The sequence below is a fragment of the Dendrobates tinctorius genome, unplaced genomic scaffold, assembly GCF_039654945.1.
Source record: "Dendrobates tinctorius isolate UK_male_01 unplaced genomic scaffold, ASM3965494v1 ptg000209l, whole genome shotgun sequence".
Classification (NCBI taxonomy): domain Eukaryota; kingdom Metazoa; phylum Chordata; class Amphibia; order Anura; family Dendrobatidae; genus Dendrobates; species Dendrobates tinctorius.
In genome coordinates this window covers 11,743,031-11,887,209 of record NW_027361876.1, presented here as the reverse complement: position 1 = coordinate 11,887,209, position 144,179 = coordinate 11,743,031, and positions in this window count along the sequence as shown.

The following is a 144,179-nucleotide window of genomic DNA, read 5'->3' as shown; positions in this document are numbered from 1 at the left end:
TGGGACTACTACTGTCCCATCATTGGCTAATGTGTCAATCACTGTCATGGTAGCAGGCATCGCCCGATGGGACTTGTAGTCCCATCGGACGATGCCTGCACAGACCCCCGGAGCCTGCACAGCCCCCCGGCAGGCCGGCACAGCCCCCCGGCAGGCCGGCACAGACCACCGGAGCCTGCACAGACCACCGGCAGGCCGGCACAGCCCCCCGGCAGGCCGGCACAGACCACCGGAGCCTGCACAGACCACCGGCAGGCCGGCACAGACCCCCGGAGCCTGCACAGACCACCGGCAGGCCGGCACAGCCCCACGGCAGGCCGGCACAGACCACCGGAGCCTGCACAGACCACCGGCAGGCCGGCACAGACCACCGGAGCCTGCACAGACCACCGGCAGGCCGGTACAGACCCCCCGGACAGTCGGCACAGCCCCCGCGAAGGCCCGAACTGACGGCGCATCATGATGCGCACAAACAGCGCATCATGATGAAGTCATTTCGGCAGCCAATCAGAGCCACAAAAGTGGCTCATTGCATTTTGAACTTCCGATTCCGGTATCCGATACGAAAAAGTATCGGTACTCGGTATCGGAATTCCGATACGGCAAATATCAGCCGATACCCGATACTTGCGGTATCAGAAAGCTCAACACTATTCGTGAGCTGTCACATAGACAGACCCACCAGCGATCAGGACAAGCGAGCAAGCTGGTATCCAGGGTAAACAGCGGGTATCTAAGAGCCACGCGGCTCTTAGATACCCGCTGTTTACATTAGAAACCAGCTCCCAGTGTGCTGATCGTTGGTCTCTCACTGCCGCACGCAGCGATGCGCGCTGGCCAGCGGGAGATCAACGATCAAAAAATGGCCCAGGACGTTCGAGCGCGATCAGCGATACCCGGCAGGGGGGCCGGTCGCTGATACATGTCACACACAGCGATGTCGCTGGCGAGATCGCTGTGGCATCACAAAATCAGCGATCTTGCTTGCGATCTCTAAAACCTCTGATGGTGAGGATAGGCTGGGTCGCCGGCAGTTACCAGATACACTTCCAGGGCAGCCACTGAGACTGCAACAGCGAGACAAAAGGGTAGTCATATGGTCCGAGGTCAGGACAGGCAGCACAGGATCAAAATTCATAGGCGAGGTCAGAAGTGGAGGTAGAATAAATGAGAATGCTAGCGGGGTCGATAACAGGTGAGACAAAACTGGAATATGCCAATACAGGAATCTAGAGAAATGGAGGGTGCAGTCGTCTGATATTTCACCTGCTGGCAAGTGATAGGCCGGGGAAGCAAATCTCTGCAGGATAGAATGAATACTAATTACTGCAGGGTCCGGACATGCCCTCCAATGGCTCACAAACAGCAGAGCTGGAAGAGAAGCACAAGGCAGCCCACGGTCAGGTGCTGGGTGGAACTGAGCAAAATATGCGGTGAGTTGGGTGGCAATTAGAAGGCGTAAGAGTGGCCAGCATAACAGCCACCAGCCGACATGTTAGGATGGGGTCACACATGCGAGTGTGATGCGAGAAACTCGCACATCAATGCCCGGCACTGACACCGGCACTCGGGACTGGAATGTGTGGCTGCATGTATTTCTATGCAACCACACACTCTGGTCCTGAGTGCCAGCGCAGTGCCGGGTATTGAGGCAAGAGACTCGCGCAAATTCACGCATCACCCTCGCAAGGTATGTTTCCATGGTCAGTAAACGCTGCGTGTTGGACGCTGCATACAGCCGCAGTGGCCAGATGTTACAGCATAGTGGATGGGATTTCATGAAATCCCATCTCCACTATGTGTGCAGTGACGCCCCCGGCTTCTCTGCGTAACCGGACATGCGGTGCTTCTTTCCAGACCACGGCATGTCTATTTATTTTGTGGAGCCGCTCCGTCTCTGCAAGATGAAGTCACCCGTTCAAAAGCCGGCAGCGCTTTGGATGGAGCGGACATGTACTGCGTCCAAAGTGCTGCCGGATACTGACCGTGCAAACACGCCCTTAGCCTGCAGATTTTTCAAAGAGAAAACAGAAGCACTTTCCAAATGTGCCATCTTATGTGTATGGGGGGGGGGGGCCAGACTTTGAAACTAATATTTTTTTATCACTAGAGTCTAATTGTTTTTGGTTGATTCACAGGTAGCTTTCTATATATTGATTGCAATTAAACCTAACAATGCAATAAAATCTAGATATACACTGTGTAAATCCAGAGGATAGGCAAGTACCACACTGGGGTATTAAAAGGGACAAGTCAAGTCAGATAGTGTCACTGAAATGACAAATTATGACATTGTTACCTATGTGACATCATGTCTATGATGTCCTCACCCTACTGTTTTTATTACATGCACTGGTGACCTAAATGAGGAAAAACAGCCCCTAACAAAACCCTTTTTGTCCAGCCAACACCAAACTAAATAATTGTGATGTCTTAGCATGTGTACAATTAGAGTTTTGGCCTAGGCTTTTGTATAATTACTTTTATGGTGTCATCACTCTTGAGACTTGACCACTCCTATGACATCATCAAGTGCCCGGGTGCGCTACTGGGGAACCATTAGCATATGTTCCCTATGTTCCCTACAACTTCCACCCCAGTTACATCATTTCTCAGTATGGAGTGTAAAAGGTGACACACTACAACGCCAAGACTGACAACACCTGCTCTTGGGTACAGCCAATTTTTTGACATTTAGGCACTGCTGCTCAATGTATGATACTGGATTTTTTTTTAACACATTTGGACATTATGACCTATGATGTCATTACCCATTTCAGCCATTGACAATGCCCATTATAACTTAATTGGCTGCTATGACATCACCAGTCCATGTGGGGGGAAAACAAATCTGCGAAATAGATTCTGATTGTATACATTCCAACTGTATACAATTTGATAGAGTCATGAAAAACTATGCAAATAGCTAATTTCTTGCAGCATTTTGGAGGAAATGTGTTGTGAACTTCCTTTTTTTTCTGCAATTACTTTAGGAATGTCTTAAAAACAGAAATTATGAGCCTACTGAGCCCGGTACAACCTAAAGTGGTCTTTTTGTGTTAGAAAATATGCAGCAATGCTTCTAAGCTTATAATATCGTCCATGTTCTTTGAAGGTAGTGCAGCATCCAACTCCTTTGGCCTTTACTGCACAGAACAGACCACAGGAATATGGAGGCAGACAAAAATGTTCAGTACACTAATGTTGCAATTCTGTACCAAATAAGGAACCATAAAAATCAGACGATTTTCCATTTTTGCAGGCTATGGGTAGCAGGCAGAACTAAAGTTTATGCTAAGATATGGCCCCCCGAGGAAGCCCTGTGTGTGTGAAACGCGTAGAGGCATTGGCGGGACCCCCGGTTTACCACTATGGGTAAGAAAACTTTTATGTGATATGCACTGATGGCTGAATGATAGGAACTCAGGACCATTATGTGGGGTTAATTGGATGGCCACTGAGCCTTGCAATTTTGCACATAGGAATTTTCCTTTGATAGGGCACTTTATGTATATGCACAGATGAGTAGTCTTAGACTGTGTGCCTAATTAGGAACCTGGGGAAATTCTTTCTCCTTAACCCTTTCCTGCAAGCTATTATTCATCCGATCACATCATTATTACCGGGTGTTCTGGTCATGTAGTCTTCCACCATATACTGACTCATATTTTGTATTTACTGATATTTTAAGAGATGTAATTGCTTAATAAAATATTTATACCTTTTGCACAAGATAGTATTCTGTGTGTATTCTATGCTTGATAACGTAATTATCAAAAAATAATTTTTGGGGGGCGTTTCTTGAACTCATTTGTATCTCTGTCGGTGTGTCTAAGTATTGAGTTGCTTTGTAAGTGCTACTTTAGTTTTCATCTGTTGTCTTTTGTGACATGTAATAGACATAATCATGACATTTTTGCATACTCACAAATTGGGATAGATTATTTACTGAATTTTAATGCCCCAGCCCCGGGCAAGATGATAGGGAGGGCAAAAAGGACAACTGCTCTTCAGTCTTGTCTCCAAGTTACCTTTTACTGTTTTTAATATTAAAATTAGGCCTAGGATGGTGCAATAGTGACTCCCCAGAAGAAACAATGCTGTCTGGCTTGGACAGTATAGCAAGGCCACAGCAAGTTACAGTAGTGGCTTCAAATAGGATGCAGCAGTCAAGTGATGTTCTCTGCGGTAAGAGTGGGCAAGGAGACCTTTGAGGACCAAGGCAGCAAGGCACAGGAGCAGCAGATGTCCGCTAGCTGATTATCTGTTTTCTTCTCTTTAAACCACTTTGGACCTAAGTTGAATATAAAAGTCAGTAGTGGGCAACCCCTTAAATTTGCTCATACATCTGGGATAGCTGTTGACTGAACGCTCAGTGGGCCTACAGCTATTTCTTCCAACCACTCTTACCTATAACTGCTTAATTGTGTTTTTGAATAAGAAGAGAGAATTAAGCCAGACATCTCTAGCTCTACCAATGAAATAACAACAGGGCATGTAGAAGTATTACAAGACCATTCTGTTCTTATCCCAACAGCAGACATTAGGCAACAGCCGAGCTGCTCCCATATACTTTATGTTGGCTTGTTGTCAGATCTGACAGTTGTCTAAGTTGTATGATTGAAAAAGTTATGAAGTCTCATTGAAAAGTTTGTAACAGACAGGCAATGCTTAAAAATAACAAAATTAGCAATATTTGAATATTAAAGTTTCTCCTGCTACAGCTCTTACTGCTCTCTTGGCTTTTTCAGTAGGGATGTAGCAATGATGCTCTGTCTACAGCACAAGACCACTGCTACCAATAACTGGGCTCAATGGTGATGCAGAGAGAGTCTGCATGATACTACTGAGCCCAGTCATTGGCTGCAATAGTCATATGTTGTAGACTGGAAGTCACCATATACTGATATACATAATACCGATAGCTGACAAAGACTTTCACCTCCCCCACAAACTATGATACCCCCACAGTCACCCCAACACAGTATGGTGTCCCTATAGTGACCCCAATAGACCATGATGATCCTAACACAATATGCGGTTTCACATTCGCCCAAACACACAGTACTATGGCCCCTACTGTCCCAAACACACAATGTGATGGATGCATAGTCCTCCACACACAGTATGAATGCCCTGATTCAGTCCTCCCACACAGCATGATGCCCCCTACAGCCATCCAAACATTGTGATGGCCTCCCCATACAATAGGATGGCCCCGCCATAGGGTATACTAGTCCTTCCTACAGCATAATGGCTCCCACACCCTTCCTCACAGTATGATATTCCCCAGACAACCCTCCATACAGTATGATGAACCACTTACAAAATTCTACACTGTATAATGGCCCACACACAATATAATGCCACCCCCCACATAGACCACAGAACAGTATAATGGCTGTCCACATAGCCCTCCAAACAGCAGAATTGCCCACCACAAAGCAATCTAAACAGTATAGTGCCCCCCATAGCTATCTAAAGAGTATAATGGTCCCAACATAGCTCTTCAAACAGTGTAATTACCCCCACGTAACCCTCCAAATAGTATAATGGCTGCCACATAACCATCCAAACAGTATAATGGCCCCCACATAGCCCTCCAAATAGTATAATGGCTGCCACATAACCATCCAAACAGTATAATGGCCCCCACATATCCTTCCAAACAGCGTAATGCCTCCATAGCTCTCCAAACAGTATAATGACCCCCACATAACCCTCCAAATAGTATAATGCCATCCACATAGCTCTTCAAACAGTATAATGGCCCCCACATAGCCCTCCAAATAGTATAATACATTCCACATAACTCTTCAAACAGTATAATGGCCCTCACACAGTCCTCCAATAAGTATGGTGGATCCCACGTAGCCCTCCAAACAGTATAATGACACCCACATAGCCCTCCAAACAGTAACATGTCCTCTAAATAGTTCTTTGCACCATATAATGGTTCCCACATAGCCCTACAATAAGTATGATGGCCCTTACATAGCCCTGCAAACAGTATGATATCCCCCACATAACCTGCCAAATAGTATAATGACCCCCACATATGCCTCCAAACAGTATAATGGCCCCCACATAGCCCTCCAATTAGTACAATCGCCCCCACATAGCCTACCAAACAGTATAATGGTCCCACACATTCCAAATAGTACAATGGCTCCCACTTAGCCCTCCAAAATTTATAATGGCCTCCACATAGCCCTACAAACAGTATAATGGCCCCCAAAATTTTCTCATTAATTTATAAAAAAAATCTCCCTGTTCCCCGGTGCTTCGGTCTCTGCAGAGTGCAATCCAAAGCTCTGCACATCGGGCACGATGTAATGATGTCATCGTGCCCACCATGCTGAGACGTGTACGCTCAGATGCACAGGGAGATTAATAGAGGAGGGAGCTGATGGCTGAATGCAGATACAGTTGAAAGTGTGATGCTGGGCGGAGGTGATGCCCCCGACTTATGGTCCACCATAGCGGCCACATTTTCTGCCGCTGTTAGTGGTATGCCATTGTATGTTACATTTGCAATTCTGCAGGAAATTCCATAGCAGGAATATAACTATGTATTTTTAATAATACTTGTTTAATCTTATTTCCCTCATCTGTATTTAGAGGTGGACACCGGAAACTGTTGCACCTTGAGGTGCTGTTGATAAGCAGACCTTCTGCAAGAATAGGAATATTGGAGCAGTAGTGTTATACAATACCTGGAGACCCTTTATCCATTCCCATCCCTCGACTGAACATGGGCATGTGTTTTCTTTTATCTTTACTACCTAACTATGGTTCTGACAATGTTAATCTGCAGTGCCGTCTTTCCTCATCAATTTCACTAACTGTAGATCTATAATTCATATGTGTATCCAAATTAATTTGCTAATATGCAGCATCTCCTATCATGCAATATTATTATGGAAAAATCATTGGACATTCCCCGAAGAGATAAGCACGCACACCCACTTCTTATGTGTCACTGCAGCCATCTGTGTGCTGGATGACACTATGAATCTTTGATTTCTATCTGAATAATTCACTTCTTCCTTTAATGGAAAAAGAAGTTTTGCATGTAGCATTGTCGTAGCATTGTCTCCTGTGGCTTTGCCTTTTTAGGGAACTATATGGTGTTTCTTACATAATGAATACCATATTATCAAACAGCTGGGAATACAGATATAATTTTGACTTCTCACTGTTAGTTTCTTTAGTTATTATATATATTACTAGCTATTGAAACCGTTTTATGCCCGGGTGACGAGCATTTTTATTGGTATATTTTTGTGCTATATTAAAAGGAACCTGTCAACAGAAATAACGCTGTTAACCTGTAGATATGCGGTTAATTTACAGGTTAAAAGCATTATTATGCTGCCCTTTAATGAATTTTATTCTTCCAGCCAGCATTCGGTTTCAGTCATACGGGCAGGACACCTCCGGTTCAGTCACTGGCTATCACCGCGTCCTCAGCCCTGACTTATAGCCGGCCTCAATGTAGAGCCAGTGTCAGACAGGATTGGAAGCCGGTTACAGCGGCAGCTCTGTATACTCTGTGACAGGCGGCAGCGCCCCGTGACTGAAACCAAATGCTTAGAAGGAAAAACACTGTAAGCACAACTTAATGGTGCTAAAAGTTAGGTTGCCAAACCAAGTAGTTATAAGTTATAAACCTAGCACTCAACTTTAAGATATTCAGAAGAATATTTATTGTAGTACATAAAAAAACGTTTCGGTCAAATTTTGACCTTCTTCAGTTACGTACTGTACCAAATACGTGGTAATAGGTAATAAACCTATTGTGAAGATTCATGTGCTCTTAATTGGGGTGGTCCGTCCCACTGCCTGTTGTAGTATGCTTATAGAAGCCATTAGAGGTGGCAAAATATGCGCGTATGCTGTTCACTGGGGAGATCTGTCCCACAGCCTATCTTCACAATAGGTTTATTATCTATTACCACGTATTTGGTACAGTACGTAACTGAAGAAGGTCAAAATTTGACCGAAACGTTTTTTTACGTACTACAATAAATATTCTTCTGAATATCCTAAAGTTGAGTGCTAGGTTTATAACTTATGAAACCAAATGCTGGCGGGGAGAATAAAGTTAATTTTGTCATCTCAGTCAACGCATGCCACGACTATGCCCAGCGCCTGCTCACTATTGACGGGTCGGCACAATTTATTTGACAGTTGAATAAAATGGCGCCTCATTCAGTGCATGCTGTGACTATACCCTTCACAACAATGGAAGCGTCCTAGTCTCGCTCATTCTCTCGTGTGCTCCCTCTCTTGAGCGCTCTCTCTTGCATTCTCTCTCTTGCTCTCTATCGTGAATAGCACTTATTAGGATTAACCTTTGTATGGCTCACAAGTATAGTAAACCTCCAGTCCAGTCTATGTTTACCAGTATATTTACTTTTAGGCCAGGGTCAAACTTGCAACTGCAATGCGAGAAACTTGCACGAGTCTCGCGTTTCAATACCCGGCACTGCCGCCAGCACTCTGGACCGGAGTGCTCAGCTGCATAGAAATACATGGAGCCACACACTCCAGTCTCAAGTGCCGGCGGTTGTGCCTGGTATTGAGACGCGAGTTTCTCGCATTGCAGTTGCAAGTGTGACCCCGGCCTTAGGATTACTAACAGACTTACTATGTAATTTTTGTAGACTGATACTTACCCTATACTTACCTGTTTATTGATATTATACATATAGAAAATTCTAGTCTGCACATCACTTGGGATGTTTTTATGGCCTTTTTGAACTCTTTTCACTGTGTATTTTTTATTTGTATGCCATATGTAGTTTATTCATTGTAATAAACTTAGATTTTTAATGAGTTCAATTCTCCAGTCTCATTTGTAGGTTTGGAATGTCTTGATAATATATTTTTCTTTATGATATTACTAGCTTCTTGCATCATATTAGCAAATGCAGCCACTGTTTGATATAACACTGGTTACACTGGTTAAGTGTTGATTGGGGAAATTCATTTATCCGCCCACACTGAATTTCAGTTCCGGTAGAACATTAACTTTACTATTGTATGTGAAGTCCTAGATATGGTAAGTGGGACATGTACCATCAATAGTTGGATTCTGCATCGGTCTGTAAGAATATGTGTGTAAGTAGCAATCTGCTTTCAGATAAACATTTACATGAATGTTTAGGGCTCATTCAGACAGTGATTTTTCACATGCGTAAATAATGATCCAAGTGACTTCAAGCACTTTATTTTACCACCGGTGTGGTGCCACCAATCTACGTTCTCTGCACCTAGTCTCATACTTACCTTCTTCTGTTATGTGCCTTGCTCTGGCCAGTCTTCTGCAGGTTTTCACCTGCCGGATCGCTCCGGTGTTTTCAGACTGGAAGACAACCCTGCTGCCCACAGAAGTTCCTTGAACTATAAGGTCTTCTCTTCTGAATTGGGTGAGATCATACCATTTACTACTGGCACAGTTTATATATGGCAATTTATTATCGAGTACCTATGTGATGTTGGTGCATGTTCAAACCATACTCTATTCTTTGGTTTAGGTTGTTCGTACCTAGCTCTTCTTATTGTGCTTTGGGGCTTATCCCTATGTTTTTAGAATTATTAATTATAAGTTACATTTTATTTATATTAGAGTTTCTCCTTGCTGCTACCTCAATGTTAGTTATGGACAACCAACTGATTGCATCTAAGTGCTGCCATGATTTTCATGGACCCAAAGACTTGTATGATTAATTTTGGTCCATGACAAATATTAAAAATTAAAATGTCTGAGGTCCACAAAAAAACCCCCTAAGATGTGAACAGCTCCATAGATTATAATTGGAAACAACACATAGAACACTTACATGAAAAATTGATGTCTGAATGGTGCCTTATAGGTAATTTTTATATGCATACTATATATGCAGTCTGTAGCCACCTTAACAGTTATATCCCAAGACCATCTTTGTGTCATGATCCATGCTGGATCATGTCAGATAAAAACACAAGTAACCTCTTTTTTTGTGAGCTGTTTGCTCAGGGTTGGTTTTGCCCCGGTGGCCATTAAGGGTTATTACACAGTGGTGTCTTCTTCCTAGTTTTGCCCCCGGTGACCATTAGGGTCATTGCACGTTTGTAGTTTCAGTTTAGTTTGCCCCCGATGGTGGTAAGTGTCATTGCACATGATAATTAAGCAGGTGTGATTCCTCTGGCTTACTATAAAGGTGTGTCATGTGCTCTCACTGATTGTTGGTGATATTCATTTCCAACCATCCTTGGTGGAGGAAGGAGCTAGTGAGAGAGTTCCTTGCAGCTCTGACAAGGCCTGGTGAGGTTGCAGTGAATCTGGAGGAAAAGCTGCATTCTGGTGGTGGACTATGTTGCTAGGAGCAAGAGCAACAGAGCAGAGCTATGTGGTGTTCCCTGTTTTCTCACTTTCCCTTGTGTGTGTTTCAGTGCAGTGGTGGGATTAGTTTCTGCACCGGCCATTACACTAGAAAGGGGTAGGTGCAGGGCGAGCTAGGGTTTAAAGGTATCCTGAGCGGCACCCGGTGCAGAACCGGCCTAGGGATCGGTAGGAGTGTAGAGACACTGACTCAGGGGAGTGCAGGAGGTCTACATGTCCCCGCTCCCTATCGCAGGGCCCACCATTGTTATTGTTTCCCTGGTGTTTCCCCTTATTATTTAAATTCACCCTGCTGGAGGCGGTGTATCCGGTTTTACATGTATTTCTGAAATTCGCCTGCTGGAGGCGGTGCATTCGGCTGCTTGTCTTATTATTTAAATTCGCCCTGCTGGAGGCGGTGTGTCCAGTCACATGTCGATCGTGACACTTTGCTTATGGTACAATCTGGATTTTACACCACATTCAGATGCTAGAAGAAAATGGTTGAGGCAGGTATTTTAGTGGTGCTTACCCTATAGTTCAATATAATAGTTGTCAAATGGATAATCATTCATTCAGTTATTACTAGCGTTGAGTGAACGTGCTCACATAACATCTTATCTGAGCATGCTCATGTGCTAATAGAGTATCTTCACCGTGCTCTAATACTATGTTTGAGTCCCCGTGGCTGCATGTCTTTCATCTGCTCGACAGCCGTGACACATGCAGGGATTACAAGTTTGTTAGGCAATCCCTGCATATGTTGTTGCTGTCGAACAACCACGAGACATGTAGCCGCGGGGACTCGAACCTAGTATTCGAGTGCGCAGAAAATACTCGATTAGCACACGAGCATGATCGGATAGCATTTTTTCCGAACCAGCACACTCATCACTAGTTATTACCTGTGGAACCTTTTCCTGTAATCCCTGGAGTTCCTTTTTATGCAGTAAAATCCTGACTGGTAAACAATGTAAAGACTTTTTTGCCCCCTTCCTACCTCACATTAATTTGTCTTTCCTTTGTTGCCCCCTTGGTTGAAGTGGGTCGCCCTCCCAGGGCTGTGGGGTACTCGGTACCGGGCCGGTCTCTCAGAGGGAGGTGTCACAGCAGCGGTGACCCGGTCCGGGGCCCTGCGCGCCCATGTAAAAGGGAGTTGAGAGATAGGAATAAAGTTTTGTGAGTGGATGATTCATGACGCCACCTGTGGTGTTCGGCAACGAAGTTATTAAACCAAAGCTGCAAACAGATCCTCTGGGACAGATGGTGTGGTGCAGCAATGATGTTGTAGCCCTCCACAGGCAGGGCTGTAGTCCCAGGGCAGTGTAGATAGGTGTTGGGGAAGAGGGTGCAGTATCTGGCACAGAGATGTTTCAGGAAGGAGGAAAGTCAATGCAATCAAACTAAGGAACAAAAAAGCGCAATAGGGTCTTATCCGGGTTATTATTAAAAGAATAATTTAGAATGTACTCACCCTTTTCAGGAGAGGTTCAGGCATATAGGATCAGTAGTCTGCTTGCTGCACGTCCAAGGGTCAGCTCTGTGACCGCTTAAAGCTTCAAATTTTGGAATAAATTCATGGACTTCAGTGCGCTGCTAGACAAATTCACTAATCCAGGTTATGAGAAAGATCAATTGTTTATTTCCCTACGCGTTTCAAAGTGTATACCACTTCTTCCTCAGGGGATGACATATATGAACAGATAAAGCTGTCACAGATTATATACATCCATGATTCAAAAGAATTTGGCGCCAATGATCACATGTCAAACGGTACAAGAGTCAAAGTTCAAAGTACACCAATTGAAATGTCATATTACTTAATCTTTGTTCTTTAAAAATATTTGTTCATGAAAAAAATGTATATTATCTTTATTATTTTGCAGATAAAAAAAAAAAAACTAAAAAACTTTTTTTTTTTTTTTAAAGTTTTTTATTATCATATAAATTATATTTATAAATACATTTTTATTTATATACATTTTTATATATATATATATATATATATATATATTTTTATACATTTTTTATATATATATATTTTTTAATAATCATTCTTTCTTTTCTCCTCCCCCTCAGACAAGATCTGACTCTGGTATAGTGGTTTGAGTGAGATTGTCCTCTCGCTTTTTCTTTTTCTGTCTTCTCAACAGCAGGAGTTCGTTTTTGAAACATATTCATGTATTTTTTATTTTTTCTTTTCCTGATTTTTTAACTTTTCTATAGTTTTTTTTTTTATCTGCAAAATAATAAAGATAATATACATTTTTTAAAGAACAAATATTTTTAAAGAACAAAGATTAAGTAATATGACATTTCAATTGGTGTACTTTGAACTTTGACTCTTGTACCGTCTGACATGTGATCATTGGCGCCAAGTTCTTTTGAATCATGGATGTATATACCGTAATCTGTGACAGCTTTATCTGTTCATATATGTCATCCCCTGAGGAAGAAGTGGTATACACTTTGAAACGCGTAGGGAAATAAACAATTAATCTTTCTCATAACCTGGATTAGTGAATTTGTCTAGCAGCGCACTGAAGTCCATGAATTTATTCCAAAATTTGAAGGAAGGAGGAAAGGACACAACAGGGTGCAGTTTCTTTACCTTTACTTTGCTTGGTAAATGCAGTCCAGGGTCCAGATTACAGATGGTACAGGAGCTGGTTAGCCTGGAAGCAACTCAGGAATCTCTCTGTGCAGATGGGTTGTGTAGTCTCCTTCCTAGCGCTTACTTGAGGGACATGCAGTACTGTGTTACACTGAAGTTCCTCCTTCTTGTTTCCTTTTAGATCTACCTCATATGGCAGACAGCTGTAGCCTTCTATCTCTTCTTTTGGCTCACCCGTCGCTGTTGTGCCTACAAGTCTTATGTGGGAATCGAGCATTTACAGCTTCCTATTCCTCTGGTTTCTGTTGCAGGAACGTCAGTATCTATACAACCTTGGAGACCAGGCTCCAGATCATGCACTATCACTAGGAGTGAGCTCTCTATTCTCCGCTCAACCTCCAGCTTCTCTCTCCACATCTACACACGTTGCCCTCCTCACACTAACTCCTAATTTCCCTTCCTGGCCCTCAGAGAGCACTCCTCCCCCAATTCTGGTTCAGAGCTCCCTCTGCTTGCCCGGAGTGGAAACTGTGTTGCATGTTATGGTTAACTGCTAGTGAGACCCTTCATTGCTTCCAAGCCTGACATCACCCTCCCTGGAGGAAGGCAATGCCACTGTGGCGACCATACTCCTGGGGGCGCCACAGAAGCATTCCTGATTTGGGTTTATTTTAAAATCAATGCAGAATGTGCAGATGCACATTGCTATGAATATCTTCCCTGCACCACGTCCCATATAATAGCCCTGGTATCAGTTTGGGTATTTTTTGCAAACTGAACTCCTCTTGTCCACATTATCCTACTACCACTCGGCAGCATGGATCAATGGGCTCATCTGACCAGGTAACGCGGATTTAATTTGCACTCTTCAATATCGGTGAGTCTGCTCTCCCTATGGCTCCGGCTTTCTCTTCTTATCTGACAGCAGTGGTTTTAATCTGACAGCAGTACCCATCGACTTCATAATTTAATGTGTCGTGTGTTCAGAGATGGTCTTGTAAGTCTGTTTTCACTTACAGAGCTGCCATTCATTTGGCTGCAAACTATTCTCTGGGAACCACTGTATTAAAACTGTTTTGCCCAAATTATTCATTATCAACCCAAAGACGACACACATATTTAGAGAGAATATTACAGACAGGATCGGAGGCTTTAGGATTTGTGTGAAATTACAAGTTTCATCCTAACAGATGCATGTTCATTGGCTTTATTTCAAGAAAGCTCTTTCCTTCATCTTGGGACCTTTCTATTCATATTTTTGGATGTTGATATTATTATAAATGAGGACATCTACAAGACGTCAATCAAAAGGTAAGCCTCTGGTATTTCCTTCTGCTCCCTCCTAACAGGTAAGTTTGTCCGCTGGCTGGCATAGTGTGAGGGAAGCCCTATTTGATTGCGGCACCTGATGAACAAGTATTGCCAAGAAAGTTAAAAGAGCCATGGACAGGCATCGACGCCTTCACTAACTGTGCTGCCAAATATATCTAGAACACTGAAGTGGTTTCCAGCACGCTATAATGGGCACGTCTTAATCTCGTAGATGTCTCTGTCTAGAGTGCACCTGTCTCACACGATGTGCACTGTTACTTCCAGAGCAGAGCACTATTTACAGATGAAGAACAAATTTACTGAATATTGGCACCTGGCTTTAATTCTCTTAAATTACATGGAAGCGGTAAACATGACTTATTTTTTAGTTTTTGCAACCTTTTTCATATTGGCTTTTATTTTGTCAGGTGTAGACAGTCTGTGATTTAGCATTTTCCACATAATATTATTCTTATCTATTCTTATAACGTGGAGAGGAGTGTAGATGTGAGAAAATTGTAGACTTTTTGTTACTTAACAACTAAAACAAGAGGATTCAAAACTGTTTTATTTTCTTGGAGCAATGCTGTTATTTTCTGTTTTTCTTAGCAAATTATGTTAGGAAACTTATTACTAGAGTTGAGTGAATTTGTTCGGGTCCCTGCATATTCGGCAAGCTATAGCGCTTACCGAATAAGCTGTAGAGGGAACCTGGGTTCCTGGAGCGCGCCGGCTGATCAGCGCCCACAGCTACATGTGCTGCAGCTGTGTCACAGTCACAACACATGCATGGAGAGCCTGTGTATTGGGCTATCCGTGTGTAAGGAGGTAGCAGATCCCCTCAGTTGTGCCCTCTCCTCCATTCAAATGACCCCTCGTGCACTTTAAGTAATGTATGTGTTTCTATATCAATATATTATAAGTTGTTAAGATGTTTGCCTTTAATGTGCTGTGTCTGCCATGTCTGTAAAGTACCTAATAGAGGCAGGGACAGAAACAGTTAACTTGTGGGTTGGGCCAGCAGCATTAAGGCCACAGGAAGGTGCTGTTTCCCTCCAGAACTGCCTGAGACGTTGGACAGGGCAGGCGTATATGACACAGGGCACTGCCAGGCCTCCAGGACAGGAGGGAACTGTTGCCCTGGATTCCCAAGGACTACAGGATAAAGAACGCTAAGGACTGCAATACGGGCCTCAGGACTCCCAAAGGGCCCCCTCTTCTGAAGGGTTAATCCCGGCGCATGGAATTCCTTTGAACTTTGACTGCTTCAGCTGCTGTGGGTGTGGCTGGAGAGTGTGACAAGGACAGAGCAGGAAAACCTGTATTGTACTCATGTCTTCTTCCTATTTTACCACCATCCAATAAAAGTTATTTTCCCCGTTGGAAAGCTGCTGCATCCCTGGATCCCTTATTTCCTGGGCTGCTGCGGCCGGAGAACAAGGTACATTGTACGGAAGATTGTGTTGGTCCCAACTGTCTATGTGCAAGGGACCAGGGGAGTGCTTGCTGACCAGTTTGCTTGGTGGACTCTATTCCTGTACTGTGCCTTTAAGAACCCGGCTCTAACTACCCTCCCCTGGTCGCCTTTGTTACATATGCATGTGCTGTGACTGTCACATTGCCACGACACATGCAGCTGTGGCACTGATCAGCTGATAAGCTGGTGTGCTCCATGTATACTGGTTCCCTCTGCAGTTTGTTCAGGTTTTTAATACATTAGATAGGGACTGCTTCAATAGGGTTACCTTGACGTGGTGGAGCACCTTGGTGTACATTTTTTGTGCAAAAAAAAAATCGACTAATTACCCTGTATTTGTTATCCAGCACTTGCTGATTACTGCCATTTTTTATTGCAGAGTATTTTTGCAAATCTGTCATTCTGTGTTTTCTTGTTGTATCTCAAATATAATCATGTAGAACATGGGAATAACCCTTTACTATTTGCCTTTCTATGAAAAGTAACCCTAGTGGATGTTAGAGATTTAGTACCTGGATGGCAGCCACTAACTCCTCTGTTCCATAAACAATGGTTTGCTGTCATTGGCAGTCTGGCTTTATAGATTACTCTAGACTTAGGTCTATCCTGTGTACCATTGAATGTTAGAAGTTGTAGTAGTGTACTTGGTATGAGACAGGAGCTTTGTTTAGATTATAAGGGGCTGGGCTAACCACACACCTCCCATCTAGGGGTGTGTCTCATGGGATATAATGAGACCCAGTTTTGGTCACATGGTCTCTGTGCTGGAAGGTCCTGCAAGAGGACAGGTTTCCTGAAAAGCACATGGTGAGGCCATGTACCTGCAGAATCTGTGATGGCTAACTGCATTGGGGAAGCTATCGTCCTTCTGAGGCTGGAACTGTCGGGTTTGACCTGTTGGGCAAGTCATTGTCCGGGACAGTGATCCCAGTAAGGCAGCTTCCCTGGAAGCCAGGACTGACAAGGAGTCAGCGTGTGGAGCAGAGCTCCTGGAAGGTAACCTCAGACAAGGAGGTTGTAAGAAGGGCAGGGAGGTGTATCTGCTACATGAACAGGCTGGTGCCTTACTATGTTGAGTGTATGTAATGAAACAGACTGTACTCTTTCCTATTTATGCTGTGTCTAAATAAACTGAAGGGTCTGTTTAAGTGAGAAACTGTTCCTGTGTGCCTTAATCTTGTTGCCAAGCTAGTGTCCCTTAACACATACAGTGAACGCTATCTTACATTGGGTGTTCAAAAAGCGTTTTAAAATGTAGGCATTGGCTGTGAACTTTTCACTGGTCAAAAATTAAAAAAAATGCTAAGGAATTTTAAACTGAGGTTATGTGAGCAAATGTTAAATGTGAATTATTATGGCTGGGTCAAACCACAGATTTCAAAGCAATTATATGTTTTGTTCTTTTGTTGCAATGCTGTGTTACCTAGCAATCCGTGTTTGTCACATTTATGACCTCAGATTGACGTGCAAGATGGTACAACTTCCTCCTGTACTTTTTGGTTAAAACTCTATTAGAAGAAATCAAAATGGAATAGTGAAGTAGACCATGTAGGACTGTGGTGCCCAATGCCCACCAGTAGCGTTGATGTGGCGCCCCCAGGAATATGGCCACCACAGTGGCTTTGCCTTCCTCCAGGGGAGGGTAATGCCAGGCTTGGAGGCAATGATGGGTCTCTCTCACAGTCAATCTATGCATGCAACACAGTTCCACTCTAGGCCAGCAGGGGGAACTCTGAACCGGGATTAAGGGGAGGAGTGCTCTCTGAGGGCCAAGAGGAAGGAATGGGGAGTTAGTCTGCGGAGGGTGAAGTGTGCAGACGTGTAGAGAGAAGCTGGAGGTTGAGCTGGGAAAGGAGAGCTCCCTCACAGTAAGCACATGAACTGGAGCCTGGTCTCCACGGTTGTACGGATACTAACGGTCCTACAACAGATACCAGAGGAGTAGGAGGCTGTGAATGCCCTACTCCTATCTAAGACTTGAGGGCACAACAGCAGCTTGGATAGAGAGCCGGGACTCAGGACAAAGGAGCCCCCGAGATAGGCTACAGCTGTCTGCCGTGCAAGTAAGGTTCTTGAGAACATCTGACAGGAGGAACTTCAGTGTAACTCAGTACTAGGAGTACTTCATTCAAACAAGCGCTAGGAAGGAGACTGCACAGCCCGTCTGCTGAGAGAGAATCCCTGAGTTGCTTCCAGGCTAGCCTGCTCCGTTACCATCTGTAATCAGACTGCAGTTATCAAGTAAAGGTACAGAAATTGCACCCCGCTGTGTCTTGCCTGCTTCCTACCCTTACGGCACTGCTACATCCCCATGCCAACCACCTCTACACTGCCCTGGGATTATAGCTTCACCTGTGGGGAGCTTTTCCATCCTTGCTGCACCCTACCATCAGTCTCAGCGGATCTGCATGCAGCGTCGGCTTAACACCTCCCTTGCCGAGCACCACAGGTGGCGTCACGAACTATTCCATTCCATTAACTACATTCCCCCATTACTTGGACCGGGTCACCACTGCTGTGATGCATTCCCCTGACACCGGCCCGGTACCGAGTACCCCACAGCCCTGGGAGGGTGACCCACCTTGGCGTCACGAACAGGATTACGGAGCCCAGTACCCCCGGGTCCTGTGTGCCATAGACTGTGTGTGAAAATTGGCGCCAATTGCCGCCATTGCCGTCCTGCTTGGCGCGCGCGGGAAGAAGGGGCAGGCATTCGTGGGCGGAGCCTGCCACAGAGCGCGAAGAAGTGAAGTGCCGCGTGGGAAGAGAGGACAGCGCACAAGAGAAAGAGGAACTGAGGCCTACAGCCCGGAGCGTCGGGCCTGTGAAGCGGCCGCCGGTGAGCTCACATAACCCCCGGCCCTGGCTAACGTTAACTAGGGGGAAGAGGATGTCCGCGCCAGACGGCAATGCAGCGGCAGGCGCCGTTGCCAACCCCGCAGCACCACAAGGAGGAGCGCCTGCCGCAGCGTTCTCCATAATGCCGCTGTCCATGCCCTACATACCGGGAGCGGCCTGGCTACCGCAGTACTCTGGTGAGTCGCATACCCTGAGTGAATTTAAAGAGAGACTGTGCAGTTTGTTTAAAGTATGCCCTCTGTCTGAAAGCCAGAAATTGAATATCCTGATTGGACAGCTAACGGGTGCAGCGCAGAGAGAAGTGAAGGCCTGGCAGGATACTGATAAAGAGACTGTTGCAAACATCCTGGCCAAGCTGAGAAGCACCTTTGACACCCGTACTGCCGCTGAAATCAAGATGAGGTTCTTTGGCTGTAAACAGAAGGCACAGGACAGTATCAGGGACTATGCTCTCAACCTGCAGGAGGCGCTGCGAGCAGTTAAGCAAGTTGATCCTGACAGTGTGAAGGAGGAAGATAAACTGTTAAAGGAGCAGTTCATTGAAGGACTCCTATCCAGTACCCACAGAGGACAGTTGCGTATCATAACCCTGCAAAACCCTGATCTGGACTTTGCTGATTTTAAGGACAGGGCTATTCGGGTACTGCAGGAATCCACTGACAGCCGTCCAGCGCCCCCTAGGCGCCCAGCGATCACCTACTATCAGGAAGCAACATCTTTTCCTTCCATCCCTGTGGAGGCTGATGCACAGACTCTGGATAAAGATCCAACTGAGGAGCTGCGTCTTCAGGTCCAGGAGTTGACCAAAGGGATGGCTGCACTTACGAAAACCGTGCAGTCCCTGCAAGTGTCCTCCAAAGAAAAGATCCAGCTTGCTTCCAGTCCAGAGGATGTCCCATGGCTCCGGAGGAGGAGAACCCCGCCACTTTGAGGAAGGAACAACGATCGCTATGACTAGGACGGACGTCCCATCTGTCGTCGCTGCTACAAGGCAGGCCATCTTGCAAGATTTTGTCCTTTAAACGAGCAACCCCTGGGGCAGAGGGCCAACCCCCAGGAGTAGGATCCCCAGGCCCAAGGAACTGGACAGCCAAGTATGTGGGAGGGAGACCAATCCTTCCTGTGGTGATTGACGGCATCCCCATGAACGCTTTGCTGGACACTGGCTCCCAGGTGACCACTATGCCGTACATTCTTTACAAGAGGTATTAGGCTGATTAAGAACTTAACCGTGGCCCAACTGATGAACTGACAGTATTTGCCAGTAATGGTCAGTCTTTGCCGCAGATAGGATGTAAAGAAATTACTGTTAAAGTGTGTCGGGTAGAGCTAAAATCTCAAGGTCTGATAGTTGTTGATATTGATCGACGTGAATGTAATCCCATGATGACTCTTGGTACAAATGTAATTGAAAACTGTCTGTCCGAGGTTATTGTCTTGTTGCAACAGGTGGCTGAGACTGCTGGTTCCAGTGAACGAGTCCTGCAGAAGGAGATCAGAGCCCTGATGCAAAGACAACAGGTAGAACTCTCTGGTGGAGAAATTGGCAGTGTCAGAGTGAGTGATCCCTTCCCCATTGCAATACCCCCAGATGTGAAATGTTGGTTTGGTGTCGGGCAGCTATAGGTCTTAGTGGGAGAGATTACCAGGCATTGGTAGAACCAGTATACTCCGATAGCAGGCCCACTGTCCTGACAGCCAGAGGGTTGGTTGATGTACAAAAGGGGAGAGTACCTGTACGCCTTTTGAATTGTGGGGAAGAGGAGGCCACGATACCTAGGTATGCCACAGTTGCTAAGCTGCTCACTGTCAATAGCAACTCTTTGCAGGCAGCAGAGCCCTTGGTCTCATCCGATCAGGTGGAGGACAATGGCTCTGTGAAGCAGCCGGAGGGGTTGTGCCAGCAACTGCAGGTGGGGACTGACTCTAGACCTTCATACCAGAAAAATGGGGTTTACAGAGTGACACAAGAGTATGAGCGGGTATTCAGCAAAGACCCACTAGATTTTGAGCAGGCAAAAGGGGTTCAACATCATATCCCCACTGGAGACCATCCACCCATAAAAGAGAGGGACAGACCTATACCCCCAACACAATATCAATGTGCTAAGAGTATGTTGAGAGAGATGAAGGAAGCTGGGGTTATCAGTGACAGTTGTAGCCCTTGGGCAGCTCCAATAGTTTTTGTAAAGAAAAAGGATGGTACCATGAGAATGTGTGTTGATTACAGGAAAATTAACAGCATTACACATAAAGATGCCTACCCATTACCCAGAATTGAGGAATCATTAGCTGCACTTAAAACTGCTAATTACTTTTCCACCTTGGATCTCACCAGTGGGTATTGGCAGGTTCCCGTGGCAGAGGCAGACAAGGAGAAAACAGCATTTACCTCTCCAATGGGTCCTTGTGAGTTCAATTATATGCCATTTGGGCTCTGCACTGCTCCAGGAACATTTCAACGGCTGATGGAGTGCTGCCTGGGACACACGAACTTTGAGACGGTCCTGTTGTACCTGGATGATGTCATTGTTTTCTCCAAAACCTGTGAAGATCATCTGGAACACCTGGCTGAAGTGTTTGAAGCTTTGTCCAATTTTGGCCTGAAGGTGAAGCCTTCCAAATGCCACCTCCTGAAGCCCAAGGTACAGTACCTCAGTCATGTGGTCAGTGCAGAAGGTGTGGCACCAGATCCTAACAAGGTCACAGTCATCCGGGACTGGCCGAAGCTCAGCAACCTTCATGAAGTACGCCAATTCCTTGGACTGGTAGGCTACTACCGAAGATTCATCAAAGGCTTTACCGAAATAGCCACCCCTATGCAAAACCTTCTGGTGGGACAGTCCAAGAAGACCAAACAGAAAAGTTCCACCTTTGAATGGACTGAAGAGTTGGAGAGATCCATCACTTGGCTGAAGATGGCTCTCACAGGAGATGAAGGTCTGGCCTACCCAGATTATGACAAACCCTTTGTGCTGTGCACTGATGCCAGCAACGTGGGACTAGGAGCAGTACTGTTGCAGGTACAGAATGGGAAAGAAAGAGTGATCTCCTACGCCAGCAGGAAGCTGTGCCCCACTGAAAGGAACCCTGGGAACTACAGTTCTTTCAAGCTGGAGTTCCTTGCCATAGTCTGGGCTGTCACTGAAAGGTTCAAACATTACCTAGCCTCCGCCAAGTTCACTATCTTCACGGACAACAACCCGTTGACGCACTTGGACACTGCAAAACTAGGCGCACTGGAACAGCGGTGGATGGCTCGGCTATCGAACTATGAGTTTACCATCAAGTACCGGGCAGGGCACAAGAATGCCAATGCTGATGCGCTGTCCAGAATGCCTAACCTACCAGATGCAGGAGAAGACCCTGAGGCTCTTGAAGAAACAGAGTTACCTCCCTTCCACCGGCCAATTGCGGCCCAACGTGCCCAAGGAGTGAGAAACCGACGGTCTGGCTTGAAGGAGGTCACCCTGAATCCATTGCCCCATCATGATTGGGCAGAAACGCAAGATAGCGACCCTGCAGTCTGCCTGGTGAAGGAGCTACTGTCCCAAGCTGACTCACGTCCAGAGTCGGATGCTCCTGAAGAAACTCAGTAGTTGCGGAAGGAGAGGTCGACTGTTCATTTATAAAGGGAAGCTGTGTCAGAGGAGTATCAATGCCCCCACTCATGAGCTGGTTTGGCAGGTGATAGTCCCAAAGAGAGAGGCATCAATGGTCCTGGAAGCATACCACAATGGAGCTGGACACTTCGGATGGAAGAAGTTGGAAGCATTGCTCCGAGAGAGGTTCTGCTGGGCTGATATGAGGAAAGCCATTGAGAGGTGATGTCGGGAGTGTGGACAATGTAACCTGCGCAGAAAGGAGCAAAACCGTCAGAGAGCTCCTCTACAGCCAATTATCACCAAACAGCCCCTTGAGTTGGTAGCCCTGGACCATGTGAAGCTGGTTCCAAGCCGGTCAGGCTGCATCTATGCTCTTACCATTGTGGACCACTACTCAAGATTCCTGGTAGTTGTGCCTGCAAAGATCAGACAGCCAGGACAGCAGCCAGAGCATTCCAACAGCATTTCTGTAGACCACATGGATACCCTGAAAGAGTGCTGACAGATCAAGGTCCAGCTTTCGAGGCAGAAGTGTTCCAAGAATTCTGTAACTTGTATGGTTGTAAGAAGATCCGGACAACACCGTATCACCCACAGACCAATAGCATGTGCGAGAAGATGAACCAGGTAGTGATTGACCTCCTGAAGACTTTGCCCTTGGAGGAGAGGAATCTGTGGCCAGAGAAGTTGCCAGATCTGGTGGACCTCTACAACCATATTCCAGTGAACTCTACCAACTGTACCCCAGCCTATTTAATGAGAGCAAGACCTGGTAAGCTGCCTATTGACTTAGACATGGGAGTCCTGACACCTGAAGTAGCGTCACCAGATGCTGATTGGGACACGGAGAGACAGCAACAGTACAGGAGAGTTCAAGAATGCGTGGAAAGGAGTCTGGCTCAGGCAAGACAAAAGCAGGAGAAGCTTTACAATCAAAATGCACCTGCCATTCCTTTGTCGCCAGGAGAGCAAGTCTTGAAAAGGAAGAGAAGATTGCACAAATTGGATGATCAATGGGAAGCTGAACCTTATACCATTCTGCCCTCGAACTTTGATAATACTAAGGTATGCCTTGTTAGTAAAGATGGAGGAGAGACCTCAGCAGCGGTATCGAGAGATCATTTGAAGTTATGCACTGACCAGTTAAAAGAAAGAAAAGAAGAACCAGATAACATCCAACCCATAGTGGAAGAAGAGAAGGTCAGCACAGTGCTTGGAGAATTCCCTGTGAATTGGACTAAAGTGAACAATGCTATAGTGGTGCCAGTGTTGACATTTCCCCAACTGGTAGTACAGGGAGAAGTGACTCAAGAGAGTCAGGAAAATCGGGTAGCAGATGCCACACCAGCTGTGGAGCCAGAGAACCCTCACCCTGCCAGTGGTGAACCTGTTATGCCCCTGGTGAGTCTAAGAGTTCACAGACAATCTAGGATCCCTGTGCCATGCAGAACCCCCAGTTGTGTATCCAGTACATTACCCACTACACCAGTCTTACGCAGGTCTACCCGCATTACACAAGGGATACCACCCATCAGATATCGTATATAGGTAAATGTAAATGTTGAAATTGTATGTATATATATGTAACTGTTTTCAAGTTTTGTGCCTACAGGTAACCTGTAAGAGTTTCCTTTAGATTTTCCAGTTTGTTTTATGGACATTGTACCACAGGACTTGTGTGTGGTCAAAAACTTTCCTTGTAAATATTTCACCATTTGCCCAGGAATGGACCATGGACATTGATGCTTGGACTTATCATCATAGGACCATTTTTGAAGCTCTTGGTTTTTGTAACTTTTTAATTTTTAAATCTTGTACAATTATTATTGTTTAACTGTTTATATGTTCATGTTTTTGTTCAGCCCAGGAGTGCTGACTTGCACTGGGGGAGAATGTGGTGCCCCCAGGAATATGGCCGCCACAGTGGCTTTGCCTTCCTCCAGGGGAGGGTAATGCCAGGCTTGGAGGCAATGATGGGTCTCTCTCGCAGTCAATCTATGCATGCAACACAGTTCCACTCCAGGCCAGCAGGGGGAACTCTGAACCGGGATTAAAGGGAGGAGTGCTGAGGGCCAAGAGGAAGGAATGGGGAGTTAGTCTGTGGAGGGTGAAGTGTGCAGACGTGTAGAGAGAAGCTGGAGGTTGAGCTGGGAAAGGAGAGCTCCCTCACATTGAGCGCATGAACTGGAGCCTGGTCTCCACGGTTGTACGGATACTAACGGTCCTACAACAGATACCAGAGGAGTAGGAGGCTGTGAATGCCCTACTCCCATCTAAGACTTGAGGGCACAACAGCAGCTTTGATAGAGAGTCGGGACTCAGGACAAAGGAGCCCCCGAGATAGGCTACAGCTGTCTGCCGTACAAGTAAGGTTCTTGAGAACATCTGACAGGAGGAACTTCAGTGTAACTCAGTAATAGGAGTACTTCATTCAAACAAGCGCTAGGAAGGAGACTGCACAGCCCGTCTGCTGAGAGAGAATCCCTGAGTTGCTTCCAGGCTAGCCTGCTCCGTTACCATCTGTAATCAGGACCCTGGACTGCAGTTATCAAGTAAAGGTACAGAAATTGCACCCCGTTGTGTCTTGCCTGCTTCTTACTCTTACGGCACTGCTACATCCCCATGCCAACCACCTCTACACTGCCCTGGGATTATAGCTTCACCTGTGGGGAGCTTTTCCATCCTTGCTGCACCCTACCATCAGTCCCAGCGGAACTGCATGCAGCGTCGGCTTAACACCTCCCTTGCCGAGCACCACAGGTGGCGTCACAAACTATTCCATTCCATTAACTACATTCCCCCATTACTTGGGCGCCCAGGGCCATGGACCGGGTCACCGCTGCTGTGACACATTCCCCTGACACCGGCCCGGTACCGAGTACCCCACAGCCCTGGGAGGGCGACCCATTGACTCCGGTGGTCTCCTGTGTAGCTACATGCAGATATTACATTACCCTCAATCGCAAATCTACCTTTCTTAAATATAATAATATACTGGATAGTTTAGTAAATGAATGATGAGATGCTGCCTATGTCAGAAGTTGATGAACTGTGACAAGCACTTCCCACGTGGGAGACCCAGTCTTGCACAATGGCCCATCAGGGAACTCACCATTTGCCTTGTGGGCCAATCTGAGTCTGGAAGGGGATAGTTGTCTAATAATAGTATACAGAAGAAAACAACTGCACCATAGAGCGTTAGGGTTAGTTCACAGGATCACTATTTGGTGCGTTTTATTTCTGCTCCACAAAAATCTCTCGTGCACAAAAAAATGCAGCATTTTACAGTTCCTGCAAAGTGTATAGGATTTACATATATATATCTTGTTTATTGTGCCGTTTTTAACACAGTGGAAATTGACTTAAGGAACATTTTTTAAATGATTTCTCTTGTGGTAAATATGCATTTTATTAGCAATTTCCCCATAAACCTGAAAGAGATGTGGAAAATCCACAGACAAAAGCACATATGAGTCTTTAGTTCATGTCCGCAGTAAAATACTTGTAATATGCAGCTTCATTCTCTCTTTGGTGAGTATTTGACACTAGATTTCTGCACCTATTAGGCTAAGTTCACATTAGGTGTTTTATTCAGTTATTTTATGCAAATTTTCAGCTGTGTTTTACAGTACCAGCAAAGTCTATGAGATTTCAGAAATCTCATGCACATTGTTTTTTTTTCTCATCAGGATTTTGTGCTCTGCATGATTTTTTGTACAATAGAGCATGTAACTTCTTTCAGTGTGTTTTTCAGTATTTTCACCAATTGAAATTGATGGGTGGTGAAAAAATGCTAATAATCCGCACCAAAAAAGCCGATATCCGGATTTTTGTGCCAATACCTGATTAAATAGAATGAGATTTTTTTTTTTGCACTAAACTTTATCAGCATGCAAGAGAGAAATGTAACATGACAAAAACCACAGCATAAAAAGCACCAAAAAGGCAGTAAAACCTGCATTTTTTGCTGCAGCTTCTTTCCTGCCAAGAGATCAGATTTTTTTGCAGAAAAAACACACAACAAAAACACCTAGTGTGAACATAGCTTTATTTAAATTAAATTACTTGCATTTTTTCATTGTGTTTTTGTGTGCGTTTTTAACATGCATTTTTATTGCAGTTTTGACGCTTTGTTTTTTGTCTCTTGTTGGTTTGTCATGCGTTTAAACAACCCTGCTTTGTTTTTTATACTTCTTGTGGATTACACGTGTTTTGATGAGTTTCTACTGAGGAAACGTGCTAAGAAAGCTTGTGCATTTTTTACCTGCTGAATTTCCAAGTCTATGGGGAAAATCAGTACAGGAAAATCAGTGTACCCGCAAGAGAAATTGACATACTGTGGGTTTTAAACACGCACCACGGGTCAGTTTATGCTGAGTAAAATAAAACATGTTGGACATGAGATTTTTAGAAATCCCCATCCACTATAAGATGCGGCGTTTTTGGTGCAGCTGTAAGGGTATGACAAAAATGTTATGGTACTGCTACACTTATAGTGTATTACCACTCATATTAACGGTATTTCTACACCTACTGGTGTATTACCTTAGAAGTTAAATCTATAACGTGTATATATGTTCTGTTATGTCTTTATGTATACTGTCTTATATCTTGTTGCTGCCATGTACATAAGTTGTGCACTGTGGTTTGTAGGGAGAGCGTAGTACCTTAATTTGCCCACAAAATTGTGGGCATTTCAGTACACACAGTTCTTAGATTAATAGACAAGTCAGGACACGTTTAGCTTAGGAGGGGCTTGCTGTAAGTTAGGCCTCTTTCACACATCCGGTTTTTGTAATCCGGCACGATGCGGCGAAATTTTTCATAACCGGATCCAGCACCGGATCCGGTTTTGTCCCATAAGCTTTCATGGTCGCCGCATCGTGCTGGATGGTTATGCGTCGTGTCCGGTTGCTGCCGGACACGGCAAGAATTAGCCGTCCGGCATCTGCAAAAAACGTTCTCTGCAACGTTTTTTGTCAGCGCCGGACCGGCTTTTTCCACAGCACATGCCCGGGACTCTGTGAATGTTAACCCCACAAGTGCCCGGCGAGAGAGAGATCTCTCTCTGTCACCCGGACACTTGTGAGAGATCTCTCTCGCCGGGCACTTGTGGGGTTAACACTCACAGTGTCTGGGTGAGAGAGAGAGATCTCTCTGTGGGGTTAATCCCACAAGTGCCCGGCAAGAGAGAGAGATTCTCTCGCCTGGACACTAAGTGTTAACCCCCATGTCTCTCTCTCCACCCCCCTCTCCTCTCCCCTCCCCTCCCCTCTCCCCTCCCCTCCCCTCCCCTCTCCCCTCCCCTCTCCCCTCCCCTCTCCCCTCTCCCCTCCCCTCTCCCCTCTCCCCTCCCCTCTCCCCTCCCCTCTCCCCTCTCCCCTCCCCTCTCCCCTCTCCTCTCCCCTCCCCTCTCCCCTCCCCTCTCCCCTCCCCTCTCCCCTCCCCTCCCCTCTCCTCCCCTCTCCCCTCTCCTCTCCTCTCCTCTCCTCTCTCCTCTCCTCTCCTCTGTCTCCTCTCCTCCCCTCCCCTCACCTCCCTTTCAGCGGCTGCCTCTGTCCACCTCCTCCTGCGGCTCCTTTAAATCATGTCTGAGCCGTATGTCTCGCTGCATATACATCCTGTGTCACGGCTGCAGGCCGGATCCAGCGGCCTGGCTTTTCGCCGCAGCCCACACACCGGATGTGTGAAAGTAGCCTTAAGCTGCTGGATTTCCTGTATTGAGTCAGTCGGGCTAGGGAGCTGGAGCAGCTCAGTTGGGGCCAAAGAGACCCTCACCGTCCAGGGGGCTAATACCCTTGGGGACAATGCAGTAGCCTCGTAATGTTTGAAGCTTAATCCCAGCCATCCAGGGCCAGTGGGATGAAGACTGCAGCAGTGACAGCAGTAAGAGCAGAGCCAGTGCAAGGAGAGACCAGTGCTCTAATTGTGGACACAGCAGAAAGGATGGGCAGGTCACTCACCACGTCGCAGATCTCATCCTGGGTGCATGCTCTCACAGCCTGGGCAAGACAGCTAAGGGAACCACCAGTGAAAGTGAGTCTGGACAGGGAGGATGCTGAGGGGGCCGTGTGTCACGGTCTGACCCGGGTATGTGCTGTGTGACAGTGAGAGAAGTACAGGGAAAGTAGAAGATATGTACTGCTTGAAACGTGATGTTAGTGCTGTAACAGAACGGTATGTGCTGTGTCTTGAAGTCAGTAAAGTTGTTAAAGTTGGTATGGACTGTGTCTCAATTCTTGCAAATTTGCCTGGAAAGGGTCTACTGCAGCATAGGAAGATCCTGAAGGAGCTGGACCTGGAGACACAGGTATGCTGATTAAGGGCAGTCTCACACATCCAGATGATTCCGGTAACGGTAAAAACTGTACCGGAGCTATCTGTGTCCGTGTGGATACGTGGTACATCCATGTGGCACATGTGTGGCAACCGTGTGCTGCACGTGTGCCGCATCAGGCTTTTAGGCTTTTTAGGGTGTGTGCACGCATTGCAGATTCTGCTGTGGATCTTTCCGCGCGGATTTGGCAAAATCTGCAGGTCAAAATACCTGCGGTTTATCTGCGGATTAGCCTGCGGTTTTCCCCTGCGGTTTGACACCTGGACAATGGTGTAAAACCGCTGCGGATTCCGCACAAAGAAGTGACATGCTGCGGATTTGAAGCTGCAGCAAATCCGCGCGGAAAAATGCGCAGCATGTGCACTGCGGTTTTCATTTTCCATAGAAAATAAAGGTACTGTACAATGCAGAAGAAACTGCTGCGGATCCGCAGCGTGTGCACATGCCCTTAGGCTGAGTGGGGGCAAGATCAATGGCCCCTTACCAGCCTGAGAATAGCAACCCCCAGCTGTGAGTTTTGCCGGGTTGGTTCACAAACAGAGGGGGACCCCACGTCGGGTTTTCATTAATTCATTCTCACCTGCTCGCTGTTGCTGGCAGAGCAGGAGAGAAGAATGATAGCGGTGTTCAGCATCAGCCGTAGGGGAACAGTGCTTACTGTAGCGCTTCTTCCCCGGCGGCCGTCCGTGAACTGTTCTCCGTGTGCATGTGTTCAGCACGTTTGCGGACCGTGAGCTCCCACAAACACTGACATGTCAGCGTGTTTTGCACACGGTCCGTGAAAACATGCTGACATATGCATAGACCCATTCATTTGAATGGGTCTATGTGTGTCAGTGTCTCTGGTACGTGAGGAAACTGTCACTACACATAACGGGGCCACTGACTTGTGAAACTGGCCTAATTGACATTATTTTCATGTAAGAGGAGGTCAGGGCACAGAGATGAATAAGTGTGTGGCCAGGACTACAGCCCTGGCCCTCCCTTACATAGCAATAGTACACAGTGTCAAAAACTCACTAAAAGAGCATCGTGGGAACATAGCCTGAGGATAGAAAGATCTGATGATGAATTACTAGAATTTACAATCTTGAGATCTCAATCTACGACAAATAGTTGTGGAGTTATAACCTGGCACATAATTTTTACTTTATGCCCATTATGGTGGTATAGTTTTTTTTCTTTTATGCCTTTTTTCTCTCTGTTACAATTGTGAGGCAGTTCTTTATGAAAGAACTGGTGAAATGTGGATTTTCCTTCTTAAAGGAAACACCAGAACATGCTAGATTGCGATCTGAGACCAGCTGGCAATTGCCTGATAGGAACCCTTGACTTAACTGGAAAAAATGCACTAAGGTAAGTTTTAACTTGACATCTGCGGAGGTTACTCTGATGGGTTCACATTTTCATGAAATATTCATTCGATAGTGTCAGTTTTGCTTACACTGCTCAGGCCTTCCATGCATTGCAGGTACACTTATTACTAGCCAAGAGAAAGAAGATAAATGGACCTATTGCTTTTCCTCTACAGCTAAGACATGATTTTTCACACTCAAATCCTCTACAAGTGAAATTGTTTATTAATTGTAAAAGTACACACAATGCATTTGCTATGAGAAATACTGCCGTGTGATACAGTACCAGCAAAGAAGATGAGAGTCTAGCTCCTAAAAGGACCAGGCCTTAATTACCAACCATTTTTAATTCTTTTTTGCTTCTTTGCTTTTTAGCCACAATAACTTTTTTCAGTTTTTTGACATGGCTACATGAGGCTTTATTTTATGCGGTACAAACTGTATTTATTTTCGTGCCGTTTTGGTGCACATATAAATTACATAAGTAACACTTTTTTTATTTCTATTTTTAGTGTTCACGTTCAACATCAAATATGCGGTTGAATGAATACCCTTGTTGGTTATGTAGAACATGCTAATATCTAAAATGTTTATTTTAAAATGTTTGTTGCAAGAAAAAAATCTATTTTTTATAATTATTTTTAGTCAAGACTTTTTAATTTGTATTACTTTTTTTTTTATACAATGATAATAATGATTTTATATACCGCCAACATATTCCACAGCACTTTACCAGTTTGTTTAAGTGCAATTATTAGGTACAGTTATCATGTGCATGGAGGTTGTGGAGACAGATGAATAGGAGGGAGCAGATTCTGAATAATGTTTAGAAGGAGGGAACAGGGGAGAGTTAGGTCAGCGAGTTTAGGTGATAGGCTTGTTTAAAGAGTTATTTTTAAAGCACACTTAAAAGCATGGGGGCTAGGTAACAGTGAAATCGTGTGGGGTAGTGCATTCCAGAGACCTGGCACAGCATGAGAGGAGTCTTGAAGACTGAGGTGCTATTTTCGAATTATGGAGGATGTTAGTCTTAGGTCAGTTTCAGAACGGAGGGAAGAGTCTTGAGGAGATCATTTGCATATTCCCAGTGCCTTCTGGGATAAGTGAAGAGTCTCCGCGAGCTCAACGATCACTGGATTTTGGCCGTTGCAGCTGAAAAGAGGAAATCGGAAAACCAGGGTAAGAGTCTTGAGGAGATCATTTGCATAATCCCAGTGCCTTCTGGGATAAGTGAAGAGTCTCCGCGAGCTCAACGATCACTGGGTTTTGGCCGTTGCAGCTGAAAAGAGGAAATCAGAAAACCAGGGGAAGAGTCTTGAGGAGATCATTTGCAAATTCCCAGTGCCTTCTGGGATAACTGAAGAGTCTCCGCGAGCTCAACGATCACTGGGTTTTGGCCGTTGCAGCTGAAAAGAGGAAATCGGAATTTTAGCTCATCTTTCATTGTTTTTAAGAAACCTCAATATGGAAGAGGCCAGGAGCCATTTGATGAGCTGCATTTCTTGCTACATGTTCACAGACTTACCAGTGGAAAAGCCAAACTTCACATGCCACAAATGCAAGCTTGTGTCCCTGTTGGGGGAAAAGTTGCAAAATCTCGAAGAGAGGTTAGCTACATTGAAGATCATTAAGGAAGGTGAACAGTTCTTAGACAGAGCAGAATTATCTCTTCATGTTACAGAAAGAGAAGAAATTCGAAGTGCACCTGAAGAAACAGAGGAATGGAGACATGTGACCCAGAGAAGCAGGAGGATCAGGAGGCAGTCAGCACCCATACTGCTCAGTAAGCAGTACCAGGCTCTCATGCAGGAGAACGATGAAGAAACGCATGAAGATAAGACTTTGCCCACAAACAACAACCTTGTATGCCTTCAGAGTCCTCCTGGATGGAGAAAAAAAAATGCTGTGAAGAAGAAACGGAGAGTGGTGGTCATGGGGGATTCCCTGTTGAGAGGAACAGAGGCCGCTATCTGCAGACCGGATATAACTTCAAGAGAAATGTGCTGTCTTCCAGGTGCAAAAATTAAAGATGTGTCTGACAGGATATCAGGACTCTTCAGACCTACAGATGACTACCCATTCCTGCTACTACATGTGGGGACAAATGACACCGCAAGAAATGACCTGGAAACCATCTGCAGAGACTTTGAAGACTTAGGCAAGAAAGTGAAAGAACTGGGAGTGCAGGTGGTCTTCTCTTCCATCCTCCCAGTGGATGGCCATGGAACAAGGAGGTGGAATAAGATTCTGCAGGTGAACAACTGGCTACGTCGATGGTGCCGTCAGCAACAATTTGAATTTATGGATCACGGAGTGAATTACCTTTACGATGGACTACTTGCTAGAGATGGGGTGCACCTTACGAAGACTGGAAAACATGTATTTGGAAGTCGCCTTGCTACACTTGTAAGGAGAGCTTTAAACTAGAACAATGTGGGAAGGGAAGCAAAACACCAGAAAAAGCCATACACCTGACAAATGCTATTGAGAACTCTGGTATTAGAAGTGGAAAGGAAGAACAAAGACATAAGAATCTAATTAATAAAAATATTGGAGAAAGAGAAACCAATCACAAACTAAAATGTTTCTATACTAATGCACAAAGCATGAGCAACAAACAAGGAGAATTGGAACTACTAACACAGGAAAATAAATATGATGTCATTGGAATCACTGAAACTTGGTGGGACAATACACATGATTGGAATACAAGGCTAGAAGGATACAACTTATTTGCAAGAAACAGACTTGATAAACAAGGAGGAGGTGTCGCATTGTATGTTAGAAACGCGTATATCTGCACAGAGATTGAAGCTTCAGAGACCGGGAGTTCTGTGGAAACTGTTTGGGTAAGAATACAAGGACAGAACAATGGAAAGGACACCATTGTAGGCATTTACTACAGGCCGCCTGTGCAAGCTGAAGATATGGATGAACTCTTTATGCATCAAATGGCCAAGTTCTCCAAAAAATATGACATAGTTGTCATGGGAGATTTCAACTATCCAGACATTTGTTGGGAATCTCTCTCAGGCAAAACTAACAGGTCAAGGACATTCTTATCCTCTCTTGCTGACAACTTTATCTTCCAAAAGGTAGGGGAGAAAACAAGGGGAACTGCTACCTTGGATCTAATCCTTATAAACAGGGAGGAAATGGTTGAGGAGGTAAAAGTGGCTGGGACCCTAGGAGGTAGCAACCATGCTATTTTAGAATTTTGGATAACTAGAGGAGGAAGACCTGTGAAGACTCAGACGTCAAGGTTAGATTTCAGAAAGGCAGATTTTAAGGGATCCAGAAAGAGAATTGGAGGGATCCAATGGCTGGATATCCTTAAAGACAAAAATGTCCAGGAAGGATGGGAAATCTTGAAAAATGAAATTTTCAAAGCACAAATGTTAACAATTCCGAAAAGAGGGAAGAATAGGAAGCATTTAAGGAAACCTGGATGGATGAACACAGAACTTAAGCACATGCTAAAAATGAAGAAAAAAATGTTTATAAAATGGAAAGAGGGAGGCATATCTAAAGAAGAATATAATGCTGTCTGCAGAACCTGCAGGGCACAAATCAGATTAGCTAAAGCTGACAATGAATTGAGGCTTGCAAGAGATGTTAAAAGCAATAATAAAGGATTTTGGGGATATGTCAAAAGTAAAAGAAAAGTCAAAGATGCTATAGGATTTTTACAGGATGAAAATGATGAAATGGTAAGACAGGATGTTGAGAAGGCCGAACTTTTAAATTCCTATTTTGTATCTGTTTTCTCTCAGAAAGGAAATGTAACATCAACTGTTCTTCACTGTCCTATTAAGGGAATAGAAGAATCCAGGATATCTATAAACAGAAAGATAGTGAGGAAACACTTAGCTAACCTAAATGAATTCAAGTCTCCAGGTCCAGATGAATTACACCCCAGAGTACTGAAGGAGATAGCAGAAGAAATTTTTGAACCCCTCTCCATAATCTTTGAAAATTCTTGGAGAACAGGAGAAGTCCCAGAAGACTGGAGAAGAGCAAATGTTGTTCCTATCTTCAAAAAGGGGAAGAAGGTGGACCTAGGCAACTATAGGCCAGTGAGTCTGACTTCTATACCAGGAAAGATCTTTGAACAAATTATTAAACAACATGTATGTCAGTACCTGGATAAGAATGAAGTGATTAAACAGAGTCAGCATGGGTTTGTAACTAATAAGTCATGTCAGACTAACTTAATTTCCTTCTATGATGGAATCACTGATTGGGTGGATCAAGGAAATGCTGTAGATATAGTATAGTATAGTATATCTTGACTTCAGCAAAGCATTTGACAAAGTATCTCATACAATCCTTATTGAAAAAATGACTAAGTATGGAATGGACAAGGCTTAGTGATCGGACCCAAAGAGTGGTCGTAAATGGCTGCACATCCAGTTGGAAGAATGTCTCAAGTGGGGTACCACAGGGCTCTGTCCTGGGCCCTGTATTGTTCAACATCTTTATCAACGATTTAGATGAAGGAATTGAGGGTAAACTGATTAAATTTGCTGATGACACAAAGCTAGGAGGGATAGCTAATACTAGAGAAGAGAGAGAGAGGATTCAAAAAGATATAAATAAACTGGAGAAGTGGGCAGCAACTAACCGAATGGTTTTTAACAGGGAAAAATGCAAAGTACTACATCTGGGCAATAAAAATGAAAAAAGCATATACAGAATGGGAGGAATAAGGCTAAGCAACAGCACATGTGAAAAAGACTTGGGTATACTAATAGATCACAGACTGAATATGAGTCAACAGTATGATGCAGCAGCAAAAAAGGCAAATGCAATTCTAGGATGTATTAACAGAAGCATACAGTCTAGATCATGTGAAGTCATTATTTCCCTCTACTCCTCTTTGGTCAGACCTCATCTGGAATAATGTGTCCAGTTTTGGGCACCACATTTTAAAAAAGACATCAACAAACTGGAGCAAGTTCAGAAAAGAACGACCAGAATGGTGACCGGTCTGCAAACCCTGTCTTATGAGGAAAGGTTGCAGGATTTGGGAATGTTTAGTTTGCAAGAGAGAAGACTGAGAGGAGACTTAATAGCTGTCTACAAATATCTCAAGGGCTGTCACATTGAAGAAGGATCAACTTTATTCTCATTTGCACAAGGAAAGACTAGAAGCAATGGGATGAAACTGAATGGGAGGAGACACAGATTAGATATTAGAAAAAACTTTTTGACAGAGTGATCAATGAGTGGAACAGGCTGCCACGAGAAGTGGTGAGTTCTCCTTCAATGGAAGTCTTCAAACAGAGGCTGGACAGACATCTGACTGGGATGATTTAGCGAATCCTGCTTTGAGCAGGGGGTTGGACCAGATGGCCCAGGGGGTCCCTTCCAACTCTACGATTCTATGATTCTATGATTCATAGGGCAATAGGCAGAGATGAGGGAGGAGATATAGGGTGATGCAGAACTGTGGAGAGCTTTGTGGGTGAGAGAGAGGAGTTTATATTGTATTCCGTAGAGAATGGGTAACCAGTGTAATGACTGGCACAAGATGGAGGCTTTGGTGAAGCGGCTCTACAGAAATACCACCCTGGCTTGCTGCATTCAGGATGGATTGGAGAAGAGAGAGTTTAGTAAGAGGGAGACCGATCAGAAGAGAGTTGCCGTAGTCCAGACGAGAGTGAATAAGAGCGACAGTAATAGTTTTAGCAGTTTGAAAGGTGAGAAAAGGTTGGCTTTTGGAAATATTACCAAATGGGGAGAGCCTAAAAGAAATTCCTCTCTTTTAAACCTTAACATTTAACTTTTATTCTATACTAGCTGAAGAGCCCGGCGCTGGCCGGGCATAGTAACAAACTGTGGTTAGTTGTAGCAAATTATAATTATCCTCCATCCCATAGTCCCGTGCCCATATACCCATCATACATATCCACGATCCCATAGGCCCGTGCCTATATACCCATCATACATATCCTCCATCCCATAGTCGAGTGCCCATATACCCATCACATATCCTCCATCCCATAGTCCATGCCCATATACCCATCATACATATTCGCCATCCCATAGTCGAGTGCCCATATACCCATCACACATCCTTCATCTCATAGTCCCATGCCCATATACCCATCATACATATCCTCCATCCCATAGTCCCGTGCCCATATACCCATCAAACATATCCGCCATCTCATAGTACCGTGCCCATATACCCGTCATACATATCCTCCATCCCATAGTCCCATGCCCATAAACCCATCACACATCCTCCATCCCATAGTCCCGTGCCCATATACCCATCATACATATCCTCCATCCCATAGTCCAGTGCCCATATACCCATCACACATCCTCCATCCCATAGTCAACCATTATGACATCATAATGAGTGGCGGGGCTTGCAACCTATGATGACATCAGCGTCGCCATGGCAACCATTATGACATCATAATGAGGGGCGGGGCTTGACACACACACACTTTTTCCCCATTATGTAGATAGGGGCAAAATTGTTTGCTGAATTGGAACGCGCGGGGTTAAACAACATAGCCTATGACGCTCTCGGGGTCCAGACGTGTGACTGTGCCAAATTTTGTGGCTGTAGCTGCGACGGTGCCGATGCCAATCCCGGACATACACACATACATACAGTGGGGCAAAAAAGTATTTAGTCAGTCAGCAATAGTGCAAGTTCCACCACTTAAAAAGATGAGAGGCGTCTGTAATTTACATCATAGGTAGACCTCAACTATGGGAGACAAACTGAGAAAAAAAAATCCAGAAAATCACATTGTCTGTTTTTTTTTCATTTTATTTGCATATTATGGTGGAAAATAAGTATTTGGTCAGAAACAAAATTTCATCTCAATACTTTGTGATATATCCTTTGTTGGCAATGACAGAGGTCAAACGTTTTCTGTAAGTCTTCACAAGGTTGCCACACACTGTTGTTGGTATGTTGGCCCATTCCTCCATGCAGATCTCCTCTAGAGCAGTGATGTTTTTGGCTTTTCGCTTGGCAACACGGACTTTCAACTCCCTCCAAAGGTTTTCTATAGGGTTGAGATCTGGAGACTGGCTAGGCCACTCCAGGACCTTGAAATGCTTCTTACGAAGCCACTCCTTCGTTGCCCTGGCGGTGTGCTTTGGATCATTGTCATGTTGAAAGACCCAGCCACGTTTCATCTTCAATGCCCTTGCTGATGGAAGGAGGTTTTCACTCAAAATCTCACGATACATGGCCCCATTCATTCTTTCATGTACCCGGATCAGTCGTCCTGGCCCCTTTGCAGAGAAACAGCCCCAAAGCATGATGTTTCCACCACCATGCTTTACAGTAGGTATGGTGTTTGATGGATGCAACTCAGTATTCTTTTTCCTCCAAACACGACAAGTTGTGTTTCTACCAAACAGTTCCAGTTTGGTTTCATCAGACCATAGGACATTCTCCCAAAACTCCTCTGGATCATCCAAATGCTCTCTAGCAAACTTCAGACGGGCCCGGACATGTACAGGCTTAAGCAGTGGGACACGTCTGGCACTGCAGGATCTGAGTCCATGGTGGCGTAGTGTGTTACTTATGGTAGGCCTTGTTACATTGGTCCCAGCTCTCTGCAGTTCATTCACTAGGTCCCCCCGCGTGGTTCTGGGATTTTTGCTCACCGTTCTTGTGATCATTCTGACCCCACGGGGTGGGATTTTGCGTGGAGCACCAGATCGAGGGAGATTATCAGTGGTCTTGTATGTCTTCCATTTTCTAATTATTGCTCCCACAGTTGATTTCTTCACTCCAAGCTGGTTGGCTATTGCAGATTCAGTCTTCCCAGCCTGGTGCAGGGCTACAATTTTGTTTCTGGTGTCCTTTGACAGCTCTTTGGTCTTCACCATAGTGGAGTTTGGAGTCAGACTGTTTGAGGGTGTGCACAGGTGTCTTTTTATACTGATAACAAGATTAAACAGGTGCCATTACTACAGGTAATGAGTGGAGGAAAGAGGAGACTCTTAAAGAAGAAGTTACAGGTATGTGAGAGCCAGAAATCTTGATTGCTTGTTTCTGACCAAATACTTATTTTCCACCATAATATGCAAATAAAATGAAAAAAAAACAGACAATGTGATTTTCTGGATTTTTTTTTCTCAGTTTGTCTCCCTTAGTTGAGGTCTACCTATGATGTAAATTACAGACGCCTCTCATCTTTTTAAGTGGTGGAACTTGCACTATTGCTGACTGACTAAATACTTTTTTGCCCCACTGTACGTACATACATACACACACACTTGAGCTTTATATATTAGATAATTAAAAAATTGAGGTACAAAAATATGATAAAAGATTGTCCCTATTATGCCTAAAGATTATATTAGTCCTGTAGTATGTTAGGACATATGAAGATGATGAGACCCAGGGGTGTCAGTACTTATTGGCTGAATAGGACAAATAGGATTAGAGCACTTGTCCCCCCAACATGTTTCACCGTGTGTGCGGTGTCATCAGGGGATGGGATGATGGCATGAATTTATGGGAATGGGACATATTGTAGTGTGAATAAGCCAAAAGTAGAAGACAGAAGTGGTAATAGACCACTTCTTTTTTCTACCCATTCACCCTATGTGTCTAACAGCTGGGGATTGGGCCTGTTCCTGCTAGATTGCAGAAGCTTTCATTTTAAGCCCAGGACGAAGTACCATAACTTTACAGTGCTTGGTCATTATCAGCTTAATTATATCTTAAGGGCCTGACACACTAAGCGATATCGCTAGCAATATCGCTTTAACGTCACTGTTTTTTGTGACGTAGCAGCGATATTGCTAGCGATATCGCTATGTGTGATACTTACCTCCGACCGGCTCCCCCGCTGATTATCGCTGATCGTGCGAGAACGTCCTGGACCGTTTCTCGTCATCAGCTTCCTGCTGGGCTACCTGTGGCGCCAACGAGCGACGCGTGGACGTGGGTGGGAGGACGTCAGGATCGCCTCGTCTGACAGGTAAGTAGCGACCACCGACCGCTGCTATGTCTCTGGTGAGATCTGCCTGTGTGGCAGCTCACTAGCAACCATTTAGCGATGCACCAGCGATCCTGACCACGTCATATCGCTGGTCGGGATCGCTGGTGCGTCGCTAAGTGTGACAGTACCCTTATTTGTAAATTTTCTGTGCATAAATTGACCCGCAGTGCAGGGGCAGACTTACAGGGGGTACCCAAAGTAATCAGACCTCTTTACATTTTTCACTCTTTGATTCATTGCAGCCATTTGGTAAATTCAAAAAAGTTCATTTTCATTAATGTACTCTCTGCACCCCATCTTGACTGAAAAAAACACAGAAATGTAGGGCCTTACTATCTGGGGCATTGATCAAGTAGACCTAGGCATCAGAGGCGGTGATATCAGTAAAATCTTGGCACGGTACGAAAGCAGATCAATATACCGCCTAGGCACACTCACGCCCGAAGGTCTTAATGAGAGCTTTGGTTTTGTTTCCTTTTTGTAGCTACTATTTTGGTATCTCCTTAGGGGTGGGGTTCCTTAGGGATTCCTTCTCCTTTTTAATTCATATGTGTTTTTATATCTTTTTATTATATCGTTTCGTGATTTTAATTTTCACTTTTTACTTACCTAGGAAGAGTTCGCTCTTCATAGTGCCTCTTCCAGCCTTTTGAGGACTTCAAATTTGATTGGATGGACAGCATTTCACCTGTGGCTGGGATGGGCAGCAGGAAGTCTATTTCTCCTAATATCCCTTCATTCCTTGAAGAGCTATAGGAATGAAAAAAAGAAAAAGACTGAATATTGCATAAATCCTCATTTCACCGTAGAATGGACTATCTTGAATTGGGCGGTGGAGGGGGGGTGCTAAGCCTCTGAATTGGGTGGTGGAAGAGGATGCTAAGCCCCTGATAACGTTCTCCACCGTCTCACAATTCATTGTGATCTATAGGGGGCTTAAAATTTATTGGGGATTGGAAGAGGAGACAGTAAGGTGCATATGACCCTTTATAATGAATTGAAAAGTGGGAGAAGACGCTGTCAGGGACTTGTAATGAATTGGGAGGTGGTGAAGGATGCTCAGTACTCAATAACGTCTTCTCCCACTTCCAAATTCATTATGATGCTATCAAGGACTTATAATGAATGATGGGGACACAGAACAGGGACTAAGGCTACTTACACACGTTCAGGATTTGCAGGAGGAAATTCTGGTGCATATCCTAACGTGTTGGCAGGAAGAAAGTTGCGTAAAATGCATTTATTTTGTTTCCACATTTTTGCCATGCTTTTGTTATGTATTTTTTCCATTAGTATGGGTGAAATACGCTTCAAGAATTAACATTATGCAGATTTTAATCTGCTGCAAATCTGCAAGGAAAAAATAAGCAGTGTGTGCATGAGACCTCACGGATCTCATTTACTTTTCCTGTACTGTACAACCTTGCATACTTTCCGTATGCACATAGTTTTACAGGTAATTGGGGAGAGTCACAGACTGAGTTATTTATATTATTGGGAGTCAGAGATTATGGTTAATGGGGACACAGTGCTGCTTATCACTTTATATTTTTAATGGTGTGTGGCTAATAGTATATTAATGGTGGGGTATGTCTCTGTATTCAGGGGGAAAAAAGATGTATGTGACCTTGTTATTTTCAGGGTTGTGATGATCATCGTGACAAGACCAGTCGTGGCTGGGAGATGTTGACATGAAGGTCTGATCAGATGGAGAAGAAACAGGAGAAAGCAGCTCTAATCAGACGAGACGTCAGCGGTTAGTGCCTGGATGTAGGTATTATAATGTATCTGCACTGTGTGATGTGGAGTGATATTTGTTTTTGTAAAATCCCTTATTCTACATTGTCACATTTGTGTGAAATGTCCGTGTGCTTCCAGGTTTTTTTATCTGATGGAACACGGACTCATAGAGTTTTTTAGGTCCATTCACACATATATGAAAATCATGGATCTGAGAATGAGATCTCTGAGGGTCGGAGAATGTTCTGTTCTGATCCAATTTTGAGGCTCAGAACAGGACATGCTCAATGCGTCTGTAAAAGCGGGTAGCACATCGACAATGCACACGGATACAGGAATGTAGCCTTATTATGTATAGCACATTCCCTTAGTATATATTGTACTCCCTTATTATATATAAAAAATGGTGGATCCAGCATTTTTTATTCCATATTCCTGCCTGGGTCTAGGCAGCTCCGTGCACTGGGTGTGGACCCATAGGTTTTCCTCAAAGCAAGGCAAGTAATGAGCAAAGCTGGACAAAAGTTTCATGGAGCATTTCCTTACATCTCTCAGAAATAAGGTAATCCCAACTAAGCTACGCTGGGTTACAGTCCAATACAGTACAAGCAGCCAGGAAACCATCTCTACACTGAAGGGACAACTCCAGGGTCTGCAGTATAACTGGTTTCCCTACTGAGGATTGCGCAGAAGAGAGTTTTGCAAGGATTAATCACGCTGTGATGCCCATGCCTACCATCTGGTTTTCCAGCAGACTGCTCTGAAATATACAAGTTGCCATAGAGGATCCTCTGAATGGGTGAGCTGATAAAGCAATGTTTATTCGGTCGTCCATGACAGCACCACCTGAGAGAGGGGATCCACCCCTTAGGAACAGGAAACCTACAGATACAAAAAGGGTGGCACCTCTCCCACGCTTCAGTTGGTTTCCTGTTCCTAGAGGACAGGACTCTCTACAGATCGTCCGTCATGGAGTCGTCGTTGAGTACCCAGGCCGGCTGACCGACTCAGGTAGCGAGGGGGTCTCCTACCTCGGTCAGTGCGGGGTCCCTGGAAGCGCCACGGTGGGGCCGGGTAGGTCACCACGGCAGTGGACGGAGCAGGTGGAGCAGGGGTCCGGTGGATGCCGTCTCCAAAAACGCCAGCACCTGGTACGTATGTCCCGGTCCTGCTGCGCTTCCCCAGGCCGGTCCTCCCGGTCAGTGCTGGCCCCTGGCGGGCTCATGGCGGCGTGCGCAGAGGGGCAGTGGGGCATTCCGGCCAGGAGGCGCTGCGCGGCTCCTTTGCGCGCGCTCCCGCAGGGCTCTGATGAGCGGCGGAAGTGACGCGGCGGAAGGGGCTGAGCGATAGCGCCGATACCGGAAGTCGGGTGCCGGCCGGCCTCCGGCGCGCGCCGCGGGTGCATGCCCGTCCGGGGGTCACGCGGTGACCCGGGTAAGGCGAGGGGGGCCGGAGCATGGGGGAGGGAGTGCGGAAAGCCGGGTGGGTGGTGCTATGGCAGGATACCTGCTGACCCGGACACCAGGAGGCCATATAAGGCAGATGGGGATGCCGCTGGGGTGCTTCTGAAGGCCCCAGCAATGGATTCAACGGAAGCCCCCTTGGACCGGCAGGACGAGGCGCAGGAGCGCCCGCAAAAACAGGCCACGACAAAACCGCTTGCGAGTGGCCAGCAGAAAAAACAGAGACGAACTAGCGACCAGAGCCACGAAAGTTCCTCCAGAAAGGACCCCCCTGCCTCCCTCCGTGATCCGGTACCTGATTCATCTGCATGGGTAAGAGATCTCCGTGAATGTACCCTGATGCAGTGTTCCCTTATGTTTTTTTTCAGGGGAAGAAGGCTACGGGAAAACAGAAGCACAGGGAATGTGCCCTCTGTAGTTCCCCCCTACCAGATGGCCACCCTAAAAAATTATGCCAACCATGCATTCGGCAAACGGTAGGGGTTATTAAAGACAGGGAGTCCAGGGGTAGATTGTCAGGCCCTTATACTCTCCCCCGTTTATGCAGGTAGCGGAAGAGACACCTGACTTCACTTCGAACCTGAGAGAGATGATCAGGGCAGAAATGAAAGTCTTACCTCAAAGAGAACCTTCTAGGAGAAGAGAGGCTGGTGGTTCAGGCTCCGAGACCTCAGTCGCCCCTAGGAAAGGTGACAACTCCTCGGACTCCTCGTCGTCTTCCTCGGATGAAGACTCTAGCCGGTTCTGCTTCCCCTTAGACCAGATGGACAGATTAGTGAAAGCAATACGGTCCACCATGGGGGTAGCGGACAAAAAACGGGAACTCTCAGCACAGGACATAATGTTCGGGGGTCTAGACCCCAAAAAACGCAGAGCTTTTCCATTAAACGATAAGGTTCAGAACCTAATTGACAGAGAATGGAAGAGACCGGAAAAAGGGGCTCCATGCCACCAGCCTTTAAGCGGAGATACCCCTTTGATAACCCGGTAGTAAACAGATGGGATAAAGCCCCGAAACTAGACGCAGAAGTAGCCAAAGCATCTAAAAAATCTGCCATACCATTTGACGATATGGCCTCCTTGAAAGATCCGCTAGATAAAAAAGCGGATTCTTTTCTTAAAGGGACATGGGAGATGACAGCAGGCGCGTTAAGACCAGCGGTAGCTGCCACCTGTACAGCCAGAGCGATGATGGTCTGGCTAGATCAGCTGGATTCCGAGCTAAAAGACGGAGCTTCAAGATCATCTATTCGGAAAAGTTTGCCGATCATTCAGAATGCCGCGGCGTTTTTAGCCGATGCTTCTGCAGACTCTGCAAGAATGGCGGCTAAAGCCGCGGGTCTATCTAATGCAGCGCGAAGAGCGCTCTGGTTAAAATGTTGGCCAGGAGATATTCAAGCCCGGTCCCGTCTCTGTTCCATTCCCTGCGAGGGGGAGTACCTATTCGGCCCTGTCTTGGACGAATTGTTAGAGAAAGCTGGAGATGACAAAAAGAAATTTCCCAGTCTCCCGAACCCCTCGTACAGACGTCCTTTTACCAGAAAAGGTTTTTTCTGGAGAAGGCCGTCCAGAGATCAGGGCAGATGGGAGGAGAAAAAAAGGAAAGGTACAGGATTCATGTTTGGAGGGGGGCGCCAGGAAGGTCCAGCTCGAGATACGAAAAAGCCGCCCCAATGACTAGTTACCCCGGTAGGAGGGAGACTAGCTGCCTTCTACCCATCCTGGTCTCTGATCTCTAATAGCAGCTGGATATTGGGGATAATAGCCGTGGGACTACGACTAGAGTTTTCTAGGGTTCCCCTTGATCAATTTAAAATCACCCCACTCAGGTCGTCTGCTTCAGAGCAAGCTGCCCTGGAGGCCGAGGTTCTTGACCTGTGCGCCAAAAAAGTCCTGATAGAGGTTCCAGAGGCAGAATGGGGGAAGGGATTCTACTCCCCTCAGTTCCTGGTCCGCAAACCAGACAGCTCCTTTAGGACAATAATAAACCTTAAGGCCCTCAACAAGTTTTTGGTCATACGTCCTTTTAAAATGGAAACAATTAAATCTGCAATAAAATTGCTGTTCCAAAACTGCTTTATGGTGGTGTTAGATCTGAAAGACGCATACTACCATATACCCATCCATGCAGGCCATCAGCGGTTTCTCAGAGTGGCGGTTCAGTTGGATGGGTCAATTCGACATTTCCAATATGCGGCCCTCCCTTTTGGAGTGGCAGTCGCTCCCCGAGTGTTTACTAAAGTAATAGCGGAGGTCATGGCCCATCTACGTGAATCGAACATTCTGGTGATCCCCTACCTGGACGATTTTCTTATTGTAGGTAAAACGGCGAATCATTGTTCACAACAGCTACAAAAGGCAATGTCCGCCCTAGAACGGTTAGGATGGTTGCTGAATGTCAAAAAGTCTCGGTTGCAACCAATGAAAGTCCAACAATTCTTGGGCCTAACCCTGGATTCTGAAAAACAGGAATGCCGTCTGCCCCCGGAGAAGCTTGTTCACCTCCGTTATCAGATCCTGAACGCCTCCAATAACCCCACCATGTCCCTCAGGAAAGCCATGTCCCTTCTAGGCTCTCTTTCGGCCTGTATCCCGGCAGTCCAGTGGGCCCAGTTTCATGCAAGGAAACTACAGAGCGAGGTCTTATTACATCAAAAGGTCCTTGGGGGTTACTTGGAGGGTCAGCTAACCTTGTCCCGTAACACAAGGGAGTCCCTAGAGTGGTGGTTAGACAAGGATAACTTGTCTAAAGGGGTGCCCTGGGAGTATAACGTAACCCGCATAGTCACCACGGATGCTAGTCCTTACGGTTGGGGAGCTCATATGGGTGAAATATTAGTCCAGGACCAATGGCAACATGATCAGTTAGGAATGTCATCTAATCTAAAAGAATTGACAGCAGTAGAACAGGCGGCTAAAAAGCTCCTTGTGTATCTACAGGGCCATCACGTGCGGGTGTTCTCCGACAATCAGGTCGCCGTGGCATATATCAATCACCAAGGCGGGACCCGTTCCAGACCCCTGATGATTGTAGCAGAGCGGTTGTTCCATCTAGCAGAACAATACTTTCTATCTTTAACAGCGTTGCATATAAAAGGAAGAGACAACATCACGGCAGACTTTTTAAGCCGCAATCAGCTAAAGCAAGGGGAATGGTCCCTAAACTCCTCCATATTCAATCTGATTGTTCAAAAGTGGGGATATCCAGAGGTAGACCTCTTCGCCACCAGAGACAACAGGCAATTGAAACAATTCTGCTCCCTAAATCCCAGAGAGAATCCTCTGGCGGTAGATGCCTTCCTGATAAAGTGGGACTTCAAACTAGCCTACGCCTTCCCTCCCCTATCTCTTCTACCCCTGGTGATGAGGAAAATCAGGAAAGACAGAGCGAGGGTTATAGTCATCGCTCCATTTTGGCCCAGGAGAGCATGGTTCTCATGCCTCAGGACCATGTCGGTGTCCGATCCTTGGGTTCTGCCGGACATCCCGGATCTCCTGTCCCAGGGCCCAGTCTTCCATCCTCAGGTAGCTGGCCTTCATCTGACGGCGTGGAGTTTGAACGGTCATTATTAGAAGAGAAGGGCTTCTCCGCAGACCTAGTTAACACCCTACTTAAGAGTAGAAAAATCATTACCACAAAAATTTATGTCAGAATTTGGAAGAAATTCCTTCAAAACTCAGGAGTAGTCGCTGGGGATTCAGCGCCTATAATGCAGATATTAGAGTTCCTACAAAAAGGTCTGGACATGGGGCTCTCTACCAGTACCCTTAAAGTACAAGTGTCAGCCTTGGGGGCTCTGTTTAGCTGTAACATCGCTGGTAATTATTGGGTAAGCAGGTTCATTAAGGCGGCAGGTAGATCCAGGCCAATAATGAAGGATAGGTTCATGCCGTGGGACTTGAACCTAGTCCTCACTGCTATGACAGAGACCCCATTCGAACCTATCTCGTCGGCTTCCCTAAAAAGCCTGTCCCTCAAGGTAGCCTTCCTGGTAGCTCTAACATCAGCCCGCAGAATAAGCGATATCCAGGCTTTATCTAGGTGTCCTCCTTATTTACAGTTCAAAGAGGATAGGGTAATACTTAGACCTGACCCAGCGTACTTGCCGAAGGTAGTGTCTAGTTTCCATAGGACACAGGAAATAGTTCTTCCATCCTTCCTCCCTAATCCAACTAACGAGAAGGAAAAGAAACTACACACCCTGGATGTCAGGAGAGGCCTCATAGAATATCTGACAGTCACCGATCCCTGGAAGAAAGATAATGCCCTATTTATCTCTCATCAAGGCCCCAGGAAAGGTTGTAGAGCATCAAAAAATACACTAGCCAGATGGATTAGAGAGGCGATTTCAATAGCATACACCTCAAAGGGCAGGTCGCCACCCGGGAAGCTGAGGGCGCATTCCACCAGAGCCATGGCAACCTCATGGGCCGAAAGATCAGAAGTCTCCATTGACCAGATTTGTAAGGCGGCTACTTGGTCCTCTCCGAGCACCTTTTATAGTCATTATAGGCTAGACCTGGGTGCTTCCACAGACCTCTCTTTTGTTATAAGGGTGCTGCAGGCTGTAGTCCCTCCCTAAAGCTGATATTACTCTCTGTAAATCTCTCAGGTGGTGCTGTCATGGACGACCGAATAAAGTCTTAGTTACTCACCGGTTAACGGTATTTTTCGGAGTCCATGACAGCACCCGTATATTCCCTCCCTTATAGTTTGATTGGGGTGTGCACGTCTATTTCTTGTATATGCTCACTGGTGGTAAAAGTTTATAATTATAAAGAATATTGTACATAAATCATGCATTAACCTTGGAAGTCCTCGTGTGCTCTGTAATCCAACTGATGCGTGGGAGAGGTGCCACCCTTTTTGTATCTGTAGGTTTCCTGTTCCTAAGGGGTGGATCCCCTCTCTCAGGTGGTGCTGTCATGGACTCCGAAAAATACCGTTAACCGGTGAGTAACTAAGACTTTTTCTTCTCTTTTGCTACACTTATTATTTATAGCACAGTCCCTTAGTATATAGTGTACTCACTTATTATGTATAGCACAGTCCCTTAGTATATAGTGTACTCACTTATTATGTGTAGCACAGTCCCTTAGTATATAGTGTACTCACTTATTATGTGTAGCACCTTATGTCCTTAGTTACATAGTTTCCTCTTTTATTATAACACCGTCCCTTATTGTGCACCATCCTCTCTAGTTATATATCGTGCCATGCGTTATTATATAGCTTCCCTGCTGTTATGTACAGTGCTGTCTCTTCCATAGTTTATTATTGTTACATAGAGTCCTCTTTTGTTAGATATAAAATGGTTGCTGATGGAGGAGCCGGTGACCAGACGACCAGTCCATCAGTTCCTCCATTAGAAAAGAAGCTTTCCCATGCTCCATCAGCCGTCATTGCATTATACATCTAACAAGAGAGGATGGTATGTAATAAAGACAGGGCTCTATATAATCGGATATGTAAGGGACGTTGCTTTACTTAACAAGAGTGGGCAATGTTTAATAAGGGTTGGAAATATACATAATAAAGGAGACTATGTAATATATACCGTATTTTCTGGCGTATAAGACGACTTTTTAACCCCTGAAAATCTTCTTAAAAGTCGGGGGTCGTCTTATACGCCGGGTGTCGTCTTATACGCCAAGTGGATATTGTGGGGGAGTGGTCCCAATGAAGAAGGGAGGGTGTAAGTGGTGTTATCATCCCTCTTTTACCTCATTGGTGGCAGCGGTTCCTCCTTCAGCAGTGTGGTGGCTCTGTTCTGGGGGTCGACGCAGCTCCTCTTGTCCAGCGTGGGGGCGCTGTGCTGGGGGGTGGCTGCAGCGGCTCACTGTCCAGCGTCGGGGCTCCTCCGGCATTTCCCCAAAGCCCGGAGGCCCAGGCAGCTCCATTGCTGCAATGCCGTGGCTTCTTGGAAAATGGCTGCCGGAGCCCACACATGCTCAGATTCAGATCTCGTCCCGAGATCTCGGAAGACGAGATCTGAATCAGCATGCACGGGCTCTGGCGGCCATTTTCCCGGAGGCCACCGCATCGCAGCAATGGAGCTGCCTGGACCTCCGGGCTTTGGGGAAATGCCAGAGGAGCCTTGACGCTGGACAGAGAGCCGCCACCCAGCACAGCGCTCTCACGCTGGACAAAGAGGAGCCGCTGCTGACCCCCCAGCACAGAGCCGCCACACTGCAGATGGAGGAGCCGCCGATCCCTAGCACAGAGACCCGCAGATAGCACCGCTGCCACCAATGAGGTAAAAGGGGATGATAATTCCACTTACACCCTCCCTTCGTCATCGGGACCACTCCCCCGCCATATGCAGATTGCTCCGCACCCGGCATATAAGATGACACACTGCATATAAGAATACCCCCCGACTTTTAAGATTTCCTATTTTAACTGGAAAAGTTCAGGGGTCGTCTTATACGCCTGGTCGTCTTATGCGCCGGAAAATACGGTATACATGTATGTGTGTGTGGCTATATAAAAAAAACTTCCTTCTCACCCCTCATTGGGAGTGGTCTTTTTTTTTATATATAGCTTTGTCGCCATAAAAGGAGGAGTGCAAATACACATTTCTAGCACATGGTTCCCAAGCTGTCAGTGTCCGCCCCTGCTGCAGTGTGTTTTTTTTCCCCTATAAGGGTATGTGCACACATTGCGGACTGCTGTGCAAAAATCTGCATCTTTTGGCATAATCCGCAGGTCTAAATTCGCGCATTTTTAGGTGGATTTCCTGTAGATTTTGTGCGGATTTCGCCCGTGTTTTTACACCTGCGGATTCCTATAATGGAATGGGTGTTAAAAAAGCTGCGGAATCCGCACAAAGAATTGACATGCTGCAGAAAAAATAACGCTGTCATGCTCAGGTCAGGAGAGGTGCTAGCCAGTGCGTGCGATACGATTATCGCACGAGAAATACGGCAGTGTGACTCCAACCTTAGGTTAAGTTCCCACAAAGAGTTTTTGGTGAGTTGTTTTGACACTGCATATTCTCACTGTGCAAATGTAGATCTTACAGTTCCAGCAAAGTGGATGGGATTTCTAGACATCTCATGCTCACAGTGCTCTTTTACACTGCATGAACTGACAGGTTGTGCTTGTTTGAAATCTGCAATATGTCAATTTCTTTACTCAGTACCCTGAGTTTTGTGCAGATTTTCCCCAAAGTCAAATACCAGGATGTATAAAAAAACAAAGCAGCTTTGTTAAAAAACCCGAAACTGCGCTCAAAAATGCAAAAAAAAAAATCAGGTAACCTAATTTAATTTAGTGAAGAAATGCTGAAAAAGAATCAAAAGCTCAACACCTATACATTGTGGGAACGTAGCCTTTGGCTACATTCATACATGCAAATGTCAATGAGACTGTTGCACATAGCAGAGAGAGAGTACCACACATGTGCCAAACCAATTGACACCAGAAGGGAGGTGTTGTTGAGGGTTTACTGTTGAAAAAGATCACTTGCCAGAATTGGGGCTACCCTCAGAGCATTTGCCAGTTCTTTGGCATAATGCATTGTTCCATCTTTCTGGCAATACTAACGCTATCTAAGGCCAAAGTTTGAACCTTTGTTTTTGTCCCCTAGCTAGTGCTATTGTTGGTTGAAAGGGTTGTCCACTACTTAGACAACCCCTTTTGAATCCCTATGTACCCCATCCAGTAAAATGATAGGACTTATACTCGCCTCTAGTGCCAGCGCCGTTCCAGTGAATTGTTATGTCATTCGATCCATGTGGGTGACCAATCACCTTCACTCTCCCCTCCTATAGACAAAATTGACATCAAGAGGAAGCGACAGCTGCGGCTGCAGTCACTTCCTCTAGATATTTTCATTTGTCTGAAGGAGAATAACGTGAAGCCAGTGCTGATACGCTGCAGAGCTTACGTGGTCTCCGGGAGAGCCAGTACCACACCGCTAGATTGTCGCCAACATTGGAGGTGAGTATAAGGCTGTGTTCACACATTGCATTTTTTCACGGATTTACCAAAAAATCCGCTTAAAAGAAGCTTCCCATTCATTTTAATGCATTTTGCACTTTTTGTGCATATTGATGCGTTTTTTCCGTGAAAAAAAGTTTTGCGGTTAAAAACGCAGCTTGCTCATTAATTTCATGGAAAATTCCGCATTTCTTGCTATTTTTTTATGTGTCTGGGGACGCGTGTAAAAAAACGCATAAAAAACGTGCATTTTTGCGCAAAAACCGTGAAAAAAACGAGCGGAAAAAGCCGCGTGTTTTTTGGGAAGGAGTCCTGTTTTTATGCAGAAATTTTCTGCATACGTGTTCACATAGCCTTAGTGTTATTATTTGTCTGGGGGATTCCAAAGTGGTAGTGGTTGTCCGAGTAGTGGACAACTCCTTTAAGTAGTCACGTGCTTATGACAGATTTCCAATAAAGAGAATGCATCACATACATTGCATTTAATCTCTAAAATCATGGAATGAAATACGTTGTTTTATTTCCCGATCTGTTTTTAATGTCTGATTATAGTTTTTTTTATTTACGTACATAATTATGGGGGTAGCCACCCAGCCTGTGTTGCTGTTAATTTAGAGACATGACTTACATCAGCAATTTGGAATGTAGACATCAATAGTCTGGGGCTGCCTAGAATTTTCCAGGCATGTTCTGTGATTTGTGCAGTGGATATTTTAGAAGAAGATGAAGTAGGTGAACTGTGACTCACCGACTGTAAATGGTGGAATGGTGGTGGTTATTTATATATAGGTGTTACCTTTCATTGTAATCTTGTCTGATGAAATTACTACTGAAAAGTGATCCAAGCGGGACAGGAAGTACCGGCCTCAGTGGTTCCTTGCTTCCTTGTCATTGTTTTATAGCCCTTCACATGTTGATTCTTGATGCCACGCGGTTTTTAATTACTTGTTCTACCATTTTTGAGTTGCATGCATTCGAACATTCGCATAGAATGTCATTGAAACAGATAGATGAAACTAATGAATCATACGTTAAGTTGATGGCAAATAAAAAGAACTGAAGAGAGAGAGACAAGTCACATGGCATTCCCATTAGGCTTGCTGAGCACTGCTAAGCTTTCAGGCAGAAGAAATGTTGCAGAATTTCTATATACATCACTTCAGAAATGTCAGACAAGACGAGGATGATGAATTCATGATGACTCAGCTTTGATAACATCAGTGGAATAAAAATCAACATTTTATTCATTCAAAGTGCAAACCGATAAAGTTAGAAAAGGGATTTGCAACCAGTGTCATAATATGGCCTGAGCTTTTACTTTTCTGCCTTTGGCCGCATTGCTAAACTATATGTGGACCCAGCACATCTAATGACCAATAATTTTACATGCCGCTGATGACTTTGAGGCCATGTTCACACTATCAGTATTTGGTCAGTATTTTAACCTCAATATCGGTAAGCCCAAAACCAGGAGTGGGTGATAAATCCAGAAGTGGTGACGAGTTTCTATTATACTTTTCCTATGACTGCTCCTCTCCTGGTTTTGGCTGGCAAATACTGAAATAAAAAAACTCACCATATAGTTATGTGACCCATAGTTGATGAATACGGCTGCCTTTTTTCTACTATATTTTTGTGCTGTGTTTTATTTCTGAAATCCTGAATGGTGAATCACCCAGGTAAGCCATTGTTCACATCATCATGGCATCTGTTCATAACTGAGCCATCAAACACACCATATTCAAATCATACTAACTCAAGTATGACTTGATCCATAACTGTTGGCTTCCACAGGATGTTGTCCAATAATGTAGCATTATCCACAATCTAGTCCCAAAGCAGATACAACAGAAAAAATGCTGACATGTGACATGTTTCCAAACATTGGCTTCGATGGTCACCAAAAAATGACCTATTGTTTAGATCAAGTTTTTAGACTAATCATATTTTTTTATTGTTTGTAATATATATTTTTTGTTTTTATCACCCTATGTATGTAAAAAAAGTAATAAAATCTACCATCACAAAATCAGCCGACTGTCAATCAGTATGACATTGACTGTCCCGCCCCATTGCAGAGCAGCCCAGAAAAAGAAGAACAAGAGCTGCTGTTTTGTTGTGGAGCAGCTGAATTGCCGACAGGAGCAGTCGGTGACCGCTCTGAGACTGTGCCGGGTAGAACTGGCAGGCAGCTACCTACCTGCTTGTTAGTTTTTAGTCTCATAGTAAAAATACAAAAAATAGCCATAGACAACTACTTTTAAATCTTCCCCGAAATATTTTTGTTCTTTTAAATCCTTGTTCTTAGTTCTATTTTATTTGCTTCAAACTCATATTCAAGTTTCTTTTCTAGAAATAGGTTGAATTATAATATATCAAGTTTTAATGAATTCCCCTAAAAGAACAAAGTGTACACTATATGAATAAGAATTATTTGGCAAGCCTTGGCATCACTGTATATGTGAAATGATTCATGTAACTAGCTCTCCTCTCAAGTAACAGGAAAAATACTTGTACGGGCTTATTAATTAGCAGAATATTGGAATGATAGAGTATATAAATTAATAATGATGTCACTTCAATGAAGTAGCAAATTCAGATTAGTGAAGAGATTGTCAGTGCTAATGTGTTTCACAAAACCACGGAGTTGTGTTAATACATTTTGTTTTCCTCTGAATATGGGAGTCTATGGCTTTTTCTGGAGAATAATGATCAAAATCTACACATAGCAGGTGGCAAAGTTTCACCTGGTGGAAATATATTCCTGCCAGTGGGAGCTATTACTGTAAAATAACATTCTGCTCGCCTTTCATTTTTTTTTAATTAAAAGCTGTGATGAATAACTCTCCTGTATTGTCACATAGTCTTCCTGTCATTGCAGTGACTCAGCTTCATGATAGACATGTTATTTTTCTCATAATTACCATCAACACATTTTTTTTAACATATTTTTATTGATATGTGTTTATTCAAGGCAGAACAATCCACTATAGCTGGCAATGTACTGTCTACAAGAAAAAAACCCTGTAAAAAGCTTTTGTCTAACAACTTACTAAATAAGGGGGAGATGTATACAGCCTTTATCACATCTATGTATAGAGTACAATTTGAGTACAGTGAATCAAGATGAGAAAATATATACAGTGATAAATATAGTTTATATCTCAACTGATGAACATCAGTCCGACAGCTTTAACTCGCAGTGAGAATTGGACAAATACTGTATATCTGCAGACCCTCAAATAAATGGGAAAAAATGTAATACATTGTTATTCTGTGTCCTTCTTCCATTATGATCTATGAGAGGTGTGAGGCAGTGACCTGTGTCACATGTAGGGGGCGCTGTGTGTTCCCCTCAGGATGTGCACAGAGGCTTTTTGAGACCATGGGAGTGAATTGCAGTCACAGGCATAGCTGTGGTTGCAATGCAGAATAAAAATGAGCATAGGTCTTGGACATGCTGGTTGTCTAAGGCAGATTTAGGGAAAACCTGCTCTGGGCTTTTGTGTTTTGAAATGGACTACATCATAAAAGTGGGGTAGTCCATTTCATTCCCGGCCTGCGTTTTCCATGTGGCTGAAGGCCACAGATTCTAGTCAAAAGCCCTGCAGTAAAAGGTTTGGGTGTGTCAGGGTCAGTGTTATTTTGGTCTAGCAAAACATGCAGATCAGAAGGCTCTGCAGAGCTCCACCTGTGTGAGGCAACACAAGCAAGCAGAGCTAAAAGGCTTGGCACCCACAGCGTACACGGTAGTGCAGCCACCCATGTCAACTGGTCATGAAGGGGGACTGGCGTGTTTATTGACTGCAAACCAGAGAATATGGTTCCGGATGATATTGTGTGCTGGGTGTTGCTGTGAGTTGAACATTAAAGAGACTTTTGTTTGAACTTTGCCGAGTCGCTACCTGTCTATCACACTGCATCTACAGAGGGAACACTCTGTTTATAATGTAAGGTATTTGCAAAGGAGTTGTCCAGATGAAGGGAATATAGCAAATGAAAATTAGCAAACTAAAATATGCTGTTATTATAATTTGTTGCATTATGTTTTCTATTGTTTTTTTGTATAGTATGAAGTTCATTCACTTCTTCCCTTTTCACGAAAAAATAGTAATGCAAAAAAACAAACAAACAATAGACATCAACTTTACCAGTTTTACAATAAAACAGTCATACTTTTTCATTTTGGTTGTGCCTTGTTCTGTGAAAGCTTTAAAAGTTTGTTTGAGAACATTAGGGTTCAAACTGCATCATGAAAACCAAGCAACACACCAGACAGGTCAGGGATAAAGGTATAGAGAGGAATAAAGCCGGGATAGGTTATAAATAGAGTTGAGTGAAACAGGTCGGTCAGATTCAAAAGTCGCCGACTTTTGCCAAAGTCGGGTTTCATGAAACGAAACCCGACCACAGTGTGAAGTTTGCCATTCGGTCGGCGACCCAAGCGTCAGTCGGGTTTCGCCGAATGCTTGCACGTGACTTTTTTCATCCAATGAGAGAAGCGTAGCGTAGCGAGAGTGTAGCTGGAGTGGGAGAGGGAGAGAGAAGAGGGAGAAGAGAGAGAGATTTTGCCGCCTCTGGGGTTAAAATTCATGCCAGGTGTGTTTACAGTCCTCCACTCTCTGACGACTTTTCTCCCCATTGACTTGCATTGGGTTTCGTGTTTCACGACTTTTCCCTATAGTCGGCCGATTTCGTTCGACTCGACTTTTGAGAAAGTCGGGTTTCATGAAACCCGACTCGACCCTAAAAAAGGCAAAGTCGCTCATCTCTAGTTATAAAAAATAGCCTCAGTGCTAAACATCTCGCAGAGCACTGTTCAATCCATCATCCATAAATGGAAGGAGTATGGCACAACTTCAAACCTATCAAGACATGGCCATCCACCTAAAGCGACATCCCAAGCAAGGAGAACATAAATAGACAAGCATCCAAGAGGCCCATGGTCACTCTGGAGCAGCTGCAGAGATCCACAGGTCAGGTGGGAGAATCTGTCCACAAGACAACTATTAGTCATATACTACACATATCTGGCCTTTGTGGGATAGTGGGAAGAAGAAAGCCATTTTTTAAAACAAGCCATAAGAAGTCCCATTTGCAGTTTTCAATACAAAAAGCCATGTAGGGGACACGCGCTAGCATGTAGAAGAAGGTCCTCTGGTCAGATGAGACCGAAGTAGAACTTTTTGGAATAAATGCTAATTGCTACGTGTGATTGAAAACATACTGCCATAGCTACAATGGAATGGTTTAGATCAAAGCATATTCATGTGTGTGAATGTCCAGTCATAGATCAGGCCTAAATCCCATTGAGAATCTGTGGCAACTTGGCGGCTCTCGATCGTCCAGCCTCAGCTGCGGATGTTACTGCGGTCGCTGTTCAGGAAGCCACAGAGGCTGTCTCCCGTATGACCACTGCTATCCCTGCCCCGACTTTGTCCCGCCTCCCACTGCCCGAGAAGTTCTCGGGTGATAGTGCCTCTTGTAGGGGTTTCGTGAGCCAGTGCTCGATACAGCTGGAGCTGCTGGCAGCACGATTCCCCTCCGAGCGGGCCAAAGTGGGATTTATTATTTCCCTCTTGTCGGGCAGGGCTTTGGAGTGGGCCACACCGCTGTGGGAGCATGGTGATCATGTGGTGCTGAGTGCCTCTCGGTTCTTGGACACTCTGAAGCATGTCTTCCTGGGACCGCGAGTCACCCATGACACCGCGCTCCGGCTGCTGGCATTGTTACAGGGTTCGTCCATGGTCAGCCACTTTGCCATCCAGTTCTGGACCCTGGCCTCGGAGTTAGAGTGGCCAGATAAGGTCCTCATTCCGGCATTCTGGAGAGGTTTGGCTGGCCATGTGAAGGACGCTCTGGCCACTTGGGAGATTCCTGCTACACTGGAGGAGCTTATCACCGTTTCCACCTGTATAGACCTTCGCTTTGACGAGCGAAGGTAGTAGCGGACCCAGTGTAGGCAGAGGTTTAGGTTGGCACCCAGTTTTGCTAAACCTCTGGAATCTCCCGATCGGGGGTCCGAGCATCAGGGGGCTTCCCGCGAGGGATCCACGCTCCGGCCCGCTCGAGCCCCTGTGATCTGTCATGGTTGCCTGCAGTCTGGTCACTTTGCCAACCAGTGCCCACAGCGGCTGGGAAGACGCTCGCCCCTAGTGGCCGTAGGAGGCGGCTCACTAGAATCCGCAGCATTTTCCTCCAAGTTGTCCTTTAAGGGGACACTTGGGTTTGGTTCTTCCACTCTGTCGGTGGAGGTTTGCGTGGATTCCGGAGCGGAGGGCAATTTTATGTCATCTGCCTTCGCTCAATGGCACGCGATACCACTGCTTATGATGTCCAAGCCAGTCACCGTCAGAGTAGTGAATGGCGCAACTCTGCCCTCACAGATTACCCACCAAACCGCTCCACTGTTACTCTCGGTGTCTCCATCTCATCAGGAGATGATATCCCTCCTCGTCATGCCCGAGGGTATCGACCTGGTCCTTCTAGGGGTCCCCTGGTTGCGGTATCACTCTCCCCATATAGAGTGGTCCTCGGGGAGAATTCTTGGTTGGAGTAAATCATGTGAGGGTAGATGTCTGAGGGAATGCGTCCAGGTTGCCTCCACCGAGGTCCCCACAGATCTTTCCTCTCTTCACAAACACTATCGACATTATGCGGACGTGTTCTCCAAAAAGGCGGCGGAGACACATCCACCGCATCGCCCCTATGACTTGTCATGAACACCGCACTGCACTTGCTCACTGAGCCAGTGCGTGTGTCCTGAGTACAAAAACAGTGCTCAAAGATACCTGTGGAGGAGGGCAGCAGCGGTGATGATACGTGCTTCAGACTATCAGGACCTGAAGCACTTGAATGCTGGGAGTGTGACCTAAGCTCCACAGAGCTAGGAGCTGCAGGGAAACTCCTAGAAAGGTAACTATGGGACAAGTTACCAAGGGGCATAGACAGAGACAGAAACCAGATCAAACCGGGTCAAGGCATGAGATAGCAGGACAGTATCAAAGGGTTAACCAGAGCGGATAGTCAGGATGTAGCAATAGATCAGAAAACCAGAACGGGCAATAGATGGTACAATAGGGACAAACTGTAACGGAGTAACAATAGCCAAGCCAGGAGGTCAGAACCAGAGAAGACAATAATACCAAAACGAGAGACAGAGAAGTGAGTGAGGGGACAGACCGGGTCATACACAGAATCAAACAAGCAATGCAGTATCCACGCACACCAGGGATGTCAGACACACAGCCAGAATAACAGCATAGCTGACAGGGAATCCTAGTCTGGAGTGAGTATAAATACCCCTCCCAGATCCAAAGAGAGGCCGGCAAAAGTTAACCCTGTGAGAACAGGACATTAACCATGTCCTAACCATGACATGACTGTCCTATTGACCTCTTGCCTGGTGCTGAGCCTCCCCGGGGTCGAGTCTATCCCCTATCTCTCCCGGAGACAGAGGCCATGTCTCAATACAGTGTCACCAGCGGGGGCGGGATTCTTCTTCGTCCAGAAGAAGAGTGGGGAACTACGTCTTTGCATCAATTGCAGGGGTCTTATCGCCGTCACCGTTAAGAATAAGTATCCTCTACCCCTGATATCGGAGCTGTTTGATAGGCTACGGGGAGCAAGAGTGTTTACCAAACTTGATCTGCGGGGGGCTTACAACCTGATTCGCATCCGTGATGGGGACGAATGGAAGACGGCATTTAACACCAGAGACGGGCATTATGAATATCTGGTGATGCCCTTTGGGCTCTGTAATGCCCCAGCCGTCTTCCAAGACTTTGTGAACGATATCTTCCGGGATATGCTTACCACCTTGGTAGTAGTCTATCTGGATGATATTCTTATCTACTCTCCAGATATTGACTCCCACCGGAGAGATGTTTGCAAAGTTTTCGACCTCCTGCGGCCAAACTCCCTCTTTGCCAAGTTGGAGAAGTGTGTGTTTGAGCAGGAGTCCTTGCCTTTCTTGGGCTATATCATCTCAGCCCAGGGTTTGGCCATGGATTCTGCCAAGCTACAGGCGGTGATGGATTGGCAGGAACCCCATTCTCTCAAAGCGGTGCAGCGCTTTATTGGGTTCATAAATTACTATTGCCAATTCATTCCCCACTTCTCAACTTTGGTAGCGCTCTTGGTAGCCCTCACCAAGAAGGGTGCAAACCCCAAGTTGTGGTCAGAACCTGTCTCCAAGGCCTTCTCCTCTATTAAATCCCATTTTGCTAGCGCTCCCATTCTACATCGCCCCGATGTGGATAAACCCTTCATTCTGGAGGTGGATGCCTCTTCCGTCGATGCTGGAGCGGTCATGTTCCAGAATGATTCGCAAGGTCGGAAGCACCCATGCTTCTTCTTCTCCAAGACCTTCACACCGGCGGAGAGGAATTATTCCATCGGGGACAGGGAGTTGCTAGCAATGAAGTTGGCCTTTTCAGAGTGGAGACACCTCCTGGAGGGGGCTCGCCACCCTTTCCAGGTGTTCACCGACCACAAGAATTTGGTCTATTTACAAACAGCCCAGCGGCTGAATTCTCACCAGGCCAGATGGTCCTTGTTCTTCTCCCGATTCCACTTCATCCTGCATTTTCTCTCCGGGGAGAAGAACGTCCGGGCAGATGCTCTCTCCCGCTCCTTGGTGTCATTGGAGGAGGAGCCTTGGCTGATAGTCCCGTCTGAGAGCCTGAGGACTGTGGCTCCGGTTGCCCTCGAGTCTGTACCTCCAGGCAAGACTTTTGTCCCTGCCCATCTGCGACCGGAAGTCCTCTCTTGGGCTCAATCGTCCAGGCTGGGTGGACATTTTGGGACCAAACAGACCTCTGAGCTTCTGGCGAGGACGTACTGGTGGCTGCGTATGGCCCGTGATGTCAGGGACTATATACGGACGTGCGTCTCTTTCGCCCAGAATCGGCCTTCTCGGCAGCGGCCTGCTGGGTTACTCTATCCTCTGCTGGTTACTGACAGGCCCTGGGAGATGGTGGGTCTGCTCAAGTCCAGTGGCAGCACCGTCATTTGGGTGGTCACCGATCATTTCTCCAAGATGGTGCATCTGGTACCACTCTTTCGACTACTTTCAGCACGGGGCCTGGCAGCGTTGTTTATTAAACATGTTTTCCGCTTGCACGGCATGCCGGATAAGATTGTCAGTGACCGGGGTCCTCAGTTTGTGTCTCGGTTCTGGAGAGAGCTCTGTTCTTTGCTCAGCATAGAGCTAAATCTCTCCTCGGCCTATCATCCCGAGACGAACGGGTTGGTTGAGAGAGCCAACCAGACCCTGGTGACATATCTGCAACATTTTGTCTCAGCCAGGCAGGATGATTTGGCACTCTTGCTGCCGTGGGCGGAGTTCGCCTTGAACAACGCTGTGGCCGACTCTACCGGTCAGACCCCATTCCTCCTAAATTACGGTCAACATCCGTGCGTCCCCGTGCCCATGCCCGTGTTGTCCACCGACTCTAGGGTGGCAGACTGGGCGGTGGAGGCACGTGACATTTGGGATCGCACGCAGAATGCTATCTGGGCCTCCAAGGAGAGAATGAGGTCCTCCGCTGACACTCGCCGGCGCCCGGCTCTGACCTTCGCTCCAGGTGACTTAGTGTGGCTCTCCGCTCGAAACATCAGGCTGCGGGTGGAATCCGCTAAGTTTGCACCGCGCTATATTGGCCCTTTCAAGGTCCTCGAGCAGATCAACCCTGTGGTCTACCGCCTGGCTCTTCCACCACAGTTGGCTATCTCGGACACATTTCATGTGTCTCTCCTTAAGCCGGTGCACATGTCCCGGTTTTTTGAGCCATCTGCCGGGACATCAGACCTGTCGTCAGACGAGTTTGAGGTCAATGCCATCGTGGGATGCAAGATGATGCGGGGCAAAAAGTTTTACTTGGTGGATTGGAAGGGTCATGGTCCAGAGGCTCAGACCTGGTGGAGAACATCCACACTCCTCTTCTCACTGCAGAATTTGAGCGGAGTGAGGCTCAGAGAAGGGGGGGGCCATGTTAGGCATCAGATTTCTGTCGCTGCACAGCGAGAATCCCAAGCCTTACTTCCAGCAGTCTCCTATTCCTCTCCAGCCGCAGAGGAGGTTGCTCAACAAACTCATCGGTCCAGGCGCTCTGCCCAGACCAGCTCCGTGGGTTTGCTTGCGGCTGCCACCTCTGGCACAGCTATGGCAATACATGCTGCTCAGCAGCGAGATTCTCCAGGGACTAAGTCCCCATGTCAGGCCACTGAGCATGCCCGTGGAGTGATCTCCCATTGGAGATCGAAGGTCACGTGCTCAGGTCCTGCCCATGTTCGTATTGGCCCATCCGAGAAGACAGGAAGGTCCCGGACGCTCGCGGCTATAAAAGGTTCACATGGCCGCTCGGCCATGCGCTAGGATAGCCTGTATTTTCAGTCTATAAGGAGTAAGTGGTGTATGCATGTAGGAATGTCTCTGGTGACTGACTCATTATGAAACCCCTACTCTTGGTACGCATGTGTTGTGCAGCCTAGCCTGCTAGCACCCAGGCTTAGGCGTAGGTAGGTCAGAGTTTGAGTCAGGCATTAGCCATCATCAGTGACTCGGCACACCTCAGTGCCCCGTGCTCTGCACTCCATAGTCAACGTCTATAGCGGCGCTCGTGGCAGCGACGCCACGCACTCAGTGGGTCTAAAAGGACTCTAACCCAGTGTCCTTGGGATACTTGGGGTAGAGTTCTGTGGCCGCTTGCTGTGCGCTCTTTGGCCGGGCTCTGTGAGTTAAACAGGCTCCGGCATCCACGTTCAGCGGCTGTGCGGCTCTGTGAGTCCGCTCCTGTTCACATTGGGTGACGTAACCCACGTGTGACTGTTTTTACGCCGCTCTATTCTTCTGCCATTACCTAGCAGCAGTGTACCACCTCTGCACGGTGGACCCCGGGCTGCGAACGCACCTACTATTTTATAATTTGGTGCGTTCCGCCAGTCCTAACAAACCCTAACCACAACCCTAACCCCAACACACCCCTAAGAGTAATCCCAGCAATAGCCCCATCCCTAACTTTAGCCTAACCCTAACTTTAGCCCAACACTAACCCTAATGGAAAAATGGAAATAAATAATTTTTTTTATTTTATTATTTTTTACCTAACTAAAGGGGTGAGAAAGGGGATTTGATTTACTTTTTTTTATTTTGATCACTATGATAGGGTCTATCACAGTGATTAAAATGAACCAATAGGAAAAATTTCCTATTGTTACCGGTTGCTGGCTAGCAGATCTCGGCGGGCACCTGCCATTTTCTTCCCGGAAGAAGATGCCAGCGGCAGGGGGACTTCTTGGGGGATGCAGGGACACCAGAGATATCGGGGGACCTAATTTCTCTCTCCTCTGATGGATGTGTGATCACGTCAAAGGAGAGAGAAATTAAATGGGAAATCAGACTTTCTTTTTGTGGTCGCCGTTATTCTGTTAAAAATGGCGACAGCAACACTGGGGTCGGTAAAAATGTAGCTGAGACCCTGGAGAAATTTTGACTCTGGGGGGGCGCTGTTGTGAATTTGCTTTCTGGCCTACCTCTGGTTACTAGGAAGGTAGTGGAGCTTGTTATATTGACAGAGGGGTCACGAGTTCTCTTTCTGGGCTCCCTCTGGTGGTTATTGGAGGTAATGGAGCTGATCTGATTAACAGAGGCTTGCCACCTGATAATGAGGAGGACGATTGGAGATCTGGAGTTTCTGACTGGATTTAAGACAGCCGACTCCCTCTATCCCTGCTGGTGATTTTTTCCTGCCTCCTGCGGTCTTAGTTTCCAGCTCAGTCCCTGCATGCTCAGCTAAGTGTTCTTTTGCTATTGTTCACATTTGATCTGTTTTTGTCTATTTCAGTTTTGTGTGGTTAGCCAGTGCTGGCTGGGGCTGTGCTGAATCTCCATCCATATGTTACTGCTTGTGCCAGTTTGTTTTTGTCCCTTATTAGATTGGCCTCTTTTTGCTCTGCTTTCAGAATACACCAGAGTGCTGATATAGTGGGCGAAGTCGTGCGACTTCAGTATTTTTCTATTAGACGTGTTGGACATTTTTTGCAGGGTTTTTTTTGCGTGATTGCAGACAGTGTCTTTCTTTCCCGTCCTGTCTAGTTAGTGTGGGCCCCATCGTTTGCTCAGTCTATTTTCCTACCTGCGTTTGTGTTTTCATCTTGTCTCACCGACAATATATGTTTGGGGGCTATCTATTCCTTTGGGGTCTGCTCTGGGGCACTTTAGATTTCCCCTTTCTTGCTTTAGGCTTATTTAGCTCTCCGACTATGTCGAGGCGTCTAGGATCATCGTAGGTACGCTCCACGGCTACTGCTAGTTGTGTGGATAGGATCAGGGGTCTGCAATCCGCTTAGTTACCAACCTCTCTGGTTTTCTGTGTCTTAGCTTGGTCTTGCTCTCCTCCTCGGTGACCCAATCATAACAGGGCGCTATACACTTACTGTATTTCTCAGCGCTGTTAAAAAGTGGCGCTGAGGCATAAGTACCTTTAATTGTTGCCATTAAAAGGCGTATCGGCGGTTGTTAAGGGGTTAATGCATCCTCTGCTTTCTGGCTAGTTTACAAAAAAAATGTTGGACAGCCATCAAACACACAACCAATCTGTTATCCACCTTTACTGTTTGCCCATGAAATTGACTTTTTTTTTTTTTAAAAAGAAAAAAGACATCCCTTTACTTTATGAAAATAGGATTGGCCACTATTTGACAAACTATACCAGGAACTATACCAGCAAAATCTACACATCTACCAATGTAGGATTATAATTTGAGTAGATTGCATCAAGCTGGATAAGCATGTAGGTGGGCTGCGCTGTTGGAGTAAATCAATTATTCATAACTGATGATGAAGAAAAGGCTTTTTATTCACAATGTGTTTCAGTGCAGTACCGGCATCTTTTTCAAGTGAAAAAAACAATATCTCCTGGAGGATTTATACACCTGCCACCGGGCAGCAAAAGCTATTTTTCTTCACGCCTACATATGTAGGTGTTGTGCCTGTCACAACACCAAAAGGTGGCCGTACCCAGCACTCTCCTACTCTCCCTCCATAGGGTATCATCCTATTGTGTACTCTGTTTCTCACTTCCAGATTTACTCTGTTAGTAGGTTGCAATTGGGTGATCAGTTTTTGGCAGATTAATGAGAAAAACTGGAGCTTATATCTTTTGGCTGATAATTATAACCAACTTAATTTCTAAGCAGCTGGATACAAATAGAGCAGTTCGTATAATTTATTTATTGTATAAGCTGCCATTTGACTTCACATTGGTCTAAGTTAAAAAAAACAAAACATTTAAGCAAATTGCCAAGTTCCTCCAATCACATATTGTTCTGATTTATGTATAACTAGCTGAAGAGCCTGGCGTTGCCCGGGCATAGTAACTAACTGTGGGTCCCACTCTCTCCCTTATCAGCCCCGCTCTCTACCCGCCATCATGCTCTCTCCTTCCGCCATCCTGCTCTTCACCCGCCATCACGCTCTCTCCCTCTGCAGCCCCGCTCTCCATGCGCCATCCCATTCTATTCCTCCGCAGTCCTGTTCTCCATCCGGGTCCCGCTCTCCCTCCACAGCCCCGCTCTCCATGCGCCATCCCGCTCTATCCCTCTGAAGCCCCGCTCTCCATCCGTGTCCTGCTCCCTCCCTCGCAGCTCCGCTCTCCACCTGCGTCCCGCACTTTCCCTCTGCAAACCCGCTGTCCAGCCGCCTGTGGGCGGGTCTATGTGGAGTGGGTGGGGCTTGATACAAACACACACACATACACTCAGCTTTATATATTTTTAGATCATCTGGTGCAGTACAGTAGTGGCTTCTTAGGTAAGCACTTACTTGATCCACGTAGTTGTGCCTTGCAATTGTTTCTGCTAGTAACTTTGATAACATCACTGCATTACTTGAATGTTTGATGTACATCATGATTTATGGTTTGAATAAGGCTAGTAATGTTTTCCTTAAGAAGCAACATAGAGGTTGGATTTGACTAAAGGGCCTGTCACACTAAGCAATATCGCTAGCAATATCGCTATAATGTCACTGTTTTTTGTGACGTTATAGCGATATCACTATGTCTGTTACTTACCTCCGACCGCTCCCCTGCTGGTTATCGCTGATCGCGCGAGAACATCCTGGACCGTTTCTCGTCGTCAGCTTCCTGCTGGGCTTCCTGCTGTGACGACGAGCGACGCGTGGACGCGGGCGGGAGGACGTCAGGATCGCCGCGTCTGACAGGTAAGTAGCGACCCCCGACCCGTGCGATGTCGCTGGTGAGATCTGCCTGTGTGGCAGCTCACTAGCGACCACTTAGCGATGTACCTGCGATCCTGACCGCGTCATATCGCTGGTCGGGATCGCTGGTACATCGCTAAGTGTGACAGTACCTTTACACATATTCGGCCAAGTTAAACAAATTGTATTGAGACAGTCGGGGACAATAGATTTTAATCTAATGATCATTTAACAGGCAGCTAATTTACTATAACCTGCTTAAGGTTCCATTCATCCTAATTGATGTATCGGCGTCTCATTGTTTAGTATTGCTGTCATGCAGCACTGGAATCCTAGAATCTAACCATATTTGTATATAGTTTGTGCTTTCTTGGTGCTTTTGTGAGCAGGTTGCGGGATGCAGTGACAGACAGGAGGTAGAACAAGAGTTAACAGATTTATTAACAAAGGGATTACTCCACGCAGGTAGGTGATGGGTAAACAAAAGAGTTCTAATGTTCAACAGTGGCGCCTTTGCAACCGGCGCATGCTGATCCCGGGGTTGTCCTGAAGAAGTTGAAGATCTGGTTCCTAACGGTGGCGACAAGTCCTCGCTGTTTCGTGCGGGGTTCTGGGTCTGGATTCGTCATGTAGAGTGAGGAGTAGTCTGTGACGATACCAAAGTGTGGTTCAGCTTGGCAGAAGACTGCGGGTGAGGTAGGACACAGTTCTATCTATGCAAGTCACCCTGTCTGTCTCGCGCAGCACAAACCGGCCCAGAGCGTCTGGCACTTTCAGATGCGGGAGCCAGCGGGCACACAGCAAGTCTCTGCTCAAAGTCACTGTACTTAACAGTCGGGGGTCTATAGCGTGGGCCTGCATTGTCACATTGTTCGAAGGAAAAAGCACCAACCTTTCCGCCAAGTCTCCTGTCTCCTTCCCGTGCACCGCCTCTTTTATATAAGACATGCCCCCTGTTGAATAGTGCAAAGGTTGTTCCAGAATGAAAAGCTTTCCCCCGGGCAACAATGGTGACAGCCCTGACAGTTCCTGAACCGGCGCAAGAGAGGCATCTCCGGTCCATCTTCTTACAATTCCAAACTTTTTCTCTAGAAATCCTAGTTAACAGTACACAAAACCCTGGTTCCTTTATAGACTTGAATGAAATTAGCTCTAGTGTTTATGCCCTTCAGGTAAAAAAATCAGATTATGAGCCCCAGCACGGACTGTGAGGGATGGCTGTGATTGATTACAGTATGTGTGCATGGAGCTGTGATATAAGTCATAGCTGTGCAGCTAGCGTGATATAGATAGATTTGCACCATGAGCAATGACATTGTAATTATAGTTTTGGAAAATGTAGGCAGCACTGACTGCAATTTCATGTCACGTTTGTTAATTTTTTATGCTGCTTTTATAGCACCAACATATTCCCCAATGCTGTGTAGAGCTTATGATTTATTCACATCAGTTTTTGTATGTAACAGATCTCACAATCTTAAGACCCCCCAAATCTATACTCTTAGGGTACCGTTACACTTAGCAATGCCCCAGCGATCCCGACAACGATATGGATCGCTGGTGCATCGCTAAGTGGTCGCTAGTGAGCTGCCAAACAGGCAGATCTCACCAGCAACATAGCAGCGGTCGGTGGTCGCTACTTACCTGTCAGATAAGGCGATCCTGACGTCCTCCCGCCCGCGTCCACGCGTCGCTCGTCGGCGCCACAGAAAGCCCAGCAGGAAGCGCCCGACGAGAAATGGTCCAGGATGTTCTCGTGCGATCAGCGATAATCAGCGGGGGAGCCGGTCGGAGGTAAGTATCAGACATAGCGATATCGCTAGTAATATCGCTGCTACGTCACAAAATCAGTGACATTACAGCGATATTGCTAGCGATATCGCTATGTGTGACGGGCCCTTAAAGACTAAAATTGATTGAAGTTAATTATATCAGCTGTGTTGGCCAACAGCATAATTTGTATGAGCATCTTTCAGCACTTCCCTGACAGATAATGTTGGGAAAAGAAAGATTCAGCCTGTCAAATTTCAATTGGCGAACCTTATGCTCTCCCTGCAAATAAGGGTCCGTTTACATGGGCCAACAAGCGGCTCTAAACCATCGCCAATTGGTAAACATTAACCGATTAGTGGTGGTTGTCTAAAAGACTGTCTGTACCATTAGACCACTGTAAGCGATGAACACTGCACTACGCAAAAGATCATTTGCTTGTTAATCAGGTGATCAGCAGTCTGTTTGCAATGAAAGATAATCGTGAAGCGAGCATTCCTAAAAACTTTTGTTCACTATAAATTTTTAGTATGAAATTAGTATGGAACAAGTCACCAATTTTCTCCTTGGCTGCATTTCTAAAGGTACTATTGTCATGAAATTCTTTTTTTTTAATATATTTTATTGGTTTCAATATCGTACAGAAATGAAAAGCAAGATATTTCTGAACAGATTCAGAATATACAATACTCCTGGACATACAAAACATTTTGTAAACTGTAAATTCCCCAAATACCATACCTTTCCCTCCACCCTCCCTCCCTAACCCCCCCCATTATCTTCTGCATTCTAAAGGGCATGTCACACTAAGCGATATCGCTAGCAATATTGCTATAACTTGTGACATTATAGCGATATTGCTAGCGATATCGCTGTGTGTGATACTTACCTACGACCCGCTCCCCCGCTGGTTATCGCTTATCGCACGAGACCGTTCAGGACTGTTTCTCATCGTCAGCTTCCTGCGGCGCTTCCTGCTGTGACGACGAGCGACGCGTGGAGCCGGGCGGGAGGACGCAGGATCGCCTGGTGTGACAGGTAAGTAGCGATCCCCGTCCCCAGCGATGTCGCTGGTGAGATCTGCCTGTGTGGCAGCTCACTAGCGACCACTTAGCGATGTACCAGCGATCCTGACCGCGTCATATCGCTGGGCGGGATCGCTGGTACATCGCTAAGTGTGACAGTACCTTAATTGACCAGAAGGTGTTTATGGTATGGGTGTGTGAACGCTGCTTCTTTTAAGAAGGTACCACTGAGTGTTTTCAAATTGGGATCTGAGTGTCATGAAATTCTTACCTCCAAACTTCATTGTTGGAAGGTGTTTTGGGGATGATATGCAGTGCCTTTTGACCTACAAACATGATGTGTATTATGGCATCCAAAGGGTTACATTTTTGTCTCATCTGACCAGACTATATCCTACCAGTATTTAACAGACTTGTCGAACTATGATTGAGCGAACTTTAAACAAGCTTGAACATGCTTTATGTTCAGTAATGGAGTCTTGTGTGGTGAGAGTGCATACAGGACATGAAGGTTGAGTGCATTACATATAGTTTTCTTTGAAACAATTGTCCCTGCTTATTCCATGTCTTTCTACAGCTCTCCACAGGTGGTCCTTAGCTCTTGGACAACTCTTCTGATAATTCTTTTCACTCCTCAGTCTTGCACCTGGTTGTGGACGGTTTATGGTGCAATGATGTTCTTCCTACTTCTGTATTATGCCCCCAAAAGGGCTCACTGGAGCCTTTAGTAGTTTAGAAAGTCTTCTGTAATCAATGCCATCAATATGCTTTGCAACAATAAGGTTGCAAAGGCCTTGAGACAGCTCACTAGCTTTACCCATCATGAAATGTTTCTTGTGTGGCACATTTGGTAATGGGAAACCTTTTTATAGGCCATCAGGTAAACAAGCTGATATTATGGCTTAATTTTTGTGCCTGTGTGGATTGGGTGGGTTGTTACGGACATCTGGTGAGAATGCCATGTCAATAGCACTTTTATAAATATATTTACTTAGAAAATTGGTGACGTGTTCAATACTTATTTCGCCCTCTGTAAATGCAGCTGTCTGGCAATTGCTCTCTCATAGGGAACATGGGAGTGCTTGGTTGAGCATATTGTTCCTATATATAGGGGAGTTGGGGGAGAGAGGTGTCAACTCATTGATTGTTTGGCAACAGGAATCTAATATGTATGAGGGTCTTGATTTCTCAGACACATGCAAACACTGGAGCCAATTTTATCTATTACCCGTATGGTTTTTATAGTGTTGCAGGGTGCACATAAACTCAAGGAGAACATACAAGCTCCATACAGATGTTGTCATTAGTTGGACTAAAAAGCAATCCCAGTGCTAAATACGCTAAATACTAAAAGGCAGCAGTGTTAACCCCCGAGACCCTGCGCTGCTACATATTATTCACTGCTGAACCCTTCTGCTTCTTGACTTTGGTTAGGCTCATTGCTCTACTTAGTTAAACTTCATATTTCAACCTGTTGAACTGTCTGTTTTATTGAATGCCAAATACCATGTGAAATGTTTATACATTTCCTGTCACGGCACTATTGATTGTGTTTGAAGTCAGAACCATTTAATAGCTAGACAATAAAGTAGTTTTATTGCTGTGTGCCTGAGCGTGTCTTAGAATTACATTGCCAATTCTGTTCCAGAACAGTGCTGTCTGCAGGATTACCATGCGCTTTGGTTTGCAGTACATCGCAACATTGTCATCTTTGTATAAATTAATATATGTTAGAGTGAAAACACTGAATTATACCTTAATGTAATTATTTTTATGTTTTTTTCACTTTTATTTAAATGAAATTTCTACTGCTTAATGACTTTTTGACAAACCTATCATACAACATGTAGGCCTCATTATATCTTTATTGTACATACTATATATACTTCCAAGAAATGGGAATCATGAGATCATACAGTCAGCTCTGGCACCATATGGTATTTTTAATGGAAAAAAATTGCCTGTTCCCTTTTTTATCCAACATTTCTTTAATCCGTTGTCATTTCAGCTATGTCATATATTTCAGCTAAAACCTATGTGTTTGGATCAATGGTAAGCAGCACTGAAAGGGGATAAATCATGGTAATGATTTAGTTCTCCTCCTTGCTCCTGCTGATGTGCAGGAAGGCTCATTTCACACATCAGTGTTATATATTTTTCTGTTGATGGACTGTGATATACAGGGCAGATGTATAGGTAGCAGCGATGCTATTTGCGTGAACATTTTTAATGGAAATAAAATGCTGCTTCAGAGAGTAGCAAATCCTCAACCATTGTCAAACAAGTATATTACTGAAAGAAAATATAGATATCCTGCTATCTGAAAATAGAATGAATTGTGCTATTATTTTGCTGGCTTCAGACTTCAGCATTCTATTGTAAATCATTTCCTTATTTGCATCCAATCATCTCTCTTAGAACCCGAGATTTCATACCAGAGCCGTAATATTGTTGTCGCACTGACAAGCTGGAACATTCCAGTTTTATTGACAATAAAACATTCTTACAGCTAAGTTTGCTTAACATTATTGTGTATGCTAAAGGGGTTGACCCATTTCAGAATTTTTTTTTCCCACAGGCTGTGATAGACATGTTGATGATATGCAAACAATGAATAAATATAAACAAAATTTTCAAAACATTTTGATTTATTATAGAGTATGAGCTCCACATATTGAAATTCCCTGCACTTACACATCTTGGCTGCGATCAATGAGGTTTTAATAGTTTTCTGAGGAAGGTTCCGCTATGCTCAATACACTTGGGCAAAACATCATGATCCGCTGCTGGCAGCTGCCTTTGCAATTGGCGATGAATGATTTCCTAGATGTGCTCGACAAGTCTGCAGAGGCTACAAGCCATGGTAGATCATTTAAGCCACACACCTGCTCTTAGTCGTAGCAGCAACATGGGACCTGGCAATGTCATGTTGAAAAATGGCTTTTGGAACACTTTCACATTTCCTCATAAAGCTTTCTTCATGGCATTGCCTACATGGTCTCCAAACCAATCTATAAATGCATTCAAGACAAAAGGACTCATCACTAAAGAGGATGGACCTCTGTTCCAAAACAAAACAATCTACATCTGAAAATCAGCAGGTTGGATTTTTCTTTCCCCTAACATCATCTCTTAGAGAAGAGTCAGGAGGCACATTAAACTGTTGTCCGATACTGCTGATAACTACATATTTAAGCCCCGTCTCACATAGCGAGATCGCTGTTGCATCACCGATTTTTGTGACGCAACAGCGATCTCGCTATGTGTGACACATAGCGGCGAACAGGCCCCTGCTGCAATTTTGCTATTGTGCTCGAATGTCCTGGGCCATTTTTTGATCGCTGGTGTCCCGCTGGCCAGCATGCATCGCTGTGTTTGACAGGGACAAAGACGATTGACCTCAATACTACGGGCCTGAGAGACAGAGTCCCAATGACCGTCGTATCGTTCTGTATCGTTGCTGCGTTGCTGTTGAGATCTGACTGTTTGTCATCTCACCAGCGACCTCGTAGTGACGCACCAGCAATCCCTACTAGGTCTCATAGTTGCCGGGATCGCTGGTGCGTCGCCAAGCGTGACGGTACCCTAAAGGACCAGGACGTTCTTGCGCGATCAGCGATAACCAGCGGGGGAGCGGTCGTAGACATGTATCAGACATAGCAATATCACAAAAACCAGTGACATTATACGATATTATATTATATTATATTATATTACATTATACGATATTACATTATAGCGATATTGCTAGCGATATCGCTTAGTGTGACAGGCCCTTAAGACTAATGTGTCTGGCGCTCTTTTGTAACTGCCTGGTCTCTGATGACCACCTGGCTCTTTAATTCTTCCTGGAGACCATGTTCTTTTTCACTGTCTTTACAGACAACGCAGAGACGGATGTGTGTCCCTCCAACATTGCAATGTCATTGGAATGTGGGAGGAAACCCACACAAACATGGGGAGAGTATACAAACTCCTTGTAGATGTTGTCCTTGGTGGGATTTGAACCCAGGACCCCAGCGCTGCAAGGCTACAGTACTAATCACTGAGCTGCTGTGCTACCCCAGCTAAAGATAGTCATCCCTGTAGAAGCACCTTTTTTCTCACTAGCTCTGGGCATATTGAGAACTTGTATATATCAGAAATATCAAGAGACAGGATCATTTTTCTTCAAATTAATTAAAATGTAAAACTGAAAAATGATTCTGCTTGTAGAGCAACCAGTTTAATCAAAATTGAGATCTCTGGAAAATGTTGAGATTATCCAAATTGACATAAGTCTAATGTAAGAAAAGTTTATATAGTATAAAGAAATGACTATGATACTCAAAGACAGAGTACAAGAAGAAATAGAGTCCGAGGCACTACCTTACTCTTTTACCGGTAGAGTAGATGATCGCTATGAAGTATACTAGGTCTTTGTAGGTGTACTTTTGATTTCCAAGGGTGCTGAGAAGACTTAGACATAATGCTTATCGTATGATGTGCCAGTAATTGTGATTTATAAATGTTGTGTGATGAGTATATGAAACAGACTTATCCTTGCTCTTAGGAAATTTCAGTGCCCATGTATAATATTGTCTTTGTAAAGTGCAAAGATCTTTATAGAATCATAAAAAATCCTTTATTTAAAATTTCCACTATTTTCCTTGGCTAGAATATTCGTTACAAATAAAGCTATATACCTTAATTACCCCAATTTCATGCTACAGCTTTAGTTGCAAACTCTACATTTTTCTTATCACCTCCACAACTTTTATGACATCATGATAATTTAGTTACGGTGAAGGTTTTCCTTATGGATATTGAACCTTGTGTTATTATATCTGAATGCATTCCACTGCGAACACAGATTTCTTTTTGATATCTATGTTCACATTTTGAATGAGCAGATTTTTTTTCTTGGTTAATCCTCCAGACATAATATTTATGATCCCTCCAAAGAAAATGCAATCTTCTCTTCCTTTCAAAAATGTTTCTGTAATGGGGGGGAAATAACTGAATCAATGTAATCAATTTACTATGGAAGAGATCAAACCTTGGATAGTGTTTAAGTAGGACATTTTTCTATCTAAAATTCTTGAGGAAACCAAATAAGGGTTGCTTCAGATGTCCGTGCAGTACTAATTTTTGACAATGTAGCAATAGATGGCTACTTGTGTTAAGGGCTTCTTTGCGTCCATTCAAATTGGTCCGAGCACGGACTGACCGTGGCTATCCCAATCCGAGTTTTACAGTCTCTTAGAAACTATCACAGTCAGGTCATGTCGTCCATGTGTGAACCAATGTGAGCAGATGTCTAAAGCAGCCTGTCACGTATCTGCTCCTCAGCATGTGAATTGGGGTTGCGCCAGCAAGAGTTAATCTATCTTCTCTCACTCAGTCCAGCATTCAACCTCTGTCCTATGCTGCAATCGGAGCATAAATCACATCCCGACACAACCCACGAACCACACTCATACACGCTGCCACCACTCCCCGAACACACGGGTGATGAGTCCCGGAAGTACTACTACTACTGTCTGCCAATCACCAGGATCACAAACTGTAAGGCTATGGATTCTTTAGAGCATACAAGGTTCAAACTTATTAAAGTTTTAAGCTTTAATACAAAAGGTACAGTGCTTACAATGAAAGCATATAAAAAATATGGAAATAAAGTGACATACAAATATGCAAAACAGTTAGAAAAATACAAGTGAGAAACTTACAGAGATATCTAAACTTTGCAGTGTGTCATTCTGCTCCCTGAGGGGTGGGATGAATATGGAATGGCTCACACCAGCTTTGCTGTTCCTCAGTCTGTGAACATCTTTCTTTGTGTAAAGGCCTAATTTATAGATTTAACCTGGAGATCAGATTTCTAGACCAGCCTCTCATGTTAGTATTCTAATTGCTGGTTTGTGACTGGATCATGGCGACTCTACCAATGAATACATTATTTTTCTCTGAACATTGTTTGTATAACTTTTCTTTCTCATAGTAAATAGATAGTGTCAGGCTGCAATTTGGCATCTCTCCATCAAAGACACTGGGAGGTGTGAAATGTTTCCAATTCTGTGTGTGTTCTCAGGAAGGCCCCGTGGGGGATCAGGGGCCAGGAAAACTGTCTTCTCAAGATAACATAGGTTGTGACCTTTGTAAAAAGCTGCAGCCTGGAAACATGCTATCACCTTTGTGAGACCTGCAGCCTAGAACAGATGTTAATTACTGCTGGTCATACATCTATACATATACATATTTCACTACACAGCCCTAAACACGAGTAGTCCTCTATTGCTACATTGTCAAAAATACTGCTGCATGACTTTAGTTTAACAGGACAGTGGTGGAACGAACGTAAAGTCAAAACTGCTTTTGGTAGTAGGTCATGCAACTTCCATGTAAACAGTCAGAGATAAGTAGATACACAAAGAAAAACTTAATGGTAAAGTAAATAAGTAATAACTGAACTTTTTTCTAGTAAACTTAATGGCAACAGTTGCATACAATTGTATCTAGTGTCTGACAACAAGCTTATTGCTATTGTGCTGCTTGAATGCATGAAGTATTCGCTAGTGTGTCGTCATTCTTTTGTTTCCCATTGCCTTTTGTTACCTCTGTTTAGTACATGACAAATGTTTCCACCTTGACTTTTACAACACAAACACAAAATATAAAATGCAGCAAACCAAAACGACCTGAGGCCATACCGGTCACATCCTTAGGAGGGTTGTTTTTCCATGGACTACTGTAAGTTTACACAAAAGCTACAACTTCTGTAGGAATGTGCAACTACATAGAACTCTCAAAACTGTAAAACTCAATAGATCCTGTAACTGTGGGATATGATTATCATCACTTATGAATATTTTCTTTTCTCAGTTTTCTGTAATGAAAGCCTAAATATTTCTCCAAGAATGAATTGCTGTGGATGCTGTATAAGTGTCAATAATGATGAAACCTTCTGGAAAAATGTAATTTGCTTTTAAAATGGGTAAACATCATAAATATGCATGTTTATGTTGCGGAAATGTATTAAATTGGTTCATTTACACTCTAAAGGATTTTTAAAGAATATCTCTGAAAGGAGAAACGCTTCCCCCTTATATACCTAAATAAAAGCTCCAAATTCTTGTACTCTGCATGTTTGGTGCCAATAGCTTCAGCTGAGAAACATACATATAACTAGATATCAGAAATTAACCCCACATTCTACCTGATAAAAATGATAATGGCTTTGTAATTAAAATATAGAAATTAGTCTTGAAACTTCTCCCCTCTGCAAATCTCTTCACTGGCTCCCATTCCCTCAGCGTATCCAGTTCAAATGACTAATTCTGACCTACAAGGCCATCTATAACCTGTCTCCCCCATATGTCTCTGAACTAATCTCCCGATATCTTCCCTCACGTAATCTCCGGTCCTCCCAAGACCTCCTTCTCTCCTCCACACTTATTCGCTCCTCTCCCAACCGCCTCCAAGAATTCTCCCGAATAGCCCCTATTCTCTGGAATTATTTGCCCCAACAAGTCCGACTATCAACCACACTTGGATCCTTCAGACGGAACCTGAAAACCCACCTCTTCAAGAATGCCTACAGCCTGCAATGCCCCCGCTGCCTCCTCACCACTACCAGAGAGATCACCTCAACCAACATCGGAACTGCTGCAACCCACCAACCTACTGTCTCCTTCCCCACCATCCTGTAGCATGTAAGCCCGAAAGGGCAGGGTTCTCTTTCCCCTCTGTATCAGTCTGTGATTGTTAGTTTGTTTGCTGTAAGTGATATCTGTAATCTGTATGTAACCCCTTCTCATGTACAGCACCATGGAATCAATGGTGCTATATAAATAAATAATAATAATAATAATAATAATAATAACTGTAATCTATCTATCTATCTATCTATCTATCTATCTATCTATCTATCTATCTATCCCATATCTATCTATCTCATCCATCTGTATATCATATTGTGTATTGTGTGCACTATATTTTTCGGGGTGCAGCCAAGCCCAAACACGTCTGGCCTCGCATGAGGGGTGTTCACACTGGGATGCATTGAGAGTGTGCTGGCCAGCCTGCCTAATCGAAGGGGCGTGACTAATAGGCTGTGAACCAGACACTGTGCGGTACCTTTCTGTGAACAACGCCCTATGCAGGCCTTTATTTTGCAATTGTATACTGGGCAGTCACCCCCTCCAGCAATGGGTAGGTGGAGAGTGGCTGTTAATTTAGTATTTTGCACTTGTGTTGCTGACATCTTGCTATATGGGCTGGCTGCACCCTGTAGTGCATTTGTTCCAAGATCTGGGCGGGTAAGCAGTGCTGCCTTTTTTCTGCTGGTTAATCTGAATTTTTGGAGGATTTTAGTCTTCTTTAGTGGCTTTGCTAATAGTTCACATCTGAAAAGACTATTGCTGTTATACTTGGGGCCCCTGTTGGTGATTTTGTATCTATATCTCATCATTGCTGTGGTTGCAGTATGGTCTGCAGCCTGATGATGGCTGGTAACAATAACTCTCAGCCTCTTCTTACAATTATTAAGGACATACTGGGAGATGTAGGTTTTTGAGATACAAATGTATATGGTGAGTGCAGATTTGACATTGCAAGCACAGCTTGTTATTAAAAAAAATATAAATGCGCTTTAAGCACGGTCCCCTGTCTAGAGCTCTGAGTCTCCAGCGTCTGTGTCTGCAATTGGCTACAGCACTGATGTCACAAATGACAGCGTGGCAGCGAATCACTCAGCTCAGTGGCTCTGAGCGGGGCATTCCATCTATACTAGCAGAGCTCACTGATTGGCTGCTGCACTGTCAAAGTGACCTCAGCGCTGCAACCAATTCCAGATGCCAATGCAGTAGCTCAAACTCATCAGTGGGCTCTGGGATGATGAGAAAAACATGGCTTGTTTATTTTGTTTAAAGGGACAACGCCTGCTTGGTGCTGTATTCATGTGCTGAGGATTATTCTGGTGCTGCACTCATGGACAGATAGTGGTTCTGGTGATGTATTTATGTTCTGATGGGAATTCTAGTGCTGTCTTCACCCATTAAAAATGAACAAATGAAAAATTCTTAAAATTTGTTATGGCCATATTCATGAAAATCAGGTCTATCACAATATAAAACTAATTAACTCATACTGTAAGGAAAAAAATAGACATGACAGACGTGCACTAACCAAGAGAATAATGTTCACGGGTCACTTTTGCAATGGAATGAATAGCTTAAAAGCAAAACCCAAAAAGCAATAAATGAATTGCAATTACAGGTTATATTTTGAACTGTGGGGAAGGACACCATTTGAATTTTCAACTCGGGCAGTACAAAAATCTTCAATCAGCCATGTGTAGTGACATGTGTTGTGAGTTCATTTTCCCCTTCACCATTGAGGTCTGATGAACTCCCTCTTCTGGTGAAGGAAGGTAGTGAGGCTCATTACCAAGCACCTGGGCAGGATGATGATGACTGGGTGACGGGAATTACTGACTGGATATAAGGCAGCCGACGCCCTTCTGCTTTGCTGGTGATCTCACTGAGGGATTCTAGGAGACCAGTCTGATTCCTGCTCCTCAAAAGCTAAGTTTTCTGCTCTACTTTTTGCATTTGTGTTTTGGTTTTGTTTTGCATTGTTTTCCTTGATTTCTGCCATTCCCTGCTGGGGTGAGCTGAATTCCTTTTTGCTCTGTCTTCAGAAAATACCTGAGTACTGATATAGTCTTTTTGAAGCCTAGCGTCTTCAGGGCTTTTTTCCCTATCAGCTGTTGGCTCTTGTTTTGATAGGGTTTTGGCGGATTACAGACAGCAGCTTTTCTATCCTGTCCTATCTAGTTAGCTTGAGCCCCATCATTTGCTCAGCCTATCTTTCTATCTGTGTGAGTGTTTTTTCATCTTGCTTCACCGTCATTATATGTTGGGGGCTGCCTATTGCTTTGGGGTCTGCTCTGGGGCAGTTTAGATTTCCCTTTCTGTCTTTAGGCTATTTAGATCTCCGGCTGTGATCGAGGGGTCTAGGGCACCGTAGGAACCCCCACGGCTACTGCTAGTTGTTGTTGATAGGTTCAGGGGTCTGCAATCCGATAGCTGCCAACTTCTCTGGTTTTCTGGACTTAGCTAGTATTTCTGTTTTTGCCTCCTACGGTGACTCATTCATAACAGACATGCCAGTGCCACTTCAATGGATGTCTATATTGTTACTGTAGTACAGCGGGGTTGATTCAGTGTGATAGACAGGCAGTGACCACAGTAAAGTTCCAAAACAAAAGTCTCTTTAACCCCTTAGCGTCAGAGCCAGTTTGCAGCTTAATGACCAGGCCAATTTTTACAATTCTGACTACTGTCCCTTTATGAGGTTATAACTCTGGAACGCTTTAATGGATCCCGCTGATTCTGAGATTGTTTTTTCATGACATATTGTACTTCATGTTAGTGGTAAAATTTCTTCATTAAGTCTTGTGTTTATTTATGAAAAAAACAGAAATATGGCAAAAATTTTGCAATTTTAAAAATTTAAATTTTTATGCCCTTAAATCAGAGAGATGTGTCACAAAAATTTCTTAATAAATAACATTTCCCACATGTCTACTTTACATCACCACAATTTTGGAAGCAAAATTTTTTTTTGTTAGGAAGTTATAAGGGTTAAAAGTTGACCAGCGATTTCTCATTTTTACAACAAAATTTACAAAACCATTTTTTTTAGGGACCACATCATATTTAAAGTCATTTTGAGGGGTCTATATGGCAGAAAATACCCAAAAGTGGCATCATTCTAAAAACTAGACCCCTCAAGGTGCTCAAAACCATTCAAGAAGTTTATTAACCCTTTAAGCGCTTCACAGGAACTAAAGCAATGTGGAAGGAAAAAATTAACATTTAACTTTTTTTTGCAAAAAATTTATTCAGAACCAATTTTTTTTATTTTCACAAGTATTAAAAACGAAAATCAACCACAAAATTTGTTGTACAATTGCTCCTGAATACGCCAATACCCCATATGTGGGGGTAAACCACTTTTTCAGCACACGGCAGAGCTCGCAAGGGATGGAGCGCTGTTTGACTTTTTCGACGCAGAATTGGCTGGAATTGAGATCAGATGCCATGTTGCGTTCGGAGAGTCCTTAATGTGCCTAAACAGTGCAAACCTCCAACAAATGACCCCATTTTGGAAACTAGACCCCCCAAGGAACTTATCTAGATGTGTGGTGAGCACTTTGAACCTTCCAGTGCTTCACAGAAGTTTATAACGTAGAGCCGTGAAAATAACAAATCCATTTTTTCAACAAAAATGATCTTTTTGCCCCCAAATTTTTATTTTTGCAAGGGTAACAGGAGAAATCAAACCCCCACAGTTATTGTGTGATTTGTCCTGAATATGCTGATACCCCTTATGTGGGGGGGAACCACTGTTTGGGCACATGGGAGAGCTTGGAAGGGAAGGAGTGTCATTTTTTAATGCAGACTTTGATGGAATGGTCTGCGGGCATCATGTTGTGTTTCCAGAGCCCCTGATGGGCCTAAACAGTGGAAACCTGCAACAAGTGACCCCATTTTGGAAACTAGACCCATTAAGGAACTTATATAGATGTGTGGTGAGCACTTTGAACCTTCAAGTGCTTCACAGAAGTTTATCACGTATAGCCGTGAAACTAAAAAATCCATTTTTTTTCCACAAAAATGATCTTTTCGCCCCCAAATTTTTATTTTTACAAGGGTAACAGGAGTGCCATTTTGGAATGCAGACTTTGATGGAATGGTCTGCAGGCGTCATGTTGCGTTTGCAGAGCCCCTGATGGGCCTAAACAGTGGAAACCCCCCAAAAGTGTCCCCATTTTGGAAATTAGACCCCCTAAGGAACTTATCTAGATGTGTGGTGAGCACTTTGAACCCCCAAGTGCTTCACAGAAGTTTATAAACGCAGAGCCGTGAAAATAAAGTCATTTTTATTTCCACAAAAGTGATTTTTTAGACCCAGTTTTTAGAACCCCCAAAGGTGGTAAATAGTGGAAACCCCTCGATTCTTGCTCCAACCCTAACCCCAACACACCCCTAACCTTAATCCCAACCCTAATCCCTAATCCTAATTCTAACCCTAATCCTAGTTCACCCTAGCCCTAACCCGAGCCCTAACCCTAGCCCTAGCCCTAACCCTAGCCCTAGCCCTAACCCTAATGGAAAACTGAAAAAAAAAATATTTTCTTTATTTCGTTATGTTGGCCTAACTAAGGGGGTGATAAACGGGGGGGGGGGGGGGTTTATGTACTATTTTGTTTATTTTGATCACGATGATAGTTTATCATTGTGATCAACATGAATGAATGGAATCTGCCAGCCGGAGCCGGCAGACCCCCGGCAGGCGCATTGCGCATGCGCCCGCCATTTTCCCCGGATCCGAGATGGCGGCACCCACCAGAGGACATCGGCGGGACGCAGGACCACTGGGAGGGGACAGAGGACCACGGAGAGGTACCGGGGGGGATCGGGGACCCTCTTTCTCTCTCCTCTAATGTGCGATCACATCAGAGGAAAGAGAAATTAAATGTAAAATCACCGTGAACTAGCGGCGCTGTGATTTTAGTACAGATAAATACCGCCGTTAAAAGGCGTATCGGCAGTCGCTAAGGGGTTAATGTTCAGCTTACTCAGTAGAAAACAAAAGGATATCCTCTGGATCGCAGCCGGGGAACAACAGAGTCCGTCAGATTGCAGCCAATAAACACACCAGTCCACCTCCGAGACTGGTTGCCATTGGAAACTGCACCGCTGTGTATGCTGTGGGTGCCAGGCCTTTCAGCTACCCTAGCTGTTTGGCTCCACTTGCCTGTGTTGCCTCACACAGGTAGAGCTCACCAGACCCTTCTGCTCTGCACTCTTGCAAACACCAAACTGACACTGACCCTGACACACCCAAACCCTTTACTGCAGGCCTTTTAACTGGAATCTGTGGCCATGGGCCACATGGAAAACCCAGGCCAGAAATGAAACAGACTGCCCCACTATTATTCTGTAGTCCGTTTCAAAGCCCAAAAGCCCAGAGGAGGTTTTCCCTAAAAGTGCCTTGGAAATCCAGCATGTCTAAGACGTATACACACGTTTATTCTGCATTGCAACCATGGCTACGCCTGTGACTGCAATGCACTCTCATGGCCTCCGTGAGCATCCTGGGGAGAACACACAGCGCCCCCTACATGTGACACCGGTCCCTGCCGCACATTACTTATTTACAGAATTTATTAGTACTAAAGTTATCTAATATATGATCTGAATCATAGAATCGTAGAGTTGGAAGGGACCTCCTGGGCCATCTGGTCTGCATTTAGAGTTCTGCGGTGTTACGTAGGACTGCATGTGACATCTACTACATTATCTGTGCTCAGATAGTTATCACTGGGTTAACTATGGTGTTATGCTTTTTTGTGGCAGGAGGGGAGTGGTTATGTGTTGGTTTTGGGCCCCTGATCTTTTATGACCCTAGCAACGCCCCTGTTTTGGATGAAATAGATATGTTTGACTATTCCAGTTTTTATTAATTTAACCGCAATGCCCATTTATTTACATGAAAGCTGACAACTTTTCAAGATATTAATCTGCTATGTTGGATCGCTTCACTTGTTTAGAACCCCCCATGCCCCAGTGTTCTCTGCGAGAGATGAGAGGTCCACTGTCAGACTCTTATGGCAAAGGCTTATCTTCCAAAAACGAAAGGATCCGGTGCTGAAAATCCAGATGGATTCGGGAGACACCCATACGTATAAGGCTGTCAGACGACCCTGTGTATATCGGGGGGTTTGGCTTAATTTATTCTTATGAAGTCTATAGTACAAATGGATTATTTGTATAAAATAGGATTCCTAAAATGGACATTTTTCCTTCTCTTCCCTGTTGCATTTGTCAATTCTTTGACTATAAATAGTTGTAAATGTTTATGGTCGTACTGGAAAAAATTCACTTGAATGAATGAATAATTGAAATGTTTATAGATGACTTACGGTATGAGGCAGGAAATGCACAAGAAGATAATGTAGTTTAGCTCCAGAAGATAAAGTCAAGCCTAAACATACTAGAAAACTGCCTATATTTTTGGAGAACACATTTTGAGTCAGCATAGCAGTTCATAAAACATTTCTTCTATGAGATGAACTTCAATTACCTGAGCGGGTTACTTTTTATTTCTTATTGATTGCCTTCATTCAGTGCCTTCTACAATGTGGTACAATTGATTTACACATTCTAGTCCGGTGGTTTTATTTTTGCTGTTTGGAACTTATGAGATGTGGAGTTATTATGTTTGCATAAATGTATTTTTTTCCTAACAGACTGGCTTGAACAACTTGATAAATGGCTTTTTCAAATGATAGTCACACTTCACGGGAAGAGTCTGAATGCCAGAACATACCTTCATATCTTATCAGCGCTGGGCATTGGCTTACTATCTGCACATTAAATCAGTCTTCTTAGGTAATTACCACATCGTTTCTCGCTTTAATAACTCTTTTGATCTGAAAGGGAGTTGTTAAGAGAAATTTGGAGAGAAGCTGAGATTTCAGAACACAAGGCTGGAGCAAAGGTAAACTGGGCGTTCAATTATATGAAGACTACATTATTCTGCTGCGACTTTTTGCAACTGAAATTATAAATTTCTAAGTACATTTACATCCATCCATGCAAAAATATAAAGATTCATGTACTCATAAATACTGTATTGAAAGGATAGATAGTACAGTGCTGATAAAGAAAATGATATGGCAATATAGAAACAATTAGACAGAATTATTATTTTGTATTAAAAATAGTGTTATTACTTTAGAATTTTCATTTCTTTAACACTAATATATATAATAATTAGCTTTGGTAAAGACTCCGGCCCCGAATCATCAAGAACAATGCATGTTAATTAATCAGGAGTGTCAGTTAAGCAATGTGCACCTACAAGTGTGCCTCGCCACCAATCTTACGCTAATCGGGGACATAAATTTGACAAACGGGGGTTGACATTCCTCCGTCCCAACACAGTTTCGCCCATTTTGTCGTAGTCTAGGTGAAAATGTTTGAGAATGCCATAAGTCACAAAAGTTACCAAAATAACGGGATTGTGCCAACATTTTGAGACATTTCAAAGCTTTTTGCTCCAGTAATTTGGATAGAATCTTTGATAAGTTGGGTCCTTGGTCTTCAGTTTGAATTTACACTAAGTAGAGTTGAGCGAAACAGGTCGGCCAGATTCATAAGTCGCCGACTTATGGCAAAGTCGGGTTTCGCTGACCGAAACCCGACCACAGCATGAAGTCGGCCATGCGGTCGGCAAAACAAGCTCCGAAGTCGGATTTCCCAGAATGCTTGCATGTGACTTCTTTCAGCCACTGAGCAAGGACGTACACTGTGGGCAACGAGATGACATGTGCAGCGTCCGGAGAGAGAGAGAGTTTTCGTGCACTTTAAAAAAGCAGTCCGGTGTTGTGAGTTCATTTTCCCCTTCACCATTGAGGTCTGATGAACTCCCTCTTCTGGTGAAGGAAGGTAGTGAGGCTGATTACCAAGCACCTGAGCAGAATGATCATGACTGGGTGACTGGAATTGCTGACTGGATATAAGGCAGTCGACGCCCTTCTGCCTTGCGGGTGATTTCTCTGAGGGATTCTAGGAGACCAGTCGGATTCCTGCTCCTCAAAAGCTAAGTTTTCTGCTCTGCTTTTTGCATTTGTGTTTTGGTTTTGTTTTGCCTTGTTTTTCTGGATTTCTGCCATTCCCTGCTGGGGTGAGCTGAATTCCTTTTTTGCTCTGTCTTCAGAAAATACCTGAGTACTGATATAGTCTTTTTGAAGCATAGCGTCTTTAGGGCTTTTTTTTCCCTATCAGTCTGTTGGCTCTTGTTTTAATAGGGTTTTTGATGGATTGCAGACAGCAGCTTTTCTATCCTGTCCTAGTTAGTTAGCTTGGGCCCCATCATTTGCTCAGCCTATCTTTCTATCTGTGTGAGTGTTTTTTCATCTTGCTTCACCGTCATTATATGTTGGGGGCTGCCTATTGCTTTGGGGTTTGCTCTGGGGCAGTTTAGATTTCCCTTTCTGTCTTTAGGCTATTTAGTTCTCCGGCTGTGATCGAGGGGTCTAGGGCACCGTAGGAACCCCCCACGGCTACTGCTAGTTGTTGTTGATAGGTTCAGGGGTCTGCAATCTGATAGCTGCCAACTTCTCTGGTTTTCTGGACTTAGCTAGTATTTCTGTTTTTGCCTCCTACGGTGACTCGTTCATAACAGTCCGGCATGTAGGTATGTTTACTGTCCTCCACTCCCTGCCGACTTTGCTTCCTCATTGACTTGCATTGGGTTTCGTGTTTCAGTCGGACCTCCGGCTTTTCCCGATAGTCGGCCGATTTCATTCGTCTCGACTTTTGAGAAAGTCGGGTTTCATAACCCTAAAAAAGGCAAAGTCGCTCATCTCTAACACTAAGCATTTTATGGAATTTTTGCGGTGTTTTTGTTGCCATGCCATGGGTATGGTGTTATTCTGACATTTTTTCCCTGTAGAATCTTAAAAATGGCAGAAAAAATGCATAAGGAAATAAAAAAATACCAGCAATAACATTTGTAGAAAATCAAAATAAAACAGTGTAAAAAAAAAAATCTTAAAATTCATGTAATTTTTACAAGTGTTTTAAGAAAGGCCAAATGCATATTTTAAGGAGGCCTTTGGTAGGCTATGGCTTTTGAGGAAACTGTCAATATTGCAATTATTAATGTGACAAATTACTGTGTGTTATGACAGAGAACAGCATTGATACATGGTGTACAGAGATGTGATGTAAGATCAACACTGCATTGCAGAAGTGGAAAAAATGTTATCCTGAAAAGACGTTTCAAAATAAATAGTCTCATGAAAAAATAACAGCTTCAATGTTGCCTTTCAAGATTATACATTATAATTATGATGTAAGGAGAAAGAGAAAAAGCAGGATAGCACTCACCGTTCATGTGAATCAAATTACTTTAATTCACATACACAAAGAAGAATAGGCATAAAGAAGAATTACGATCCTTTCTAAAAAAACAGGTGGAGGGTAATGTGCTGTCTAAACGGAAGGCTGAAAAATTATTTACTGAGTATCCACGGAAGGCTCATTGGTATCACATCCCGAAAATACACAAGTCTGGTTCTAATCCCCCTGGCCGCCCTATAGTGTCGGGGATAGGATCACTCACTGAGCCCCTATCCCAATATATAGATTGGTTATTGCGACCCCTTCTAAAAGAGATTCCTTCCTACATCAAAGACTCTAAAGATTTTGTTGCTGTGGTAAAGGAAATTTGTTGGCAGGAACATTTTCAGATGGCCTCTATAGATGTCGAAAGCTTGTATACCAGAATCCCCCACGAAAGTGGGGTTGATTCAGTAAGGCTGGTTTCACATTAGCGCTTTTTAAGCACACGCACGGCCGGGGGTAGCTCCGCCCCCGAGCCGGCTCTCTGCCCGGCGTGCCCGCCCCTTGCTTGTAGCGCCGCCTCCTAGCGCACAGCGGCGCCTGCGATCGGCGCACCCTATCTTTAGTATAGGGTGCGCAGATCGTGCGCAGGCCGTGCGCTAGTTGCGCTTTGACCTGCGCTGCACACTTTTGATGGTGCGCCGTGCGCGCCAAAATCAAACTTTTCGGATTTCGGCGTGCTCGGCGCACCGTCAAAAGTGCGCAGCGCAGGTCAAAGCGCAACTAGCGCACGGCCTGCGCACGATCTGCGCACCCTATGCTAAAGAGATGTGCCGATCGCAGGCTCCGCTGTGCGCTAGGAGGCGGCGCTACAAGCAAGGGGCGGGCACGCCGGGCAGAGAGCCGGCTTGGGGGCGGAGCTACCCCCGGCCGTGCGTGCGCTTAAAAAGCGCTAATGTGAAACCAGCCTAAGACAGGTATTGCAGAGCTCTGGAAAAGATCCAGAGACCATTAATTTTATTACTGATGGCCTCAAATTTATTCTTACCCACAATGTGCTTCAATTTGACAATAATTGGTCCAGGCAGATAGAAGGCACAGCGATGGGTACGCCCGTCGCGTGTACATTTGCTAATCTATTTTTAGCGGTCTTGGAAGAAAAAGTGATATATGCAACTACCAATCCTTTTTTGAAACATAAAACTTTTCATCCGTTATGTGGACGATATTTTTATAGTTTGGGACGGATCCAGAACAGATTTTGATTCATTTGTGGAATTTCTGAATTTGCATAATTGTATGAACATGAAATTTACATATCATTTTGGGGGTTCCCAGATAGATTTTCTGGACGTCAGATTATTATTGGAAAATGGAATTTTGCGCACGGAAATTTTTCACAAACCGTCAGCGACTAATTCTCTCTTGCATTACAATAGTGCACACCCCTATTATGTCAAATTCCCTACCTTTCAGCCAATTTCTCAGACTTAAAAAATTCAATAGCAATGAGGAGGGTTTTCGCAAACAAGCAGGTGAACTACACAGCAGATTCAGACAGAGAGGTTACCCTGTGTCTATTTTAGACTCAGCTATATCAAGGGTTAATGATTCAGCGATCACTAATAATCAGAGCAGAAAGCAAAAAGAAAAACGTTCTGTGTTTAGTTTTACCTTCAGCTCTATGGACAGACATATCAGAACTGTAATCAGACAGAACTGGCATCTTTTGGAAGGTGATAGAGATTTATTGGATGTGGTCGGCAGAGGTCCCCTGTAAACGGAGTACTAATCTCCGAGATTTGCTGGTAAAAAATAGATATCAGGATAAACGGAACAATTGGTTGGAATCCAGTAGTCCAGTAGGGAACTACAAGTGCAAGAATTGTCCTTGGTGCCCCTTTAAGCTGAGTGGAAAAACTGTAAAAATGGGATCTGTGTATCACGAGGTAAAAGAATTTGTCTCATGTAAAACTGCCTTTGTGGTTTATGTCCTATTTTGCCCATGCGTTTTTTTCTACATTGGCAAAACAATTCGGCCTCTTTACATCAGGTTTAGAGAATATTTTAATTCAATTACCACAGGAAAAGGAGTCCCCAGACTAATAGAACACATGAGGAAAATCCACGGTGGAAATGCGGAGGCACTGCGTTTTGCTGGTATTGAAAGAGTTTCTGCACCGCAATATGGAGGGAATCATGATAAGCGTCTTTTGCAGGTTGAAGCTAGATGGATTCTCCGCACTAAAGCCGCAGGTCCATTAGGGTTAAATGAAAAGGTAGATATGGCGGTATTCCTTTGAATATTTAATATAAAATTTTTTTAATTGTATTATAGTGCTGTAGAGGGAAATGTTTTTTATCTTCTTGTGTTTTTTTGTTTTTTTGTTTTTTTCATTAAAGAGTTTTATTGGTAGAGGAGTCACAAGACATGCTTAGGTGAAGGGGAGGAGTTATTATTCACACATGTGTTTTATTTGCATTACCTGTATTCTGAGCATAGGACCTGTTGAAGCGTATTGAGCGTGAAACGGCTGTTGTCCGTCTTCCAGCACATTGCTCCCGTGCCTATGCCGATGCCCTGTGTATGTGAAATAAAGTAATTTGATTCACATGAACGGTGAGTGCCATCCTGCCTTTTCTCTTTCTCCACAACAAAATGTTCTGTTTTTTCAATATGGGATTGAGCACCCATTCCAAGTGGGATTAAGGTGTTTTTTATTAATGTGAAAAATATATCTGCAGACATTCAGGGTATTTTTCCACACAATGGTGCCGGATATCTATTTTCTCAATTTGTGGACAATTATGATGTAAGGGTCGACCAGGACTATAGTCGACTTTAGAATAGTAGACTAAAGCATCAGTGTCCCGGCCTTTCCTCACAGAAAATTGCAATCCACTGTTCAGCGTACCTGTGTCTCCAGGTTCGGGTCCCCCTGGGTACTTCCCAAGCGGTGAAGGTTCTTCTCCGAGGCGACTCCCAGTAATTGAGACACAGTCCATAGTAACTTGAATGGTTTCTTTACTGATAACTTTACACAATATATCCACAGTTGGCACATCATAGGATACACATTCATCTTTACTTGCTTCCTCAGCGCTCCCTACTTTGCTGATGCTGCTATACGGCACACGTCCAGACCAGACCGTCTTAGACCGCTTCCCAGCTTCTTCCTGCCCTAACCTCGCCATGATGACAATTCCTTCTGCCTGTTTCACCCCAGACTTGAAATCATCCGCCACCTGCTTTGTTTGCCTCTGGAAAAGCATGTGACCCGTCTGTACTGCTCCCTGCGAACCTTCAGCATCCTTCTGTTCCTCACTCCAACTGACTCCCGCCCTAAAGGCGTCCGCCCAGGCTATGAGTCGCCACATCTCTCTACTGTACTGGCCCACTGTATTGATGTCCAGTGGCCGTGGATAACATGGGCTATCGCTGCTTAACGTTGCATGGCTGCCGAGCCATCCTGGGCCTATAGCCCATGTGGGCACCCTGGCACCATCTGAGCTAACTTCCCTTCTAAATCTAACCTTAACTCCCGGCAGCCCCTTCTACACTTAACCCTATCCTACTACAAGTTCTATACACTAGAGTGCCCCCCTAGTGTCCAAAAAGAGCACTACGCTTTTCCTATACTGTAATTGACAAACATGAAATGCAGTAAACATTTTCACAACTATGTGCAAATAAAAGCAACAATACAATAAAATGTAAAGACAAAAGCAATGGTAATACCCAGAAGGGGTAGCTGTACCATTTCATACATGCGGTAATACATGGAAACATGTTGCAGTACCATATTAGCAAATAATAATAAATGCAACATGGAACATCTTACTTAACCGCTTTGCAATGAGAACCCACATTTAGCTCTATTCCATTCTGCACTGGGCCTTATATTCATATCTGAAGCCACAATTCAGTGCCAGGTCTGTCATCTATCTTATAGCAGGCTATGTCAAGGTTCCCTGTTGTCGCTTGTATTTTTGATGGCAGTAATAGCGCTGCATGGTGTCTTTCCTACTAGTGTGACCAAACTCCCAACAAAGCATTCAATGTCAGTATAAATAGATCCTTAACACTATAAAAAGGGCATAATAGATGCTAAAATATGGCCTAGTCAGGGGTCACCGAATGTACCACACCACCCTCTATTACTGAAGCTCAGAATGATAGCTAATGGACTGACAATCATTCATTGAATTTAGTGACCCTTTTTGTTCACACCATTCCTTACCTTTCTTATTTGTAATACACAATACCTTTCACACTCATACGCTCCATCCAGGATAAGTCACCTCACCTCAGCCAATGGGAATGTCGACATATACACTAGTAGCTTTTTCCAACTTATATAATAGACTAAGTGACCACATAGATTATCTATCTATCTGTCTGTCTGTCTATCCATTCATCCATCATAAGTAAAATGAGGCAGCACTCTAAAAGGGTAGACTTTAATTAGCCCATGTGTCAATGTTTTGGTACCATTACAGAACCTTTCTCAAGATTGTCTAATGTCATGGTTGTGTAATAGGACCAACATGTTGCCACATGAGCAAATAAAAGTTCACCCTTTTGCATAATCTAGGGGAGCATTGTACTTATTTTATTTTAATGGACAAGTTGGGTCTATATCCACTAGGGTCTGCGCCCATTGTTTATTACGTCTGTTGCTGCTCCATTGTGTTGTTATTTTATCTGTCTAATTATCATCAATACTGAGTATATGTTTAAGGCAAGAGTGGAAAAAATGCTGCAGGATGAGAATGCTTTCAAAACTAAAAATAGTTTATTTTTTTTATCAATTAACAAAATGCACCCTTTGTCTTCAAAACACCATCAAAGCATTCATTCTTCTAGGTACACTTTCACACAGTTTTTAAAGGAACTCAGTAGGGAAGTTGTATTGCATGACGGATAAGTATTTGCCTGTATTTCTTAGCAGTGAGGTCACCAAAATATGGCAATATTGAGGACCATAGATACAATAATTGGCCAAGAAAACTTAAGGTAGATGTCCAGCAGTGTCATCAGTTCAGGACTGGAAGCAATCAGTATGACCCAGCTACAGCTATTTACTGTTCTGAGAAGTCTGGCCAGAAGCGCTCTTAATGGAAGAGTTGCGGCAAATAAGCCAATCAAGAAACAAGGCCAGATGGCTCAACTAGCAAAAAAACATAAGAACTTGGCTGCAGAAAAATGACAGCAGGCTCTCCAAACTGATAAGTCAAGAAATGAAATATTTGGCTATGATGGAATGAAGTTTGCTTGTTGAATCAATGTCTGCAGGCAACAGTGAAGCATGGTGGAGGTTTCTTGAAAGTTTGGAGTTGCATTTCAGGAAATGCAATTGGGTATTTGATCATGATTAATGATGTCCTCAATGCTGAGAAATACAGACAGATAGCATAAAGGGAGGCATCAAATTGGCTCCAAATTTATTCTGCAGACCAATGACCCCCAAACATACAGTTAATGTCATTGAAAACTATTCTCAATGTAAAGCAGTACAAGGAGGTCTGAAAGTGATTATATGGCTCCCACAGAGCTCAGATCTTAACATGAGTGAGTTTATCTGATCTGTGGTTGGTTCTCCAAGTTCTCCAAGATGTTTTGGGACAAAAATCTTGAGAAAGTGCTCAGGAAATACAGAACAAAGGCGCTTCAGGATTTCTTTAGCATCATCTGCTTTAAAAAACTGTTTTTTTGTGACTACCAGAAAAAAGACCTTAGTAAGAAGTGGAAAACCTCACTGAACCTATATCGCAACTTGCAATACACCCACACCAATTGCTTGCTAATTCAAAGTATTCCTGTTATCAGAAGGAAAGTAAATTACTAGTACTACTACTTACTACTGCTAGTAAGAGGACATGAATAGTTAAAGAAAACCTTTGAACAAATATTTCATGTTGAAATGGACCCACAATGTAATAGTGGCTATTATGTTTTTTAATTTTGCTTCTCCTTTGCAGAGATATTAGGATTCAAAGAATTTGACACCTAATGTGTTAGCTTTAGTTAAATCCAAGTAGGGTTTTCATTGGGGGTGTGTACTTCTTCTCCCTGTATAAGTCCATATGTGGTAACACCCACTTGGACGTACCAAAGGTTAACTCATTAGGTGCTAATATGTCTGTAATGGAGTTGTGAAATTTAAAAATAGCACAAATATGTTATTCTGCTCTGCAGCCACTATTCCACTGGGTGTCAACATGTAAAAATTGGTTAAAGATCCTTTAGTAGGAGAAAATCATATCTACAACACAATTAGTCAATAACATTAGGGGAGACATCTGAGTGATTATTACATATTTTGTGTTGTAGAGATAAAATATGGGTGACATTCAGCTCAGGTTCCTTGATATTTTGGTTTGTAAACCATTTACTCACCACGCTGTTAGCTGAAAGTAAATGAAATGACCCTGCTAGTTTTATGGGCAGCTAACAGCCTTAGAGTGTTATATAAATGTAATGGTTAATTAATTACACCATTATGAGGTCAGGTTCAGATCAACAGAACAGAACTCTGTTTCCATCTGGTCGATTTCCTCATCTCTGGCTGACCAGTGCAAGTCATTATATCTAGACATGGCAAGGCATTGAAAAATACCGAATGTGATTTCACAGTGTACAGGAAATCAATAACTCGGATAGTATGACAGTTTTACTTAAGACGTAAACTGAAATATTGAAAGCACTCATACATAATTCATCAGACTTAATTATTTTTTTTTGTGCTGTCTCTAAATCATCTAGGTCAACATTTTAGTGCTTACCGTAGCATATTGTTATTGCATATGATGATTTTATATGTTTTGACCCACTGTATGTTGATGTTATATGATTCTCATGTAGCACGAGAACATAAATATAATAGATTGGTTGGCGCCAAAAACTGGAGATCATTTAATTTGCCCTAGGAGTTGCAGGCTTTTCTGTACGTAGCACATGTTGTCTTCTAGACTGTCTAAACTATTATAATATTGCACAGTCCTCATTCCTTTTTACTATTGTTAGATGTAATCACTTTATGTTTAGTACTGTACTATTTATGATTTATTTTAATGTGGTTTTGTAAGGGTTGTCAACCACTGGACAACCCCTTCATAAAGGCTGAGGTGTCCCTTACAAAATTTAAAAAAAACATATACTCACCTCCTGGACCGGAGCTGCTGCAGAGACGTTTGCACTGTGACTTACGGCGCTCAATTGACACTATTATTTTATGTAAGAATTGCAGCCTTTCACCAGCCGCTCAACTGAACTATTTAAGGGAATCTGTCACCCTTTTTTTCGACTATAAGCTGCCGGCACTGACCTCAGGGGCTTATCTACAGCATTCTGTAATGCTGTAGATAAGCCCCCAATGTAACCTGAAAGATAAGAAAAAAGAGTTATATTATACTAACCGGGGGGGCGGTCCGATGCCGTCCTCTTCTTTCCTTCCTGTCGTGGCTCCGACGCAGGCGCACTGCTATGCCCTGTTGAGGGCAGAGCAGAATATTGCAGTGCCGCAGGCGCTGGACCTCTCCTGGTGCCTGCGCACTGCAGGACTCTGCTCTGCCCTCAACAGGGCAGAGCAGTGTGCTGGAGCCAGAGCCACTACAGGCAGCAAAGAAGAGGACGGCATCGTATGAAGATGGGAGTCTGGTGTATGACCATCAAGTGTTAGTTGATGATTTCTGAGAATCTCTGAAGAGTTGTTGATGCTTATCAGACTGGAAAAGGTTATAAAACCGTATCAGAAGAATTTGGACTCCACCGATCCATAGTAAGACAGATTGTGGCCAAACTGTAGGAAATTCAAAATTATTATTACCCTCCCAGTAGTTGTTGACCAACAAAGATGACTCCTTGACCTCAGTGTATTGTTATCCTACAGGCCACAACAAACACAAGGTCACCTCTAAGCAACTAAAGTCCAACATCAGGAGGACATTGAACAACAGTGGTGTGGATGGCAGGATGGTGTGGTCTCCAGTTTGCTAAAGATAATTTGGACAAGCCAAAAGGCTATTGGAACTATATTTTGTTGACAGATAAGACCAAAATAGAGCTTTTCGGTTTAAATGAGAAGCGTCATGTTTGAAGAAAGAAAAACACTGAATTCCAGCATAAAAAAATCTCTTGCCACCTGTGAAACATGGTAGTGGTAGCAACCTGGTTTGGTACTGTTTTCCTACATCTTGGCCAGGACGATGGAATAATGAATTCTGAATTATACCTGCAATGACCCAACGCACACAAGTTGTTCTACAAAATAATGGTTAAAAAATAAAGTTAAAGTTTTGAAATGACCAAGTCAAAGTCCTGGTCTTAATCTTATAGAAATGTTGTGGAAAGATCTGAAGTGAGCAACTCATGGAAGAAAACCAGCCAAACTAACAGAGCTATACAGTAGTTGCTTTGCACCATAAAATCCTCATGGAAGCCACACAAAAGCACATCTAGTACTATCAAATATATAGCTTTGTAAAAAATTAGAGACCACTGAAATATTTTCCTTTTTGTCTGAAAACATGACAACATGTCTTCAAATTTCCAAGCACTAAATTTTGTATTTATTTTCAGAAAATGAGAAGTGGTGAAAATAACAAAACAATGCAGTGCTTGCAGACCTCAAATAATGCTAAGAAAACAAGTTCATAATCATTTAGAAACAACAATACTAATGTTTTAACTCAGGAAGAGTTCAGAAATCAATATTTTGTGGAATAACCATAATTTTTAATCACAGCTTTCATGCATCTTTGCATGCTTTCCACCAGTCTTTCACACTGCTTTTGGGTGACCTTATGCCACTCCTGGTACATAAATGTATGTCCGCGTAACCTGATCTATGTGGGTTTGACTAGACGCCTGCTCAAAGTACGTGTCCGTGAACATGTCTTGGGCATCGAGGCGGCGGCCACGCATGGGGACGCCTCCACACTCAGGACCCTACCACGTCACTTCAAAATGTATCACAATTGTGATAGCTCTCTACTGCGAGTGAGAGGGATTGACATTATAGATCCTGGTATTCGCGAAGGGAAAACAAGCCAGAAGTTGGCCCAACGCAAAAGCAGGTGGATATGGATGCTTTACACTGTGCATTCTAAGGGTCTGAATGAGAACATCAGTTATGTTCCATTTATATAATATCTGTGTTTCCACATGTACATGCTCCTTTTCTTGTATTATTTTATGGATATCTGTTGCTTTGTTTTATTTAGCCCATCATCTTTGGATGTGAACCTACACCTTGAAGTTCTTTGTAAGGCCTCTTTCACACATCCGGTTTTCAGCATCAGGCGCGATGCGGCAAAAAGTGTAAAAACCGGATCCGGCGCCGGTTGCCACCGGATCCGGTTTTTCCCCCATTCAGTTTCATTATTGCCACATCGCGCCGGATACCTATGCGGCGTATCCGTTTTTTGCCTGATCCGGCAAAAACAGCCTGTCCGGCGTCTGGAAAAAACGTTCCATGTAACTTTTTTTGCAGCGCCGGACCGGCTTTTTCCACAGCGCATGCCCGGACTCTGTGAATGTTAACCCCACAAGTGCCCGGCGAGAGAGAGAGAGATCTCTCTCTGTCACCCGGACACTTGTGAGAGATCTCTCTCGCCGGGCACTTGTGGGGTTAACACTCACAGTGTCTGGGTGAGAGAGAGAGATCTCTCTGTGGGGTTAACCCCACAAGTGCCCAGCAAGAGAGAGATTCTCTTGCCTGGACACTAATGTTAACCCCCCCATGTCTCTCTCTCTCCACCCCCCTCTCCTCTCCTCCCCTCCCCTCTCCTATCCTCTCCTCCCCTCACCTCCCTTTCAGCAGCTGTCTCATTGGCTGCCTCTGTCCTGCGGCTCCTTTAATAATGTCCGAGCCGTATCATCTCGCCGCACACACATCCGGTGTCACGGCTGCAGGCCGGATCCGGCGGCCCGGCTTTTCGCCGCACGCCGCCGGACCCCACACACCGGATGTGTGAAAGTAGCCTTACAGTGCGTGGTTATCCAGGACGACCCAGAATTTGATCTCCACCCCGGGATTATATGTGCCCTATGAATATATTAAAAGTTTTGTGGTGATATGAATTGCTAGTGTATGGTATGAATCTGTGGCCTCTTCTCTTTTTCCCCCCTCTCCCTCCTTTTCAATATTGATGTGTAATTTGGTTTTCTATTCATCACTTACGTTTATTTTAAACACAGGAAGATTTGGATTATATGCCACTTATGATGTGTTCATTCTATACTTGAGATGTATCCTTGCAGACTATTCCTCTGTGCTCTGTAATTTTACAATTACTACAATGTCTTTCTAATTTTATAGATACTGACTAATTGATTTGGCATTTTTCAGCATTGTCGGCATTGATCTGCACCCATCTCCTTTTTGATTAGATTTTTCTCTATAGGATTATGATGGGATGTTGGAGATGAGATATATCAAAGGTAGTGACTGTGATATTATGTTATTTTGATAGCAGCTCTACCATCATTATCATACCATAATATGCCACTATTTAAACTGATATTGTTTTTAGATGGGGTACCAGTTTAGTCCGTAGGGGTTAAGGCACATATGTAAAATCTTGTACTGATTCCAGCTCCAGAATCTGTTGCCATTGCGTGCTGACACTGGCACGCATGCATGCCACGATCCTGGCTCATCCGTCGACTTTCGGCAACTTCTCCGTTGCCGAGGGAGTTTGGTCATGTGACCATGACGTCACTTGTCATGTGATACAACCGCCGGGTGTCCTAGTTACCGCATGTGTCACATATGGTGGATGCTGCAATTTTTATCCAAGTTGGCGCCTTGGCTACTGTGGCAACGGTTACGTCATATGGATCGGACACTGAACTCACATTGGTGGTGGGCGCCTTTGTAATCTCGCACTTCCTGTTCCTTAACTGCCCCTTGACAAATTCTTTGCTGGCCGAAACGTGCGTCGGGGCGGGTGCACTGCTACGCATTGTCCCTGGCCATTTGCTCAGGTATAACAATTATGATTGATGACTAACTGTATATACTTATAATACAATGTTTGCCTGTTTGTTATTAGGCCATTTGGGAATGTGCAATACAATAGGGTAATATCATGATCTTTTGAACTATTGATGGTAATATTATTTACCCTTAAGCATGTGCGCCTTTTGCTCGTATGTGCATGTGTTTTTGTCCTTCCCCTCGTCTCCATGTATCTTTGTTGTATTTAATAAGGTTCTTTTCTATTTTTTGAAAAACTTTTTTGGGATGGTTTGATCGTATTTTTCATTAGTGCTATAAGTAGTTGTTTTGTGGACGGGTACTGGTTAGAATTGCTTTCAGCTGATGATGAGGGCTAAGTAAGTATTGCAGTTATTGCTGCACAATATGGTCACACCAGATACTGAATGCAAACGTTCGCATACTTTTGACACCTTTTGATAAAACAGAGTCCTTGGGAGGGGTGGGGGGTTAATGTTATTCTTAGTGTCAGGATGAAGATGTCAGTGTATAGAACAGTTTATTAACTAAGAGTATAAGACTAGAGCACCAGAACAGAAATTATGTATGACTGTAGGAATTTAGTTACAGGGTTATTACAGTTAGTACAGTTACTGGTCTATACACTGACATTTTCATCCTGACACTAAAGGCCCTTTTACATTTAGCGATGCACCAGCGATCCAACCAGCGATCCGACCAGGTCAGGATCGCTGGGGCATCGCTAAATGATCGCTAGTGAGCTTTCACACAAAAAGATCTCACAGCGATACAGCAGTGACGCAGCGCACGATACTCACCTTTCACACACAGCGATCCTGACGTCCTCCCGCCCACCTCCACGCGTCGCTCGTCGTCACAGCAGGAAGCCCCAGCAAGAAGCGCCCGACGAGAAATGGAGCCGGAGATTCTCGTGCGATCAGCGATAACCAGCAGGGGAGCCGGTTGGAGGTAAGTATCACACATAGCGATATCGCTAGCGATATCGCTATAACGTCACAAAATCGGTGACGTTATAGCGATATTGCTAGCGATATCGCTATGTGTAAAACCCCCTTAAGTATGAAATTATCCCCCCTCCATCAAGGGACTCTGTGTTATCTCACACCCTGTGGCTATTGACATACTTTATTACATTCACCTACAGACTTCTATTTGCTGCACAAGTGCGGGCATTCCCTCTTCCATAACGACCAGTATGGCACATACAGTACATGCATGCCCAGACCCTTTTCTAGTGTGGGCATCCTGGCTCCCATATCAGCCCTCAAGCTGGATACGTGTATGCGGTCTAGTGCCCGGCACTAGGAGAGCCTCATCACCGCAGCTTTGATGCAACTTCCGGTGGAGTGTCTCTATTGATTCACGTCTGGTCTGGCGGCGAGCACCATCTTTTTAAGCACCACTCAATGCCCACAGTGCCACGCAATAGACAGCACATTTAGGCACAGGAGGGCCAAATGGAGCCTAACTATTTCAGGTAACCTCCTACTTGAGCTTCATAATTACAGCCTTCTGAACTCTGATTAATCAGTCTTCCTTGACTTGTCTAGCGCTCAAATGCATATATGGTGACCTTTTACCTGTTTTTTTCTACTGTCTCAGACTATGCTTTGGACTTTGCACAATTCCCTGACAAGTGAATCCCAATGGGATATACCTATTTCATAGATACTTAATAACTATTTCCCAACATGTATCTATACAAAAATCCCTCTACATAGTCCTTAGGGACCTATATAACTTCTTTCTAACTTTCCATATACTGTATGTAATCCCTCTATATATGAACATTTACTCATGTATCCAGGTCGGCATTTAGGGCCACTTAGCTATATTTATTCAGGCACATCCCTTTGCATGTATAGAATTTCATATAAATTTGTAGTCCGCATTTTCTGCCACTATGACACTATACTTACCTGACCTTATTGTTCCATGTACCTGCATATACTGTAAAGCTTGTATATACTGTAAATATTGTAAATATGTGTTTATTAATAAATATTTGCAATATTGGTCAATACTGGCCTAGGTCAAAGGGGTTACACACTCCGTTCCACCAGCTCCTTGCTAATACGACCAAGTGCATGCAATTGATCTCAAACATCCATGAGACCTAGCTTCCTGTCCCAGTTTGCATGGGAAAGGGGCACAGGACAGGCACTACACTTGAAGCAAGAACAGTGGTCGGTTGAATTGCAGATAATACTTCCAGTCAGTTTTGCAACATCACTCTGTCTTCCACATGTATCAGTCTCACTAGGCAAGAGTCTGGACCACATAATCCTCACCCTGATCCTCCTTCCTCCTACCATGGCGAGTCCCAGTAGACAAGTGACCCCATACTTGGATACTCCGAGGAGCTCTTTACCTTTCCATTTATGACTTAGGGACATGATAAGATCGTGTGTGATGATGGCCAAATATTTGAGCAGCCATGGTCAGAAGAAGCCAACCGTGTGGAACGGCAATTATTGTCTCAAGAAGTGCTTGATGATGATACTCGATTGCCAACAAGTCATTTTAAGTCAACAAGTCAGGAGGATGACCAGAGTGAGGAAATGGAAGGCGAGATGGTGGATGATTAAGTCACTCACCCAACCTGGCAAGATGGCATGCAGAGCAGCTAACATAGAAAAATTCAAAAAAACATACCATAAGATAAGGCCTTCCCAAAACCCTGTCTGATGACAAATGCACATCTAGCAGGATGCAGCAGTCCTCCACTAATAAAGATAAGGGGCAGCACAGGTGCAAACTACTGATAAAAACAACCACCCCACACCTAACAGATTATGGAGGGGTTGGCTGCCTAGTAGAAAAAAATGCACATTGATATGGCTTGCGTAGGATGCCAGTCACACAAGTAAGTGTGATGCAAAGTGTCTGGCTTGCAGCCTATTAATGACACCCTTGTATTATCAGGCGGGCTGCCCAGCACTATAATATGCAACACACTGGGACAGATGCCCTAATAGACGAAGCCAACATAAAGGGGCCTAGCTGCATCCTGCAAAAAATATAATAAAAAGTGCAAAAAATTAATGCATATGATAAAAAAATTAAATGAGGTATTGGTTAATATTTTGGCCAAAATAGATAAGCTTGCAACCCATGTTAAGGGTCCCCATACTTGCGAGTTCTAACACTAAATATTAAAAAAACACATACCATGAGAGATATGGCCTTCCCAAAAGGCATTGCGAGCTTATCTATTTTGGAATAGATAAGGAACACTATCAAAGGTCTGGGACAGTTTCATTAGACCTTCCCAGCTCCCAAGTGTTATGAATGGGTCACCGAGGAGGAAAAAACCTAAACATGCTAAGCCCAGAAAAATCAGTGAGGTTGGTAACTATGCAGATTGCAGATCCCTGATCCTAACCACACAACTAGCAGCAGTCGTGGAGCGTACCTACGATGAAGCTAGACGCCTCGTCACGGCCGGAGGACTAAATAAGCCTGAAGCATGAAAAGGGGAAAACTAACTGCCCCAGAGCAGACCCCAAAGGAATAGATAGCCCCCACACATGTATTGACGGTGAAACAAGATGAAAACACAAACACAGGCAGGAAAATACGCTGAGCAAACGATGGGGCCCAAACTAACTAGAAAGGAGAGGAAAGGAAAGACACTGTCTGCAATCTGCCCAAAACCCTACAAAATAATGTCCAACACTTCTGATAACAAAATTAACCCTGAAGTCACTAGACTTCTCCCACTATATTAGCACTCTGAAATATTCTGAGACAGAGCAAAAAGAGGCCAATCTAATAAGGGACATAAAGCAAATTGGCAAATACAGATAAATAAGAGTGGAAATTCAGCACAGCCCCAGCCGGGGCTGGCTGACCACACAAAAAACTGAATAGAACAACAAAATTAAGTGTGAAAATTAGCAGAGAAACTTAGCTTGAGCTGACTGGTACAGAGCTGAGAACCAAGACCTGACAAGCAGAAGGAATCACCAGCACCAGAATAGGGCGTCGGCTGTCTTAAATCCAATCTGAGATTCCTGAGGTCCAATTGTCATCCTCATTATCAGGTGGCAGATCTCTACTGATTAAATCAGCCTCACTACCTCCTGTTACCACCAGAGGGAGCCCGGAAGGAGAACCCACAACTGGTAGACCAGAAAACGACCCCACAACACCAAAGCCCTGATTTGTGGGGTACTCTGACAAGGAGGGAAAAGTTTATGAAGATGGTGAAGGAATACATAGTCGACCATATCAGCGTCCTCCGTGATTCCTCTGTGACATACAACTATTGGGAATCCAAACTGGACGCGTGGCATGAACTGTCCCTCTATGCCTTGGAGGTGCTGGCCTGCCCTGCTGCTAGCTTTTTATTAGAGGGGTTTTTAGTGTCATCTGAGACATAATAACTGATAGGTGCATCCACCTGTCAACTGGAAATACTGACAGATTGACTTTTGAACTTCAACTTGAAATAAACAAGGTCTGGATCGGATCAGACTTCTCAACTCCACTTGATGACAGCAGCGAAACATAAAGTCAACTAAAATGTTGCTTTTTGACTCCTTCAGACCCAGCGTCTTATGGTTTTGTAGCCCATTCCAGCATTGTGCAGGTCTATGATCTTTTCCCTGACATCCTTGTAAAGCTCTTTGATCTTGTCCATGTTGTAGAGCTTAGAGTCTGACTGATTAATTGAGTCTGTGGACAGGAGTCTTTTTTAAAGGTGACTATGTAAGACAGTTGTCCTTAACCCCTTTACCCCCAAGGGTGGTTTGCATGTTAATGACCAGGCCAATTATTTCAATTCTGACCACTGTCCCTTTATGAGGTGATAACTCTGGAATGCTTCCATGGATCCTGGTAGTTCTGACACTGTTTTCTCGTGACATATTGTACTTAATGATAGTGGTAAAATTTCTTTGACATGACGCGTTTATTTGTGAAAAAAATGGAAATTTGTCGAAAATTTTGAAAATTTCGCAATTTTTCAACTTTGAATTTTCATGCCCTTAAAACGGAGAAATGTTTGTTAGGAATCTATAAGGGCTAAAAGTTCACCAGCGATTTCTCTTTTTTACAACACCATTTTTTTATGGACCACATCACATTTGAAGTCACTTTGAGGGGTTTATATGATAGAAAGTACCCAAAAGTGACACCATTCTAAAAACTGCACCCCTCAAGGTGCTCAAAACCACATTCAATAAGTTTATTAACCCTTCAGGTGCTTCACAGGAATTTTTGGAATGTTTAAAAAAAATGAACATTTATTTTTTCTTCACAAAAAATTTACTTCAGATCCAATTTGTTAATTTGTTTTATTTTATCAAGGGTAACAGGAAAAATTGGACCCCAAAAGTTGCTGTACAATTTGTCCTGAGTATGCTGATACCCCATATACGCAGGTAAACCACTGTTTAGGCGCATGGCAGAGCTCAGAAGGGAAGGAGCACCTTTTGACTCTTTCGATGCAAAATTGGCTGGAATTGAGATCAGATGCCATTGTTGCGTTTGGAGAGCCCCTGATGTGCCTAAACAGTGGAAACCCCCCACAAGTGACACCATTTTGGAAATTAGACCCCCTAAGGAACTTATCTAGATGTGTAGTGAGCACTTTGAACCCCCAAGTGCTTCACAGAAGTTTATAATGTAGAGCCGTAAAAATAAAAAATGTTATTTTTTTCATAAAATTGATCTTTTCGCCCCCAATTTTTTATTTTCCCAAGGGTAATAGGAGAAATTGGACCCCAAAAGTTGTTGTGCAATTAGTCCTGAGTATGCTGATACTCCACATGTGGAGGTAAACCCCTGTTTGGGCACATGGCAGAGCTCAGAAGGGAAGGAGCACTGTTTGACTTTTTCAACGCAGAATAATAATAATAATAAATTTTATTTTTATAGCGCCGACATATTCCGCAGCACTTTACATTTCAGAGGGGATTTGCACAGACAATAGACATTACAGCATAACAATAATCACATACAGTAGATTATAACAAATACCAAGAGGAATGAGGGCCCTGCTCGCAAGCTTACAGTCTATGAGGAAAGAGGTAGACACGAAAGGTGGGTGGTAACAGTTGCCCTGATTGTATGGACCAGCCATAATGTTAAGTGTGTAACAGTACAAACACAGAGGGCTAATGGATGCATAAAGCATGTGGGAACATGATGCAGGAAATCTGGTTATGGTAAAACTTTTGGCTGTGCCACACAGGGATAGATTAGGTTAATGTGTTGAGGCGATAGGCCTGTCTGAATAAATGCGTTTTCAGGGCACGCTTAAAATTGTGGGGATTGGGGACTAATCGTATTGACCTGGGAAGTGCATTGCAAAGAATTGGCGCGGCATGTGTAAAGTCTTGGAGACGGGAGTGGGAGGTTCTGACTATTGAGGATGCTAACCTCAGGTCATCAGCGGAATGGAGGGCGCGGGTAGGGTGGTATACTAAAACAAGGGAGGCTGATGTAAGGTGGTGCTGAGCTATGGAGGGCTTTGTGGGTGAGGGTAATAAGTTTATACTGAATTCTGGAGTGGATGGGTAGCCAGTGTAATGACTGGCACAAGGTAGAGGCATCGGTGTAACGATTGGTGAGGAATATGATCCTGGCTGCAGCATTCAAGACAGATTGGAGAGGGGAAAGTTTGGTAAGAGGGAGACCGATTAGAAGAGAGTTACAATAGTCGAGACGAGAATGAATAAGAGAAACAGTAAGAGTTTTTGCAGAGTCAAAAGTAAGAAAAGGTCGAATTCTAGAAATGTTTTTGAGGTGCAGATGACAAGAGCGAGCCAGTGATCGAATGTGGGGGGCAAAGGAAAGCTCGGAATCAAGTATGACCCCAAGACAGCGGGCCTGTTGCTGGGGAGTGATAGTGGCACCACACACAGAAATAGCAATGTCGGGTATAGGTACATTAGTAGAGGGAGGAAACACCAGGAGTTCAGTCTTTGACAGGTTCAGTTTCAGATATAGTGAGGACAAGATATTAGACACAGCGTTTAGACAATCGCCGGTGTTTTCTAGAAAGGCTGGCGTGATGTCAGGAGAAGAAGCGTATAATTGGGTGTCATCAGCATAGAGATGGTACTGGAAACCAAATCTACTGATTGTTTAACCAATAGGGGCAGTGTACAAGGAGAAGAGGAGGGGGCCTAGAACCGATCCTTGAGGGACCCCAACAGTAAGGGGAAGGTGAGAGGAGGAGGAACCGGCAAAAGATACATTAAAGGAGCGGTCGGAGAGATAGTAGGAGAACCAGGAGAGAACGATGTCCTTGAGGCCAATGGAACGGAGCATAGTGAGGAGGAGCTGATGATCCACAGTGTCGAATGCTGCAGAGAGATCCAAGAGAATTAGCATGGAGTGATGACCATTTGATTTAGCTGTTAGCAGATCATTAGAGACTTTAGTGAGGGCAGTTTCAGTGGAGTGTAAAGAGCGGAAACCGGATTGGAGAGGGTCGAGAACAGAGTTTTCTGAGAGATAGCGGATAAGACAGGAGTGGACCAGGCGTTCCAGGAGTTTAGAGATGAAGGGAAGATTAGAGACAGGTCTATAGTTAGCGGCACAGTTTTGGTCGAGGGATGGTTTTTTAAGTAGTCGATGTATGATGGCATGCTTAAATGAGGAGGGAAAAATACCAGAAGAGAGAGAGAGAGGTTAAATATTTTAGTTAGGTGAGGGGTCACAGCAGGGGAAAGGGACTGGAGGAGATGTGATGGAAATGGGTCACTGGTGCAAGTAGTTGGGCAAGAAGATGCAAGGAGCCTGCTTACTTCTTCTTCTTTTGTGACTGGTACAAAATCAGAGAGTGAGCTAGATGCAGTGGGGGAGTGAGGACAGTGCATGGTATGAGGTGATTGGGATATAATTTCCTGTCGAATCTGGTCAATTTTTTCTTTGAAGTAATTGGCCAGATCGTCAGCTCGGAGCTCCATGGTTGGGGCCTGTACTCTTGGATTGAGTAGAGAATGAAAAGTGTCAAAGAGACGTTTCGGGTTATTGGACAGTGAGGTGATGAGGGTGTTGAAATAGATTTGTTTGGAGAGGTGAAGGGCAGTGTTGTATGTTCTAAGCATAAACTTATAATGGATGAAATCTTCGTGTAGATTGGATTTTCTCCACAGACGTTCGACGCACCTGGAGCACCGCTGCAGGAAACGTGTTTGGACCGTGTGCCAGGGTTGTTGCCGTCTGCGTTGTGGTGTTCTATTTATAGGGGGTGCAAATTCATCCAGGGTACTTAGAAGTGTTTCATTGTAATGCTTCAATGCAGAATCAGGACAGGAGAGGGAGGAGATAGGGGCCAATGAAGACTGCAAGTTCTTCATAAGTTTCTGGGTGTTAATGGCCTGTATATTTCTATAAGTAAGGACAGTGGGGGTGACCTGAGCAGCTTGGCAGTTCTTGATAGAGAATGAAAGAAGATTGTGGTCAGAGAGGGAGAGGGGAGTTTGCAAAATCATCCACTGCACAAAGCCGAGAGAAGACGAAGTCGAGGGGAGTTTCCGTCTTCATGCGTTGGAGAATTAGTAAGCTGCGAAAGGCCAAAAGAGGAGGTTAGAGATAAAAGGTGAGTAGCAGATGGTGAGAGGGGAAGAGCAATGGGGATGTTGAAATCTCCCATGATGAGGGTAGGGATGTCACAGGAGAGAAAATGTGGAAGCCAAGTGGCAAAATGATCCAGGAACTGATGGGAGGGGCCGGGAGGACGATACACCACTGCCACTTGCATGGAGAAGGGGGTGTTGAGTCTGACGGCATGGACCTCAAAAGAAGAGAAGACAAGTGAGGGTAATTGAGGGATAACCTGAAAGGTACATTTTGGTGATAGGAGCAGACCAACGCCTCCACCTGCTCTATTGTCTGATCTTAGGGTATGAGAGAAGTGTAGCCCCCCGTATGAAAGAGCAGCAGCAGTGGTAGTGTCTGACTGCTGGATCCAGGTTTCAGTAAAAGCCAGGAGGTTAGGAGAATTAGAAAGGAAGAAGTCATGGATGAAGGAGAGTTTGTTACACACTGAGCGAGAATTCCAAAGTGCACAATTAAGAGAGACAGATGGCATGCAGGGAATATTAATAAGATTAGAGGGGTTTCTGAGTGTAGCAGTTGGGGGGTTAGACTTTCTATAACATGGTGGACCAGGGTTGGGAGCAATGTCTCCTGCGACTAGGAGAAGGAGGATAGAAAGAGTGAGCAGATGGTTAAGTGATTTGTGAGAGCGTCTCTGATGTTGAATTGTGGGACTGACTGGATCTGTGCAATTTAACAATGTGAAAAGAGCGTGAGTGCTATACATAGGCGAGGAAAGGAGCGAGGGGCCGATATGGATGGAGTATAGAGAGTTAATGCCAGGGCGGTGGATGTTTGTGAATGCAGCGGCCAGGATAAAAATTACACAAATGCATATGGTATATATTTGATGTGCTCCAAATGTACAGGGGGTAGATGTATATAAATGTCTTACCTGTCTTGTGCACTGTCTAACTGCCATGTTATAACTGCCAGTAGTACTTTGATACATGTACTTCGATTACATGTGCATAAATGCCACCCCTGCATAATTGGAGAATTGCAGAATTGGTTGTAATTGAGATCAGACGCATGTCGCATTTGGAGAGCCTCTGATGTGCCTAAACAGTGGAAACCCCCCAATTCTAACTCCAATCCTAACCCAACACAGCCTTAACCCTAATCCCAACCATAACCCTAACACACCCCTAATCCCAACCCTAACCCTAACTTTAGCCCCAACCCTAAAGTGGGGTTTGATTTTCTATTTATAGTAGGTTTTTATAGCGGGTTTTTATGTTTGGCAGCTGTCACACACTAAAAGATGCTTTTTATTGCAAATAATAGATTTTGCACCACATTTTGAGAACTATAACTTTTCCAGTCATGTGAGGTCTTGTATTTTGCGGGACGAGATAATGTTTTTATTGGTACTATTTTCGGGCACATGACATTTTTTGATTGCCTTTTATTCCTATTTTTGGGAGGCAGAATGAACAAAAACCAGCAATTCATGAATTTCTCTTGGGGGGCGTTTATACCGTTCCACGTGTGGTAAAATTGATAAAGCCCTTTTATTCTTCGGGTCAGTACGATGACAGTGATACCTCATTTATATCATTTTTTAATGTTTTGGCACTTTTATACAAAAGCTATTTTATAGAAAAAAATGATTATTTTTGTACCGCTTTATTCTGAGAGCTATAACTTTTTTATTTTTCCGGTGATGGAGCTGTATCGGGGCTTGTTTTTTGCGGGACAAGATGATGTTTTCAGTGGTACCACGATTATTTATATCCGTCTTTTTGATCGCGTGTTATTCCACTTTTTGTTCGGCGGTATGATGATAAAGCATTTTTTTTAATGGTGTTCACCGGGTCGTTACGGACGCGGTGATACTAAATATGTTTACTTTTATTGTTTAGATTTTTTTATTCAAATATTGATTTAATGATAGAATAAATATTGATATTTTTATTATTATTTTTTATTAGTTTTTAAATTTTTACAATCATTTAAATTTTTTTTAATTTAATTCTTACTTTTACACTGTGTCCCACTATGGGGCACTCATATATCTGCATGCCATATAAGCTGTCAGTGCTGCACTCTGTGCACACTGACCTCAGAGACATCCTGACATGCACTGCGCATGACAGGAAGTCTCTGAGCTCTGGTAACCCGGATGTCATCAAGACGACATCGGAATACCATGGGATTTATCAGGACCCCACATCATGCCGTGGGGTCTCTGATCCAAAGGCAGAGGGGCTGTCAGAGCTTCTGGAATGCTGCGATCATGTTTGATCACAGTATTCCGTCGGTTAAAATGTCGGGAACGGTCCGTGACCGCTCCTGGCACTTAGTGCCGGGTGTCAGCTGTGAGAATCAGCTGACAACTGGCCTCGATCAACTGCGCTCCCCCTGTGAATAGTATGTCCTATGTCACAAAGGGGTTTATTGCAGGTAACGAGCTGATTAGGAGCGTCTAACTGGTCTGTAGGAGCCAGAAGTTATTTCTCACTGCAAAATGCAAATAAATTTATATAATTTATACAATGTGATTTTCTGGATTTTATTTTTGTTATTCTATCTCTCAATGTTAAAATTAACCTACCCATAAAATTATAGACTGTTCATTTCTTTGTCAGTGGGCAAACTTACAAAATCAGCAAGGGATCAAATACTTATTTTTCCCACTGTATATGTATACCGCCCAGGGGTAAATGTTTAAGCCTTTGTACTTAGTGCATTGACTTTACCAGTCCAGCTTCTTCCAAATGGTAAAAAAAAGTTTTTTGAGGCCCTTCTCTACATCTCTTCTAGGGTGTATCACAGTGTGCCTCCTTCTAATTTGGGGCAGACCTTGCACATAGGACATCGTCTTTACTAGTCCTAAAAGGAAAAAAAATGTTTTCTGAGGTCCTCCTCTATGTCTCTTCCAGGTTTTACTGCAATCCATCCTTTACATTTTTGCTAGGCCTTTTGCATAGGATTTAGCAGTGTATGAGTCCCACTAGTTTTAAAATTCTATGTCTGTACATGAGTTTTTGAGAAAATTGCCACGTATAGTGACTCACCATGCACCTTCTTTGGGTGTAGTTCATCCTCTTTCTGGTGCCGGTCCGCAGACGCACTGCCTGTCAATCTCTTTAACTGAACTGCTTTAACCCTCTCTGACCCTTTGCTCTAATGCTTTTCGGCTTTGCACGCAGTTGGGCAAAGCATACTGCGCACGCGCAAGATCCCTTTTGACTGCGAACATGCAAAATGTCTAAGCGATCTGCGTTATTCATGTCAAGGAATGTGTACAGCAAGCCGAGGAGGGGTGGAGTGAAGGAACCAAAGCAACGCCCATCAGACCGGACCGCACACATTACCATACAGTGTGGGAGCAATAAAAAAGGTTATTATGGGTGATAAATGTGGAGTCAGGGAGTTTCATAGGCAGTTGTGGAATGCATAGCTGACACTCAATTAACTGATATTTTTAGCTGGTAGGCCAGAAAGTGGTGACAAGTTCCCTTTAAACTGCATCAGTCATTTGACTATACAACCAAAACAAGATGCACAGAGAAGTGGTAGAGAATTGGTTGGGTGGGAATTTTATTTTATTTATTTTTTTCACTTTTGAACATTCTGAAAGATATATTTTCCAAAAATGTAGAGATGGACAAACACTTTAAAGGGATTCTGTCAGTAGCATCTGCCCTCCTAAGCCGTCTATATGGGCATCCAGGTCATAAGAAGCTGAATAAGATGATACCTTGATATCTGTGATCTCATATCTTATTCCATAGAAATCTACATTTTTTACATTTGCAGTCAGGGCTGCCACTAGGAATTTTGGGGCCCCATACTGGCAAAATTTTCAGGGCCCCCTTGAGACTCCACCCAGGCTCCACCCCTCAAACTGTCCACAGCCCCACCACTCTCTCTTAGAAAAATTCCCCTTCTCACCAATCACACATTAACAGTTCCCATCTCCAGATCACACACATAGCCAGCAGCTTTTGTTATGACCAAAAGATTTTTTAAATCTGCCACCACAAGGTAGACTCTTTTGGCTGAGCCCTATTCTACTCTAACCTATTAAACATTTGCTAAAATATCCAATACAATTTAGGTATTTTTTTTATTTATTTTTCAATTTTTAAAATGACCAATAATATCACATCCAAAGGGACAAATACCACCACACCATGCCCAGACACCATATTACCACCACATGGTGACCAATAATACCACATATAAGGAACAAATACAGCCATACCAAGTCCAGACCACATATTACCACCAGTGACAGAATAATAGCACATACAAGGGACAAATACCACCGCACCATGACCAGACCACATATTACCAGCACATGGTGACTGGATACTACAATACTGATCATTAATAAAAAAACATATTACTGTCACCATAAGTGCCATTATACACAGGAGATCTGTACTTAGTATGTAGTGTCTGTGTACAGGTAATACAGTGATCACCAGTGACATTATACACAGGAACTCTGTATATAGTGTCAGTGTACAGGTAATACAGTGATCAATGGTGACATTATGCACAGGACCTCTGTATATAGTGCCAGTGTACAGGTAATACAGTGATCACTGGTGACATTGTACAAAGGCACTCTGTATACAGTGTATAGGGTCATTGTACAGGTAACACAAACTCACCAGTGATGTCTCTAGGTGAAGTCCTTCATCTTTGCTTTTCATCTTTCATCCAGCACAGATCGCCATCACGTCTTCCAGCCAGGGCTTGTCTCTGCAGGAAATAACACAGTTATCTAGAGCTCTGCTTGCAGAACACATTACTTAATTTTTTTCCCAACTTCTACACTACACCAGATGAAGAAAAAAAGGCGACATCGTGTCTCTCTGCACAGTAACAGAACCTCCCCCCATTTAAAACAGTATCCTCAAAAAAATAAAATAAATACATCACTGCAGTAATAATATCCCTTAATTGGCCCCTATGGTAATAATATCCCCCATCCTGGCTCCAGCCATATTTTCTCTCATCCTGGCCTCATGAGTATCCATTCTGCCCCCACGTGATCTCCAGATCCTGCCCCATCTGTCTACATCGTATCCATCCTGCCCCATGATCCTGCACCATGTGTCTCCCATCCTGCCCCCTGTGTCTCACATTCTGCCCCCTCCTGTGTCTCACTGTCACATTCTGCCCCCTCCTGTGTCTCACTGTCACATTCGGCCCCATGCCTCACATTCTGTCCCCGTGCCTCACATTCCGTCCCCTCCTGTGTTTCACTGTCACATTCTGTCCCCTGTGTCTCACTGTCACATTCTGCACCCTCCTGTGTCTCACTCACATTATGCCCCCATGTCCATTCTGACCCCGTGTCTCACATTCTGCCCCCATGGTCATTCTGCCCCCTCCTGTGTCTCACTGTCACATTATGCCCCCATGTCCATTCTGACCCTGTGTCTCACATTCTGCCCCCATGGTCATTCTGCCCCATCCTGTGTCTCACTGTCACATTCTGCCCCCTCCTGTGTCTCACTGTAACATTCTGCCCCATGTCTCACATTTTGCCCCCTCCTGTGTCTCACTGTCACATTCTGCCCCCTCCTGTGTCTTACTGTCACATTCTGCCCCATGTCTGCATTCTGCCCCCATGTCTTGCATTCTGCCCTCACGTTCTGCATTCTGCCCTCATGTTTCACATTCTGCCCCATGTCTCACATTCTGCCCCATGTCTCACATTCTGCCCTCATGTCTCACATTCTGCCCCATGTCTCGCATTCAGCCCCCTCCTGTGTCTCAGTCATATTCTGCCTGCCCCATGTCTGCATTCTGCCCCATCATGTGTGCATTCTGCACCCATGTCTGCATTCTGCACCCATGTCTGCATTCTGCCATGTCTTGCATTCTGCCCCATCATGTCTGCATTCTGCCCCCATGTCTTGCATTCTGCCCCCATGTCTTGCATTCTGCCCCCATGTCTTGCATTCTGCCCCCATGTCTCACATTCTGCCCTCATGTCTCACATTCTGTGCCATGTCTCGCATTCAGCCCCCTCCTGTGTCTCAGTCATATTCTGCCTGCCCCCATGTCTGCATTCTGCCCCCATCATGTCTGCATTCTGCCCCCATCATGTGTGCATTCTGCACACATGTCTGCATTCTGCCATGTCTGCATTCTGCCATGTCTGCATTCTGCCTCCATGTCTTGCATTCTTCCCCCATGTCTTGCATTCTGCCTCCATGTCTCGCATTTTGCCCCCATGTCTCGCATTTTGCCCCCATGTCTGCATTCTGCCTCCATGTCTTGCATTTTGACCCCATGTCTACATATTTGGCCCTGTGTGTCTCCAATCCTGCCCCCTGTCTCCATATTTGCCTATGTGTGTCTCCAATCCTGCCCCCTGTCTCCATATTTGCCCCTGTGTGTCTCCAATCCTGCCCCTGTGTCTCCATTCTGCCAGGGATACATATTGCCCCTTTCAAAAATAAAAACTTTCTTCTTACCTGACCTCGCTCCTGCGCTGAAGATGGAGCTGCTGCTGTGTGAGCTGAAAGGACCTGTGGTGACTAATCGTCATGTGATCAGGGGGCGGAGCTGATCAATACTGAAGGCCTGTGATAATGATGACGTCACCACAGGTCCTTCAGCACTTCTCTATCTTTGGGATGTCGGGCGCTGTGGCGGCTCTACTGATGTGTGCGCTGCAGGCCCGATCGCAGCGCACACTTGGGGCCCGATCGCAGCGCACACTTGGGGCCTGCCCGGCGCCCCTATGACGCACAGCAGTTGGGGACCAATGACTGGCAGCACAGGAGCGGGGCCCCTGATCTGCGGGCCCCCTTCTGTACTGCTGTTCATTGGGCCCCATACAGCAGTAAGGGCTGTCATGCCCTGATGGCGGCCCTGTTTGCAGTAAATGAGTTATTAATATCTATGGGAAGACACAGACCTGTATGAGAATCTGCCTCCGGAGATTATTCTAAAGTAAAGAGGGCATTACCAGTGAGAGTGTAATGACTGACAGTCTGCTTTCAGAATCACACACAGCTCTGTGAGATCAGAACTAATGCAGTCAGCGGCAGATTAAGAATCGCCAGGGCCCCGGACAATTTAGAGGGTATGTCCCCCCAGCACCCGATACATCATGTGACATGTTGCATGACCACCTTTAAGAAATCATGTGATAGGTCATGTAACTAATACACAGGTCCACATGTACAATTTTTTTCCTTAACTACAGCGCTATAAATAACAGCACTATAAGTGATAGAATATACTATGTAAAAAAAAAAGTGCTATACTATATATAACAAAAGGATGCTATGTAATACAGGATGGTGCTATACACAGTGGGAAAAATAAGTATTTGATACACTGTTGATTTTGCAAGTTTTACCACCTACAAAGAGGGGAGAGATCTGTAATTTTCATGTTAGGTACACTTCAACTGTGAGAGACAGAATATAAAAAAAAATCCAGAAAATCACATTGTATGATTTTTGCATAATTCCTTTGTATTTTATTGCATGAAATAAATATTTGATACAATAGAAAAACAGAACTTAATATTTGGTACAGAAAGCTTTGTTTGCAATTACTTGGTGAATATTTTTCCCAACAATATGCGCTCCTGAAGGATGATGATGGAACTTGATATTTAGATTCAAGGATGATTTTTATTTTTAATTCAAACTAGAACACAACCGGTTTAGACTTCTAAGAGTCTTCCTCAGGTATAATATCAAGCATAATGTTACTGTATATCTATATGCATGCAAACCACTTTTTTTTTCTCCTGCCATGAATGTGTTGAATCTCGGGCCCTTCATTGACCTGACTGTAGTTTCAAGTTGGTTTAGCATTGTTACTCATCTGTGTCATTAACAATTGGCATTAAAAAGCAGTCTCTATTGCAGCAGTTTTTGAACACAGTCTGCATGCTTAGAAACCACTTCCAATGCCATCATTCCTTTGGCAGCAATATGCAGCACTCTTTATCATATCGGTTATATGTGGCTGTTTTTCTTTCCTGATTATCAGTTGTGGGGTTACACACCGTGTCAGGATATGTTGCTATGTGTGCCACTACATTAGAGTATAGATTTGACCATAGTCTGCAGTAAAAACCTGCTAATTATATCTATATGTGTGCAAACCACATTTTTTTATTGCCATGAATGTGTTGTATTTCGGGTCCTTCATTGACCTCATTGTAGTTATAAGTTGGTTTAGCATTGTTACTCATCTGTGTCATTAACAATTGGCATTAAAAAGCAGTCTCTATTGCAACAGTGTTTTGAACACAGTCTGCATGCTTAGAAACCACTTCCATTTTTTACACGTGGTTAATGATGGGTTTATAACTTCTTTTGGGCAATATCATGCAGCATTTTTTGTCACATTTGAAATGTGGCATTGTTGGTCTTTTTGTTGCTATTGGAAAGAGTATGAACATACACTGCATGCTTAGAAAACACTGATTTAACCAACATTAGGTTTTTCCTACAGTGACCACATCTGAGTTGGCTCTAATAGTTTTCTGAGCACCATTTTTTCATCTATGCCAACTATTAGTTGGCAGTGTAAGCAGTATCTAATTTCTGTAGCAACTTTTGAAATTTAGTCTGCATGTTAATTGACTACAGTCTATTTTGGCAAACCAAGGGCCCAAACCCCTGGAGTATTGTTATCCTTTGACCACGTTGTGAAATTATGTCAATCGTCACCACTTGCCTATTGTGTTCTTTTTTGTTTTTAATTGGGGTCTAGGGTCCTCTTAGAGATAGGATCGTCTATGTATATTGGTAGGGGTTCCTTTAGGACATCGGGTAGGAGGGTTCCCCTAGTGGCTGTAGGGTGTTACAGGGCTCCCAGGGTCAGCCATCGTGGAGCTGGGGTGCCACAACGTTCCCCCCCAGGGTGACAACCTCCGCAGCCAGGAAGGTGACAGCCTAGTTGACGTAAGATGGACTTCTAGCTTACCCATTTTTAATTGGTAATTTTGGAACACGGTTGTTTTTGTTTGTGCACGTTTTTTGTTTTTTGGTGTGAACCATTGCATATGGTTTTTTAATCAATAAAGATAATTTGTAGGGATATATATGATTTAATGGTTGGATATACTTTTTGGATCAATTTTTGATAATTTTTTTATAATTAAATAGTAAATTTAGACCTTTTCGCTATTCAATCAGCTGCAGGAGTAAAACCTCAATAAAATGACAAATACATATAAGTTTAAAGGTTTCTTCAACCTTATTAAATGTGTTCCCTAATTCCATCCACTACTTAGTAATATTGTTACAGTGTAAAACCCACTATGAACAGTCTATAAAATACTGTGTTCTAATAGCCACTAGAACAAAAGGATCTGGAATGAACCAAGTGGGAATGACATCAATGTCATATATACTTGCAGCTAAAATACTGCTATTGCTTCAATTTCGCTTTTCGTGGAAGTTGGCCATTGGGTTTTGTATTTTATCTTCTTTTTAATGTGAATTTGTGGAAACTATGTAAGAAGATATCATCAGCTGTCACTTTGAAAGACTGCTTTGTAAAACAGATAACTGTGACACTATTTCCCATGTCAATGTCACATCCTCTCTCTCAGGAGAAACATATCACGTGTGACATTGCAAAGGATGCAGACACCTAGAATATGTCGGGTATGTCACCATTATATTATGTGACATTTATGTTGTCAGGACAAAATATTTTTTCTAGTTCGTTATTGTCAGAAATAACTAAAGGAACATCTATTACTTGGCACTACCAGACAGAAATGTTAAGATCATAAATAAGATTTTTTTGCCTTACACCTCTAATATATATTAGCCAAACACTCATTTCATTGACCTCTAACTTTTCCGACTCCCCCATTCACATAAACGCTGGACTGAGTTCTCATATGTTAGGATTGTGTTGTGAAATTCAAAGCTCCAGATTCTTCTCTTCCCCTTCATCCTGATAAGAGTGGGGAGGACCCAATAAACATTAAGATAACTTTGACTTTAATGTGTATGGGGGTCTTTAATTTCCCTCAAGGTCTGAGGTCCTTGAGTTGTAGCCATAGTTGTCATCTGCATCACAAAGTGGACAATATAATTTCAGTTCAAAAGACTTTTTTTTATTTTTTGCATTTATTGTATACTGAATGTATTTAGGTAATTGTCTCTTTTCAGTAAGACATACATGTATAGGTGATACTAATGGAATACTAGTTGGATAATATTCTTTGTATTGTGCCTTAAACGTACAGTATATGCAAAAAGTAGAAGTAAGGAAAAGGAAATTAGTTTTTCAAGAAAACAGTTCACTTTTTAAATGGAAAGTGATTTTCTTTAGTGTTTATTTGCTGTTTACCTTTCCCCAAAACACTGATTTTTTTACGTTCAATTTATATATCTTTATAGACCACTGCAGTCTTTTTTTTTTTTAAACTAAAATCTTTGAAGGTCAGAGATACTACCAATACGCTTATGTCATGTGAAGATAAAACTTCTGGTAGATTTTCCTAACTTACAAGCTAGCCCCTTAATGCAAAATCAATTACATGTACATTGAGAGTAATGGTGCTTCATGTCATATATGTATGTGATTAATTTAAACTGTCACTGCACTGTAATAGTTAATTCTCTTTCCAACATCGGGCGTAATAGTACGCCGATGTCAGACACCCTCCCTTTGATGTGCACTCCGGCGGTGAGCCCACATCTTTCCCGGGACATGTCAGCTGTTTTGAACAGCTGACATGTGCCCTGAACAGCTACAGGTGGAATCGCAATCCACCCACGGCTATTAACATGTTAAATGCCACTGTCAATGCTGACAGCGGCATTTAACAAGTGCTTCCGGCAATCGCCCCGGAAATCCGCCCACTGGTAATCCGCGTCACATGATCGCAAGTGTGTTGACATGACAACTGGAGGTCTCCTGGAGACCTCTATGGTTGTCAGTGCCGGTTTGTTGTGAGCACCACCCAGTGGTCAGCGCTCATAGCAAGTAAGTAATTCTACTACATAGAGGTGAACTGATCATCGCCTCTGTGTAGCAGAGCCGATCGGGTTATGGCAGCTTCTAGTCTCCCATGGAGACTATTGAAGCATGCCAAAAGTTAAAAAAAAGTTTTTAAAAATCTAAAAAAATAAAAAAAAATGTAAAAGTTCAACTCACCCCCCTTTTACCCATTCAAAATGAAACAATAAAAAAAAATCAAACATACACATATTTGGTATCGCCACATTCAGAATCAATAAAAAAGATTAACCTGAACGCTGAACGGCGCAGTGAGAAAATAAAGTAAAAATGCCACAATTATGTTTTTTGGTCACTGCGACTTTGCATCGAAATGCAATAATGGGCAATCAAAAGATCGTATCTGCACCAAAATGGTATCATTAAAAACGTCAGCTCGGCACTAAAAAAACCCACGAAAAATGGAGATGCTACAGGTGTTGGAAAATGGCACAATTTTTTTTTTCTTACCAAACTTTGGATTTTTTTTCACCACTTAGATAAAAAAGAACCTAGACATGTTTGGTGTCTATGAACTCGTAATGACCTGTAGAATCATAATGGCAGGTCAGTTTCAGCATTTAGTGAACCTAGTAAAAAAAAAAGCCAAACAAAAAACAAGTGTGGGTTTTCATGGTCCAGCCCCATAATTGCTGTGATTGGCCTGTCTGTGCATCGGAGATTGGAGTCGGCTGTCAGGTGGTCTGTGGATATACACCCTTAGGCTATGTGCACACGTATGCAGAAAATTTCTGCATAAAATCCTGAATCCTTCCCAGAAAACACAAGTTTTTTCCGCGCGTTTTCTGTGTGTTTTTTTGTGCAAAAAACGCGCTTTTATGCGGTTTATGTCCGCACGGTTCCAGACCCATAGAAAATAGCTAAAAATGCGGAATTTTCCGCGAACTAATGAGTATGCTGCGTTTTTTACCGCGAAGCGGTTTTTTCGCGGTAAACGCATACATACATCTGCACAAAAATTGCGGAATTAATTTAAATGAATGGTAAGCTTCTTTTAAGCATTTTTGACGCGGTTTATTTGGTAAAACTGCAAAAAAACGCTACGTGTGAACACAGCCTCACACCCTGCTGCAAAGATTAAACACCTACATGCTGCTGTCAGTGGCAACTACAGCATCTAGGTGGTCAACAAAGAAGGGGGCTCTTGTTTTTATACTATTTTTTTTAGATTAACAGTTTCTCCAAAACAGTAGCCAGAACAATAAAGGAGAAAATTAAGATAAACATAAAAAACTGAACTCAGTCTACAGGAGCTACAATGCTGTTAAAGAGGAGTGTATGAATTCTCAGGATTCCGGTCTAGCGGCAAGGTCACTGGTACCTGGTGACATGATGCACAGATAACATCGCACCAGCCCTGGCTAATAAAAAGCCGCTTTGGGGATGCTGGGAGAGGGGGGGTAACAGATTTGTGTGCCTCCCATCTAGCCACCACTGACCTGGATGCTGGACTGGAGTTCCATGAATCGATCCACTCATCTCTACTATTCAGTATTTTTTAACCTGAAAATCTTTAGTTCTCGAGTACAGGTCAACTCTAGAGGGTGGTTCTTTACTCTTCCATAATAAAACAATTAAACATATAGAAGCAGACAAAACGGGAAAGAATGTTAACATTTTGGATGGAATATTTAAAAAGTAAGTAGTGGGGTTAAGGACTAGGAGCCAAAGACTCCTTCCAGTTGGTCGCAGACTTGCCTTCAATGAGTCAGGATTAAGGGGCATGTCCAATAGATATGGCAGAGTAATGCTCCAGCAGAATCACAACACCAGCAAATATCAGGAATTAGTTTATGCAAAAGGTCTTGTGTGTGATAACAGGTCATCAAAACCTTAATTTTGTTCTGATTATAATGGACATATAAAGAGTGTTAATGAGCGTTAGATCATATCATCTGCCAGATATCAGATGGTAACTCTCAGCAAGTCCAGCTCTCCCAACTCAGCATATACAGGTGCTTCTCACAAAATTAGAATATCATCAAAAAGATAATTTATTTCAGTTCTTCAATACAAAAAGTGAAACTCGTATATCATATAGAGTCATTACAAACAGAGTGATCTATTTCAAGTGTTTATTTCTGTCAATGTTGATGATTATGGCTTACACCCAATGAAAATCCAAAAGTCATTATTTCAGTAAATTAGCATAATTAACAAAAAAACACCTTCAAAGGCTTCCTAAGCATTTAAAAAGGTTCCTAAAGGTCCCGTTACACGCAACGTTATTGTGAATGATATCGTTGCAACGTCACCAGTTTGGTGACGTTGCAGCGATGTCGAAACAACATCGTTGCATGTGACACCTAGCAACGATCAACGATTAGTTGGCTGATCGTTAATCATTGCCTAATGGTCTGGGTCATAAATCTATCGTTGGTCTCCCGCTGGGCAGCACACTTCGCTGCGTGTGACAGTGATAGACCAACGATCAGTGAGCTCCCAACGCCATACAGCAGACGCTGGCAGCTGGTATCCAGGGTAAACAGCGAGTAACTAAGCACCGCATGACGCTTAGTTACCCACTGTTTACCCTAGATACCAGTGTGCTCACTGGTCCTGATCGCTCGTGAGTCTGCCTATGTGACAACGCACCAGCAATCAGCTAACTATATTCCAGTGATCCCATCCATGTCGGATCATTGGTGGGATCGCTGGGACATTGAAGCGTGTAACGGGGCCTTTAGTCTGTTTCAGTAGGCTCCACCATCATGAGGAAGACTGCTGACTTGACAAATGTCCAGAAGGCAGTCATTGACACACTCCACAGAGAGTAAGCTACAAAAGGTCATTGCTAAAGAAGCTGGCTGTTCACGGAGTGCTGTTGTAGGGGGGGCAAAGAGACAGCAGGTACCTGCGTGCCGGGTCCAGAACTTGAGAGGCTGCATCCACTGTTCCCGAGTGGAAGCTTGAAGGAGGCGGCTCTTCCCCTGCAGCCTGGGGGAAGCCTGAGTGAGCCGGACCTTTCTCCTGACCAAGGGGGATGGGGAGAGCCAGAAAAGGGTGCACAGCAGCAGAGGAAAAGAAGGAAAAAGTGCACGAAGCAAGTCAGTGTGGCACCAGCGCAGAACAGTGAGCAGCGTGTTCTGCTTCCCCCACCAGAGAGTGCCGGGGCTGCGACAGGCCGTGCTGCAGCAGGCCCGAAGGACTGGGACTGCTGTTTTGAGGGGAATAGTGTGCCTTGCAGCAATCTGGAGAAAGAGACCGCTGCAGAGCAGAGTTGTGCACACAGAGCTCAGGAAAGCCTTGTGAGCAGCAGCCAGGGGGATAAGTGATACACCCTGAGAGGACTAGCAGTGTGCAGACCAGTGCCCGCTGTCACCCTCCGCCAACAGTGGGGACCAGGGAGAGAGATGTGCAGTGTAAACCCGGTGACTACCAGAAAGCAAGGTGCAGAGCGCTCCGTGTCCATGAGTACAATACACGTGCCCCATAAAAGTGACCTGCACCCTGATCGTACCAGTGAACATTTGCCGAGCCACTCGTACTGGACAGTGGCCCATACCCTTGTCAGACGGTGATGGTTATCATTACTTGGTGTTGGTATGATGCAGTGTTAATGTTTTGATTTGTTGTAACAATTTTTAACTATTTGATAAATAAAAGTTGAGGATTTTAATAATAGTAAGGGAATACGGTGATTTGGTTCATATATTCTCTCTTGCAGATTTATTTAGTAAAAACTGTGATTTTCGTGCATGAGGATGACTGCGCCCGTTCCTGGTGCTCGTGCAGTTCCAGGTCATCCTCCGGGAATAACAGGGCAACTGCAACAGTAAAATACCCCTGGGGTCCATCCTCTTTGAGAAAGGTGACCCGATCTCCTTCCCTCAGGGACCTCTGAAACTTGACAGAGCTGGCGTACACATACTGTACACCTTGTCATTGGTGTAGGCCTCACTGATAAAGCTTTACCTGTGGGACGGGTTGGTATATACCAACAACCCGCTGGTCCGACGTCCAGCCATCGTGCCCCCTCCTGGTCGGCGCAGCTCCACCCAGATCTCTCTCTCCCTCTTCTTCTTCCCTTCGATCAGCTCCACTATCCACGCTGCCTACCCGGGGGATAGGAAAAGACTGTCTCCTTCCTGGTATCAGGTTGATGGCCCAAGGGGCGGAATGTCTATGAACACGGGCCTGCGTTCTGGAGTTTAGGACCAGTCTAAGTACTACACTGTCCCTATATCTTTGCAACACATAAACATAGGTACAATGCCATGCACTTTAAAACAGCGTTACAAGACATATAGGATGTACCCGCTTTACCAGGTATGTGGGCAAGGAGTGCGCAGCATAAACTGGCCTCTGTGTACCCGATACATTATCATGCACATGACAGTGCGACAAAAACCCATTGTTCGGGCAGCCGAACCCGAACAGTAACATGGACTTCCTGGTGAAGTCCGTGTTCGGTGTCTGTGCCCGAACAGTAGGTGTCTGGTACGGACACCGAACTTTACTATTCGGGTTCACCCATCATTGCATGTGCTGTGATAATACAGAAGCCTGCAGTCACCTTGCAGACTTTTATCTCAAACTTGGACAAGCCCTTTAATTATAAAATTAAACTTTGCAGCATGCCAATCCTAACAGAATGTAATATACTGTACTCTTTGTCAGGATTCAGCTCTGCTTGCTAGTTCCAGCAGTCATCACATGGCCACTTCACTAACAAGGAATTTTCACTCTTCATGCAAAATACACATAATACTGTAACTGTATGCATCAAGCATTAATGATTCTTCTTCTTCTAATTGGAGCCTTTCATGCATCTACAGAATGTAAAGCTTTCTATATATTGCACCTTGTCATAGAAGGGAAGGTCTAACCTCAGGGTTTTTGAAAGAACACTATGCCATGTTAAAGAAAATTCCTAAAGAGATCAGAGAAGTTGATAAAAGGGAAAAGTCTATAGAACTGTATGCCTTTCTGGCGGCTTTTAGCTAAGGTCACTGTTCATGACTGAGCAGTAAGAATGATGCTGGACAAAAAATGAAAGTCATAGGTGCATAGCAAGATGGAAAACACAATCTAAGAATAATAGTAAAACTCATCTTATGCTTTCAGAAACATATCTATGACTGATATCCATGCTGTTTGAAAAAATATATGAAAGTTAGAACAAACTTAAAATTTTTTAATCGATACAGGTCCCAAAATAAAAACATCAATGTTACTGTGATAAGATACAACACATGAAGGGCTTGCATGTGTAACTGTCATGGGGTTACCGCAAAAGAGAGGAGCCAGAAGACCGCAGAGTCTGTTTGCTCTACTCGTGCTTATAATAGTGTTTATTTCTTTTGGCAGAACAGGGGTTAATCAGCTATGTTGGAAACTCTGAGCTCTCAGCTGAGCTCAGTTAGCCATTCCCATCCCCTTTATAATCTGGGTTCTGATTCAAACCCACGTCATAGCTAGCATTTGCTGCATGGGTTAGGAGGAGAGATGTTCATATGAAAAGGAGTTTTGAAAGAGTTATCTGTGACTGTTGCATGGTTAGTAAGTGTGGTAATTCCATTCCCTCCTCTACTTTGTTTTTTTCCCCATCCTCCACTCCCAAGTGCATTTCTCTGTTGTATGCCTAGTGTTTTCAGTTTACCCTTGTTTGTGTAGACTTGTTTGTCGGGTTGGTGTACTGCAGTGCACAGTAGTGCCCCTCTTCCTTGGGTGGGGGAAGAGAACAGACAGAGGGCTAACTCAGGAGATAAGGCAAGGGTGTCGACCCAGGCATCTTCACCTTCAGAAGTATCCCTGGGATTATGGTGAGCTAGGGCACCCCCTAGTGTTAGGGACAGGGAACGAGTCCCTAGTCCTAGGTCACCCGATAGCTGAGTAGTGAACAGTAACACTGAGTGAAAACAGCTTCAGATGTTGATATTATGGGTGCATTTGTGTGTCTATATTACAGTTGCAGGCTCCAGTCTGATCTCTTTTATGCTGTCAGTTTGGATCCTTAGTATCGTCCATCTGGTGTATTTTTCTTAGGCTGGGGACAAATATGCTTCCATAAAATATTTACCTTGCAAATAATCTGATTATTGTTAAACTTGTTTGCTTTGTGCTTCAATCAGGGCTGTGGAGTCGGAGCCGGTATCATGGAAATTGAGGAGTCGGAGTCGGAGGTTTGGGTTACCAACTCCACAACCCTGGTATGAGGGAGTCAGAGTCGCGGAGTCAGAGTTTGAGTCGGAGTCGGTGTCATGGAAATTGAGGAGTTGAAGTTGGAGTCGGAGGTTTGGTTTACCGACTCCACAGCCCTGGTTTCAATGACAGTTCGTGATTAATTGACTTGGTAATCGGCAAGGGTGATTCTAGAGTCATAATAAAATGAAGTGGCAGTTACCAGTTCTACACAGTCCTCTAGAACAGGGGTGGGGAGTCTCAAGCCCCTGGGCCATTTATGACACTTCATGACTGTCACAAAAGTGTTGCTACTTTGGGCGCTAACAAGGTCCCTAGAACAAGGGGCACCCTGGTCTATCCAGGGCAGATTCCCAGGGACCATAGCTGCATTTTGATGGCTGCCATCCCTTTAATTCCTTCTTACTCTGCTAGCACATGCATGCAGCGTTCACTACTGAATGCTGTGGCATGCATAATAAAAGATTACATCCTACTGCAGGCCAGGATGTACTTTTAGTACGGAGTTAGTGCGCTATGTGTTCCTGTCTGACAGTAGCAGACAGCAGCTTTGTCTCCCATGATGTATATGACTCAGCCTCAAAGTGTCTCCTGTGATGTCGATGTCCCAGCCCCATGTCTCCTGTGGTGCCTGTGCCCCAGCCCAATGTGTTTTGTAATGTCTATGTCCCAACCCCATGTCTCCTGTAATGTATATGCCCCATCCCCTTGTCTCCTATGATGTATATTCCCTAGCCCCATGTCTCCTTAGATGTATTGTATGTACCACAGTCCTATGTCTCCTGTGATGTATATACAGCAGTCTTAGGCCTGTTTCACACGTTTTTTGTGTCAGTTAAAATCCGCCAAAATGGCGGAAAGCAGATCCGTTGCTAACTGATGTGAACGGATGCCACCGGGCCGTTTTTTTGACGGATCCGATGAATGAAGAATTTTAAAGAAACCGCAGCCCGGGGAGGAGAGAGAGAGAGGGAGAGAGAGAGAGAATTTTTGCCAGCTGCCAGAACAGACTTTAGGGTTAAATTACCGGCTGAGTGAACACTTTCGGGCATGCGCATTGTGAAGTGCGGATCCTGCCGGCCAAAAAAAGTTACATACTCCGTTCGGGCATGTCAGCGGAGGGCAATATTTTGGCGGATCCACAAAAAAACGGATCCAACGGATGGCCATCCATCAAGATCCGCCAGTAATGCAACTCAATGGGAAAAAAAACGGATCCGCCAGACAAAATGGTGGATCTGTTTTTTTTGCAAAACGGCGGATCTTGACTGATGGACAAAAGCTGAAGTGTGAAACAGGCCTTAGTGTCTCCTATGTGATGGATAAGGCAATCTTAGTGTCTCCTATGTGATATGTATACAGCAGTCCCTGTGTCCCTTATGTAATGTATACTGCAGATCTCCCACTGCTTAAATTCCATAAAAGTAACCACAGCAGTGATGGATTTCCCACAACTTACTGCTACGAGTTCTTTAGAAGACATTTCTACAGACTGACGTATACCTGGAAAAGCAGTTACGAGTAACAACATTATTTATACCAAATAACATCACAGCCACACCAAAGTGAAGCAGTTTCTGTTGTCATATTAGGGGTGAGTTAAATAAATGTTTGACCAAATGTAGCAGGTTAGCTTTCAAGTTGAAAATTTTGTAAGGCCCCAGAATGATGGTATAAATATCCAAATGGTCCTTGAAAGCAAAAAAGTTCTGCACTCATGCTCTAGCGTATCATTACACTGAAGACTTCATATATTATGGTACTGATCAGTCAAATTTACAGGTGGAATGCGTAATGATTAGGGATGAGGGGACCCGCGGAAGTTCAGCTGAACTTTAGCTCAAAGTTGGTAGCACAACTTGATCCTGGACCCAAACCCCATATAAGACAATGGGGACCCAAACTCTGATGCTGTAAAATCGCTGTAAAGTGGTCGTAGTAAGGGCTAGGTGGCTGGAAAAAAAGAAGCAAAATGGGGATAAGAGCAGGACAATTGCCCTGAAAATAAACGATGATTGTCACGATCCATGTTGGATTGTGACAGATTTTGCACAGAGAATCCTTTTTTTTTCCTTTAAGCCTTTGGCTTAAGGTTAGTTTTGCCCCGGTGGCCGCCGGGGTTATTACACTAGAGTTGCTTTAGTGCTGGCTTTGCCCCCGGTGGCCGCTGGGGCTATTACGCGTAAATTACCAAGCAGGTGTGATTACCCTGGCTCCTACCTATAAAGGAGTGTCAGGTGTTCTCAATCACTGTTGGTGATATTGTTCATTCCCAACCAACCTTGGTGGAGAGAGGAGCTATTGAGAGGAGATTAGCAGCTATTCAGGTGGAAGCTGTATCCGGGTGCCATACTCTGTTGCTTGGAGCAATTGCAGCAGAGCATAGCTAAATTGTGTGTTTTCCTGTTTTGTTGTATTTTCCTTGTGTGTTAGTACAGCAGTGGGACTAGTGTCTGCACCATCCAGTTCACTAGTAAGGGTTAAGTGCAGGGCGAGTTAGGGATTGAGGTATCCTGCTCGGCGACAGGTGAAGAGCCTGTATAGGGAATGTTAGGAGTGTTCAGGGACACTGCCTCAGGGGAGTGCAGGAGGTCTCCACGTCCCCATTCCCTATTGCTGGGCCCACCACTGTAACTGTTTCCCCGGTGTTCCCCTTGTTTGTCCTGGTTTTAGTGCTGTCCTGCGGGTTGCAGCACAGAGGACTAGTCACTCCGTGACATTGATAAGGAAATGACTTAAAATAACAGAGAATAAAAAAATTAATACTGATCTTGAACCAGGTGGCGATGGTCCAAGTGGATCAGGACATGGAGGATGATGTGGCTGTGTAGATCGAAAAGGCAGGGAAGGAGGTATCCAAAACTCTTTTTGTCCTTTCCTTGTTTTTTTTAGGGAACAGACATAAAAGAACATAGAATAAAATAAATAATCACAATCTAGAGTCAGGAAGCGGAGATCCAAGTGGAGGAGGAGGTGGATGTGGCGGTGTAGATGGAAAAGGCAGGGGAGGAGAGTTTTTTGCCCATTGAAGCAGGTTCTGTGTGTTTCTCTCCATTGTTTTAGGCTATGGATAAATTATCAGCATTCAATGACATCTGACTAAGACAGCAGATGACTGCATGCAAAATTTAAAGCAACGTTTTTATTTTAAGTGTTATGCACAGCCCTCTGTGAGTTCTTAGAAGAATTTCCATTTAATTGATTTAATTTTGATTACCTTGTAATATTAAGGGCCTGTCACACTAAGCGATATCGCTAGCAATATTGCTATAACGTCACTGGTTTTTGTGATGTTATAGCGATATCGCTAGCGATATCGCTATGTCTGATACTTACCTCCGACCGCACCCCCCTCTGGTTATTGTTGATCGCGCGAGAGCGTCCTGGACCGTTTCTTGTCGTCAGCTTCCTGCTGGGCTTCCTTCTGTGGAGACGAGCAACGTGTGGACGCAGGCGGGAGGACGTCAGGATCGCCTCGTCTGACAGGTAAGTAGCGACCCCCGTCCCCAGCGATGTCGCTGGTGAGATCTGCCTGTGTGGCAGCTCACTAGCGACCACTTAGCGATGCACCAGCAATCCTGACCGCGTCATATCGCTGGTCGGGATCGCTGGTGCATCGGTAAGTGTGACAGTACCTTTAGATCTAAGCTTTCTTGACATATGTTGGGAATTGTTTAATATAAATGGTTAATACTGGGATTTAAAGGTGACAACGGGGTCAGATATATTATTTATATTCTTTAAGTGCTTCATAAGACTTGGCTGTGTCTGTAGTGAGCAACTGGAAAAAATGAAAGTTCCCATGTACTATTTATGTTTTTCGTTATTACTTCCTTATAGTTTTACGGTAATATTATTGCATCTCTTTTTTTGCTACTAAAATTTAATAATCTTAAATGTGTATTAAAAACAGGGGCAGACATTTCACTCCAAATGTATTAGGTACATTTTACATTTGGTTACCTGGCTGGCTTTAGCGGGGATTTGTCATGAGATTGATTTTGCCCGAATCACGAGCAGAATGAACCTAAGCCTGGCTGAGCTGTTATATGTATGTTTTAATCTGAAGTGTTGCTGCATTTCAGAGAAAGCATACTTTGAAATGTCATCTCGGATGTAGTTATAGCAGCTTCTCCCCACCCTACTACCTATGAATGACAGCTCTCTCCCTATGCACACAATTAGAGACTAGTCAGCTGAGACACAAAGTTATGGTTGACTTTTCAACGCATGTTTTCTATGAAACAATGTAGGCAGACAATGTTCAGCATGAATTAGATGACAGGTTTCCTTTAAAATTTGCATCTTGGTTGATTTTGTAGCTCTTCTCCATTATGCTACAGAAATCATAACTAATTGAAGCTTAGTAAAACGAAAAAAGTGGTTTGGTACCGTGTTAGCCAGTAGAAAAAAATATATAAAGTGTTCTCAGTGAGAGAAACAAAATAGGAATCTTGTGGGTGTGATACCTTTTAATGGCTAAAAAATAATAGTGAATGATGTTACAAAGCAAGCTTTCGGGACTGCTTACGTCTCTTCATCAGGCTGATATATCAAAATATTTGAAGAAACCTTATTTCTATGCAGTTTAAAGCACAACATTTCAATAAACAAACAATGAGCTTAAAGAGAGAATCCTTAATTAGGTCAGATTATAATCACTATCACATTCACTATTATTTGTTAGCCATTAAAAGGTATCACACCCACAAGATTCCTATTTTGTTTCTCTCACTGAGAGCACTTTATATAATTGAAGCTTAGACACATTGTGGGAAGATTTATTAATAGTGTCTCAAAAGTAACTAGGCGATCATGCTGTCAGAACTACAGGCAGCATGAATCGGCCTCTTGCTCCTTAATTTTGTGCATCAATGTTTTATAAAACATAATTTAAAAGTTTAACAATAGAAGCTTATCTCCAGTATCTGAAAGTAGCTGTTGTACACTGAACACATCTGTACAGTGAGGGCCACTCAAGGGTCACCCCCGGAGCTCCTAGCTGCTTATCGAGGAAGAATGGATGCTAAAGGTACTGTCACACTTAGCGATGTACCAGCGATATATGACGTGGTCAGGATCGCTGGTACATTGCTAAGTGGTCGCTAGTGAGCTGCCACACAGGCAGATCTCACCAGCTACATCGCTGGGGACGGGGGTCGCTACTTACCTGTCACACTAGGCGATCCTGCGTCCTTCCGCCCGGCTCCACGCTCGTCGCTCGTCTCTCCACAGGAAGCGTCGCAGGAAGCTGACGACGAGAAACAGTCCTGGACGTTCTCGCGCGATCAGCGATAACCAGCGGGGAGCCGGTCGTAGGTAAGTATCAGACATAGCGATATCGCTAGCAATATCGCTATAACGTCACAAGTTATAGTGATATTGCTAGCGATATCGCTTAGTGTGACAGGCCCTTAAGACTAAGACGCCCACCAATCTGATATTGCTGACCTATCATAAGGATAAGTCATAAATATCATATGCCTACAGCACCCCTTTAAATGATAAAGATCACTATAGGAGGAGTTTGGTGGCTGTAGACATATTACAGATGCTAAATTGTATGCATATTATGGCCATTTGAAATCAACCAAACAGTCTTCATCTTTTCACACTAGTTTATATATTTGTTTTGCATTTTTTCTTATACATCAATGTGCGTTTATTTAGTGGTAGCCATTTAAAAAAGATATGCTTTGTTTTATATGAACAAAACACCGTATGCCACAGATTTTAAACAAAATGTAGAAAGTTCATTTTTTCTCAGTTTCTTACACAGAAAGGAAAGGCTTTCTAGCACGCCTGGTTTCTTCTGTTCGGCAATTTAAGATTTGGGAGCTATTTTAGCTGTGCACTATTGCTTTTTGTATATTATATTAGAACCCTGCTGATTTCTGGGCACATCTACCGAGCTGCCACTCTCTTGTAGGAATAAATAACTCTCAGAACATGCTGCTCCTGCACCTTGCTGAACACAGCCAATGGATTCTTAAATTGCATTTTAAGCCTTGTACCCCACAATCACATAACATGGTGCCAGTCTTCCAAATTAGCCCACTAATGTACTTTAAAAAAGAATGCATGAGATTAGATAAAAGGTTTGCCTGTCCACACTAAACCATGTGATATTGTTCTATACCCTCAAAAAGGGGGGTTTCCACTAAATACATTTATCACACTTACAATTGATAAATGATGAATGTATGCTGTGTCTGATGAACCCAATTGATCCTGAGAATGGATGTCCTCTAGTCCCCTGTGTAAAGAGGAGTGATGGATCACATGTATACACTGTTCATCTGTTTGTATAAAAGAACATACCTATGAAAGATATGCAAATCTTAAAAAATACGATTTATATTCATGTGGCACAATTGCTTGGCTGTTATCATCTACCATAAATGTAAGAATATGCTCTGCATTCGTTGCCACAGATGGATTCAAGGATCTGCCTGATTGTAGAAGACAAGGAGCACATATGGACAAGAGGTAAATCTTTCAGGTGGTAAGTCAGCTTTAGCTGACAGCCAAATTAAGTCTGCATAATGAATCGTAAATTCTGCTGTAAATTTGTAAATATACGGTAAGTAAAATCTTTATATTATGAATTGTGTCTATTAACATAGCAGTAAAATTGATTAATTTTCATCAGTTTCCAATAGGATTTGCATATCTACTGAATACAAGTTTATGGAGTCTTAAATGATCCTCCTTTTCATTTGAACTCCTTGCCAAAATCTTTTAAAAAATGGCACCTGCTATTACTGTAAAATTAACTAACCAAAGGTAGGTTTACAAGCCAGATGTCAACTTTATCATTTTCACTGGCTGCAAAATTTTAAAAAGAGTGTGGAGATAAAAGAGCTTAATTTATGACTGAAAGATAAATCAGCATTATTCACAACAAATTAAGTCTCGTTTGATGAAGGTGACTCGCCCCCAGAGGCCGTGGGGTGCTGGGTGCCGGGCCCGTTGATTTCAATGGGAGATGTCACAGTGGCAGTGACCCGGTTCGTGGCCTCAGGTGGTCAATGTAAAAGGGGTAGAGTATTGGGGATAAGTTTATTGTGATGATTCGTGACGCCACCTGTGGTTTCTGGTCAGTTTGACCAGCGCTGCAGGGTTGCTTCTCTGGGACAGATGGTGTGGTGCAGAAATTATGTTGTAGCTCTCCACAGGTAGGGCTGTAGTCCCAGTGCAGAGTAGAGGAGGTTGGCAAAGGAGGAGATAGTGAGGAGAAACAGATGGTGCAGTGTTAGCCACAGAGATGTAGCAGTGCTGAGTGGGTTGGCGCAGGAAGAAGGCACTGAGACAGATGAATGCAGTTCCAGTTCTTTTACTCATGTTCTTGGCACAGACAGGTGCCCGCTTCAATGCCGCGGTCTCCAGATCAGGGGCTCAGGCAACTCGCAGGCAGACGGAATTAACCTTTCCAGCTCTCCCTTTTGTGTGCCTGTTCTGAACGTCTCCTCACTAGCGCTTATACTGAAGTACTTGTTGTTGTGTGTTAAACCCAAGTTCCTCCTCTCAGATGTTCCTTGGAACTCTACTCGCATGACAAGTGACTGTAGCCTGCCTCGGGGACTCCATCCGTCATGTCCCGGCTCACACATAGGTTGCCACCGTGTCTTCGAGTCTTTTGTGGGAGTAGAGTAGTCACAGCTCCTATTCCTCCGGTGTCTGCTGCTGGAACATTAGTTTCACAAATAGCCTCGGGGACCGGACCCCGGCCATGCGCTTCAAACTTCAGGAAGGGTTCTGCTCTGACCCTAGTCCTTAGTTCTCTTCTCCTTACGTTCCGTACTAAACTATCTTCCTTCTGAAGAATCAGGCTTTCTATTTCTCTTTCCCGTGCCAGCAGCTCCAGGTCACTGAAGTCTGCTGCAGCACCTCCTTCACTCCATCCCTCTCTGGGGATCTTCTCTCACAGACTGACCCTTTCCTAATATTCTCCCACTCTATTGTGCAGTCTAAGCTCCACCCACCTCCCAGCACTCTTCGTGTTCCAAGCAGGGAGCCACCTAAGGTGCTTTGCTACACTACTATGTTGTGTGGGATGCAGGTGTTGGAGGCTGGTCAGGTGTTCCCATCTTACCTGGAGAGTGGGATACTACACCTCAAGAGGAGGTGCAGTACCTCTGTGGCAACTGAACCCTCAGGGGTGCCACAAAGGTAATGCTGATAACTCCACCTTTGGAAATGTAGATGATCGGTCTTTCAATTTTTTACCTGTTTCTACACTGAACCTGTACACGCATGTTAAATTATTGATTGGATCCTGCTATCTATCTATTTTACCGCAATAGCAGATTTGGGGGAACTCAAGGCTTCTTATCAGGAGCGTGAGGTGTCTGCACTAGACGTCTCTCCATTAGTAATTGTGAGGCAGCGACCAGAGTCATATGTGAGGGTCGCTATGTGTCCTCCAGAATGTGCTCAGAAGCGTATTAGATCCACTGGAGTGCCCTGTTGTCGCAGCATGCCTGTGACTTGCAGGGCAGAATAAAAGTAAATTTGAACCTGGTCAAGCTATTTGGACCAAGGAGTTTGTTTAGGAAAACCCATTATGGGCTTTTATTTTTGAAACGGACTGCAGGAAGGTAGTGGGGTCCGGTCCGTTTCCTACAGCCCAGGTCTTATGAGTGGCCTATGGCCAGAGGTTGGAAAAGGAAAAAAAAACCCTGCTGGGAGGTGAGGAAACAGAGCAGGTGATCTGCAGAGCACGCCCTGTGTGAGTTAACACAGGGCCAGCGGAGCCAAAGGAACTGGCAACCCTCCCTGCATACTGCCCTGGACTGGCGTTTTGTTTACCCGGCTGCGATCCGGAAGATACAGCGTGCTGTGCACTGAGTGAGTTTTTGTTGGACATTAAAAACCTTTTTGTTTTGAACTTGCTTGGGTCACTGCCTCATAACTGCACAGCGTGGACACCACTGCTTTACATAAACCATGGGCTTGATGTCCCCAGACAATACAAAAGTGACATCAACCCCACAAATATGAACCCTACTTGCCATTGCCACAGGGCGGTAATAGATGTGCCTTTTCTGGGGGGGCTCAAGGCTGCTATTTTTAGGCTGAGGGGCAATACCCACGACTCCTTATCAACCTGAGAATACAAGCCCCCAGGAGTCTGCTTTAGCTTGGCTGGTTGTCAAAAATGGGGGTGCACACACTTGTTTTTTTAACTATTTATTTAAATAATTAAAAAATACAGCATGAGGAGCCCTCTATTTTTGATAACCAGCCCTGCTGAAGCTGACAGCTGAGGGTTGGAGCCCGCAGCTGTCAAGTTTGCCTGGCTGGTTATCAAAAATACAGGGGAACCCCACGTCTCCTATTTATCAGTATGTCTTTGTGGGAGGAAACCGAGGTACCCAGAGGAAACCCACGCAAACACGGGGAGAACATACAAACCCCTTGCAGATGTTGTCCTTGCTGAGATTTGAACCCAAGACCCCAGCGCTGCAGTGCTGCAGTGCTGACCACTGAGTCACCGTGCTCTTGATAGAATCGAGTCATAGAGTCGCTGGTCTTCCTCTTTTCCTTGTTCCTTCTATTCTTCTGACCATGATGCCCTTCTCCAGTGATTGCTCTCTTTGTAAGAAGTGTCCAAAGTAGTCAAGTCGTAGATTGGTGATTATTGATAACATCCTTCTCTAGCACCATATTTGAAAGCGTTGATTCTTCTTTGGTCTTGTTTCTTTAACATCCAAGTTTCGCAACTGTATGTTACCACAGAGAAGGCCAAACTCTGTACAAGCCATGTCTGCATTGCTAGTGAAATGTTCCTTGATATGAACATCTTGTCCAATTACTTCATTGTTGATTTGCCCATAGCTGTTCTTATATTGACTTCGGTTGTCATCGCTTCATCTTGAGTGATCAATGATTTGAGGAGATTGAAATCTTTTACAACTTTGTTTTCGGCTAGTAATGAATACTACTACTGTATATTTCATATCAAGAGCTTACATTAATTTCTTATTATTTTGAGTATAGTTACTAGTCTGTTGCTAGAACTTGATACAGCTACAGTACATATATTATTTACATCTGATTTTTTACTACAGATTGTCATTTTTTTCTCTCCTCTCTTGCTTTTATGTGGGGTCTTGTTGTTCTGCAGTAAGTATTTCTTTGTAATTTTGGATTTTGTGATTAATGAAGTAATCTATTTTTATCAATCATGTATTACATATTTTTTACTAGATTATAGATTATATATATCTACAGTGGGGAAAAAGTATTTAGTCAGCCACCAAATGTGCAAGTTCTTCCACTTGTAAAGATGAGAGAGGCCTGCAACTGACATCATAGGTAGACCACATACCACCAACAGTGTGTGCCAACCTTGTGAAAACTTACTGTCAACAAAGGATATATAACAAAATATTGAGATGAACTTTTCTTAATGACCAAATATTTATTTTCCACCATAATTTTCAAAATAAATCTTGCCAAATCAGATAAGGAGATTTTCTGGATTTGTTTCCTCATTTTGACTCTAATATTTGTGGTCTACCTATGAGGTCAATTACAGGCCTCTCACCTTTTTAAGTGGGAGAACTTGCACAATTGGTGACCGACTAAATACTTTTTTCCCTACTGTAATCTCCTGGGCCACCAGGATTTCAGGGCCCTATAGTAGCAAAATTTTAGGGCCTAGTTGAGACTCCACCCAGGTTCCACTCCAGCTCCGCCTCCACCACTTCCGCAATTCCACCGCCCACTCTTGGAAAAATTCTACTTTTGCACCAGGATCTCACCAATCACACATTAACAGTTCCCATTGAACACCATATCTCATACAAAGTTAGCATCTTTTTTTTTGCCAAAAGATTTTTTTAAGCCGCCACCAGGACAAGGTAGATTCTTTTTGCTGGGCCCTACTCTACTAAAATTTATTAAACTTTTCTTAAAATACCCAAAACAATTTTTATTGAAGACAAGAAAAAGAGCAGTGCAAAAATACAAAAGAGAGTCCAGGTGCCAAGCTCCCAAAGGAATGTACAAAATCTTTATGATGCAAAAAATCCAGAAATCAGGAACAGCACACCAGTTTTTCAGGGTTAAATGAGAGCGGTTTATTTAGCCCATAAATGCAACGTTTCGGTTCAAGAAGCGAACCTTTTTCAAGCAGCTTGAAAAAGGTTCTCCACTTGAACCAAAACAATTTTTAGATATATTTTTCTTTATTTTTCTTTAAGGGAATGTGTCACATACGTTTTTTAAAATTACCAATAGCAACACATACAAGGGACAAATACCATGACACCATGACCACTCCATAATACAGTGATCACCAGTGACATTGTCCACAGGAGAAGTATATAGTATCAATATACAAATAATACAGTGATCTCCAGTGATATTACACACAGGAGCGCTGTACATGGTGTCACTGTACAGGTAATACAGTGATCACTGGTGATAGTATACAGAGCTGCTCTGTATATAGTGTCAGTGTACAAGTAATACAGTGATCACCGGTGAAATTATACACAGGAGCTCGGTATATATTATACAGTGTATAGTGTAAGCGTTCAGGTAATACACTGAATCACCAGTGACATCTCTAGTTGAAGTCATTTATCTAAGCTTTTCTTCTTCATCCAGCGCAGACCGCCATCACTTCTTCCAGCTTGGACTTGTTACCGCAGAAAATAACACACAGTTACCTACAACCTTGCTATAGTTATTATGCAACCCAACATTCCAAATGTAAATTGAAATCCACCACTGTGCCCCCACTAACTATAAATAGGCAATTTACACACCCAATAAATATATAAATTAATTAGCATCTGTTCTCTTTCCCACAGTTCAATACCAGTCACTCTCCGGCATCCTCAACGCCCCCCACCCTGTACCTCTCGCTCTCCCAATTCATGATATTTACATCATCCCACCCCCACCATCAATTCATCTTCATTTGATTTCCCCATCCTCAATACAGCATAATTTGCTCTCCCCGCACTCATTTCATCATTTATTCTCCCAACCCTCAATTCATTATCATTTGCTGTCCCCCAGCCTCAATTCATTATCCTTTGCTCTTCCCCACCCTCAATTCACAATTCATTATCATTTGCTGTACCCCACCCACCAGTCATCATTTGATGTTCCTCATCCCCTACCCTCAATTTATCATTTTCTGTTCTCAGTCCCCCACCCTCAATTCATCATTTGCTGTCCCTCACCCTCAATTCATTTTTTTTTGTCCTCCCAAACCTCAATGCATCATCATTCACTGTTGTCTGTCCCACACCCTCAATTCATCATTATTTGCTCCCCCAAGCCAATTTAATTCATGTTATAAAAAAAATAAAAAAATTCATACTTATCTCTCAGATAATCCCCTGCAGGCACAGCTCCGCTTCTGGTGTCCTGGTGAGTGGTGTGCATATATGCTGCCGCGTACACAATAATTTCATCGCACATGCGCCATCAATATCGCATCACTGAAAAGGCGGAGGGACTCCCTTGGAGCTGCATGGCTGTTCCGTGCTGCTCTAGGAAGGCTCCCTGCTCCGAGATGTGTGCAGCATATTGCTACTCTATTATACCCTGGCCTCCCACTTTCCTTCTGCTCACCAAGCCCCATACAACAGTAAGGGCAGTAATGCCATAATAGCAGCCCTGTACATTCTATGCTGCTATGCCTTCTGTGGTTAGGGAGAAATTGCGTTGGAAAAATATGAAAATGTTTATCATACTGTTAGGAACGGCTGAACGCACTAAATAAAAATAATAATAAAGTGCGTTCGCCGCTCGGGGTCCACCGTGCAGTAGGTGATATATCCGCTGCTAAGTGGTGGCAGGAGCAATATGGCGGAATTGCACACAGGGTTAAACTTCTCCCAGGTGCGCAGAGCAATCTCAGTTAACTCGCAGAGATGCCAAAAAGTACAAACACAAATGACTGAGCCTGTTGTAGTCACAGTACTCAGTAAAAAACGCATACACGGTATACGGTCACAAGAGTAGCCCAAGACGGCGGCACTACGTCCGTCTAGACCTACCGTGTGCACGGCGTTGCAACTGCGAAGGCCAAGAAGGCTGCTACTGCAGTGCGGCGTGGACACTGCCGCAAAACGACAAAGGCAAGGCGCAAGCGCAATGTCGGATGCTAGCAGCTGTGGATGTTGCAGCAGAGGAGCGCTGGCGCTGATTCTAACTCAGTCCCTATCCACATGCGTAATTTCAGAGGGAAGGGGTTTCAAATGAGCCAGTCACTAGAATCATGCATCCGTCCTCATACACACAGCAGCAAGTAAGTCTATACTAGCGCATGGCGGAACAGCCATGCGTGCCTTTTATAGCAGCCGGGACCTTCTGCACACTTCCAGATCTCTGAGATGGATCAATGAGAACTGGAGCGGGACATGAGCACATGACTCCCGATCTCCAATGGGAGATCGTCCAATGAGCATGCCCAGTAAGAGGACAGAAGGACTTCGCCTCAGGAGAGATTTGCTGCAAGGCAATCTCCTCTGCAGTGGAACAATAGGAGGAGAGTGCAGAATGTGAGGATCTGGATCCCTGCTGAGTAAAAGCAGAAATCAGACTCCTAACACATACTTAATGAGGGCCACAAGGTATTTTCCTTGCCTCTTATGGAGGAATGAAGTAACTGTTTGTCAGTAACTAAAGCCCCCGTTACACATAGCGATATCGCTAGCAATATCTCTGTAAAGTCACCGATTTTGTGACGTAGCAGCGATATTGCTAGCGATATCGCTATGTCTGATACTTACCTCCGACCGTCTCCCCCGCTGCTGGTCGCGCGAGAACGTCCTGGATGATTTCTTGTCGGGCGCTTCCTGCTGGGCTTCCTGTGGCGCCGACGAGCGATGCGTGGACGCGGGCGGCAGGACGTCAGGATCGCCGCGTCTGACAGGTAAGTAACGACCCCCGACCCCTGCTATGTCACTGGTGAGATCTGCCTGTGTGGCAGCTCACTAGCGACCACTTAGCGATGCACCAGCGATCCATATCGTTGTCAGGATTGCTGGTGCATCGCTAAGTGTAACGATACCCTAACTAAAGATGGGTTTACATAATCCGATTCTGTAGCATTAAACGACAGCCAATCGGTAAATATTTACCTGTCAGCGGCCATTTAATAGCCTATTCACACAAGCAGGCATACTGCTCCTACTGATCCTCATTAAACAATCTATAATGGATAGCTCAGTAAGCATAGGCTATCATTGTTCTCAGCAGTGTAAGTCTTGTTTACACAAGGCAATACACTGCCAAACACAATGATCTTATCAATCGTTGCTATCACTTCTGTGCTGTTTCTTTACTGAAATGTTTTCACAGTGAGATTTGGTTGATACATTTATCTAATAGAAGTCTAATTTACTATTTTTAATTTTTACAAGTTTCTCAATAAATACTTGATGTTAATATTGAAAAATATTTTTCTGTACATGGCGGACCTTTATGATCATTTCTTGGTATACAGTTTTGTGAATTACAGGATTGATGTCCTAGCCAGGAATTAGCTAACCCCCAATGTTCAGCCTTGCATACATAAAGATTCAACGGCGATCTTCGGAAGAATGTCATCTCATCCATAAGGTTTAATAGGTAACTAATTAGTGATTTTTGTATAAGGAGCGAAATAGGAGTGCAGAAAAGGCCAGACAGATGTTGGTTATAGGAGTCCACTATTATTAGGAGGACAGGCAGGGTCATCTGCCACCGAGACCGTGAATGCCGAACAACAGTGTATTGTCTGCCGTGTGTTCGGGTTCGACAAATTTTCGATCGGATAGACAAATTGCTGAGTTGTATAAGGGGGGGGAGGAAAAGCAACAAAGAAACAGTTGACACAAAAATAAATAGAAAAATTACAAAACTTTATTAAAGTATGGAGACAGATAAAAAATGGTCACAAATTGCATGGGTCTTAATAAACTCTCACATACAAGAAGCAGACAGGGTACACATTGAAATCAGATAAAGCCAAAAATTAGCCTGCAAAAGTACATGCAAAAACCTCATGAAAATGGTAATAGGGAGAGCATAATTGCCCATAGAGATGAATAAGGTGTGTAAATTACACTCATGAGGACAAAAAATGAATCATAGTTTTACAAAGACCGGTAGATTTACCTGCAGTGAAAAATAGTCAGAGTCTGACAACAGAGGACCTGTCCGCCACCCCTACGTACGTTTCGGATGAATGCTCCTTCATCAGGGAGTATGATGACCATTTTTTATCTGTCTCCATACTTTAATAAAGTTTTGTAATTTTTCTATTTATTTTTGTGTCAATTGCTTCTTTGTTGGTTTTCCTTCTCCCCCTTTTATTATGTAGTCTAACAATTGATTTTGATTACATGTCCATTTTGTACATGTGAACAATCTGTTTGTTCATATTGGGTTAGAATTCTAATTCAAGATATTCTCATATATCCTTCATATTTACACATGTCTGTCACATTTTGCTATGAAATTGCTGAGTTGTGCTGGGGAAAACCCAACTGTGATGGTACACATGGTGCGAATTGGTATGAATGACAAAGTTAGAGGGAGATGGAAGGTCCTTAAAAATGACTACAGGGAACTAGGAGAGAAGCCGAAGGCCAGGACCTTCTAGGTGGTGTTTTCAGAAAATACTGCCAGTGCCACAACTGTCACTAGAAAAGACAGCCGGAGCTTACAGAGAAAAGTAAGTGGCTTAGAAATTGCATCAGGAAGGAAAGGTTTGGGTTCATGGACAACTGGGTCAGCTAAAGGCTCTAGAGTAGGGGCAGGCTGCACCTCAATGGGGAGAATGCAGCTGTGCTTGAGGAAAAAATGGTCAGACACATGGATGAGCTTTTAAACTAGGATCTGGGGAAAGGGAAAGTAGTTATGCTATTAAGAGGATAGATAGAGTAGACATAGAGAGTGAGGCAGTAGGGATTAATGAGTATTTAGGGGGGCTGGGACATGCAAGGAACATAGGAAGATGAGAAGCAGTATTACATGTGCTAATAATGTTAAATGTCTGCTTGCAAATGGAAGAAGTCTTGCAAAAAAATGATTGACCTGGAGACTCTTATGTCGATCACAGAATACCATGCATACCAGGATAGGGATGAGGGGACCATGCATAGCAGGATAGGGATGAAGGGGTACCATGCATACCAGGATAGGGATGAGGGGGCCACGCATATCAGGATAAGGTTGAAGGGGTACCATGCATACCATTATAGGGATGAGGGTGCCATGCATAGTAGGATAGGGATGAAGTGGTGCCATGCATACCAGGATAGGAGGGGGGCTGCACATATCAGGATGGGAGACCATGTACCAATAAAAATGCTCGCCACCCGGGTGTAGAACGGGTTCATAGCTTGTATGTATGTGTGTATATATATATATATATATATATACAGTATATATATATATATATATATATATATACACTCACTGGCCACTTTATTAGGTACACCATGCTAGTAAGGGGTTGGACCCCCTTTTGCCTTCAGAACTGCCTCAATTCTTCGTGGCAGAGATTCAACAAGGTGCTGGAAGCATTCCTCAGAGATTTTGGACCATATTGACATGATGGCATCACACAGTTGGCGCAGATTTGTCGACTGCACATCCCTGATGCGAATCTCCCGTTCCACCACATCCCAAAGATGCTCTATTGGATTGAGATCTGGTGACTGAGGAGGCCATTTGAGTACAGTAAACTCATTGTCATGTTCAAGAAACCAATCTGAGATGATTCGAGCTTTATGACATGGCGCATTATCCTGCTGAAAGTAGCCATCAGATGTTGGGTACATTGTGGTCATAAAGGGATGGACATGGTCAGCAACAATACTCAGGTAGGCTGTGGCGTTGCAACGATGCTCAATTGGTACCAAGGGGCCCAAAGAGTGCCCAGAAAAAATTCCCCACACCATGACACCACCACCACCAGCCTGGACCGTTGATACAAGGCAGGATGGATCCATGCTTTCATGTTGTTTACGCCAAATTCTGACCCTACCATCCGAATGTCGCAGCAGAAATCGAGACTCATCAGACCAGGCAACGTTTTTCCAATCTTCTACTGTCCAATTTCGATGAGCTTGTGCAAATTGTAGCCTCAGTTTCCTGTTCTTAGCTGAGAGGAGTGGTACCCAGTGTGGTCTTCTGCTGCTGTAGCCCATCTGCCTCAAAGTTCGACGCACTGTGCGTTCAGAGATGCTCTTCTGCCTACCTTGGTTGTAACGGGTGGCAATTTGAGTCACTGTTGCCTTTCTATCAGCTCGAACCAGTCTGCCCATTCTCCTCTGACCTCTGGCATCAACATGGCATTTCCGGCCACAGAACTGCCGCTCACTGGATTTTTTTTCTTTTTCGGACCATTCTCTGTAAACCCTAGAGATGGTTGTGCATGAAAATCCCAGTAGATCAGCAGTTTCTGAAATTCTCAGACCAGCCCTTCTGGCACCAACAATCATGCCACGTTCAAAGGCACTCAAATCACCTTTCTTCCCCATACTGATGCTCGGTTTGAACTGCAGGAGATTGTCTTGACCATGTCTACATGCCTAAATGCACTGAGTTGCCGCCATGTGATTGGCTGATTAGAAATTAAGTCTTAACACACAGTTGGACAGGTGTACCTAATAAAGTGGCCAGTGAGTGTATATATACACTGTATATATATACAGTGGGGCAAAAAAGTATTTAGTCAGTCAGCAATAGTGCAAGTTCCACCACTTAAAAAGATGAGAGGCGTCTGTAATTTACATCATAGGTAGACCTCAACTATGGGAGACAAACTGAGAAAAAAAAATCCAGAAAATCACATTGTCTGTTTTTTTTTCATTTTATTTGCATATTATGGTGGAAAATAAGTATTTGGTCAGAAACAAGCAATCAAGATTTCTGGCTCTCACAGACCTGTAACTTCTTCTTTAAGAGTCTCCTCTTTCCTCCACTCATTACCTGTAGTAATGGCACCTGTTTAAACTTGTTATCAGTATAAAAAGACACCTGTGCACACCCTCAAACAGTCTGACTCCAAACTCCACTATGGTGAAGACCAAAGAGCTGTCAAAGGACACCAGAAACAAAATTGTAGCCCTGCACCAGGCTGGGAAGACTGAATCTGCAATAGCCAACCAGCTTGGAGTGAAGAAATCAACTGTGGGAGCAATAATTAGAAAATGGAAGACATACAAGACCACTGATAATCTCCCTCGATCTGGTGCTCCACGCAGAATCCAACCCCATGGGGTCAGAATGATCACAAGAACGGTGAGCAAAAATCCCAGAACCACACGGGGGGACCTAGTGAATGAACTGCAGAGAGCTGGGACCAATGTAACAGGGCCTACCATAAGTAACACACTACGCCACCATGGACTCAGATCCTGCAGTGCCAGACGTGTCCCACTGCTTAAGCCTGTACATGTCCGGGCCCGTCTGAAGTTTGCTAGAGAGCATTTGGATGATCCAGAGGAGTTTTGGGAGAATGTCCTATGGTCTGATGAAACCAAACTGGAACTGTTTGGTAGAAACACAACTTGTCGTGTTTGGAGGAAAAAGAATACCGAGTTGCATTCATCAAACACCATACCTACTGTAAAGCATGGTGGTGGAAACATCATGCTTTGGGGCTGTTTCTCTGCAAAGGGGCCAGGACGACTGATCCGGGTACATGAAAGAATGAATGGGGCCATGTATCGTGAGATTTTGAGTGCAAACCTCCTTCCATCAGCAAGGGCATTGATGATGAAACGTGGCTGGGTCTTTCAACATGACAATGATCCAAAGCACACCGCCAGGGCAACGAAGGAGTGGCTTCGTAAGAAGCATTTCAAGGTCCTGGAGTGGCCTAGCCAGTCTCCAGATCTCAACCCTATAGAAAACCTTTGGAGGGAGTTGAAAGTCCGTGTTGCCAAGCGAAAAGCCAAAAACATCACTGCTCTAGAGGAGATCTGCATGGAGGAATGGGCCAATATACCAACAACAGTGTGTGGCAACCTTGTGAAGACTTAGGCCTCTTTCACACATCAGTTTTTTACCTTCAGGCGCGATCCGGCTTTTTTTTGTAAAACCGGATCCGGCAAAATGCAATGCCGGATCCGGTTTTTCCCCATTGACTTGCATTAGCGCCGGATCGTGCCGGATGGCATTGCGTTTCATCCGTTTTTTGCCAGATCCGGCAATTTGTCTCATTCCGGCGTCTGGAAAAAACGGCTACTGTAACGTTTTTTGTCTCCGGCGAAAAAGCCGGAAGCGCCGGATCCGGCGCTTCCAGCTTTTTGCTACAATGAAAGTCTATGGGCGCCGGAATGCGCCGGATCCAGAAAAAGATGGATCCAGCCACCGGATCCGGTTTTTTTAAGTCTGCGCATGCTCAGATCCAATTTGCCAGCCCCCAGGAACAGAGACGGATCCAGCAAAAAAACGGATCCGTTTCTACATTTCTCCAAAATTTATGCCGGATCCGTTTTTTCTAAAAAAAGCCGGATCCTGCCTGACGGCAAAAAACTGATGTGTGAAAGTAGCCTTACAGAAATCGTTTGACCTCTGTCATTGCCAACAAAGGATACAGTGGGGCAAAAAAGTATTTAGTCAGTCAGCAATAGTGCAAGTTCCACCACTTAAAAAGATGAGAGGCGTCTGTAATTTACATCATAGGTAGACCTCAACTATGGGAGACAAACTGAGAAAAAAAAATCCAGAAAATCACATTGTCTGTTTTTTTTTCATTTTATTTGCATATTATGGTGGAAAATAAGTATTTGGTCAGAAACAAAATTTCATCTCAATACTTTGTGATATATCCTTTGTTGGCAATGACAGAGGTCAAACGTTTTCTGTAAGTCTTCACAAGGTTGCCACACACTGTTGTTGGTATGTTGGCCCATTCCTCCATGCAGATCTCCTCTAGAGCAGTGATGTTTTTGGCTTTTCGCTTGGCAACACGGACTTTCAACTCCCTCCAAAGGTTTTCTATAGGGTTGAGATCTGGAGACTGGCTAGGCCACTCCAGGACCTTGAAATGCTTCTTACGAAGCCACTCCTTCGTTGCCCTGGCGGTGTGCTTTGGATCATTGTCATGTTGAAAGACCCAGCCACGTTTCATCTTCAATGCCCTTGCTGATGGAAGGAGGTTTGCACTCAAAATCTCACGATACATGGCCCCATTCATTCTTTCATGTACCCGGATCAGTCGTCCTGGCCCCTTTGCAGAGAAACAGCCCCAAAGCATGATGTTTCCACCACCATGCTTTACAGCAGGTATGGTGTTTGATGGATGCAACTCAGTATTCTTTTTCCTCCAAACACGACAAGTTGTGTTTCTACCAAACAGTTCCAGTTTGGTTTCATCAGACCATAGGACATTCTCCCAAAACTCCTCTGGATCATCCAAATGCTCTCTAGCAAACTTCAGACGGGCCCGGACATGTACAGGCTTAAGCAGTGGGACACGTCTGGCACTGCAGGATCTGAGTCCATGGTGGCGTAGTGTGTTACTTATGGTAGGCCTTGTTACATTGGTCCCAGCTCTCTGCAGTTCATTCACTAGGTCCCCCCACGTGGTTCTGGGATTTTTGCTCACCGTTCTTGAGATAATTCTGACCCCAAGGGGTGGGATTTTGCGTGGAGCACCAGATCGAGGGAGATTATCAGTGGTCTTGTATGTCTTCCATTTTCTAATTATTGCTCCCACAGTTGATTTCTTCACTCCAAGCTGGTTGGCTATTGCAGATTCAGTCTTCCCAGCCTGGTGCAGGGCTACAATTTTGTTTCTGGTGTCCTTTGACAGCTCTTTGGTCTTCACCATAGTGGAGTTTGGAGTCAGACTGTTTGAGGGTGTGCACAGGTGTCTTTTTATACTGATAACAAGTTTAAACAGGTGCCATTACTACAGGTAATGAGTGGAGGAAAGAGGAGACTCTTAAAGAAGAAGTTACAGGTCTGTGAGAGCCAGAAATCTTGTTTGCTTGTTTCTGACCAAATACTTATTTTCCACCATAATATGCAAATAAAATGAAAAAAAAACAGACAATGTGATTTTCTGGATTTTTTTTTCTCAGTTTGTCTCCCATAGTTGAGGTCTACCTATGATGTAAATTACAGACGCCTCTCATCTTTTTAAGTGGTGGAACTTGCACTATTGCTGACTGACTAAATACTTTTTTGCCCCACTGTATATCACAAAGTATTGAGATGAAATTTTGTTTCTGACCAAATACTTATTTTCCACCATAATATGCAAATAAAATGAAAAAAAAACAGACAATGTGATTTTCTGGATTTTTTTTTCTCAGTTTGTCTCCCATAGTTGAGGTCTACCTATGATGTAAATTACAGACGCCTCTCATCTTTTTAAGTGGTGGAACTTGCACTATTGCTGTCTGACTAAATACTTTTTTGCCCCACTGTATCTAGTGTCTGCATGATCTCATATCAGTAAATCCAAGGTGGTAAACATGAAAACCCCATTATAAAACAAGTTGAGGATGAATGTATATGATAAATAGCCGGACAGAATAAAATAGAAACAGCAAGTAGATGTGTATGGAAAATCACATATGGGTGCATACCCCTGAACATACAGTGGGGCGAAAAAGTATTTAGTCAGTCAGCAATAGTGCAAGTTCCACCACTTAAAAAGATGAGAGGCGTCTGTAATTTACATCATAGGTAGACCTCAACTATGGGAGACAAACTGAGAAAAAAAACCCAGAAAATCACATTGTCTGTTTTTTTTTTCATTTTATTTGCATATTATGGTGGAAAATAAGTATTTGGTCAGAAACAAAATTTCATCTCAATACTTTGTGATATATCCTTTGTTGGCAATGACAGAGGTCAAACGTTTTCTGTAAGTCTTCACAAGGTTGCCACACACTGTTGTTGGTATGTTGGCCCATTCCTCCATGCAGATCTCCTCTAGAGCAGTGATGTTTTTGGCTTTTCGCTTGGCAACACGGACTTTCAACTCCCTCCAAAGGTTTTCTATAGGGTTGAGAACTGGAGACTGGCTAGGCCACTCCAGGACCTTGAAATGCTTCTTACGAAGCCACTCCTTCGTTGCCCTGGCGGTGTGCTTTGGATCATTGTCATGTTAAAAGACCCAGCCACGTTTCATCTTCAATGCCCTTGCTGATGGAAGGAGGTTTGCACTCAAAATCTCACGATACATGGCCCCATTCATTCTTTCATGTACCCGGATCAGTCGTCCTGGCCCCTTTGCAGAGAAACAGCCCCAAAGCATGATGTTTCCACCACCATGCTTTACAGTAGGTATGGTGTTTGATGGATGCAACTCAGTATTCTTTTTCCTCCAAACACGACAAGTTGTGTTTCTACCAAACAGTTCCAGTTTGGTTTCATCAGACCATAGGACATTCTCCCAAAACTCCTCTGGATCATCCAAATGCTCTCTAGCAAACTTCAGACGGGCCCGGATATGTACAGGCTTAAGCAGTGGGACACGTCTGGCACTGCAGGATCTGAGCCCATGGTGGCGTAGTGTGTTACTTATGGTAGGCCTTGTTACATTGGTCCCAGCTCTCTGCAGTTCATTCACTAGGTCCCCCCGCGTGGTTCTGGGATTTTTGCTCACCGTTCTTGTGATCATTCTGACCCCACGGGGTGGGATTTTGCGTGGAGCACCAGATCGAGGGAGATTATCAGTGGTCTTGTATGTCTTCCATTTTCTAATTATTGCTCCCACAGTTGATTTCTTCACTCCAAGCTGGTTGGCTATTGCAGATTCAGTCTTCCCAGCCTGGTGCAGGGCTACAATTTTGTTTCTGGTGTCCTTTGACAGCTCTTTGGTCTTCACCATAGTGGAGTTTGGAGTCAGACTGTTTGAGGATGTGCACAGGTGTCTTTTTATACTGATAACAAGTTTAAACAGGTGCCATTACTACAGGTAATGAGTGGAGGAAAGAGGAGACTCTTAAAGAAGAAGTTACAGGTCTGTGAGAGCCAGAAATATTGATTGCTTGTTTCTGACCAAATACTTATTTTCCACCATAATATGCAAATAAAATGAAAAAAAAACAGACAATGTGATTTTCTGGATTTTTTTTTCTCAGTTTGTCTCCCATAGTTGAGGTCTACCTATGATGTAAATTACAGACGCCTCTCATCTTTTTAAGTGGTGGAACTTGCACTATTGCTGACTGACTAAATACTTTTTTGCCCCACTGTATACTCACTCTAGACAATAAGACCCCCAAAGGGGGAGAAGAGGAAAAAGAGAAGAACAGACGAGCCAGGGGGTTCACTTTTTTCTTTAGGTAATATTCTACCCCCCTCTTCTTCTTCTGGTTCTCTCCTTTCCGGTCTTGTCCAGTCCAGGCTCTTAGGAACCTTGAGTACTGCAGAAATTATTTTGTGACCTTGGCCAGATCTGTGCCTTGCCACAATTCTGTCTCTGAGCTCCTTGGCCAGTTCCTTTGACCTCATGATTCTCATTTGGTCTGACATGCACTGTGAGATGTGAAGTCTTATATAGACAGGTGTGTGCAGGGCTGCCACTAGGAATTTCGGGGT